A 144,179-nucleotide genomic window follows, 5' to 3' on the forward strand; every position below is an offset into this window, starting at 1 on the left:
CGACCCCCCTCTGCCACTTCTCACAGCTGGGTGCGGAGGAGCAGTGCCTTAGGTGGTTCACCTGGGCCGGGCCGCTCAGAGTCGCTGGGTTATGACGCTGTATGTGGAGGTGGGGTCAGAGCAGGGAAATGGCGGCGCCCTCCACTGCCGCTTGCCGTGAGGACCTGCCGGCCTGGTCCAATCGCCCACTCCCTTGCCTGTCCACCCGCGCACAAATGCGCGACCTCAGTCAACACGCAGCCCCGGCCCGGCTGTCTCCCCCGCGGTCGCTCGCCTGGTTGCTCGCGCGGTTGCTCACTGGGTCCAACCCTGCGCCTGGATTCCGCACCTGAGCCCGTCTGACCGAGTTTTCCTGTGCAACCCTGCTCCGCCAGCCGCTGGTTTCGCCCCTTACCGGTCAGGCTGAAGAATTTGTTGTTAACAGACTTCCGAAAAGTTCAATTTTCTGTGTTCTGGCTGTGTTTTCTGTTGCTAATATTTAGTTTTCTCTAATCTTGGTTGTGTGAGAAGGCACGGCACATCCACCTATGCCTCCATCTTGGCGGAAGTCCGGGCTGTGCATTTCAAGAGTAAACAGACAGTACATTTAGCTGGATGGCAGCTAGGTGTGAGTGAGTGTGCCCACTTAGCCCCTGGGAACAGACCACTGCAAACTGGTAAGAACTTGGATCAGAGCAGGACCATGCTCTGGATTTCTGAACTCCAGCAGGTGCCCCTCACCTCCTCAAGCCTATTCCTAACCACAGGCACCAGATGAGAAAAGCCCTGCCAGGCCCTGAATGTGTCGTACAAGGTACAAGGCTATAGAGGTTCCCTAGGCTGGAGGGGAAATGAAGAAATAACAAAAGACTGAGGCTTAGTTTCTCCATCTATAAATCAGATGGCATTAAACTGGAGATCTGCAAATTTTCATAACCCTTGGGATTTTTAATTTTGTGAATTCAGGGGAAAGTGGGATGAGCAAAAAATCTGGTGGTAATATGAAAATAAAAAAATTTTGCACTGATGCATAATGTATAGAAGAGAGGACTTTTGGCAACAGGAAAAAGACAACATACCAATGCAAATGAGTCAGATTCTAAAGTGGGGGATTTGCCTCTCTCTCCCAGTTTGTGCCAAATGCCAGCATTTGGTACCAACTATTGCCTGACCCCATATTAGAAGCCATTAACAGAAGCACTTCAGAAAAATTACTCTTTCCTCTTGCATTAAGAATCCAGGTGTTTTCTTTTGATTAACCACTTAATAATCCACCCCGCAGTGTACTTATCACTGAACACAGAGAACTTGGTAATATCTGACCTTATTGTTCCCTTCCACATACTCAAACATTTACCACTCTGCCTGTACTTAAAGGTGGGGAGTGCAGCTTCCTTGCTCCTCCAAAATCACAGCGGGGGAGCTGCTGGTGAAGTGATTGTGTCCAGAACCACAGTAACAAAATAGAAAGAAATCCTAGCACCACCTCCTTAATCGAAAGGAACCAGAGGTACTTGTAATTCTTGGGGCCAAGGGCCCGGCCACAGTTAGGACTCTGGAACTAGCAGAAATCAAAACAGTCCAGTGTGAGCCAGTGGTGGTCTGAGAGTCCCCAGCCCACTGGATGCACTTCATTTAAGTGCTAAGGAATGTCCTGCAGACGTTAGAATCTTAGGTTAGCCATTGTTTGTACTTTTGGTGAATGGCAGCAGTGAAATGCCAAGAGGAACACTGACCAGTGACATGTACTTTAGATTTTTGTTCTCTTCCCTTTAAAGAGTGAAACTGATGAGCACTGCAGATGCCACTGTGACTCCCTGGCTTAATCTCTGTTTTGCAGGGAGAAGGGTCTTAGAGTTGGCCCTCAATGACAGCCACAACAGATGACTCACTAGGTAAATTAATTTGAAAACTGTAATTCAGTGTATGGAAAAACACAAAGATGATGTTATAAACTTGTGGGAGCCATGAGAATGTGCTTCATGGATCTCTGACGGCAGGATGCGTACTTGACCATAGCTTCAGCTGCTGCACTTAAGTACGTTGCTGTGGCCCCTTTTCCTATGAGCTGCTTCCAGCAGTGATGGATATGGCGGAGACTGAAGCAGATCATTCACGGGAGAGTCAGGACTTCTCTGAGGACACGAGGGACTGCCCAGAACTCAGCTACACCTTCCTCAAGCTGCACAGCCTCATCTAGGGCATTTCTACCCAGTGCCTCTTCCCTCTCTGCTTCACTCAGGGTCAGACATGCATTGCTGTCTGATGAGCCTTTGGCTTTCGCCTGTGCTGTCTCTATTTATCCTCATACAGGCATTTTCCCGAAAACCAACCAAACAAAAAAACCCTTGCATGTTTCATCTCATCTTGGCATCTGACTTGGACTAAGTGGAATGTAATATAAGGAGCCTTTTAAAAAAAATATTTTATTTATCTTTAGAGGGGAAGGTAAGGAGAGAGGGAGAGAAATATCAATGTATGGTTGCCTCTCATGCATCCTCTGCTGCGAACCAGCCCGCAACCCAGGTATGTGCCCTGACCGGGAATTGAACCGCAATTCCTTGGTTTACAGGCCTGCGCTCCATCCACTGAGCCACGTTAGCCAGGGCGGGAACCTTTTTTTTTTTAAGCCTCGTGAATTCAGGATCTGTTCATAAGGCAGACTGGACAGCAAAGTGAGTTATGTTTTGTGTAAACATCCCGCCTCTCAGGGAACAAGCAGAAGTTCTGCACGGGATTGGGACATGGGGTAAGGGTGGTTTGCAGGTCAGTAATAGCAGCTTCCAGGATGAAAGACCAGTTATTAGGAAGAATGTACCTTTGCCACCCTCATTATAATGTGAATGCTGGATTCTTTCTGGGTTAAGTGTGTTAAATCTTTATTATTTGCAATTTTGTTATATATCATGGCCTAAGGGCTTTATTTAAAAATATCTTAATTTTTCTGTAAAGAACAGATGTGATATATTTGGCTTTCAGTAGGAAAATCAAGGAGTTACCATATGGAGAAGGAGAATTGAAATGGAAAGTTAGTGAGGGGACTGTCACAGGGCGGCGTTTGGGAGGAGGCTGTTAACTAGCTGACATTGTAAACTACAGCAAGAGGCACCAGGGCTGCACCTAGGGGGAAATGTGGCCCTGACGTGGGGAAAAGGTCGGGGCCGGTCTCTGAAAGCAGCTTTTTGTAGAGGCCTCAAATGAATGGCTCCTAGACTTAATGCCAAGGATGTTCTAGGGAGCTCATCAAGACTGGAGGTTCCGTCAGAGACTCCGGTTCAGCAGGTCTGAATTACTGTTCCAGGTGGGGTCAGGAATCTGCCCTTCTGTAAGCTCCCTGAGGTGTTCCAGTGCAGGAAGCATGTGCGTCATTGTGTGGAACAAACGATCCCACATGCTTTGTTTGGGACAGTTTTATGTTCCAGGATGTATGGAGGCGGAAGAGTGACTTGGATGGTCCTTCTTAGTCAATCTCAAACTCTAGAAATGAACTCTGTGTTTTTTAACCCAATGAACCAGAATACTTAGAAGGAGTTCAAGAGATCATCTCCTTTCTAAAAGTTTTAAGGATATAAATTTAATAATAAGCTTTTCCTCATGGAGCTCTTTCCCCCCACAGATTTAGCGTTAATCCGACAACTGTTTTTCAGTCTCTTCCACTAGAAGTAGGATGGTAACTATAGTAATGGGGTAATTATGAATGAGGCTGTGACAAATAATTAGGACAGTGGTTGGCACATCACACAGCAGGGATTGGAAAACTTTTTTTCCCCAAAGGGCCACATAGTAAACATTTTAGGCTTTGTGGGCCATACTTTTTCTGTTGTTATTACTCAGCTCTGCCATTGCAGCTTGAAAGTAGACACAATAAGTGAACAGATGTGGCTACACTCCAATTAAACTTTATTTACAGAAATTAGGAGTAGGCTGAATTGCTACTGCTGTTATAAAGGCTTGATAAATCCTATTATAGTTGTATCAGAGGATAAACACTATACTATTCTGACTTACCATGGCATGGTACTAACCAACTCATGGAAGATTCATTTATGAAAAGTTTCCTTAGAAGTATTTTTTTAAAAGATTTTATTTATTTATTTTAGAGAGACGGGGAAGGGAGGGAGAAAGAGAGGGAGTGAAACATCAATGTGTGGTTGCCTCTAGCACACCCCATTCTAGGGAACTGGCCTGTAACCCAGACATAGGCTCTGACTGGGAATCAAACCGGTGATGCTTTGGTTTGCAGGCCTGTGCTCAATCCACTGAGCCACACCAGCCGGGGCAGAAGTGTTTCATAGACAGCCTGCTTGACCAAGGAGTGGCTCTGACCACCAGAAATGGGGCAGGCAGCAGCGACTCACATCAGGACCAGCAGAAGCACTGCCTCCATGTCCTGTTCCCAGATGCCAGCAGTGAAACCGCAGAGGGAGCAATGAAACCAGGTGAGTGATGACACAAGTAGGAGGTGACACTGAAACACCCAAGAGCAGAGCTGAATGATGTGGCCCCCAGCCCGCAGGGTCCATGTGTTGTGGCTGTGACGGACAAATACACATGGAAAACAGAAGTCCTGTGGAGAAAAAGGGAAAGCATGGCCACTCCCTGATAGAGAGAGAGGGGGCCCCAACCCCCTGCCTGGACAGGCTTTTATTGCCTTTCTGGGTACATTACATAGAAGATGGTCCTCATTTACTATGCACAATTTTGCTGTAGGTGATGACCTTTTATAGATAACAAAGGAAAGAATGTTGCTAATTACTTCAGAGAGAAGGATTTGCAGATCAAGGGGAAAAGTGGTTGAACTGGTTACATACACTCCATACTTGGAAAGTTTAGCATAGATTTTAGGAAGTTACTTTACAGATATGCAGTAAACATTTTCTGCCTCAATCCAGGTAAGGGATTTTTAGCAAAAGCAAGTCTCACAGCAGTCTAGGTACAGTGCAGGCCTGATTCCCCTTGGGAGGACCTATCTGTGTGCGTGGGTCCTGTGTGCCGGACCTTGCTCTCTACTGGCCTTTCCAAGCTGGGGCTGGGCTACATTTCCCATGCCACAAGGAACGGTCCCCCATAGCTGAGAAACTGCACATCGCCAGAAATTCCTTAGTTTCCTTCTTCCCATGGTCCTCCTATGTAAACTAGCCAGGGTGCCTGAGATGCTGAGATGGGCTCCGAGATGAGAGTCACCTGTCTTCCAGGTGTCTGGCACCTGGATAAAACCACTTTCCTTTACATCAGCACCTGCCTCTCAAGTATTGGCTCTCCAAGCAGCAGGTTCTCCAATGCAGACTTGCATTCGGTTGCATTAGTATTGATATAATGGCTTGCAAATAATATTTAAGAATTAGCAATGTAATCAGTTTTTAATCAAGAACTAAGTATATATATCATCTGAAGTTTTTTCCCAAAGGCCTCTACTGACAGGAGCAATGAAAAAAAAATCTTGCATTTAAATGCTAACATCATTTCAGTGGACTTGAAGGAAAAAGCTTCCATGGACAGAGCTTGCCATTCCATTGGTCCAGGCTTTTGAAGGAGAAATGGCCAAAGTGAAGAAAAATGCTAGCAGAGGCTCTGCAGGAGCATGAGCAGGAATTTGCCCAAATCTTTTAACCCCTAACCTTTTCTGTCTCTGAAAGGCTTACAGTAGTTTACCTCCCAAAGCTCAGTGCATGTTTCGTAACCAGATGTTTATCATGTTGCTCAGTGTGTGTTGACATTGAATTTCTTGTGCCCTTTTGGACCTCAGTTTCAAGAAAATGTTAGCATGTCCTAACTGGTATGCTTCTTTTTATCAGACGGCAAATACTCATATGGGTTAGCTTTTTGCCTTGGTTGTCTGTGAAGGCAGAACTATATACAAGGCTCAATCAGCATAATGCTTTTCTTCTACTTAGGAAATATACTCTTCTTCCTCAATGCTTGTTTTTCCAAAGTGTCAGTGACTATCTTAAATGTTACATACAGGTGTCTTTCATGGTGAATACTTTAAAATGCTTCTTAGACCTAGCTGAATTATAAACTAAATATTATAAATACAGTTAACCCAATTACATTTGCAAGGAGTGCTGTCCTCCTAAAGTAACATTTATCTGATTATAAATAAAATAAACTGCTCGGTACTTTATTACCACTAGTGATTTTGTAACTGAGTATATTGTGGGGCAAGATTATGGTCTGTAGCTCCAGAGTCAGGCACATCTGAGTTCCGGTCCCAGCTCCATCATAAGGCCAGCTGTGTGGTCTTGCACATGTCATCTAATTGGTCTGAGTCTCGGTTTCTTTTCTGCTAAATGGGTACAATAGCTGTACCCATCTCCCAGAACTGTTGTGAGAATGAACTGAAATAACACATATGATGTGCACAGAGCACAGTGTCTGGTCTAGATAAGGACTAAAAACGTGATAGACAGCCATTGTGGAATGCTTATTTTTGTTTTACAGCAGTGTTTCAGTGTGTGAGAAAAAGATAAGAAATGTGGGGAAAGATTAAAAAAACAAGCTATACTTAGCTTTCAGTATGAGGCCATAAAAGTCCGTCTGAGTATTGACGTAGTTTTAAAGTTTATTTTCATTTTCTTTCTCCAGTATTTTTGAGTGATTCCCCACTAAGCGAATGGAGCTCGACCTAATGTCTGAGAACTGTGTCACCAAATAGGGTTGGATAGACTGTTCAGAATATTGCACAGGAGTTTAACTATTTACCCATAACTAAAGTTTCTGTTGATTTAAACCATGGGGCCTGCTGTTCATTCTGTGAAATTCTTCCGTTTTCCACACAGCTTGCCTACATCAGGGCTGGTGATACCATTTAGACATGCTATTTTGTCCTTTTTGGAGAGTCTAGTGAACTTGAGGGAAGAGTGAAATGGCAAAGATATTTCATGACATTGTTTTGGTTTTATACGTAAGCCTAATTCTGCTAGTTTTCCACAATCACCTCTCTTCCTCTTTTCCTTTCAACTCTAAAACTTAGAATATAGATTTAATATTTTTCTTTTTGATTTTTTTCCTTTTCCTAAGAGGTAATTGACCAATGATAAGGCCAAAAGCTGACAGATTAGTACCATTGACGTTAGAATAAAATAGCCGAAACCACAGCTAGAAGCCCCAGGATTAGCAACAGGAAGGAAACTGGGAAATGAGATGTCGGCTCCAGAGCACATGTCTTTAAAGGCTTCAATACCCTTCGTTCCTAGGAGAGGATGGCACTCCTGGCTCCTTTCCATCACCCAGACCCCACAGGGCGATACTGATAGGAGTTGCAGGGTCCAAAATAGAGTCTGACAGCCAGTTCAGGATCTCTGAACAGGAGAGAGAGGAGGTCTGGCTTTGCACCTATCTCTGTGGCGAGCTCATCCAAGTAGTCGATGTACTTGGTCTGCAAAATCTAGGTCTGGCTCTCTCCAAACCCTGGTGAAGAAAATAAGGGCAGATTCACAAGGTATTCTAAGTTATGCAAGAACATTAGACATTCAATAGCTATTGAAAGAGTGAAGTAACGAACAAACAAATCAATGAATTTTTAGTGACTCTCCTCTGGCAAATGTTGGCTTACCCCATCAGGAGTCCTATGTTTCAGATTGACTGTAGGCTGTCAAATAAATAGCCATGAATACATGGGAGTTCTAGGAATGTGACAACATTTGCAACCACAGTCATTATCGGCTTAGTAAAGCAAAGTACCAGCCAGTCAGGATTGCTGCCAAGATTCATGAGATAAGACAGATGCAAGCCTACCCCAGTGTCTTGCCCAGAGGAGACACTTAAATCTAGCTTGTTAAATTACCAAAGTGCCTAGTACTTTGGCTGGCATGTGGTACTCAGTAAATGTCAGAAGAGTGAGAATTTGAACATGAGCTAACCCCCTCATGGGATGAAGTCTCTAAGTCAACTTTCCAATGGGATGTGATTCCAGTTTTTTTAATATTTATATTTAAATTATATTTTATTGATTAAGCTATTATAGTTGTCCCAATTATTCCCCTTTTGCCCGCACCATCCAGACCTGTCACTCTCTTAGTCCATTGTCTATGTCCATGGGTCATGCATATATCCTTTTGCTATTGTATTCCCTATGCTGTACTTTACATCGCCATGACTATTCTGTAATGACCAATTTGTACTTAATCCCTTCACCTTTTTCACCTGTCCCCATTACCTCCTCCCATCTGGCAACCATCAAAATGTTTTCTGTATCTATGATTCTGTTTTTGTCCTGCTTGTTTATTTTATTTTTACATTCAATTGATAACTATGTATTTATTGCCATTTTATTATTTATATTTTTGACCATTTTCTTAAAGAAGACCCTTCGACAGTTCATATAATATTGGTTTGGTGAACTCCTTTAGATGGTTTCTTGTCTGGGAAGCTCTTTATCTGTCCTTCAATTCCAAATGATAGCTTTGCTGGGTGGTAGAATAAGGATTTCTTGCCATCCCTTGTGTTCTGCAAAGTTTCTTTTAGGAAATCAGCTGATCATCTTATGGGAACTCTCTTATAAGTAACTAACTGCTTTTCTCTTGCTGCTTTTAAGATTCTGTATTTAACCTTGGACATTTTAATTATTATGTGTCTTGGTATGGCCCTGTTTGAGTTCACCTTGTTTGGGGGCTTTCTGTGCTTCCTGCGATTGTATGTCTGTTTCCTTCACCAAGTTCAGGAAATTTTCTGTCATTATTTTTTCAAGTAGGTTTTCAGTTTCTTGCTTTCTCTCTTCTTTCAGCATCCCCATGATGTGAATGTTTTGCTCTTGAATTCCCAGAGGCTTCTTACACTATCTTCATTTTGTAAATCATTTTTCTTCTTGCTGTTCTGTTCTGGCTGGGTGATTTTTGCTTCCTTATATTCCAAATTGCTAATCTGATTCTCAGCTTTATCCACTCTACTGTTGATTCCTTATAAATTGTTCTTAATTTCAATTAATGTATTCTTCACTTCTGACTGGTTCTTTTTATGGTTTCCATGTCTCTTTTATTCAGTTGAAGTTCTCTCTGAGTTCATCTACCCTTCTCCTAAGTTCATTGAGCATCCTGATAATCAACCAGTATTTTGAACCCTGCATCTAGTAGATTGCTTATCTCCATTTTGTGTAGTTCTTTTTCTGGTTTTGATCTCTTCTTTCATTTGGGCCATGTTTCTTTGTCTTTTTATTTTGGCAGCCTCTCTGTGCTTGTTCCTATGTGTCAGGTAGAGCTGCTGTGATTTCCTGGCTTAGTAGAGTGGACTAATGTAGTAGGTGTTCTGTAGGGTCCAGTGGCACAGCCTCCCCTCTCCAAGCTGGGTATTTGAATTGTGCTCACTGTGTGGGCTGTGTACACCCTCCTGTTGAGACTTGATTGCCATTAGAAGGTCAATGGGAAGGATTTACCCAGGCTGATCAGCTTCAAGGACTGGCTGTGACCACTGACTGTGAACTTCCAACCACTGTGGAGGACCAGCTATGTAGGGCCCACTCCACAGAACAGGACTTACTTCAGCAGGCCTCTGGTGCCCACTGAGTCCACCCCTTGAGTGTATTGCTTGTGGAGGTGGTTGTGTGGTTGTGCTGTAATGTGGTTTGTAGATGTCTAGTGGATAGGCAGTCTCTGGGGCTTCCTGGGATGTATCGGCTATCCACGGTCGGCCTCTGTGTGTTTTCTGGCTGGGGCCACCTGGAATAAGCTACAAAGCAATCTGAAGATGACTTCCTTGTGCTGGGCTTGGGTGTACCCGAGTGAGGCAAACTGTGAACCAAGGCTGGCTGCTTCTAATTCTGGGGATGGGACCACTTATTGAGAGGCATTGGGCTTGTTGAGGACAAATGCTACGTGTCTGAGAGAGTTTAGGAAAATATGAAGCATGAGCCAAGAGAAGTCATTTGTATGGAAAAGTCCCTGGAAACAGCTTGGGTGGGCCTAAAGTTTGGGTAGGATGGAACCTCAGGAAATCACTAGGGTGGGCAATTCGTGTGAGCCAGTTTGATGGAGTCTCAGACCATGCTGCCCACCTGCTGGCATTGTGTGGGGCGGGAGGGCTCAGAAAAGGAACAATGGTCTTTGCCAGTACTTCTGTCTGGGAGAAAGCTGCCTCTCAGCTCTTGCCCTGGTGCCAGACAATTAATTTCCTTCTCCTGTCTCTGGTGTCTTTCAAGCTGCTGCCCCACACTGTAGCTCAGAAAGAGAATCTGAGGAAGTCCAAGTGTGGAATCTTTAAGAGGAGCTGCCTAGGACTTCAGCAGTTTCTGTATTTTACAACCTCGATCCCCACTGGCTTTTACAGCCAGAAGGTATGGGAACTATTATTCCTGGCACTGGATCCCTGGGCTGGTGGTCTTGGTGTGGGGCTGGGACCCCTCAATTAAAAGTTATCTCTTTCAGATTTTATCTACCACACTTCGGTGTGGGACCAGCCCATTCCGCATCTCCACCCCTCCTACCAGTCTCAGTGTGGTTATTTCTTTAATTCTGTGGTGGTAGGATTTTCACTCAGCTCAGTTTCTGTCTGTTCTGAATAGTGGTGGTTATGCAGTTTAGTTGTAGTTTTGATGTGGTTTGCAAGGAGGCAAGCCCTCGGCACTCAGTCTTGATTGAACTGCATTCCACTTCCATCACAAAGCAGAAATGGCTGACTTTTATGTCATACATCCTCTTTCTGATTTACTTGGATAGGAGGTCCCTCAGCTAACTTTTCAGAGACAGTCAGGCTACTGTCACTGCCATTACTGCCATCCATTCCCCATCTAACCACAGAGTGCGGGTGGCCTGAGAAACTAGGGAATTTAACGTGGGCATCATACAAAGTGTAAATGAAATTCAGTCAAGGGAAAAATGTTCTGGTTTGGTAAAATTTCTGTCTTTCAGTAGTTGGTTGTTAAACTACTAGGTATAAGAATCACTTAGGAAGGATATAAAAATGCGATGTCCAGTCTCATCCAGAAATTTGGATTCGGTTGGTATGAGCTGTGCCCTTGGAATGTGCATTTTTTAACGAGTGGCTAGGTAGTTCTTACAGGTGGGTAGAGCACTGTGTACTTTGAGAAACACTGCTCTAGGTAAAGATTGAGAAAACATTCTTACAGGCCTGTTCTTTTTTTGTTCCTCTTGGTAATGTCTTCCATCATAGTCTTCTCTGAGGGCAAGGTACACAGCCTAGAATATAAAAGGCTGGTTTGAGTAGTGGGTTTGATTCAATATCATCACTTTATCTAGTGGCTGATTGTTACAATTAGACTCTCACCATTAACCATGTTATACCAGTCAGGGCTGTTGCTGTTGAACTCCAGGGTACACCATACCCATTGGGTTCTATGTGGAGCTAGCCTTTGGGCACAGGCTACAGCATGAACTTGGAGGTGGGGAGGGAAAGACTGAGGCTGGAGAGAGAACATGAGCCTGAGGAGTTGGAACTATGCCAGTAGCTTGAGCTGTGTTGTGAAGATGATGGAAGGTTTTCAGCCGGAGATGACAAGATCAGACCTGCCTTAGAAAAATGGGCTCTAGGGAGGTGAGCATAAAGACAGCAAGCTCAGTTAAGAGGCTGCTGAAGTAGCCCTGGCTGGTGTCAGCCTGGAAACCAAAGGGTTGCCAGTTGGACTACCAATCAGGGCACATGCCTGCATTGAGGGCCAGGTCCCCAGCAGGGGGCACCCGAGAGGCAACCACACATTGATGTGTCTCTCCTTCCCTTCCCCTCTCTAAGAATAAATAAATAAAATCTTAGGAAAAGAGGCTGCTGAAGTAAACTTGGTGAGAGAGAGAGGGGTGCAAGCTAAGGTAGGGCAGTGGGGTTTGGAGAAATAGATGGGCACAAGCGTTATCAGCGTGAGCTATGATTCTGTGCATCCACTCTGTCCCTTGAGCTTCAGACGTGAAAAACGGCTGTTTCCCCTGGATGTGGCTAGTCATCTGACATCTCAGATTCAACAAGTTCAAAACTGAGCTCATCCCTGAAGCCTCCCTGTCCATTCCCCCATGCACCCCCTCTCCATTCATGAAAGTGCTGCCCACACCCAGTTTCTGTGGCCAGAGATTGGCAGGTCATCATGCTTGGTTCCCCTCTAATCTCCTCACATTGAGCCAGTCATTGTGCCCTGCTGATTTCTCACATCCGTATGCTCTCCTCCACCCTGTCCACCTGGCTCAGGCTGTGGCACATTTACTGTAGACTGTCGCAGTTGCCTTCTCGCTGGTCTCCGAGATGCCCTTATTTGCTCTTCGGCAGTCTACATACATACCTTTTGCCATGTATAGTGTGCACCTACATTTTTGTACATATTATACATGGGATTATTATACCCATGGTATAATGTACATCCTTATTTTTCCCTAAAAAATTGGGCAAAATAGTGCATGTTATACACAGCAAAATATGGTGTCTTCCCCACGAATGCTGAAATAATGTGTCAAAAATTGTCATTCTGGTGTCAGTTCCTTGCTTACAACCTTTCACTGGGTACCCTGACTGAAGAGTTTTCTTTAAAAAAACCCCAACAAATTATTTTATTGTTGTTCAATTACAGTTGTCTGCATTTACCCTTGCCCCCGCTCTCCCCCATGAAGAACTTTCTAAAAGGGAGATCCCAGGACCTCAGACCAGACCTCATCAGGGTCCTGAGTCCACTGGGTGATTTTTATGTGTGGCCAGGTTTGGGAAGAGCCAGTCTGCATTTTCTGTCCAAGCTTCTTGGCATGCCTTACATGGTCCCTGTGTCCTGGCTCCTTGTTCTCCAAGAACAGTCTCTCACTTCTTTCTGCCTCACATGCCAAGTTCTAGGAATGTCAGACAGCTTGTAATTCTCCATAGGCTTCATACCCCTGTGTTCAGGCTCCAGTGACTCACTTTTATGAACTTGGGAGGCCCAGTCCTCTAGGAAGTTTTCCTTGGCCACATGCCCTCCCCTTATTCCACTTTGCTGTTGCTAAGCACCCTTTCTCTTCTTCCCACTCATTCCATGCATCCCTCCACCAAAGTGTCTGTCTCATTATGTTTTAATCATCAGTTTAAATTTCTGTCTGTTCCACCAGGATCCATCACAAGGCTAGGTATTCATTGCTTTTGGTTGAGCTGAATTGACCCTGGGGTCAGGAGATAATAATAGCCTCCTGAGATGTAGGAAGTGGTACACAGATGGTCAGATAGAAACTTTTCAATACTTTTGGAACTTTGTAGGAATGTGTGAGATTCAACTGCTTAGATATCAGGAGTTAATTTGGAATGAAGTGTGGAGTAGGCCCTGTATCTATTGATTTGCACTTATTTTGAGGAATTCATAAACATCGTATAGGTAAAACCAGGAGTCAGATGTGTGCCTGCTTAGTGGTTCTTGTAGGATTCAAATAAAGGATAGTGTGCACTTCAGTTTATGCCAATCAGAATTTATGGCTTTCTAATATTTTAAAGGGCAATTACAAGTATTTGTTATTATTGTGTCTTTGTGACTTCTCCACTAACTTTTTGGGAGAGCAACCAAGGTTGGCAGCCTTCTTGTCTAAAGTCATTTTTGAGTCAACTCCACCAGGTGTGAAACCCTCAGACACTCACTTACCTTTGAAAACTCTTGTTGCCCAACGAGCTTGAAGTTCAGCAGTTGGGAACATGGAACCCAGGGGCTCAACAAGACTAGTGCAGGCAAGGGTTGACTTCTTCAGGTGAGGAGGGAACATGTACTTATATAGTGAGACCATACTATTCTTCACTTTAACAAGTAAATCTTCCAGGAAGGAAAAAGAGATTACATATCCTGTTGCAAAGACAATGACATCAATGTCCTCTTCCACCATCCCATTTTCAAAGATGGCAGACGTTTCTGTGAGCTCTCTCACTTTTGATTTCACCTTGATGACTCCCTAAAGTATATGGTTTGGTAGGTGATCATTTACCTCAGATGCTTTCTTTCATAAGGTATCTGAAACACGCAGAAGAAAACACTTAGAAGGGACATTTAAGGAGGAGTCATAAACCCACTTGATGTTTTATGGGTTTGGCTCTCAAAATAAAGAGGTTGTTCCAATATCCATAAAACTTTCTAACTTGATTAGTTGGCTTGCCCCCAAATTTACTCTTTGACTTTATTTTCACATCACATGTCTCTCCCCTCAACAAAGGGACAACATGAAGGCGATGAGGATAGAAGATGTTTCAAAAAAGGAAGCACCTCTGAGGGCTTAGATGAATTGCCAGTGCCTATGGTCAGTCCCTGCATATTGCAGCGGTTGAGAGCCCACTGATACTTCTGCCATTCTTTCCTGTTATGTACCTTTAATCATCTTGCTGTTCCACTTAATCTCTATCTGATCATAAACAAGAAAAGGAAAATGTGTTAAATTTTTCATTAGTTTAGATAATTAGTAAGGAATCAGTGTGAAAATTAATATGTAGAATTAAGTTTGGGGACATTTGTTAATGCCAAATATCCATCGAGTCTCTGTATGTGATAGCCTGGATGAGGAAGCGAAGTCTGCTTCTATTTCTTAAATTCTTTTTCTTGGAGGTTTAAGAATCATTTGGAAAAAATACCAGGCAGTACATGCCACATGTATCAGATTTCAGGATAAAGCAGTCATGTAGCTCTTGTTGAAAGATTCTAAAGCTCTACTGTTTTTTTTTTAAGGGAAGGATCTCATTATCAACTAAAGAAAAACAAACATTTATAATGTTTGTTTATGTTTATAAGGTCAGTGATGTATAACTTTGAGATGAACAGAGATTTTTTTTTTGGCAAGGAGACAGTGAGTGTGTTCTCAGAAGCGGCCCGTGCGGAGCCCTTATGCTGCACAGACAGAGTCAGCAAAGCAAGAGTCATCAGAGGGAGAACTGGACACACACTTTCACTATGACCCTTTGAAAGGAAGGTCACGGTCCTCTAAAACAGCCCTTCTAGTGGTGGACAGCTCTCGGGATTAGGACATTCTTTCCATGACCTTGTTCTTGGAGTAGCTCATCCCATTACTACTTGATGTTCTGAAGTATTTACCTTTTAGAAGGCATACAGAACACGTTTGGGTTTCCAACTGCAGCACCTGTGATACCTACACTGTTAGGCTGCAGCTTGAACTTAGCACATTAGCATTTGGCCTTTTGTGAAGAGAGGTACCTCTGATGACTGTGCTTGCCAATGAGTATGCTTGCCAATGAGTAAGAAAAGCAAAATAACTTCACTTGTTTTGAGGCTCAAGGCCATAATTTTCATGGTTGAACCACTGATTCATCCGTTGTTCTGACATCATTTTTGAAATATTTGTGGCAGGATATTTTGGAGCATGGAGCTGAACTGGTGTGGTAGACCGTGTCCCAGGATTAACCATTGTCATACATATGGCTCATGACCCAGGAACCTTGCCTGGTGCTGATGAACATCTGGTTACCAAAAAGGAAGGCAGGTGAGGGCACTGCCCCTTTTGGGAGGAACCCCCATATATAAGTGATATATCACATGTCTGGCCCCAGAAATTCCTGCATTGCTTTGTCTTAAAGATGCTTGACCTCCAAGTGAAGTAGGTTCCAGTTTTCACTGCAGCAATTTTACATAAGAGAAGTATCAGTGATATTTACATGGATAGAGGAAGTCTACAACAGTCTTAGGAACTTTCATGAAAACGTGAGAAAATCTTGGGGCTTACACCAATCATAAACTGTACCATGTTTATGGTACACTTTGTGGTACTTCTTCCCTCTTCTCACCTTTTTACCTGCCCAAGTTTCTTTTGTACTGAAGGCAAATAATTATAATCCTAGGAAATGTGCAGTGACAACCCAGTGACTACACAGGCATACACACGTGGGTCTGTATTTCCCTAGAGTGGGACTAACCAGGGGAGTCAACTTCCTCTCACACTTAACAGAAACTTGTTATGTATTATAAGTGTTAAAATTCTAAACTGGTACTGTGATTCCCATTCTCTTCAGATGCACATATGAGTCTTCTTTCTAGTGTGTTCTTTATCTTGCTTACTCAGATTTCTCTCATTTTATATATATATATATACATATATATATATAAATGTATATATATACATACAAATGTATATATATTTTCTATATATGTATCTGAATATATATCTCTGATCTACCTGATATATATATTCAGATATGTAGTTTACCTTGCTTATTGTTATTCCCCCATTGCCCAAATGCGTATTTGAATTTCTCTAAAAAATTTATCTATCATTCTATGAATTCTGTTGCATAAGACTATCCTAGATAAACACCTAACTATGATTCATATGTAAGGAAACCAGTTTACTTAGGAGTTTTAAAATCATCCACTCCAGATTGAAGACATTAGAACTTACTCCCTAGTTTGAATCCCAGCCACACCACTTACTGGCTGTGTTGCCTTGGGCAAGTTATTTCAACCTCTCTGTGTCTCAGTTTTTCTTTCTGCAAAATGGGAGCAATAACAGTACCTGCCTCATGGTATTACTATGTAGATTAAGTGATAAAAATAAAGTGTTTAAACTATTGTCTGTTAGTTATTATTACTTTGTAAATTTAGGGTGCAGGAGGAGGAGTTTCATAGAATGCCAGACATCAGGTGTAAGCCAGAATTTGGGGACAAATTTTGCTGGGAAGGGCCTCAACCTCACAGCTTGTAAAGTAGGAACTATACTCACCAGTGTTAAATTGTTCATCTGAGTGTGGTAACATACTTGTAATCCAGTATTTTCCCATGGCTGCCCTTATGTTGACTTGACAATACTTTGATTACATATAAGAGATTATATTTAAATATTTCCATGAGTGTCTCCCTTGCTTCCTTGGCACTGACCAATAGGTGACTTTGACAGGTTCCAATGTAAGCCCTTTATTAACCTGCCGAGGGTGAACCATTTTTGTTTATCACATTTGCTAGCTGGTATCTCAAGGTCTCCAAGTGTGAGACTCAGGACAGGAGAGTTTTTCTAGTTGTGGACATGGGCATAGTAAGTCCTGTGTAGCCAGAAGGAGCCAGGTGGAGGAGGCTAGTGTACAACTGATAGGGCTTCTGGGTCCAGGCCCTGTTGGGAGGGAAGGCTTTGAGGAGAAAGGAACCCTAGCTATTTCCCATGGTCACCTTGGTGTGTTCTTCTGACAGGGATTTATTTTCTGCTATTCCTAACCATCGCTGTCAACATTATCAACTGTTGGAAGGCTCGATGCCTTGACAGCTCACTTGTGTCATTCTTGACCAGGTGCAGAGATGACGATGGTTGGATGGCCTCTGTGCGCACCTAAATGTCTATGATCTTGGTTGGGAGTCTTACTGTCTATTTACTCTTTCTTGTCATGATCCCTGGCTAATTGAGGGCTATGTATATTCAAATATAATTCAAATGTGCACTAAATTTCTAAATGGACCCTCATACCTTCATATAATACACGAATGGGTCAACTTCTCACTAAGGCCCATGGGTGGAAACAAGGCCTCTTAGGCTGGATGTAATCTGGTCCAAACTTCCCATTTTTAGACTCAGAGAACTGTATCCCAGAGAAGTGAAGTGAGACAGTCTAGGCTACACAGCTGATAGAGGCAGAGCTGGGAGGTAAACTTTGGCTTCTTGACACCAAGAATTTTCTATGATACCTTATGGAGCAACTGAGTATACCCAAGCAAGCAAGCAAGCAAGCAAGCAGCCAATCAGCCAATTAATGAGTGATGGAGCCATGAGTACACAGCTCAGATTTCCCAGTGTGCCCCACCCGCTTCCTCTCATCTATGGTACAAGGTAAGCAGAAGGCACTGCGCCTGAGCAGCCTTCTTGCTGAGCTCAATGGCAATGTCTGTGGCTGAGTTTCCCAGTCCAGTCACCAGGATGTGCTTCCGCTCAAATCCCTCAGGTTGCTTGGATGGGCAGCTGTGAAAGTACTGGCCTTTGAACCTCTCAATACCTTCAGGAGGAAAAAAAGAGAAGCCTGTTAACTATGTCAAATTAGTTTCAACAAACCTGCATTGTCAGCTTTTCCTTCGTGGGGTCAATCATTTGTTTTGCCTCTTCCCCTCTTATTGGTGAGTTCCAATAGCGAGGCTAATTGACAAACTCAAAAGTGTAAACCATATGAGAAATGTTAGGTTAAGCATATGGTCCAGGACCAAACGAGTTTCCAGGAACCCTCCCCACTGACTCTGTCCATGGGCATGGTTCTGTGGAACCATCCTCCGTGGGAGGATGTGGTGGCCGTTGCACACTGTCACTGCTTGAAGACCGCACTGTGCTCCTTGCCTTAGTTCTTGATGATGACCTCCCACTAACCAAAGGATGAGAAATCTGAGCGTTTTCTTACCCTGAGGACAGTTGTCTTAAGTGAGTATGGAAAAGGTGTCATTGAGAATGAATCTGGCACAAGAGGGGCCTTGTGCAGTGGCCTGGGAGTGTGGGCGTGGGTTGAGTGCAATCTGCAACGCTGTTTAGGTTTTGTCTGAACCCATTTCAAGCCAGCTAAGGCACAGACTGCTGAGCATGGCCTCTCATTCTTTTCTGGCAGGGAGCTGCCTACCAAGGATGTACTGCTTTGTGCGAAAGGCCCGCTCAGCAGACTAGAACTGGAGCAGGACGCCGGGGTGGAAGGTAAGCTCTGGGTAAGGTGTAAAACATGTTTATTATTCAAGTGATGACACAGTCAGTATTTGTCAAGGGCCCTTTAGGAATCCACCTCTGTGCAGACAGTGTATTAGAGAAGATGTTTGGGAAGCAGTTTGCATGGCGTCTGATGTACTGTCACACTCCGAATGGTACTTGTTCCTATTTCATATTTTCAAAACAGGGTACTTCGTGATGGCAGTGTTGGTCGTGATCTCATATGGGTGAAATAATTGATTTTTCATTGATTTTTTTTCATGGAGCTCACTGGAGGTCTGTGAGTTTCAAAAGTGTACATAGAGGTCGTAGGTGTGTTGCATTTAAGGAACAATGTCAAATGGAAGCAAGCTTTCCTCATGTTTAGAGGAATGCCATATGCCTCTTGTTTGTGAGTATTTTCAATCTGAGGCCTGCTTTTCAAAGTTTCTGATATTTTTCAGAAATCTCCATTGGTAATGTTTGAGGCTGTTGAACTTTAAAATTGTAAAAGGAATGTTAGTATAAAGCTTATGAAAGTACTGTAACACATCTCGGCATTTTCAGCTGAGAGGAAAGATTTCGGATTTGCAGTCCATAGTGGTATGTGAGTTAAAGTACTGTGGATTCTTGGTATTCAAAATGTGGTGTGAGGGCCCGGCTGGTATAGCTCAGTGGATTGAGCATGGACTGCAAACCAAAGGGTCACCAGTTCGATTCCTAGTCAGGGCACACGCCTGGGTTGTGGGCCTGGTCCCCAGTATGGAGCGCTTGAGAGGCAGCCAGACACTGATGTTTCTCTCCTTCTGTTTCTCCTTCTCTTCCCCTCTCTGAAAATGAATAAGTAGAATCTTAAAAAAATAGAAAAATGTTGTTTGAGGACTGACACCTTCAGTGTTACTCAGGAGGTTGTTAGAAATGCAACAGAGCCATTTACATCTTGAGTTAGTCCTAACATCTATGGCTTATACCAGCTCAGAGACCAATGAACAGAAATGTGTTTTACTAACCCCTCCAGGAAACAATTCTAGCAGTGAAATAGGAAACAGCAGAAGTAGTCCTCTTGCAACTCTCACATGATCTTTAAAAGAATAGAGAATATAAATTACATATCATAAGAGGGTAATATATCTATTAAATATAGTGATAACTAAGTGACAAGGACCTATAAAAGCTTCTGGTGTAAAGAATCTGTCATTTATAGGATGGATCTACTAGGAATTGGGGAAAAACTACATTGGGTGGAACTGGACATTATAATGGTACTTAACAAATACAGATTTTCACCAAAATCAGCTGTTATAAGTTAATATAATATAAACCTGGGACAACTAAAATTACCAAGACACTGATATGTGCTAAAAATTTAAACTCCACTAAGGGCTATTTATTCAGAGGTGTAATTTCAATTTCCTTAGCACAGTTACTAGTTCTTAGAGTGTAGGTTATTGATACAAATTCAGCATGTTGAATTTTTTTTGTTGCTGATGATTAGTTTTTTTTTTTTTAAATTTTTTATTTATCTTTAGAGGGGAAGGGAAGGAGAGAGGGAGAGAAACATCAATGTATGGTTGCCTTTTGTGCGTCCCCTGCTGGGAACTGGCCTGCAGGGAACTGGCCTGCAACCCTGGTATGTGCCCTGACTGGGATTTGAACTGCGATTGTCTGGTTCGCATGCCCGTGCTCAATCCACTGAGCTACACCAGCCAGGGCTGATGATTAGTTTTTGAGGAAACACAGGAAAGATAGTTCTAGCTATATTTCAAAGTGATCTGAACATCTTTACCTTGCAAGAGATGGCACCCAGAAAAAAAATAATTAGCAAACGTAATTTCCATGGGCATCTTAGATGAATGGAAAACTGTGAGTTGCTGTAGCACATTTTCCTAAGAAGTTCTGTTTACATAGAGAAGGTAAGAAACTGGTCCCTCATTGATAATGAGTTAAATAAAATTGTTGACACATGTTTATTTAAAATAATGAAATAGAAGTTTGATATTTTACATATGGGTTTTTTTAAGGGAAGTGAGGATAGGACTCTTCAGTGGTTATAAATATGAGTTTAAAGGCAGTTTCACCATCAATATCATCATTCAAACCTTTACTCTTAACAGGTGATTTTTTTCTTCTGTCAATGTATACAATTTATAATGTCAGCACAATGACATTCTCTTTGGCTTTTCTACCATGCCCTTAGTTTTTGGCAAAGAATTGGATTGGAATACTTTTTTTAATTCATAATTTCTTTCAGTATCAGAGGAACTTCTTATTTAAATGTGATCTGTTCTAATGCAGAGAAGAGTACTCCCCCCAAAATGTAATACCTGGAACTGAATGTATTTTAGAAGATCAAACTTCTTGGCAAAGATCCTGAAATAGTCCAGGAGCTTCAAATTGGGCAGAAAGTTTGGAAAATCTTCAGGCACTGGAAAGTCACTGAAACGGGACATTTCTTTGCTCGTGCTGGTGATGACAGATTGAGAGATACTCACTCGCCCATCGTCCACATTTTCCTAAAAGATCAAATAAAAGTGATAATCATGCATTAAACAAATCCCTTAGCCCTACTCTTCTTTTAATCTAACCCCTGGGTGAGGTGGTCCCCTCTGGTGCAGTGTACACGATTGTCACCCTGTGTGGCAGGGCCTACGTGGGGCCTTGCACAGTGGCCCCCAGAGGGGCTATTACCATACGGGGGCTGGGGAGTGGCAACCACCCTCCTTTGGCCATGTTTAGTACCATAGGTCTCTACTTTCTTAACGTCAGTCATTGCTACAGCCAGCGCTTTCTGGAATTCTCCCTAGGGAGGATATACCCACCTTCCACCCCTTTAATAAACCCTGGGACACTGCTCAGAGAACATAATGGAGAATTTCAATTAAAATGAGTCCTTTGGGGGCCAAGGAGTTTTCACAACTTGGTTGGAATCCTCTCCCTTTACTCTATGTTTCTTGGCAATCAACCTTCCTTAAGCAATAAAGGTGAATAGCACTGACACCTGTTGAACCTTAAACTTGACTTTAGATGTTACCAAGTATGCTTCAGTGGAACCAGAGGTAGCACACACTATGGCTGAGTTTATAATTTTCTCTACAAGAAGTGCTGTGCTTAATGGTAATGTCCTTTATGTTAAATCACGGTAAGAACCAAGGATGAATGATTCAATGTCCCTGAAATTAGCATGTTATCAAAGGGGCTTTTATAAGAAAATTTAATTATGCCAACCAAGAAATCCTTAGTAGATACTTCTGCCGAAGCAGAGACTAAGGCAAATCCAGGCAAAATAGCAATTGCTATTATGGCTCAGCATTAGTGTGAGGTATAAAGAAATGTAAAGTTAATTAATTTAAATATATGACTTTATTTTATATAAAGGGCACTATAGTCTCTTCCACATAATAGTAAATAAAGGAAAGTAAATATTCAACTATAATTACATGACCACAATAAATCAATTGTACATGTACCTTTCTCATCCTTATTCATAGAAAAGTGATTACTTCCCTGCCAATCTTTAGATCAAGGTTCCTTAGATTTTGGGGGCACTGAGAGAGGCTGCCCAGACCAGCAGAAGGAGCCTGGTCTTGGTGCTTAGACATAGCCTTAAATCTGCTGCTTTCAGGCTGTATGAGCCTGGACCAGATCAGTCCCCTCAGCGGTAGAAGATGGTAGTGTCTGTTGTCACCAAGGAAGCTGTGAGCCTGAGTTACAGCTTACCGCCCACTAGTGTAGGAAAGGCCCTGGGGGAGATGCTTGGACACCCCAGGACTGACACAGCCGCACAGTGTCACACCTGAGTTTTCTGTACAAGAAGTTGTATTTGCTTTCTCTTTCTTTTTTAAATCTTCACCTGAGGACATATTTAGTGATTTGAGAGAGATAGAGAAACAGTGATGTGAGAGAAAACCATCAATCAGTTGCCTCCCGTACACACCCCAGCTAGGGATCAAACCTGCAACCTAGGTATATGCCCTGACCAGGAATTGAACCTTCAGCCTTTTGGTTACAGGATGATGCTTTAACCACCTGAGCTACCAGGTGCCAGTCGGCCAGGGCTGTACTTGATTATTGTTGAACAAACTCAAAAAGGGTCTGGAGGCTTTGCTATAGATGCATGATAAAGATTTTTTCAAGGGTCTTGAGGTTTGCAAATAGGAAGCACAGCTAGGCAGTGGCCAGAGAAAGAAGTGGCTAAAGAAGAAGGAAAAGCTAAGATTTCTTATAGTAACAAGTACATTCTTGAGAACAATCAGTCCTGCACTGTTAGCCTCTGGATTGATCCAAGATGGTAATTCTCTAGGTGACAAGTGGTCTGGATACATGAACATCCTTCCCTTGGTCCTTTAGGATCATCTGGAGGTTTAATCTATATGCAGGCGCTCATGCAGGACTGGAAGGGTCAGAAGTTTAAGTTCCCAGACCAGTCCAAGTAAAGTAGAATCGTTTCCTCATTCCTCAGCCTACTCGATCATGGTGATTTAGCAGCTTGGCTGTAGTGACTCCACTTTATTTCTTCATTCTGTTCCTGAACTTCAAAGAGTTAACTGTGAATCTTGCCTCTTTTATACATAGAATGCTCTTTATATGTATTGTGTTTCACAGAGATTATTAGTATCCATACAAGTCACCGAAGCTAAAACAGTATTTGCTCCCAGGTCATGTTATTTAGGAGCGATATCTAGAGCCTTGCTGAGTGTTGGTCTAAGTCTGTAAAGACCCTCCCCCCCCCCCCACACACACTTTTCTTCTCTCCATCTTCCCATCAACCTACCCATTTATCCACCCACCCACCCTCTAAGGCTGACTCAGGCCAGCGATCAGATGCCTTTTTTCATGAGCAGTATGTTTATATTTCCTAGATTACTTTTGCCAAAAAGCTTGATCTTCTAAAATATATTCAGTTCCAGAATCAAGGCTCAGATGATAACTTTGTTGCAATTTCAAATGCTTTGGTAAAAACTAGTCATATTAGGGTATGCCATCTTTCTAGGTGATTAGAGTTTGGTGTGGTGGTGGTGTTACTGTACATTAAGTATTAAAATGCAAAGAGAGTTTGTATTAAAATATGAAGTGGTTTCTGTGTCATACACAAAGATACACTGATCTGAACTCTGCACAAATAATAAATCATGGTACTTCAATTTTCAAACATTAGCTTCAAATTGTGAAATCCTAGAGTCAAATGGATGGTGTAAACTCTTTTGGGATGGCTCTGTGTGATCGGGTACAATATGCTCAGCAAGGCTGAATGTCTTGAGTTTCTCATCCAGCCAGGTTCTCAAAATCAGAAATATTTCATAAAGCAAAAACCAAAAGAAAACAAAAACAAGAAAACCCACCCTATTTTTCCCTCAGGACCTGATAATTTTGTAGGTAGTGCAGAACAGAGACAAGGGCTCTGGAGTTACACGGGGTTGACACCCTAATGCTGTGACCCTTAATGGCTTTTTAAACTGTGAGTAAGTTATATAAGTCAGTTCCCCCTGTAAAATAGGGCTTATTAATAATTACAACATCAGATAAAATATAGAAAATTCTGACTTCCATCCAAGACGGAGGCATAGGTAGATACACTGTGCCTCTTCACACAACCAAAATGAGGACAACAATTTAGGGACAAAATAACAACCAGTACTGACGGAAAACTCAACTGTATGGAAGTGCAACAGCCAAGGAGTTAAAGTAGACACATTCATCCACACTGGTAGGAGGGGTGGAGTTGGGCGGCCAGGCTGAGAGGGGTTGTGGCAAAAAACAGAGGAGTGGCTGGCAGATGCTGGGCATGCAACATAGCAGCAGGCAGACCATGGGTGCACAGGGCAGTAGCTGGCAGACCCAGCGAGGTGGGGGACTGTGGAGGGGCTTGGTGTGCAAGGTGGGTGGTAGAACTGGGCAGTCCCACATTGGCATGCAGATTAACCAGGTGAAACTGGGGAGTGAGACAGTCTGCATAACCCAGGGCCCCATCACGGGGAAATAAAGCCTCAAAGCACCAATTGAAAACACCTGTGGGGGTTGAGGTGCTGGGAGAGACTCCCAGCCTCACAGGAGAGTTATGGGTCTCTCCAACGAACATACACAAAACCACCCACCTGGGAGTCAGTACAAGAAGGGCCCAGTGTGCTTGGAGGAAGGGATGGAAGTGACTGAAATCAGGCAGAGTGGAACAAGCGCCATTGTTCCCTCTCAGACCCCTACCCCACATACCGCATCACAATCCAGTGACTGGGTTGTCCCATGCTGGTGAACACCTAAGGCTTCACCCCTCACTATGTAACAAGTGCATCAAGACAAAAAAAAAGTGACCCAAACTGTAGAACACATCAAAACTCCAGAAAAAATACAACTAAGTGATGAAGAGATAGCTAACTTATCAGATGCAGAGTTCAAGTCACTGGTGATCAGGATGCTCACAGAATTGGTTGAATTTGGCCACAAATTAGATGAAAAAATGAAGGCTATGCTAAGTGAAATGAAGGAAAATGTACAGGGAACCAATAGTGTTGGGAAGGAAACTGGGACTCAAATCAATGGAGTGGACTAGAAGGAAGAAAGAAACAACCAAATGAAAGAGAATGAAGAGACAAGAATTCAAAAAAGTGAGGAGAGGCTTAGGAACGTCCAGGAGGTTCTTTAAACATTCCAACATCTGAATTACAGGGGTGCCAGAAGGAGACGAGGAAGAGCAGCAAGTGGAAAAGTTATTTGAACAAATAATACAGGAGAACTTTCCCAATCTGGCAAAGGAAATAGACTTCCAGGAAGTCCAGGAAGCTCAGAGAGTCCCAAAGAAGTTGGACCCAAGAAAGCACATACCAAGGCACATCATCATTACATCAGCCAAGACTAAAATAAAGGAGAGAATCCTAGAAGCAGCAAGAGATAAGGGGACAGAAACCTACAAAGGAGTTCCCTTGAGACTGTCAGCTGATTTCTCAAAAGAGACCTTACAGGTAAGAAGGGTCTGGAAAGAAGTATTCCCATGAAAGGCAGGGACCTATATCCAAGGTTGTTATATCCAGCAAATCTTTCATTTAGAATGGAAGGGCAGGTAAAATGCTTCTCAGATGAGGTCAGGTTGAAGGAGTTCATCACCACCAAGCCCTTATTATATGAACTGTTAGAGGGACTTATCTAAGAAAAAGAAGATGGCCTGGCTGGTGTAGCTCAGTGGATTGAGGGCTGGCCTACGAACCAAACAACCATGGTTTGATTCCCAGTCAGGGTACATCCCTGGTTTGTAGGCCAGTTCTCAGCAGGGGATGCATGAAAGGCAACCATACATTGATATTTCTCTCCCTCTCTCCTTTCCTTCCCCTCTAAAGATAAATAAATAAAAATATTTTAAAAGGAAGATAAAAAACATGTACAGTAAAATGACAGCAAACTCACAATTATTAACAACCACACCCAAAACAAAAATAAAAACAAACTAAGCAAACAACTAGAACAGGAACAGAACCAGAGAAATGGAGATCACATGGAGGGTTATCAACAGGGGAGTGGGAGGGGGAGAGAGGGGGGAAAAGGTACAGAGAACAAGTAGCACAGATGTTATGTAGAAAACAGACAGGTGGAGAGCAAGAATAGTATGGAAAATGTAGAAGCTAAAGAATTTATAAGTATGACCCATGGACATGAACTAAAGGTGGGGAATGTGGGTGGAAGAGGGTGTGCAGGGTGGAGGGGAGTGAAGCGGGGACATGGGACAACTGTGATAACATAACCAATAAAATATATTTAAAATAATAAAAAGTAAATGAAAAATACACTCTAATATTAGTATATTGCTTTGAGAATGACAGAAATAATGAGCTGCAAGACAGAGCCCTAGGGAGAGCTTCTGGATGCTCCTGGCTTTACCATGTGGGTTAGAACAGGACGACCTGGGAGATGTGTCCCAGTCTAGTGCTTGGCCCCTGCCTGGCTGCATGGAGTGCATGTGGTCGGACTGGCTCAGGGAACCCCCCAGTCAAGCCTTGTTGTAGCTGTGATTCACCCTGCAAGAGCAGCACAGCCTGTGCCGGAAACGAGAAGAGTTCACGTACTTGGAACCTCCCCAGTCCTCTGATGACTTTGGTCCTCTCAAAGCAGATGGGCATGAGTCCCTCATCCACAGAGCACTTCAGAGAGATCAGGCCACTGACCCCAACTCCGATCACTACTACTGTCTTTGCTGTGGTCCCTAGTCACAGAGTTGATCAATCAGTGCTGCTACAGTGGGGCAAAAGGAAAGGAAGATGGTTATGGTGTGCCCGAGTATTGGGCTCTAAAGGGCAGTGGTAATTTAATAACCAGCTGGAATGGAATAAAATGCCTTAGTAGTGAATTTCCAAAGTGTCATGGGCTTTACTGCAAGCCTTGTTGACAAAATCTTGGTTTAACAGTCAAAATGCAACTGATTTCACAAAGCCAAGTGATCAGTGATATAGTTCTAGGGAGATGAGCCAAATTCCCAGTTACTTTCCCCAGAGTTGAGAGTTTCAGAGTTTAGGGCTGAGCTGTTCCTTGTCAGCCTCTTCCTACCTTTACTGAGGCCTTTTAGCGCAGTCTGTCTGCCGCAGCAGTGTGCTTTGTGGGTTGTGTGCGTGGAGGCAGTCAGAAGGGGTTAAATGTTGGAGGAGGCAGTGAGTAAAGGGAGGAGCTTCTCCAGCCTTCTGTCAGCTGAAGCTCCAAGGACTGTGCTAGTTATGGAGTCAAGCAAGAAGCCTCTATTCGGAGGTCCAGTGTAGTGGTAGTGTCTTTACAGTAACCATGTTACGTGTGCACTTGTCACAGACACATGAAAAGACACCACCTCCTCAGGGAAATTTAAAGCAAAACCACAGTGAAATATCACCTCTCACCTGCCATATTGGCTACTATCAAAACAGCAGAGTTACAAGCATTGGCACAGATATTAAGATAAGGGAAACCCCTTTGCGTTGTAGGTAAGATTGCAAATTGGTGCAGCTACTACGGAAAACAGTAGGAAGGTTCCTCAAAAAACTAAAAATAGAACTACTGTATGACCCAGCAATTCCACTTCTGGTATGTATCTGAAGAAAATTTAAGCACTAGTTCAAAAAGATACATGCATTCCTGTATTTATTGCAGCATTATATACAATAGCCAAGATATGGAAGCAACCCAAGTGTCCATCATTAGAGAAATGGACACAGAAGATGTGACACACACACACACACACGCACACACACACACACACACGGATATAACTCAGCAGTAAAAAAGATATTTCATCATCAGGAATGACATCTTGCCATTTGAAACATGGTTGGGCTGAGAGGGTATTATGCTAAGTAAAATAATTCAGACAAAACCATATGATTTCACTGATATGTGGAATTTAAAAAAACAAAGCTAATGGACAAACAAAACAAAACAAAACAGATACAGGCTCATAGATCCAGAGAATAAATTGCCAGAGGGGAGATGGTGGGAGGGTGTTGGTGGAAAATATGAAGGAGAATAAGAGGTACAAAGTTTCAGTTATAAAATAAATGTCACAGGATATAGTAAACAGAACAGGTAATAGAGTCACTAATATTATAAGTAACTTTATATGGTGACAGATGGTTACTATACTTATGTTTTGATCATATCATAAGGTATATAAATGTTGAATTACAACATTGTACACCTTAAATTGATATATCATATCCCAACTGTACTTTAAAAATTAAAAAAAAATAAGTTTCTTTTGGTTCTGATAACTAGAAACAGAACAGTTTCTTAACTATTAGCTTTTCGACTAATCTGATTTAAAAATAGGGATTATCAGTGGTAATGACCTGGTGAAAAAGGTGTTATATATTCAGTTTTTTAATGAGTTTGCCCACTATAGTCCTTACCCTGGATCAGGGGTGTCAAACACATTTTAACTGGGGGGCCATATCAGCCTTGCAGTTGCCTTCAAAGGGCCAAATGTAATGTTAGGACTGTATAAATGTAACTACTTCTTAACTAGAGGCAAGGAGCTCGGTGATGTCGCTGGGTAGGAACAAGGTGCTGGGCTGGATAAAACAAGGTAGAGGGCTGGGTTTGGCCCGCGGGCCTTGTGTTTGCCACCTGTGCCCTAGATTCAGTCCCAAACACACCCACACACCTGCATGCTCTACATGTTCACATAGATGCACACAAGGATTTCAGAGGTGGTCAGTCCTCAGTGTTCTTTTGTTCTCATCTTATTTTGCATAATTGGTGAAGATGAGGGAAAGGGGCATACTTATGTCTGTTTACTATACAGGACCAAGTACACAACTTTTAAGTAACATTCTATCAAATTCGGTTTGATGAAAATTAATATTGTCCATTTGCCTGCATAAGATATCAACAGGGTCAATTTGCCAAAGAAATTTCCAGTTGGCTCAAATATTCTGGGTCTGAAGGGTCTCCCTGCACCTAGCCACACTTCCACCAGCGCCTTGGTTGGGGAAGACATCGTTCCCCTGTTGTGGTTGGGCCTGGAAGGAGACTCTCGTACCCTGAAACGTGTTTCTGAAGCACAGGAACCCCCAGTCAAAGTAGCATTTTTCTGGTTTTCCCCACATGTCTCTGTAAGTTTCCAGAGTATCCAGCTGTCCCAGTGCCTAGGTTGAAAAAACTGTCCTGTCTCCAACAAATTACTTTACATAGAAGAATAAATTCCTGGAAAGACACAGACAGCCAAAGTTTTCCCAAGAAGAAACACATAACTTGAGTCATTTTACATCTGTTAAAGAACTGGAAATGATAGTTTAAATTTTTTCCTGCAAAAGCTTTCAGGCCAAGATGGCTTCACTGGTAAATTCTGCCAAACATTTAATAAAGCTCTAATGCCAGTTACACACAACTGTTCCACAAAGTTAAAGAGAATAGAATACTTACAACTCATTTTATGAGGCCTTCATTACATGGATACCAAAACCAGACAAAAATCAGAAAATATAATGCAGATCATTTTCCCTCATAAACATTCATGCAAAAATCCATGACAAATGTTAATGATTATAGTCCTACAGTATATAAAATGGATAATATATCATGACCACATAAGGTGGATTTTAGGAATGCAAGGTTGGATTTCTAGGTGATGGAATTCACCATATTTATAAACTAAAAATTAAAAATCATGTAATCATCTCAATGATGCAGGAAAAAAGCATCAGACAAAAGCCAACATCTGTTCCTGATAAAAATTGTCAGCAAACTAGAAACTAAAGGAAACTTTGTCAACTTAAAGGATGTTTATGAGATAATCTACAGATAACATTACTTAATGACTGAATGCTTTATTCCTGAGATCAGGAACAAGGCAAGGATGTCTGTTCTCACCACTTCTGTTCAACATTATACTGCAGTTCCTACCAGTGGAATAAGGCAAGAAAAAAGAAATAAATGACACCCAAATTGGAATGGGAGGAAAAAAAACTATCTTTATTTTCAGATAACATGACTGTCTACATAGAGCAAATTATTGCATTTCTATGTGTTAACAATAAACAGTAGGAAATTGCAAAAATTAAAGTACTCTTTATAATAACATCCCACATGTGAAATACTTAGGGTAAGCCTGAAATAGAATGGGAAAGATTTGTACACTAAAAACTATAAAACACAGCTGAGAGAAATTAAAGATCTAAATAAGTGGAAAGGTATAGCGAGTGGGTCATAGGCTGGGAGACTCAACAGTGATGTTGATGGTCCCCATGACAAAACAGCCTTTAAAATGTTTATTAAACTTTGTTCAGCCTGCAAACAAACAGTCTTTGTTCAGACTGTCCACTGCCATTCACTTGCTCATCTCCTTTATCTACAGCATCTCCAAACTTGCCAATTCAGCAGGTGGAAAGCCTTTGAGAGTATAGATTCTCATGAGGAAGGAGAAGCTGAGTAGTTTTCATTTTATTTGGACTTGAAGTCAAATTGGCCAGAATTCATTTTTACCTCTGCAGGAAGGGAAAGAGCAGCTATGAGATTTTATATGTGTACATGAATAGGCATATCGATACTTAAACTTGTAGGCTGAACTTTGAGACCCAAAGGACTTTCTCATTAATAAAATGTAAGGAGAACGGACAGAAGAAGCAGTGAGAATAAAAGCATTTTAAGGAAGTTGTAAAAAGGGTGGGGTCTTTGTGCTTCACCGACAGCTCTTGTCCTTGTTGGCTTTATTGACCGGTTCCACTGGGTCAAGATGGCCTTCCTGGCTCCATCCCACCTCCCTGGTCCCATGAGCCGGAACTGATAGGGGCTACAAGGACCAAAGTACACCTGCAGGGCCAGCTGGGGGTCTGTCAAGAAGAGCCATGGTATGTTAGGCTTGCTTCCTATGAAGGAGCCCAGCTCGTCCATGTATGTGATGTAATCTGTCAGCAAAGTCTGGCTGTGGCCAAACCTGAGGAAAGAAAAAAATGTATAGCAGTGAGCTGTAAACAGAAGCACCAATTTCTTATTTTGTACCTCAGAAAATTAGCATTTTAGTGGGCACCTCCAGTAATAACCCCCTCCTCTCTTTTGCCACAACATTAAACATGTCATTTGGTTTTTTGGCTGTAAATGAGCTTTCAGTTTTCTCTCCTTCCTAATCTCTATCCAACTTTGATGTAGTTTTGGGTTTTTGGAGTTTTGGTTTTTTTAAATTTATTTTTAACCATAGTTGACATACAACTTAATACTTTTTAGGTTCATTCATGTTGTTGCAGATAGCCAGATTTTATTCTTTTTATGGCTGAGTAGTATTCAGCTGTATAAACATACCACATCTTCTTTATCTAGTCGTCTCTTGATGGACACCTATGTTGATTCCATTTATTGCTAGTGTAAACAATGCTGCAATGAACACAGGGGTGCATATATCTGTATAGATTATTGTCTTCATTTTTTTCCAGATAAATACTGAGAAGTGGGATTGTTGGGTTTTACTGTGGTCCCTTTGCTAATTTTTTTGAGGAATCTCTATGGATTTCCATAGTGGGTGCATGAATTTATTATCCTGGCAACAGTGCACAAGGGTTGCTTTTTCTCCACATCCTCACCTGCACTTGTTATTTGTTGTCTTTTTGGTAATATCCATTTTGAAAGATGTGAGGTGATACCTCCTTGTGGTTTTGCATTTCCCTGATTATTAGTAATGTTGAGCATCTTTTCATGTGTTTGTTGACCATCCGTATGTCTTTGGAGAAATGTCTATTTAGATCATCTGCCTGTTATTTAATCAGATTGTTTGATTTGGGTATTGAATTGTATATTAAAACACTCCTATTGGATATATCATTTATAAGTATCTTCTCCCTTTCAGTAGGTTGTGTTTTCATCTTATTGGTGGTTTCTTTCACTATGCAACTGCTTTATTTTTCTAAATTACATTTATTGTTGTAGCATTGGTTCATAACATTGTATAAATTTTAGGTGTACAACTTTATTATGCAACATCTGTATACTCTATTGTGTGCTTACCACCCAAAGTCTAGTCTCCTTTGCTTACCTTGTATTTAAACCTGTTTACCTTTTTCATCCTCCTCCAACCCCCTCCCACTCTGGTAACCAACATTCTATTGTCTGTATCTATGAGTTTTTATTTGTTGTAAAAGCTTTTTACTTTGATGTAGTCCCATTTGTTTATTTTTTCTTTTGTTGCCTTTACCTGAGGGGACATATGTTGGGAACTGCCCTGCCTGATTTCAGAAGCTATAATCCCCCCATGGCTAAGGTTGAGTGAGCAACCTACAGACCACAAGCCACTAAGGAGACAAAGCTTCTCTCCCTGGCAGGGGCGCCGCCTCTGCTCCTTTTACTGCACCCTGCCTGGCCCCCAATGCTTGATCGGTTAGCCAGTGATGGGTAAGATTCCTCAAGGGAAAGATGACCTAAGACAGGCACGATTGCAGGGGGACCCCAGGGAAGGACTTGGGGGGGGGCTATAGAAAATTTTGGTGATGGACCCTCGCCCCTCAGCTTTGACATAGGCTGAGTCCTCATTCTGTCTGCAAGAAGTCTCCTAATCTCTTGGCTGCCTTACTTCCCCTGCCTGACTTAAGCCTAAAACAATGCTGGAGATGGATACTGTCCTGTGCAAGAAGGGGTGGGGTCCCTAGGTTTATCAGGCCTAAGAAAGAATGCATAAAATCCTATGAAACTTACTCTGCTAATACCCTCAATTGAAATAATAAGGGACCAAACAGAAAGTGAGTTTGTTCCCCAAAGTTTTATGGCACTTTAACTATCTGACCTTGACTCAGAATAAGCACTCAGAATTCTTTGAATGTTATGTATTGTTTAATCATTTCTGCCTGACAATGATTGATGAGCTTTATTCCTGTGAAAACTGAACCCAATAAAAGCCTGTTACGGCAAGGGTCGGGGTGCTCTCCCCTTGAGAGAGTGGCCAACATGCTCCAAGGCTTTTTCTCCTCTTGAGAGGGAAGCCATGCCGTCCCTTTTCCTCCACAGGACTTGGTAGTCCATGTGAATTTGTCTCATATCTCATCCATAACTCTGTGGACACAGCAGGCTGGTGTCTGTCAGACATATTTAAACAATATTGCAAAGACAGATGTTTAACCATTTACTGTCTTTGTTCCCTCTTTGCCCCTCTTCCCAGAATTATCTTATTCCTTGGATCTCATTTTTTTCTTTGCTCTTATCTTTAAATCTGTTTTATTGTATATGTTTCTTTTTTTCCTTTTTATTGAATTTGTTGGGGTGGCACTGGTTAACACAATTATACAGGTTTCAGGTGCACAATTGTACAACACAGCATTTGTGTATTGTATTGTAAGTTCATCATCCAAAGTCACGTCTCTGTCTGTCACCACTTATCTCTCTTATACCCTCATCCATCTCCCTCCAACTTCCCCACCTGCCATTTACCACACTGTTGTCCATGTCCATGATTTTCTCTCTCTCTCTTTTTTTCTTTTTGCTGCCTTTGTTTTCTTATAGGAGTTTTATGGTTTTAGGTCTTAGTCTTTGAGTTCATTTTTGTATATGGTATAAGAAAGTACTCCAATTTCAGGGTTTTTTTTTTGTCATTTATCTGTTTTGTTTTCCCATTATTAAAGAGATTAATAAAAAGATTTGTTTTCCCCCCACTGTATATTCTTTCCTCCTTTGCTATAGGAGGAAATTGACCATATACACATAGGTTTATTTCTGGGACCTGTATTTTGTTCTATTGACTTATGTCTCTGTTTTTATGTCACTATCATACTGACTTGATTACTATAGGTTTGTACGATAGTTTGAAACCACAGTACGTAACACCTCCTACTTTGTTCTTATTTCTCAAAATTTCTTCAACTCTTCAGGGTCTTTTGTGGTTCCATATAAATTTTAAGGTTATTTGTTGTAGTTCTGTGAAAAACACCTTTGGTATTTTCATAGGGATTGTACTGAATCTGTACATTGGGTAGTATGGACATTTTAATGATGTTAATTCTTTCAACTTATAAGCATTGTGTATCATTCCATTCATTTGTGTCTTCTTCACTTTTTTTCATCAATGTCTTATAGAAATCTCAGTACAGGTCTTTCACTTCCCTGGTTACATTTATTCCTAGGTATTTTATTATTTTTGATGCAATTATAGTGGGATTGTTTTTAAGTTTCTCTTTCTGATAATTTGTTATTTGATTATAGAAATGCGGCCCATATCTGAATATTTATTTTGTATTTTGTAACTTTGCTGAATTCATTGACTCATTTTTTTTCTGTGAAGTCTTTAGGGTTTTCTATACAGAGTATTACATTGTTTGCAACTAGTGACAATTTTTCTTCTTCCTTTCCAATTTGGATGCCTTTTATTTCTTTTTCCTGACTGATTGCTGTGGCTAGGACAGACATGTGGCTGATGAGAAAGGAGCTCTTGAAGAAAGTGTTACAGTTGTTTTTCAATCTCAGAACTACTGGCATTTGAACTGGATACTTTTGTGTTTGGGTGTACAGTCCTGTGTACTGTAGGGTGTTTAGTAGCATCCCTATTCTCTACCCATTAGATGCCAGTAACATGTCTTTTTTACTTGTGATGACCCAAAATGTCTCCGGACTTTGCCAAAGCCACCCCTGTTTGGGAACCTAGTGTTATACAGTAGAAATGTAATGGCTCTTATCTGCCCATGCAAGACTGTTTAATTATAGCTGGTGTTCTGTTTGTTTCATTAGCAAGTACAGTCTCTTACCACTTGAGTTTATTCTTCATTTGCTTATCAATATCATCCATCATTTCCTTTGTAGTTGGCAGGGTACATGAGCCTAGGAAAGAAATAAAGAGAGAAATATTGAAAAAGACAAATCAGAAGTGTATAATGACACATAATGCATTTTATTCTGTGGTTATGAACTCTGTCCGTAAAAGATTTTGTATCAACTGTACTTGAACAACAATAAAAAATTTAAAAAATACTTTGTTTCAGTACAAAAATAAATAAGTAAAAAAGAAGGGGGAAAAAGATTTTGTATCAAGAAGAACTGTCTTTGGTATCTCTAGTAGAAAGCAGTTCACAGGAATGAAGATCTGAGAGGCCCATGAACTTGCTCTGGGAATGGCGAAGCTGCTCTGCAGTGAGATGGTGACAGCGGAAGAGTTTGTAGCTTTGAATCACCCAGTCTCCTATTCCTGTGATGTTATAGAGGGCCCAGTCTTCAATATACTCAAGACCACTCCATGTATATAACATCTGAACAGTTTCTTCATGTTTCTTGTCAGTGTTGTCTTATTAAGGATTCTCTCAAGAAATCATCTGGTGCAATAGTTCACTCTTAAGGTACATGGCAATTAAAATGGGACAGGGAAGGAAGCATGGTTTTCTCAGAATCAGCCTGCAGCCAAGGAGGATATTTTAAGGTATATGAATATCTAATCACTATGTTGTACACTCAAAAGTAATATGATATTGTATGGCAACTGTAATTGAAAAATAAGTTTTTTAAAGTGAGGGCAGCATGACTTTTTAGTTTTTTGGAAATTTTACTACATCAGTGGAGGCTTTTTCTGATTGCTGATGGCAGCTCACTTGCCGTTTAACAATGGCGAGAATTTATTGTGGTGTCCATAGTGGGCGAACACATCCTAGCTCTTGTTAGCATCTGTCTCAGCCTGACGGTGCCCTGTAATCACATGGTGGCTGTGCTTCTACTAGAATTTTGATCATTTTGTTTGATGTTGTGTCCTGAGTGCTAAGACAGAGCCTGGCACGTAGCAGGTACTTATTAGTATTTGCTGAATGAATCAATGATATCTTTCGTTTCATATAAAATTTTTTTTGGTTTATAAATTGTATCCAGTCTTCTCACAATACCTCAGGCATGAGGCACTGTTGTGCCATTCAAGAGAAAAGACAATGGGAACATTTAACGGGGGAGTGCCCTTACAAAAGATTACGCAACAGGGCTAGTACAGTAATGCTCCCTCGTTGTCCTCTTGCAAGAAAATCTTATTTATCCACAACATTTTTAGAAAGCACATACGTACACTCTATGGCTAACGGTTTTTTCATTACGTATAGTCTCAGTTTTTATAGATTGTGTGCTGGGTAAGGTATACCTGTATTTGCCAAGACTCTTGAACCCTTGAATAAAAGGACACTTTTAATAACAATGATAATCAATGTCATTGGAGTAAATTAAATCACCATATTTGAGACATTGCTTTTCTCTGTGTACTTCTTGTATTCTTGACTTTCTCGCATAAACACACTTGTAGTCCCTGGAGACCATGGAGCTGAGAGTGGAGAGATGGGGAGAAGATTGTCTGGAGAGTAGAAGTGACCTCATGTTGTTATTCTGAAACAGGTGGACAGCAAAAAGGCCTCCAGCATGTCTCCAGGCACGGCCTATCCATCCTTTGCAATGTACTTGGACATTCAGTGACTCATTGCTATTCTTCTCTTGCTTAAAGCCTTTCAAAGTCCTTTCAATTGCCTCACCAGAAGTCCAAGCTCTTTAACAGCTTATACAGCCCTCCACTCACCAGTTCTTTCCTCCGTTTCTTGCCACGCCCTGCCTCTGTTTCATATTCCCTCACACCGAAGTGTTTCTGGTTCTTTACACACTCTGTGCAGTTCCTCACCTTTATGCCTTTCCTCGTGCTCTTCCCTCTTCCTGGAATAGCTCACCGCCCAGCTGCCCTCAGCAGAACAGCCTACAATTTCTCGCACTGCAGCTGGCATTCCCCTCACCCTATTTCAAGCTCTCTGAGGTCAAGAAGCATGTTGTTCCCCTTGGTATCTCCAGCACCTAGCATGGTGCTTGGTATCTACTAGATGCTTAATAAATGTCCACTGACTGAACAAATGAGAGACAGAATGGCCCACCTACCTGTGAACACTTTAGTGGCCCAGCGGGCTTGCTGGTCAGTGGTGGGGATGGCAGCCCCAAGGGACTGGACAAGGCCAATCACAGCCAAGGTTGGCTTCTCCATCGCTGGAGGGAAGATGCCTTTAAACAAGGTGATCTCGTTGTTTCTGCTCTTGATGATGGAGTCATCAAGGAAAGGGTAGGCGTAAGTATAGCCTGTGGCAAAGATGACAGCGTCAATGGCCTCAAACGTGGTCCCGTCCTCAAACATGGCTGAGGTCTCCATGAACTTCGTCACATTAGGCTTGACCGACAGAGTGCCACACAGGATGCGGGATGGGAGCTCGTCATTGAACACAGGCTCTTTCCTCAGGGTGCTGTGAAGAAACAAGAGCCGCAGGCCTTTGCTGTGAAGTGCCTCGTTCCCAGGGGATCCCCACAACAGCCCATAGCGTGGGTGCCAAATTTGAGCAGTTAAGTGTCGGCCCAAGGATACCCCACTCTCTTCCTCTGGGCAGACCTTAAGGATATCTCCTGGCAACTTCTCTTCTGGGTGCCTTCTGGGAGACTTGCCAAATGCATTAGAATGAAAGTAATTCCTAGACATAATAAAATGTCTAAGCAGGCTGACTCTGGAGCCAGAGGATGCAAATGCATATCCTGGCTCCAGTCTTACCAGCTGCCACTTGTCTGTATTTGTTTCCTTCAGAGTAAAATGGGGATATCTAGAATCTACCTGATACAGTTGTTGTGAGAATTAACCAGTGATTATCTGTAAAGCACTCAAGAGAGTGGTTGGCATGTGCGAGCATCATTACTCTAAGTGAACGATGATTGTAACCAAGGTCTCTCATTGTGCATGGGGAAATCAGATTTGCTGTGGCCAGATGTCATATTGCCATGTTTGGTTTCCTTTCATCAGCTGTGGTCCCAAAAGAAGGCATAACAACTTGGGTGCTGTACTTCTGTTGCCATGATTCTAGGAATGTGTGTGTGTGTGTGTGTGTGTGTGTGTTTGATGACATTCTTCATTTTGAGTTAAGTTTCCTTCAGGGATTTGGACGTTTCTTTTATCTCAGACCCTAAGGAACTTTATTAACCTTAGAATTTGTTTCTCACTCCCAGACTGCTCACCGCCTCTACAGCCCTGAAGTTTTTTCCTTTACCTCGTAAGGTGACAGCAAGTAGGCCACACAGTAAAGCCTCCTTTTCTCTCCCCTCCTCCACCTCCGCTGTGTGAGGCAGGGGTGAGGGCTGTCAGTTCCTGAGGGTATTTGGAGCCCTTTCTGGGAGGGAGCTTAGTTTTTGGGAGTGGATTTCCGGAAATATGTTTTAATCATCTGAAGGACAAAGCCAATGTGCAATTTGCAGTTTGCTTTACAAGACAAAAAAAAAAAAAAAAATGGTAACCAGCTCAAGATTTGAAACTTCCATTGCATTAAGCATAATTTTAAATGTGTTAAATCACCATTGTTTTCTTTTAGGGATCTAGCTGTCTGCCAGACTAGGGAGGAGTGAGGGTTTGGCTCCCAAGCCTGACATTTGCTATTTCAATTTCCAGTTCTCTTTTATTTTTCCTTAACCTGTTTCTCTAAACACAATGGAACACTTTTGCTAGCATGGGCCAAAGATAAAATTTCTTTGTGAATCCTTTCTTTTCTTACTCACTTGAATCTTTTTTTTTTTAAATTGATACAGTGATTCCTCTATCTAGAATGCCTTTTTCATTAACGGGTGTTGGGCTGTGTCTCCATAGAAAAGACATAGTGAAGCATGCTCATTTCATTGACTGCATTAGTTCTGTGATCCCAAATGCCCGAGGTGCCCCAGTACTTCCCGACTGTCCTGCAAAAACGCCAGCCTGTCTCTGATGGAGGAGCTGTGCACTTTTGTTTTGAGACTTCCTACTTGATGAGACGTGTCGGGTAACCCTACTTTGTAATTGTTCCTTAGGAGCATATTAGAAAATTTGAGATTATTAAGAACCAATATTTTGTGAAGCTTTATAGTTTACAAAGTAAGTCTTATATTTTCTTATCTTGTGGAATACCACAACAGTCTTGAGGAATAGGTATATTATTATTATTTCTATCCCCATTCAACCTTAAGTATGGACAAGTTACTCCTCAAAACACTGTAATTTGTGAATCGGCTCAGCCCTCCAGTGTCTGTCCAGGTTGTAGCTGCCACGACTGAATTCTGCACGGCAGGGTGACTGAGCTGCCTGCCCCTTTCCTGTCCCCCGATTCTTCCACATGCCTTTCCCCTCTAGACTAATTTCCAGAAGATTTTCATCCCAGCCATGGCCTCTGGGGATGCTATGTCAGCTTCACAGTCCTCAGTGTAACCCCACCAGCCTCAGTGAGACAACTAAAGAAAGACCTGGAGAGAAAGAATCCCACTTAAACCAGCGGGCCACTCTTTGAATGAGAAACACGTATTATTGGCAGTACCCATTTAGAGGCATCAGGCCGTAGTTCTCATGCTTAAACCATGTGTTCATCTTCTTGACATATAGCCAGTCAGAGACAGCTGAAGGAAGTGCGTTCTGGACAAAGGAGGCAAAGCGGGTGACACACACCATGTCCCAAGGATAGCCGTCATCCCAAACCCGGCTCATGACCCAGGAACCACTCCTGGTGCTGATGATGACCTGGTGGGGAAGGAGACATCAACTTCTGAAGTATTCTGCAAGAGGTAGCAGATACAACATGATTCTCTGGATATCTCCATGAATTTACCTCCTTCACCATCGGAGGAGGGCCGCATCTCAGAGGGAGGTGCGTGACTGAACCAGGCAGAGGTGGACTTCCTCCCTCCCTGTGCCCCAGAGGGCTAGTGCACAGTTGCTGAAAGAACTGATGTGTTGGAACAGGAGGGCTCTGCATTCACCCGGGACAGGTTTTGCCTGCATACACTCATAGGCTAAGATGGTAGGTATGATACAAACCAGCCAATCAGTGGTGGTAGTGGCTGGGTTGGGTGCAGGAAATGTAGTGAAATCTCTAGCTGAAATGAGGCTAAGCAGATGCCAAGGGTTTAATTCTGTTCTCTGTTCCTGCTCTCCTTTGCCAGTTCTTGCTCCACACCGAGGTGGCATGTTGCTGGGCAGCCCCACACTAGGCAGTGGCCTCAGCCCTGAGTCAAACCCAGTTGCCTATTTTACCACTTTTGTGATGACCCAAGGGGGGTCTGACTTTTAAAAAGTCCTTAGCTTTTATTTACATGTACCTAAGAATTTATTTATTGAGCACCTATTTCCTTTAAAACATGCTGTTCCTACTGGTCATATAGGATGTAGCTTGGAGTCCCCTGGGACTCCAGGCTGGGTTAGGTTCTCCTTTCTTGGTGGTGCCACTCACTAAAGTCTCATTACCCCCTTTTGCAAAGATGTGCATACCTGTCATTCTGCCTCCACCCATCGCCTGCTCCTTGAAGTCAGGAAGTACTCTGACTTGTTTCTGTGTTTATTTCTGACACATAGAAAGTGCCCCGTGTTTTTTTGAGCTGTGGCTGTTGAGTGGATAAACAGTAGTAAGAGCTAAGTCTTGTGTCTCTTCCAGACATTCAGAGTGGTAAACAAGTACCTTTTGCATTGTATGTGATAAGAAATGCTGTTAAATAAATTAAGGTAGAGTCACCAGTTTGCTGGGGGTGATCAGGGCATAACATTAAAACAAAAATGCACACTGACACACACCTCTGGTTCCAGCACCATGCACTCCCGTATGAGCGTGGACCCCTTCACCTGGCTTCACAGGGAGAATGTCTGCAGTCTTCCCTGCCTGGGCATATGTGATGGGGGGGTGGTCAGGGGACCCTTGTGGTAGGACGTGACCATCAGCATCCTCAGTGCCTAGGCTGTAGGTTTGGTAGCACAGCTGTCCCCCAGGTTCGTTTCCCCAAACCTTTACCTCTGTAGCCAAGCGACTGAGCTCTACAGCAATGTCACATCCCGAGTTCCCTAGGCCAATCACGAGGACCCTCTTCCCCTTGAAGGCTTCTGGGTCCTTATACTCCCGGCTGTGGAGGACGTGGCCTTGAAACTGGTCTAGGCCTAAGCAGAACATGGGAGGTAGTTTGAGTTGATTTTCAGAAGAAATGATATAGACTCACATATTTTGATATTTTTACTTTTAAATCTCCTAATGGCATTCTTAACTTTAAAAGAAGTTCCCTAGTTGAAAAGCATTTATCCTTTGGTGGTTTTTTGATAAGAAACCCTCAAATGATTACTTTTAGTGCCTTAAAAAGACCCCTTAAGATATGAGAACTTCTATTTTGATAATGATAGCTAATATTTATTGAATACTTCCTGTGGGCTACACACTCTGCTAAAAGCTTTATGTATTTTAACCATTTAACCTTGATAACATCTCTGAATGGTAGGTACTGGTATTCTCTCTATTTTAAAATACAAGAAAATTGAGACAAATAAGTGACTTGACCAAGGTTAGGTGGTAGAGAACCTGTGGAGTATTGAGCCCGGGTACTCTAAGCCTATGCTGTATTGTGAGCTGCCAGGAAATATAGTGCCTCTTAACATAGATGGTTTGATCTTCAATTCTCCATGAATCTCTACTCTTTTCATGATATTGGCCTGTGAACATCATGCCTTGAGATGGGAACTGTAGATGGGAATCTTTGAGTGGAGGTGTGTTTCTGTTGGAAGGAACGAAGGAAGGCTGCTTGTGTGTTGTATTTATCTGGTGCCTGCTACTTCTGTGTAGTAACAGAGTGTGCCTGTGTGCGCGCACATACACACACTGAGATTTCTAAAGTTTGTTTGCAAAATGTGGACATGTATGAAATTAGGAAACCCAGATTTCCTCCATACGTCACCAATATGTTTGTTATAAATGACGTAAGAAAGTGTGACTTTCTGTACACAGTTTGGCAGTCGGGCTCCACTTCTGTGAAGGTGTAATACCCTCTCTCAGAGACCCACATGCAGTCAGGACTTACGTTAACATTGTGTCTAAGGTAAGACACAGCTCGGAACCTGTGGCTTCCTCTTGTCTCTGGCTTACAGGCCCTTGATTCTTTTAGTATAGGGCCCAGGAGGCCGATTATTACTAGACTTCACACAGCTTCAAGCTTAAAATTTTGTTTCAAAATCTTTTCCAGCTTAAGAATCATCATTATGTACAGTCTGTGGAAAGGTCTACTTCAACCTTGATGTTCAAGAGATTATTATTATACATTTTCCAAACTTACCAGGGAAAGAATCACGTGGCAGATTGGGGTAGACATGATGTCCTGAACAAACCATGACAGCATCAAAAATAGTAGATTTCTGCTTCCCATTCTTTTCCAAAACCAATTCCCACTGGCCGGTGACTGAGAAGTTGGGACATTTCTTGACACTGGAAACCAGGGTCTTAAAGAAAATCAGAAAGAAATTTCTTCTACTCATAATTCTATATGTATTTATTTATTCAGCAGTGTTTCTGTGGAGGAAATAACTGTTATGAGCTCCCCTGGTCGTTGAGAAACGTGTAGGAAGATGTTAAAATAGGAGTCACAGCGAATCTTTAGACCTCACCAGGGAAGGTACTTATGGGGGCGTGTTTATTCTTTTGATATGGAGTTAGCAAGTTTGGGGTATATAACACTGAGTATTCTGGTGACAGGTGCTGTCTTATTTGCATACGGCCCTCCCCCAGGGACACCCATGCCTTCTTCCTCCTTGGTCCCATCTCTCATCTACTCCAGTGACGTGAGAATGTTTCAGGGTCAGTCCTCGCTCATTCTCTCCTTTGCTTGGGGTGCACACTCTCCTTTGGAAACATTAGCCACTTTCACAATATGACTATTATGTAAGTATGTACAAAAATCAAATTAGATTACATTGAATTCAATTACAATCATTTGTTATAATTAAATTACTTTAATTTGGCACATTTATTTTTAACTTATAAATAATCATAATTGTGAACTTTAGATATTTTATTATATATATTATGTATTTATACACATAATCTATGTATATAAATATATAATAACATATTTTAGATAGATATCATTTATAGTATAATGATATATATTTTAAAATTATATAAATATAATTTATATTTTATTATATCAAAAAATAAATAAGTAAAATTATGTGTAATCCCAATTCATGATTTCGCTGATTATTTTTCTAGGTCTGTGTGCTCTGTCCGGAACAGCCATGCATTGGGGTTAAGAATAAAATTAAACAAATGAAAAGCATTGTTGTTATTTGCAGAGCCAGTGCCTCAGAGCCGATTCCTAAGGCTCCTTGTCTGAAGAGCTAAGTGGGTGGATGATGAGGGAAAAGACTGTGTTGCTCATTCATTTCTCTTGGAAGGCTTTCTAGCAAGTGCCACACTTTCTGAAACCACAACGTATGGACATGAAGTGTGACTAAGAACTGGAGAATCTGAGATTGTCACTAAAATATGAAAGCGTGAGGGTGGAAAGCACACCGCAGTGGCAGAGCTGCCTCCAGCATTTTCTGTGGTGTTTTAAAAGCTCTCAGAGACTGATGGGGAACGTTTTTAGGGACAAAAAAGCCAATGCATGGATACTTTACAATCTCCACAGCTCAGCTCCGATGGGGGAGCTGTCCAATTGCTTGGCTCTGATTTCTATAGCTGAGTGCTGTGTCCTTTTTCTCCTTCCCACTGATATCAGCAGCACAAGTTACGAGGCTCTTACCTCAAACTGTATATACCTTAGAAGACCCTTCTCTTGAACGAATGCCCTTATGTACTCCTGGAGTTTGGTGTGGTGCATGAAGTTGGGGTAGTCGTCCGGGTACGGGAAGTCTGGGAAGCACATCATCTCCTTGGAAGAGTTGGTGAACACGGACGGGTAAATGCTGGCCCTGCCTTCTTCTGTGTGGTCCTAGGAGGAATAGCAAGGCTTGAAAAGGAAAGCAAGAATGGTGTGCCCCTCAGTTTTTTTATTATGTAAAAAACCAAAAACCAAACCCCAAAGACTCATGCAAAAAGGAACAGGTCTCTGTAAGACCTGGAAGGAAAAGCATAGCTCCTGGCTCAGAGCTGGTCTCTGTCCACCTTAGTCCTTGTTCTAATTACCCCAGGATTAGCTCTGTGTTTTCAGTCCCATTGAATTTTCTTTCTTTTTTTCTATCACAGCAGTGGTTCTGGTGTTTAAAAAACACTCAGCTAAGTGGTTTGAAGGGGGCCACAATTTTTAGCTTGTTTGACTGGCTGTGCGGTATCCAGTGAGCTCTTCAACAGCAACAGAACCTTCTGTTGAAGTGGTTCCCCCACTTTGGTGAAACTGGAATCACCTGCAGGGCTCCTTAGGCTGTAGATGCTTGGGCCCGCACCCAGCATTTCTGACTCAGCTTGTCAGGGGTGGGGCCTGAGGATTTGCATCTGCCGCCAGGAGGCAGTTGTTGACATGGCTGGCCCAGGGACCCACTCGGAGGACCACCACTCTGTTGGAAGTGAGCTCTGCGCTGGAGGAGTGCCCTAGCTCACCACTTGGAGGCCATTGCCCCTCGCCAGCAAACACAGGAAGCCAGAAGCGCCAGAACTTGTGTCCCACCTTGGCACTGCATTTTAAAGTCTCCGTGTAATTGAAAAGCAGCTTTTTAAATTAAAAAAAAAATTTAATTGTTGTTCAAGTACAGTTTTCTGTCTTTTACTTCCATCCCAGCCCACCTGCCCAACCCTCCCCCGCTCTCCCCAAAAGCAGCTCCTTTTGAGAAGTGGTTGAAGGCTTCATTGAAAAGCAACATTTTCTCTCTGCTTTCAGGACAGGGCTGAAGCTCACACAATCGCCTGCCTAACAAGCACATTTAATAGCCCGTAGCCTCTGCTTTCCTCAATCCTGAGGGAACTGCCATGAAATGGAGGAAAAGCTTGGAATGGCTTCAGGGTATCTGTCGTTCCTCCCACCCCCTCAATCATCCCTGCCCTCTGCCCCCCACCACTGCTGTCCTCTGGAAGATGGAGACAAAAAGTTCCGGAAAGAATGGGGAGGATTGTATATCCGGGGGTGGGGTGGGAGGCTGCGCTTCCTGAGGCCTCAGTGTTCTCTCCGAAGTTGGAAACAACACTTCCTGTGCTGTTGGTCCTGTTTTTCTCAGAAGAACTAAGCTCAGAGATGGTGACTTTCTAAGCCTCTCTAGGAAGTGTCCGCCAAGGTCAGCAAGATGGCAAAGGCTGGTGGTGCCAGGCAGGTTCTAAGCTCTTCCAGCCCTGTTCCCCGACAGCTGGTGCCTGTGTCGTTAATGATTGAGAGGAGGGGTAGAGGAGGTTTCTTGGCTGCCCTTTGAAGGCTGGGAGGGCTGAGATGCAGTCTGGGGATGGGTTAAAGAAATGTGAGACTTTGCTCTTGGATGATTTCCATGTTAATGAATCTCTGCCCTTTGGCCCCTGGACCCCAGCCAATCAGAACATGCAGAGAGAATATGTATCCTGCAGCTCTTTAGATTTTTTTCCCCCAAGAGGCTGTTCTCCATACAAAAGAAAATAGATGTATTGTATAAAAACAGACAGTTGCCCTGGAGAACTTGAATTTTCATTATTTCAATATGTCAGGTGGTCTGAGCCAGTGAAGAGGATATTAAGCTCTGACTCTGCCTCTGGCTGGGGCAGCTTGCCCTGGACAGGGAGAGCCACACAGCTGCAGGCAGCTTCTCGTGTCTGTCCAGGGTCATCACTGCCTTCGTGTCTCCTCTTTGCCACTAGAGCACAACTGGCTTGAGGGCAAGGGCAGAGGCTACTTCCGGAGGGCTGTGTGCGCATTTTTCTAGTTTACCTCTATCTCCTTTCATTTTCCATCTCGGCTTCTCAGTCTCATTTCTGTGGGTCTAAAGATACCCTCGAGGTCCAGCTCAGGAGCTGCCTTCTTCCTCTTCGACTGGAAGCCGTCTGCCTGCACCACAGCGGTGGTCTTCACGCCCTCGTCTCAAGTTCCCTTGTCGTGGAGCTATCCTGACACTCGCTTTCTCTCTGCATCTGAAACACTGGCTGCCCGCTGGGCCTCTTTTCTGCAGCCACTATGCCCTGTGCACGCACGTGTGCCCTGTGCACGCACGTGTACTTGCTGAATGAACACATGAAAGAATAAGTGGAACAGGAGATGTTTGCCCAGGGAGTTCTGTGTCCCCCCTTTGCAGTCGAAATGCCCTGACCTATTGTGCACAGCTTGTTGAGCAATCTCTTACCACAGCAGATTAAAATCATGTGAGGCCAGGGGGCCTCACATGTTAGAACGCGTGAAACTTAAAACGTGCTCATACTCAGTCTGCTAGTGTGTAAATCCGATTTGGATTTCATTTTGCAGGCAGGAAAAGCACACGGTGAAAAGTTCAGAATGATCAGGTTTCTCTCTTCCAGAGCACCTCTGCCCAACAGGGCTTGCAAGAGGAAAGCTTATGTAATACATTTTCCAGAAGCCCCTCTCTGCTTGAGTGTTGTACCACTCTTCTTCAAAAAGAAGGAAGGGCTGGAGTGTGAGGAGGAGGCTAAAGTTTGTTACTCGTATGGGTTTACAGCCCCACAGGGCCTTTGATATCTTTCTGCTCATACACAGTCACCTCAGGGAAAAGAGACATCTCCTCAGGTGAAAAACCCGGCGTCTGACCTTGTACCTCATCAACCTGTGTTCTGTGGCTTCTGTGAATAAACTCTCAGATTGGGCTGCACTGGTAACTCGACCCCCAGATAGACTGTGATCAGTGCCTTCTCTGTGCCTCTCAGGACTGCTGGTCACCCCTGCCTGGAGACCTCTCCCACCTGGCGCTGCCACCCTGTAGGAGACTGAGCGTCTGTGGGGTGCCATTCACACACTATGTTGGGGATGGCACTCTCTGCACTGTGTCACATAGTGGTGGTCCTCTGCTTTCCTTCAAGTAGGACATTCATGTCTCAGCCAAGAGCCACCCTGCAGGAAGTTTTCCCTGACCCAGCGAGATTTTAGTAGTCTGCCCTCTTCCAAACCTCAAGGCACATATTCATTAAGTTGACAGTCACCAAGGCGACAATCTAGGTGGCAAAGTTTCCATAATCTCTTATGTGACACTCTTCAGGTCAGATATATTTTGGAAACATGTCGATTTGGGGATTATTTTGGAGCAGAGACCATTTATGCAGAGTGATTACTTCATGTATATTAGCCATCCTAGAACCTCGCACACAACTTTGCCAAAATAGCTGCTCAAGCAGCGTTGAATTGTTACTAATTAGGTAATAGGGAACCATTTCATGATTTAGGTAGAGTTGGCCATATCTCCCTGAGCAAATGGAAATAGAGAAAACTGAATTCTTAAAAAACCAACCAACCAACCAACCAACAAACAACCTCTTGCTTACTCCCTAATGAAATTTAAAAGTTAATGATCTTATAACTTCTGTGATAAATACGTTTAGGATTATAAGACCACCCCAATTTTCTTAAAATAAAAGCTTTGAGATTGGTCCAGATGTGTTCTAAATTAGTACTGGTATACTCTATTATAGCAGCCTGTTGTTGCAGGTTGGGCTACAACTGAGACCAGGACAGAATATAGTTATAGGGTGAATGATGGGGATATAATTAATCTCTGCAAGCAGAACACATATCATCTACATCCAATAACAAGGGTTGGGAAAGTCATGACAGAGAGGCCAGATGTTTTCCCAAACTTGGCTTTGAAATTTAAAAATTGTGTTTATAATGACAGTTTTCTGATTTGATCATTTCTACAATAAGTGTGAATGGTAGAGACAATCCGTTTTGCCTCTGGATTTGGAGCTGACAGGACATTCAATAACCACACACCCAATACACACAGTCATCATTCATAAAAGCTTACAATGTTTGCCCAATAGACATAATTCTAGAATTATAACTGTTAGAGTTGGAGGACACATTAGCAGTAACATCATTTCCAACCTCTGCATTTGACAAATGAGTGTTTGGGATCTAGAAAGAAGAGTGACTTGACTGAAATGCCTGCCCAGAACACACCTAACAGTTGAGAAGAGAACTCGGGACTTGTGACCCGTGTAGGTTTCTGTGTCCCCTCCTGTTCCTAGGGTTGAAGAGCAAGCAGTTGGGACAGAGCCCTCTCAGTTGCACGGGGAGGCAGCGGGGTGGTTTGGGCTGTTTACTGACATCAGCCCTCCTAGCAACCCGGAGGTCTGGGCTCCGTCAGGCCAGTCACAGTATTTAATAAGTGGGATGTCCTCCTCAGGAGAAGCCTGGCTTGGGAGAAATAGTTCTGGATGACTGGGCATCAGTGAGGTGGGAGCAGGGCCATTTTACTTTCCAGATCTGGAACTTTTGTGACCTACCTCCAAATCCAAAGTAGAACCGGTCAGATTGGATTTGCTATAGAACCCAGTTCCCTCTTACTGGGGTCCCAGAGGTGGGGCACTCACCAAGAATTTCCATAGGCCTCCCACATCATTGCTCCTCTCGAAGCAGGTGGGCTCCAGCCCCTCCTCTAGGCAGCACCGTATGGAGGCCAGGCCACTGACACCAGCTCCGATGATGGCCACTCTCTTCCCCATGGCCTCTTGCAGCAGGGTCTGGACAGCTGTTCTTCAGAAGTCTGTTCCTGAACACGTCAACTTTTCAGCAGAAATAACCAGCTGAAGTTTAAGAGTCAGGACCCTCACCTTAACAGAAGAACATAGAGAGACACATTAACAGTTGGTGCTCATTGTTTTTTTTCCCTACCACTTTTGCAAATAAGATTCTAAATCTGGTTTCTTCTCCTGATTATTCAACACGCCCTACGTGGTGGAGTCAGTGAAAGCAAGAACAGGAAAGACCCCGAGGGTCATCAATTCCGTGCTGTCATTACAAAGGAAGCAATAGTCACTCCAGGGAGATTAGAAGTTACTTCTTCAAGGTCTCAGGGCTAATAAGTAAAGATGTCAGGGCTAGAACTCAAGACTCCTGCATGCAACTCACGGACAGGGAGGGGCCTTACTCTTACTCCACCTGCTGCCTTTCCCCAGAGAACTAGCAATGTTCTGAATGCGGAAGAGAATGTCTTTTGGGATGATAATTGGGAAAGGGGGTGGAGTTATTATTCTTAAAGTGGAAGTTCCTTTTTCTTTGTATTTCTTATGGTGGAGTGCCCTGGTAAAACCTTACCAGGAAGAAAAGGACCCAGCATGGTAGTGGTGGGAAATGGGGGTGGGGAGGAGGGCAGAAGAATAAATAGGTGGGGGAAGGGCAAGAATGAGGTCCTTGCTTTTGGGGACAAAAAAGAAAGCAGTCATTGATATGGTTACTGGAGCTGTAAGGTGAATCCCTGGGAGATTAAAGGAAAAATGATTCTGTTATTTTTGCTTTGGAGCTATAGAATATATATAAACAAAGGCTATGCACCTGGGCTACACGGAAAAGTTTTCTTGTGCCAATAGTTCTTTTGTTTAAAGCCCATTTTTCTGGAAACTTAACCGGATTTGAAGAGCTGAGCTAATTCTTGGAGATGAGTTTGTGAAACTAGTGAACTCAGGGGCAGAATTGGGAAGTCACTTGTCCGGCTCCCTCCCTCTTTTATATCTGCTCATCCTTCTTCTGTATTCTTCCCTCTTCCCATCCTCCTTCATCCCCCCTCCTCCTTCATCCCCCCTCCCTCATCCCATTCTCCCTCCTTCCCTCCTCCCTCCCTTCCTCCTTTCTTTCTTCCACTTCCCTGTGCATCTACTGTGGGTCATGCATTTATAGGAACCTCTTAGAAACTCAGCAACAAGCAGACAGCAATTTCCATCTGGAAACACACAGCCCCATGGAGGGAGAGACGACGAATGCCACAACAGAAGAAACAGACATCTAGGAATAAGCGGCTTCCAGATGAAGCGAGAAGAGAGCTGAGTCTCGAAGGAAAAGATGCTTGCCAGGTGGACAGTGGACACAGAAACATGAGAGCCAAAAGCAAAAATGTGCCACTGCAGCCTTGCAATGAACAGAGTTCATTAAGGGACAGTTACATGGGAGGCACATCCGGCAGCTGTAAGATGAAGGGTATATCCTCCACACTGCTGGGGAGGCACCGAAGAATGACATAAAACAGAGCAGGGTGGATAGGGCGGATGTGACCACACCCAGGTATGGGGAATGCTCAACTCAGTCGGGACAAAGTCCTGTCTAGGAACCAGCACACATGAGACAGGGGGCAGAGGAACTGGTTTATGTCAGGGGGAAGCTATTGATTTTGACCTTACAGTCTCAGAGGGGGTTTCCAGGAAGCAACCTCTGTTCTGGCCTGGGTCTAGGTCGAGGGTCCAGCAGTGGTCATGTCACAGAGTAGTCTCTCCTTTCCAGGTGGAAGTAGCAGAATTCAACACACAGACATTGGATGGTAAAGGACATTGAAGTGTTAACTCAGGGGTTGGGTACCATCCTCTGGGTTATGATGGTCTAGAATTTTGAACAAGAAAGTGACAGGTCAGAAAGATCAGATTTGGATGGAAGTGAACAGTGACTAGAATCAGGGATCCCTAAACCTGGGAGCTTATTTCAATGGTCTTGGCCAGAGATGCCAAGGACTTAAATTACAGCAGTGCAGGGGATGAAGGATGGAGACTGGGCATGAGGGATATTTAGGAGATAGATCTTTCAGAACTGATTATAGATGTTTGGGGACTTGCTGACTAATGGTGCCTCCTCTGCCTGGTACCCCCATTCCATCTAGCAGTCGCTTCTTAGTTCCATGTCCATGGACTGTGCACTTAAGTTCTGTGCCTTCTCCATTTACTTACTATTACTATTCTTAATATTCCCCTATCTATTTTTGTACCTACAAATTATGTTTCTTAATCCCTGTACATTTCCCCCATTTTTCTCCCAGCTGACAACCCTCCAAATGATCTCCATATCTGTGATTCTGTTCTTGTTCTGCTTGTTTGCTTAGTTTGTTTTTTTAGATTCAGCTGTTGATAGTTGTGAATTTGTTGCCATTTTACTGTTCATAGTTTTGAACAACTTCTTTTTCTTAAATAAATCTCTTTAACATTTCATGTAATAATGGTTTGGTGGTGATGAACTCCTTTAGCTTTACCTTGTCTGGGAAGTACTTTATCTGCCCTTCCATCCTGAATGATAGCTTTGCTGGATAGAGTCATCTAGGTTGTAGCTCCTTGCCTTTCATCACTTTGAATACTTCTTGCCAGTCCCTTCTAGCCTGCAAAGTTTCTTTTGAGACATCAGCCGACAGTCGTACAGGAATTCCTTTGTAGGTAACTCTCCGCTTTTCTCTTGCTTCTTTTAAGATTCTCTCTTTATCTTTAACCTTTGGCATTCTAATTATGATGTGTCTTGGTGTGGTCCTCTTTGGGTCCAACTTGTTCGGGGTTGTCTGTGCTTCCTGGACTTGTATGTCTATTTCCTTCACCAAATTAGGGAAGTTTCATTATTTTTTCAAATAAGTTTTCAACTTCTTGCTCCTCTTCTGGAATCCCTATGATTTGGATGTTGATATGTTTAGAGATGTCCCAGAGGCTTCTTATAGTATTCTCCTTTTTTTAAAAAAAAATTTTTTTTCTTCTTGCTGCTCTGGTTGAATGCTTATTTCTTCCTTATGTCCAAAGTCACTGATTTAAATCCTGGCTTCCTACCGTCCACAGTTGGTTCCTGTAGAGCTTTCTTTATTTCACTTAGTGTAGCCTTCATTTTTTCCTAGGTGTTTTTTATGTTGTTGCCATGGTCATTGAGTTCTTTGAGCATCCTGATAACCAGTGTTTTGAACTTTGTATCTGATAGCTTGCTTATCTCCATTTCATTTAGTTCCTTTTCTGGAGTTTTGTTCTGTTCTTTCATTTGGGCCATATGTCTTGGTCTTCTCATTTTGGCAGCTTCCCTGTGTTTGTTTCTGTGTATTGGGTAGTTGCTTTTACTCCCTGTCTTAGTGGCATGGCCTATTGTGGAATAGGCACCTGTTCACATTGTGTGGAGTGGAGTCTTAGGTGGAGTCTTAATTGCCACTTAGGTAAGGGCAGGGCGACCCACTTCACTGCTTTGTGGCTCTGTGTTGGGGGAGGGCTCGGAGAGAGGACACTGCCACTGCCTGGCTTCTGGAGGTTTGCCTGGAGCTTGCCTTGTGTGACTGGCACGCCTTCAGCTGTTGCCCTGGTGCTGAGTTCCAGAGGTGGTGTCTCTGTGTATGTTTTTAAGTCCTTGTAGGCCCTTTAAAGGGAGTCTTCTGAAAATAAGGCAGTTTCTTCCACTGCCCTGATTCCCACTGGTTTTTACAGCCAGAAGTTATGGGGATTTGTCTTCCTGGTGCGGTCTGCTATGCAGACCCCCTCCCCCACCCCCGCCCAGCCCTGTCAAATGAACAGGCTCAACTTGGTTCTTTCTGAGGAACTCTTCTGCATGTAGCAGTAGTTTCTTTCTTTTTTTCTTTCTCCAGGGCTGTGTTTCTGGAACTGGGGCCTCAGATGCTTCAGGAAATTACTCTTCCTAAACCACCCACTATGTTGTGCTTACCACCGGCATTCATGCTCTGCCTCATCTCACTGGTCTCACCATTGCTCTGCATGTGCCCAGGCTACAGCACACCGGACCTGTTAATGCCCATTGCACACACCGTGGTTCTTCTCTCTGCCTGGGATCCTGCTCCCTCCAAAATTGGAGGTGGGGGTCTCTTCTACCCCCTGTCATTTCTGCACAAGTCCTATGCATGCCTTGGGACCCTTAGCACACACCACTCTCCTTAAGAAGCTCTCCTCACGCCCACACATATTGCTGCGAGTCCCCTTAGATTGAGTGCTACGTCCCACAGCACTCGGCATTGTAGACTTGCAGGGGTGGTTGGCTAATTGTCTCATGAATGTTAATTCTTCTCTCTGTGGACAGGGTTCGTATTTCCTACCATCATGTGTACTTTTAATTTATCCTCCTCGACACCCAGTAGAGAGTTGGGTATTCAGCAGGAGCTTAATACGCAAATGTTGACTTAACTCCATGTCCCCTTTGCAAGTATTTTCTTTTAAGTAACACAGAACAGTGATTAAATTCATCTGCCTTGGAATTGTTGGATCTCTGGTACCCTGGGAATTTGGAGTGACTTCATCTGTTTCCACAGGAATGCTTGGGGTCATTCTTTCTTTGTTTTGACTATAATATGCTATGTTTATCTCTTCAGGCAAGTCTCTGCCAAATACATTTTTATTTGTATTAGTACAGGTTGCAAAACACATTCTCCACACTTGCCGAGTTACGTGAAACTTTAGGGTTTGGATCCACTTAAGTGCATGGGATTTTGGCACACATCTTGCTTCTGACATGGTCAGGGGTGGGGTGGGGGAAGGCAGGGAGAAGTTTCCAGAGTTTGAAATTAGGTCAGTCCCTCCACGAAGAACATATTTTCTTTTGTTTCCTCAAGTGGCATGTTGTTTAACTGACGCATTCCCGTAGTCAAAAGTCCGTGGTGTCACCCAAGCCTGATTTCCTGAGACGAATGGTCAGTTCAGTTCAAGTTCTTCACTAACTCAATTAGCCATTTATTTATTTATTTATATATATATATACCTGCTATGTGCCAGCTATAGCTGTAGGCTGTGGGGATTCAACAGTGAGTTACTGAGAAGTCACAGGAGATGAGGAGATGAGCGAGGTGTGTGACTGTGACGGAGGAGGGTGGTAGTGGACAGGGGAGAGAGTAAGACAAGTGCCTGACTCCAGGGCAACATGTAAGTTAACTCTGAGAAAAAGGAGACAGTGCCCATGATTATCCTGGGGTAAAATGAAGAACATCTTTATGGAGGGAGTGCTGTTTTGATGAGTTAATAAATGAGTGCTGATCATTATTTTCTCTTCGCCTTAAACTCGTTCTTTTATGCTCTGCTTTCTGATGCTGGCCCTGGGACTCTGCAGACCTCTTCTCCTTTGCCAGCCAGAAGCCTGGGAAAATAGGAAGGTGTGTTCCTCTCCGTGTTCACTTCCTGTTCCTGTCAGCATCGCGCAGCAAATGTCTTCACCCTGGCAGCCATGATGGCACCATCACTGGTTCCTGTGGATAGTGGTTCCGGCACCTGAGGACCGATGTCTCCGTGCTGCCTTGGAGAGACCAGCCCCAGCCAGCTGGCACCCTCCTCAGAGGTGCCAGCTCTGCACGTTCTCTCCAGGCTTGTCAGGCTCAACAGTCCCTGTTTCTCTGCTTTGTCTCTTCAGGTCTGGTGGTGGTAGCTCCTTCTGTTGTCACTGTCTCTGACATTCTGGGTTTTCTTTTTGCCTTTTTGGAGTCTTTACTATTTCACCAACAATATTTATTTATTTATTTATTTGTTTGTTTGTTTGTTTTTATTTTTATTTTATTTATTTATTTATCTTTAGAGGGGAAGGAGAGAGGGAGAGAAACATCAATGTATGGTTGCCTTTCATGCATCCCCTGCTGAGAACTGACCTGCAGGGAACTGGCTTGCAACCCAGGCATGTGCCCTGACTGGGAATTGAACCGCGATCCTCTGGTTCGCAGGCCCGCGCTCAATCCACTGAGCTACACCAGCCAGGGCCAATATTTATTTATTTATTTATTTATTTATTTATTTATTTACTTGCTTACTTACTTACTTACTTACTTCATAAAATCAATAAAACATTCTTTACTTCTTAAAATCAAGCAGGAAAACAAAATAAAACAATTACCCACTTTGTTTGGTAGTTCAAGTTCATTTTTGTACTCAGTATTTTATGTTAAGTCATCATTAATAGATGTTATGGCTTCCATAAAGTTAAATTATTATAATTGCATAATTATATATCATACATCATATTATTAATGTATTATTATATAATTATGTGTTGTAATAGTTATAATTATCATCATTGTTATAATCATTTTATTACTCTTGATGTTGTAAATATCACAACTTATCCAGTAGGACCTGCTTTAACCTGGCTTTTTTTTTTCATTTAAAAAATATATTTTATTGATTATGCCATTACAGTAGTTCTATTCCCCCCTTCATTCCCCTGCACACCCCTCCCCCACCATTCCCCCCTTTAGTTTATGACCACGTGTCTCAAGTTCTTTAGATTCTATATTTCCCATACTATTCTTGCCCTCCCCCCTATCTATTTTCTACCTACTGTCTATGCTGCTTATTTTCTGTACCTTCTCCCCCCTTCTCCTCCCATTCCCCTGTTGCTAACCCTCCATGTGATCTTCATTTCTATGGTTCTGCTCCTGATCTAGCTGTCCTTTTGTTTTAGGTGTGGTTCTTAATAACTGTGAGTTTGCTGTCCTTTCACTGTTCATCTTTTTTATCTTATTTTTCTTAGGTACCTAAGTCCCTTTAACATTTCATATAATAAGGGCTTGGTGATGATGAACTTCTTGAATTTGATCTTATCTGAGAAGCACTTTATCTCTCCTTCCATTCTAAATGAAAGCTTTGCTGGATAGATCAATCTTGGTTGTAGGTCTTTGGATTTCATGACTTGGAATACTTCTTTCCAGCCCCTTCTTGCCTGTAAGGTCTCTTTTGAGAAATCTGCTGACAGTCTGATGGGCACTCCTTTGTAGATGACTGTCCCCTTATCTCTTGCTGCTTCTAGGATTCTCTCCTTCATTTTAATCTTGGTTAATGTAATGATGATGTGCCTTGGTGTGTTCCTTCTTGGGTCCAACTTCTTTGGGACTCTCTGAGCTTCCTGGATTTCCTGGAAGTCTGTTTCCTTTGCCAGATTGGGGAAGTTCTCCTTTATTATTTGTTCAAATAAGTTTTCCACTGATGGCTGTTCCTCTTCCCCTTCTGGTACCCCTATAATTCGGATGTTGGAACGTTTAAAGATGTCCTGAAGGTTCCTAAGCCTCTCTTCATTTTTTTGAATTCTTGTGTCTTCATCCTTTTCTGTTTGGTCATTTTTTTCCTCTTTCTGGTCCACTCCTTTGATTTGAGTCCCAGTTTCCTTTCCATGACTATTGGTTTCCTGTGTATTTCCATTCATTTTAATTAGTTTACCTTCCATATGTTCCTCTAATTTGTGACTAAAATCAACCAGTTCTGTGAGCATCCTGATCACCAGTGTTTTCAACTGTGCATCTGAAAGACTGGCTATTTCTTCCTCGCTTAGATTTATCGGCTCTGGGGCTCTGAGTTGTTCTTGAGCCATGTTTTGATCTGTTCATGCCTGTTACGTATGAGGAGCGGAGCCTTAGTTGTTCACCAGGGTGGGGCTACCTGGGTTGCTGGTTTGCGATGCTGTATGTGGGGGGGGGGTTCAGAGAGGGACAGTGGCGGTCCCCCCTGCTGCTTTCTGACGCTGGGGCCTGTGAGGTCCGTCTTGCTGCTAGCTCCTTCACCGGTTGATCTGCGTGCTAATGTGTGACTGCAATCAGCCCTTGGTGGGTCCACCGCCTTGCGCCCTCAGTGGGTCTGCCTGCTTCTCCACACCTGGGATCCACCCATGGCTGTTGGCACACCTGGGTCGCGCGCCTGGGTTGGTCGGGTGGATCTTTCCTGCCCTACCCCGCTCTGCTGCTGGCTCTGCCTCTCTTACTGGTTTGGGTGAAGGATTCATTGTTGTCAGACTTCTGTGTAGTTCAATTTTATGTGGTTTGGCTGCATTTTTGTTGCTAAAACTTTGTTGTTTTTAAACCTAGTTGTGCTAGAAGGCGCAGTGCTTCCACCTACGCCTCCATCTTGGCAGAAGTCCTCACCAACAATTTTTAATGATAAATTTTCTGTGTTAAAATAACTAGGGAGTTGGCACCAGAAATGCTCCATGGAAATGACACTCAAAAATTATATTTGGGCATTGGGTTTGGTCTTGTCTTTGAACTTGAACATAATGCTGAACTTTCTGACAGCAGTGAATCAGGATGCAGTAATCCACCACATAGTAACCATGTTATCACCCGTGTTTGATTGTGAGGAAGTACCTACTGAAGCAGGTGTCTCGGGGGACCCCATGGCTAGGGCACTTACTTGTGTGACAACAGTCATGACCAGTGGGAAGGAAGGCTACTTCTGAGCATGCTGAGGCTCTTACAGAAGAAAAGGACAGGCTCAGATCTTTAGACTCCCAGTACAATTTGCAGTCAGAGAGCCAGAGAACTCATGTGGTGGACCTATAGGAATCTCTTAATTTCTTACAGCTTCAGAGATAACCTTGCTGATAATCAGAGCAAATTTTATTTTTGCAGGTTTTAGAATTATAGCATAAGCTGTACCCCCAGCCTCATCAACCTTTCAATGAAACTGAGAATCTTGAGCTTTTGGGCCACTCCAAGCCTCTCTTACAGTGGAAGCGGCCCACCTTCCATGTCTGAGGGTGTGAAAGATTCTGCAATAACCTCACTGGAGGCTCTTGCTTTGCAAAACAATGGCTGCTGTTCTCCAGGTTGACCCCAGACCACCCGTTGTGGCCATTAGACTCATAAGCAGACTTAGACCTCAGCCTGCTCCAGGGGCACAAGTGCAAAGTCTGACTCAGGAGGAAAGAGTAAGATGGGTGTGAAAGATGCTTGGATCCCAAGCAGGAAGATGACGACACATATAGACAGGAAGATGGGCTTATTCAGGGAGCAAACTGTGAATCATAGGATTACTCTGGAACGTGGTTACGGGTAGGAGTGGAAAAGTAGGTTAAGCCATATCGGGAGGCACCTTGCATGTGATTTAATGGGGAAAGAAGCAGCAGCGAAGGATTTTGAGCAGAGTGATGGGTTTAGAGGCTCGCTTCAGGAGGGTGGTCTGGTGTATAGTCAGGGGCCTGTTTTAATAGGAAGTAGTGGTAGCTGGGTCTGGCTGGTTGGCAGTGGGAATGAAAAGGTAGAGAGAGGAATGCAAATGATGAGGCTGCTTAGAAGATACTTTGGCAGTTTCTCACTGAAATGTACTACAAATGCACAAAGGTTTGGGGCTGATAAACTTTGGGCATGTAGCTATTGTGGCTGTTTAAAACGGCGTAGTTGGGGTTCAGATTGGGTTGGGGTTGGTAACCATTGCACATTTCCTGGGTCTAAAGCTGGAGGACTAGACCAGATTATGTTTTAGGTACTTTATTTATTTTCTAATATTCTGTGGCATATTTTCTTTTTTATTAACGTGTGTATTTATCTATTGACTTTACCCCCAACAGGATGTTACCTTCTTAAGGGCAGGGACAATTTTTGTCCAATTCGCTGTTCAATCCCCAAAGCCTAGAATAGACCCTAGCAAACAAGCACCCAGTAAGTTTGGTGAAAAGCGTGAATTCTCTTTGTTCCTTACTTTTATCCCATGGTGTTTGTTCTCCCCTTTCTCAATAGGGTGTTACCCTCTAGGTTCATCCATGTTATCTGCCATGTAACAAATGGCAAGAGATCATTCTTTTTTATGGCTGAGCGATATTGTACATGTATACACACACACACACACACACACACATATATATATATATAATTGTCTTTGTCTATTTATCTATTTACGGACACTTAGATTTATTCCATATCTTGGCAATTCTCAATAATGCTGCAATGAACATATGGGTACATACATCTTTTAAAATTAGTGTCTTTGTTTTCTTTGCATAGATGCCCAGACTGGAATTGCTGGATCATATGGTAGCTGTATTTTTAATTTCTACGGAACCTCCATACTGTTTTCTATAGTGGCTACACCAATTTGCAATCCCATTTACAGTGCAGGAGGGTTCCCTTTTCTCAACATCCTTGCCAATGTTGTTAGTTTTTGTCTATTTTGATAATAGTCAATCTGACAGGTGTGTGGTGTTATCTTATTGTGGCTTTGATTTGCATTTCCCTGATGATTAGTGATGTTGAACACATTTTCACATGACTGTTGGCCATCTGTACATCCTCTTTGGAAAAAATGTCTGTTCAGGTAGTGACCAAGAGCCCTGGGTGTGATGTTTCTGAGCTTAGATGTACTTCTCTCCCCTCCCTAAGTGCTATGATGGTTCACCCAATCTCTCTGACACTCCGATGCCCTCAGGATATCACACCTTTTACAGAAACCTCAAAATCTGTATCAGGTTCATTGTATTCAGTGCTATGTTTGTGGGGTTTTTTTTTGAAGGGGTGTTATGTTTCATTTTATAGAAATCTAGGTGCATTAGTTTCCTATTGCCGCTCTAGTGAATTACTGTACACTTAGTGGCTTAAAACAACACACTTACACTGACTCGGTTCTGGAGGTCAGAGGTCCAAAATCGGTTTCAAAGGGCTGCAGTCAAGGTGTTGGCAGTGTTACAGTACAGAGCCAAGGGCGCGTACCATATACGACTACTGAAAGGACCCTTCACTAGGTTCATTATACCTGCGGCCAAAGGAAAGACATCTCTCAATGCCAGAGATTTGTGAAAAGGAAAGGAATTATTTATTTAAAAGCTACCCAGACTTAGAGTAGTGACCCAATGTCTTCATTAAAATACTGAAGTCCTTTAGGATGCCCACAGACGTTCACAGTCCTTCCTTCTCCCTCTGCCCAGTCTCTGGTACCGTATCTCAGGGAAAGAAGTAGAAATCTGTGATTTGGGCTCCTGGCACCATCAGTTGTGTCGCTGCCATGATCTCCAGTTAATCCAAAGCCATGTGGCACCTTCTCATGGCCCACCAGCAGGAGGCCTTTCATCCCTTTTCTTCCAGGCAAAGTCTCTCCTGTTTCCTAAGCCACATGGCAAAAGGGAGCACCCCAAAGCCATGGGGTCCCTACTCTGCCAAAGCTGTATGGTTCTCTCCTTTTGTATGGCTGCCGCACCTGGGTTTCAGTTCCTGCGCCAATCTTTCTCTGCAGCCCCATTTCCGACTCCTCCTATAATCAGTTATAACTGCCAGCATTCCAGTATTCTTCCAGCTTTACTGGGCTGCCATGGTAAGTCTGGGCAGTTGTGGCCTCATGGTGTGAAGCCAATCTTCTCTAAGCTCTCACGCAGTTGCTGTAACCAAGGGGAGCTTCTCCTAGTTTCATCTTGGGTGGAAGTTACTCTCATCCCCCTGGCTCAAAGCATGGCCACAGCTATTTAACATATCTAAGAAACCAGGTAAAAGTTACAGATATGTTAAATGACTATGCCAGAGGTTAGCTGCAAAGCTGTTGCTGTACAACACAGCTCCCGACGGCCCTGCTCCATGTGTCCCATCCCCCAGCTCAGCCTTGCTGGGGGGTGAGGACATCCTATATATATTTTTCTATATTTCCTGGACACCTTGAATTCTGGGCCCCATTACAAATCCCTATTTGTGTCCCCCTCTTGACTGCACCCTGTTACAGCAATACCATGCTCACTCTGCTAGCTCTTGCAGGGAATCTGTTTTCCTGCCTGTTTCAGCTCCTAGAGCTGCCTTTCTTGGCTCCCGAGCCCTGGCTCCTTCTTCAAAGCCAGCATGGTAACATCTTCAGGAGGCTTTTTTTCTCTGACTTCCCACTCTCCTTGTAGAGAGGCCCTTGTGATCACATTGGGCCCAGCCAGGTAATCCGGGCAATCTCCCCATCTCAGGGTTCTCAATGGAATTGCATCTGTGAGCTTGCTTTGCCCATGTCAGGTGACAGATTCACAGATTCTGGGGAGCAGGAATTGGATATCTTCCAGGAGGTTACTGTTCAGCATCCAGCTAAGTTTAGAAGATGAGAAAGGAAATTTGCCCTGATTTTGAAAAGTCAGTTCTGGGACATCAGGATAATGTGAAATAATATGAATTAAGGGGTAAATTAAAATCATCCATTCTCTCATTATTTTTAATACTCAGTAATGCTCATCAATATCTGAAAGTGTTTATTAAAGTAGGAGGGCAATATGTTCTGTTAGTGTTTTGTTCATTTGGCAGTCTTCACTGAGCACATATTAGGTGCCAGGTACTGTGAGTTCCAGAGCACACAACCAAGTGTAAGGTACAACATATACTTTCCAGAAACTTCAGTCTTGTGGGGCAGACAGAGGAGTAAATGAGGAATTACACTACAGCCTGATAAATGCAACGAAAAGAACACAGAGTGTTAAGGGGAAAAAACCCACAGGAGCCACACCCACCTCCTTGCTGGAAGGGGCCTGGAGAAGGCGCCTCAGGTCTGTCCATTGAGTTCGATGAGAGCAGCAGCACCAGGGTTTGACTGTCAGCAGAGGGGGAGACCGTTCTGTGGTCTCTGCAAAGCTGCTGCCTCCACATCTGGTGGGGGAGCTTGAGGTCCACAAGGCAGGCAGCGGGGCTGGGAAGGGAGGCTGGGTGTCAAGGGGAGAGCAAGGGCAAGGTGGAACCCACAAGCTTGGGGTTGTCAGTCTCTTCCTGCTTCCAGTGTTGATGATGTGGATGATGTGGATGTCACCCAGGAGACTGGTGTCTTTGTCAGCAGAACTAAACCCACCTGGTCCAGAAGTCAGAGAAGCTGATGGGGGGACCTGAGGGAAGGTGGGGGGCTGCTGCCCTACCCCAGTGCAGCAGCCTGCAGAGCAGTGAGAACATGTATGCACTCTAAGTTGGCCCATGACAGAGTCACAGCACCCGCATCGACAGAGGAAAGAGGCTGCGCTCTTCTCCCTGGGAGAGGTGCCCTGTGGCTGAAGCAGCATGTGCGCATGCTTGGGGGTGTGGGGGGGGGGTGCAGGAGTGGGAGGAGAGTGAAACCCTTTCATCAGCAGCATTCGTGTGTCAGCTTTCTTACAGACCAGAGCAGCGTGTGACACTGGGTCCCGATGGCAATGGGAAGGCGCTGGGATTGACTGTCCAGTTTTCACTTCAAAAAACTTAAAGCCATCGGCACAGCAGCACAGGGTCCCCCTCGGGTCTCGGCTGTCCCCATTCTTTTTTAAAATAATTTTTTAATTTTAAAGTTATAGTTGACATATAATATTAGTTTCAGGTGTACAACCCAGTGACTAGACATTTATGTACTGTATGAGTGATCTCCCTTATACATCTAATGCTCATCTTACCCCCTTGTATCTGCAACAGGCTCTCCGGTGAGCAGCCCCCCCCCCCCACTCTCCTTGCCTCATTGTTTCCACCTGGCATACATTTCCCTGTGCCCTGTTCCCCCCGGCCCCCCTGCAAGTTCTGTTTTGTCCTTTGTGAATACTTCCTCATGGCAACATTCATCCCAGTGAGACGGACAGAAAGAACCAAACCCAGCATCCCTAGAGGCCAGCAACATTGTCTTTGTTCCCCACATGTTCCCCTACCTAGCACAGTGTCTAGCTTACTGATTCAAGTAAGTCCCAAGAGCTTCTCATCAAACACTTTGCTTATATGATTTTCGATGTTATTATTGGGTTTGATGAATTAAGGTGTCTGATCACCGTTAGATGTAGAGAGACAGCAGATTTCTGTATTTGAAGACAGTTACAGAGGAACAGATAAATGGCCCCGAGCATCTGTAGAGGAAAAGGAAAATCATTGCTCTTCTGAGTGGTGCCTTGGTGAATGTCTCATTCTTTCATGAAATTTCCATCGTTCTCATGCATTCCTGGTTTCTTTCATCTCCGTGGGGCTTTTTTCCACGTCGTTGGGTGAGCTATAATTATACAGAGGCTTCAGTTTCTTGATGTAGATAAAGTTAAACAGTCTTCGGGAGGTTTGTTTAATAACCGAGGAGGTCATTTTATGGGCCACATCCTTTAAAAGTTTGTGGGTGACACTTGCCAAGGCCCTGGTCTCTGAGTCTTCATCGTCCAGCACTGTGTCGATGCCTGCAATGCAAGGCACCCTTAACAAGCACACACTGATGTCTCGCTCCCTCCTTCTCTCTCTCCCTCTGTTCCCCTCACTCTAAAAATAAATAAAGTCTTAAAAAAAGAAATAGAGTAAAAGAGGTGCACTTTTAGAAAAAAGAGGAAAAGGAGCAGGAGGAAGAAAGAAGAAAAGGGTTTTGAGAGACAGAGAATTTAGCAGGCAGTCAATAAATATGTATTGAATAAACTAGTGAATACAAGAATGAAAAAAGAAGGAAGCTAATGATGTGTTAGTGTAGGTGCATTAGTTGTAACAAATATACCATGTGGTTGGGGATGTTGATAATGGGGGGCTGCACATGGGTGGGGGCAGGAAGTATGTGAGAAATCTCTGTGCATTCCACTCAATTTTGCTGAAACTCTAAAACTATTCTACCTTTCATGTTTGTTACTCTAATCCTTGTGGGAAATTAGAGGCTGAGAGAGAGATGCCCAAGATCCAACATTTGGATGGAATAAACTATGCTCTTCTTTAAGTCCCTCTGGTGCATGTGGACATTGCTCCCTCCTAAAACTCAAGTTCTCTGAGGGCAGGGACTTTGTTTTGTTTGCCGCTATATCCCCAGTAGCTAGACTAGCACTGGAAAAAATATCTGTTGGATGAATGAGTGAGTTCTCAACTCTCTGTGGTGTTCCTAAGAGAGGGTAAGGAGAAGCGAGAGAGAGAGAAAGAATAAAAAGGAAAAGAGGATGCCCCTTAACCCAGTTCTCCCACTGATTCTCCCCTAACCCCACCCTTCTCCCACCCCCCAGCACCCATATTGTTATAGAACTCATTCAAGTAGAACCACACATAGTAAATATACTTAGACCTGTGCATAATTTCACCCTACCTTCCATACTTACCCTCAAGTATGACCTCAATGTCATCTCTGAGCAGTAAATGGCCACCCAGCGTTGTCAAGTATCCTGTGCACAAAATAATTCCCCACAACACATTAGGAAGATACTTTCTCTGGTGTTCCCTTGCTACCCTCCTTGCCTTCTTCAAAGTGAAGCATCTCTAGATGACCCTTGTGTCCTCTTTGAGCGCTCTCACATACTTATGCACTTAATAAAACTACTGAAAAGTATACATGTTTATAACCATGCACAAGTCAACGAATGAACACAGGTGAACACTTCTGCGACCGCCCAGGTCACTAAACAGGATGTGACTAGCATCCCGGAGATCTTCCTCATGCTCCTTCCCGGTTGGCTCCTCTGTCCTTCAGAGCACGTTCTTTTGTGTCTGCCTTCTCTGGCTGACCATTTCATTTTGCTAGCATTTCTCAACCTTGTACTCCTTTGTCCCTTCCTGGTTATCCACAATATATGCGTATATTTTTTCTTCTGCTGGTTGCATTGCATTTTTGTGTGTGTGTGTGTGTGTGGGGTGGTTATATGTCTTTTCTGACACCTGCCCCCATCCTTTGAAAGCTTATTCTTCATGTGCGCCTACTACCCATTATGTATGGACTGTGCACTTGTCTCTAAACTTTAGATCTTTATTTCAAAGAGGTTTTGATTCAAGGATATTTTTATCCATGATTTTCATCTGCTCTGTAGAAACACTATAAAATTTATTTTTCTCTTCTCCTTTCTCCCTAGAAATACCTCTTTAGAAAGATAATGTCATTTCTTTGTTTTTAAATAGAGTACTTATTTTTGGATCTTGCAATAGTTTTATACAGAGGATGGCTTGTGGAAAGTACCAGGGTAGAATTCAGAGTAGCAGGACACTTCTGGTTTGAAATCAAGTCTTGCGACATGGGGTTCTCTGTGTGTGTGTGTATATGTGTGTCCCTCTATCTTCTCCTGTTAGCATAGGGCATGAGTGCTAGTGCTGATGGTAATTTCGATTGCCTTCCAGTCCGACAGCCTGGATGCCTCTTCTCTACAAGAACTGACTGTGCATCTCGTCAATGCTCGTCCCTGCTAGGGGCTAATAAACAAGGTCAAGTGAAAATCCCATTACCAAGTTGGGAACTTACTTCCTGTCATTCCAAATAAAGGATTATCAATTTTGACCTTCATGATGAGAATCTAGTGGGAAAAAAACTGGTCATGTTCATCCACGTTTGAAAACTTGATTTAGTTGTCTTCTCTTAGAATCTTCCTTCACTACTCTGAACCCTATGTTTAAATAAAATTTTTTTCTTTACTTTACCAGATTCAATAGCTCTTTATCATCTGTTATAGTTGTGGCTACAGATGCCCCAATTTTGCTGAAGGTGATGTTTGGATTTTTAGATATTACTTCATTCTTATTCTTTGGGTAGTGATTTTTAAGCAGTGAAAGGGGGTAATGAGCAGTGGCATGCTATCGTGTTAGATCCTGAAACCATCCTTGTTAAATATGCTTCATATAATAATTTAATCACACAGCTATACTCGCTGCATGGTATAAAATAGAACTTCATTCTGATCACACGTAGTGACCTCTATTCATCATAGATGTCACCATGGATGGGTGCTGTCCATCATCCACAAAAATGATTTACATGTTTTTTTTAAGGAATACTTCTCTCTGTACCTCTTAAGGCATGCCAGGCAGTGCGAATTGAATTGTATTTACCTATGAGAATCACTGACGCCCTCCTCAGGTACACTTTGGAGTTCCTCAGGAACCTCAACGCGTCAGAGAGCAGCTCCACAGTGTAGCTCCCGTGAGACGTAAACTGCGGATAGAAAGCGGGGGAAAACACTCCGTTATTGAAAAAGTACATTTGCCCCCTTTCAGCCAGGCGTCCAGAGAAAAGAACTTGGTTGCTTATACCAAATGAGGTCCAGTTTAAAACTTGAGGTCTCTGTGCATGAACTTGACTGTTCTGTTTGCCAGTGTTCTTCTGTTTGTGATAGGATTCCCAACCCAGCCTGGTCTTCCCACCTCTGGTTAGTGTTTTTCCACCTGTCACTGCAGTTCGTGCTGGGGTTCAGAGGGCCCACCCATTAGGCAGTGACCAGATAATCACGAATTTTGTTCGTCAAATGCTGTTTCTACCTTCCTATCCATCCAGAGCTCCATGGAGGTGGGTAGGAGGGAGGTCAGCTAGAGGGTCATGTCGAGGCCCAGGACGGGGAAAATGAGCATTTTCTCCGGTTTCAAGCCCTAGCTGTTACGATCCCTGCTCCCACCACCCTTCCCATGGTTCAGGAGGTCCTTTAATGTTTGTTTGATAACGTTTGGTAGGAAACCCTAAAGGGCCACTTACAAGGTTATTGCAGATGCTGAGGACAACCAGCTCAAAACTGTAGCATTGGTCCAGGAGCAGACGCGACGCTGACCAGCGCAACTCTGAGGCGCAGATTGCCAATGTATGTTTACATGCCTGTGAAGCAGGAAACAGTCAGTGAGGGTGTCTTTGTCTGGTGTCACATAAAACATGGCGCGTCTCTGCCAAACTAAGAAAAGCAAGATGGCAGTACTTACTGTGGTGACTCTTGTCTCTGTATCCTCCAGAAACAGGATCAGAGGCACCAGGGCCCTGAACACCGCATCGTTCAGCATCCACCAGTACTGACTCATGTCCCTGACCAGTTCGCCAAAGTGTCGGATGGCCATGCTCCGAATACCTCCATCGCTCTGGAATTTGTGCACAGAAAAGCCTCAGTTGAGGATAATTCTAGGGCTTCTGTTTTTTTTTTAATTTAATATTTTAAAAAGATTTTACTGAGCCCTAGCTGGTGTAGCTCAGTGGATTGAGCGTTGGCCTGCGAACCAAAGGATTGTGGTTCAATTCCCAGTCAGGGCACATGCCTGGGTTGCAGGCCAGTTCCCAGCAGGGGACGCACGAGAGGCAACCATACATTGATATTCTCTCCCTCTTTCCTTCCCTTCCCCTCTAAAAGATAAATAAATAAAATATAAAATTTATTTATTTATTTATTTATTTATTTATTTATTTATTTATTTATTTATTTATTTTTAGAGAGAAGGGAAAGGAGAGAGAAAGACAGGGAGAGGAACATCAGTGTGTGGTTACCGCTTGCGCGCCCCTCCTATTGGAGGCCTGGCCCTCTACCCAGGCACGTGCCCTCACTGGAAATTGAACCAGAGACCCGTTGCTGTGTAGGCCGGTACTCAATCCACTGAGCCACACCAGCCAGGGCAAGGGCTTCTTTCTTCAAACAGTGTGACATATATGTTTATATACATTTATATGTGTATACATACTACATAGGTATCTATTACATATACATACATACATAAGAAATTATGTTATTTTTAGAAAAGCTTCCCCTGGGGTCTAAGTAGTCAGCTCTTGGTTTGATTTTAAACAAGATTGGCTTACCAAAATTCAGATTGCATAAAAAAAAAATCCCCTGTGAACAGTAAGTTTCTTAAATTTAGGAAGGCAGTCTTTAATAATGTCTTAAAAACAGAAGTCTATTTAACTTGGAGGTGATGTCTATAAAGGACTCAGAATAACGGAGCAATAGTCAGATGCTGGAGGCCCGCGCCAAGCCGCAATGAACACCAGTGGGAACTCGGGGCACCAACACAGAGCCAGGCTCCCAGGGCCTGCACAGGCCAGCTGTGGATAGGTGATCAGATCACAAAGATTCCAGAACAGAAAACCTGCAGGTCAGGGGAAGAGGTCAATTTGTGAAGAATACAACACTACCTTCCAGCTTTTAAGAAATGTTTATGATTTCATTTTATATCTCTTCCTTTCTGTTCTCAGAAACTGATCAGCTATGTTCCCAATGAAAGACAAATGGCTAATGTGGTTTCATATGTTCCTTCCGAGGGGTCACTAATGGGTATCAAAGTCTAAACTTGCAAGAGCTGTGATTAAATCATATGTCACATGGGCTGGACAGGGATGCAGTAGAATACAGTGAGTGACCTTAAAGGAGCACAGGGAGAGGATGGAGACGGAGACAGGAGAGAGCCCTGGCGTTCCTCAGAGAGGACACCCAGGTCCTGCAGACTGTTGCCAGGTGGGTTGTAGGGCTCAGTGCTCCCAGCTCTGCTGCCATTTCCTTCACAAATCAGATGTTTGTGAACAGTTCCTCAGTGTACAAATATCAACCACACTCTGTTTGAGGGCGAAACTTAACACACCTGCTGGTTGCATTCATCCGTGGGTCACCTGTTTGCGTCCCTGGACTACAGGAAGGCATGCTGACCATGGAAAGGCAGTGTGTATAGACCAGTGGGAAGAGCTCTGGGGAGCTCGTGTACCCATTGAAATGCCAGTTTTGTCTCCCGTAGGTTGAATGAGCTTGATCACGGTGGGGTTTTTTTTTTTTTTTTTTACTTTTAATATGGAAAGGCACAGTACCATAGGTTCATTGATATCCTGATATTTTTCAAATTCTCTGCCTTCAAGGAATGGCTTAGGGTAAATTGATACCTGACAACTTTCCATTCTCTTTAATTTTCCTTCTTTTTTGGCTTGATAATTTATTTAGTTTTTCTTTCAAGTGATTTCACTTTGAAAATAATATTTTACATAGTCATTTTAACTACTTATTAGCTGTGTGAACTTGGCTAGAAGTTCACTTTTCTTTGCCTCAGTTTCCTTGTATGTAACCTGGATAATAGTAACAGAGTTTGTTTAGAGATTATGTGAGATAATACATGTAAATTCCTTAGAATAATAGCTGGTACATAGTAAATTCTCAATACATTTTAGCCACTATTATTATCATTTTTGTCCTTGTAAAAATAATTTTTGCCACTAAATCTTTTATTTCTGGAGTTTAATAATATTGTGCTCTTTTTCACTGGAATTGAGTAATGAAGAACTTACAAATTTTTGCAAGGTAATTTTCTATGAAATAATTCTCTGGTTCACAAATAACTCATTACAATGATAAAAATCTTTAAAAAATAGATTGCCCATGGCATACCAAACTATTCTTGTTTATTAAAATAAATTACTATCATCCAACTTGCTTGGAACACATTTACTATACAAAATGAGAATTTTTAAAACACGCAAGTTTCTGATGAGATACTTTTTAATTAAAAGTTTTATATGATGATAACAAACCCATGTGGGGCGTTACACATCATCTCTAGTCCCCACAAGACCCCGGCTGCCCTCTGTATTTTACAGGTGAGAGACTGAAACACCTGCTTAAGACTCCACAGCAAACAAGAGACAGAACAGGATTTGAACTCAGGAAGTCTAGACTCAGGGTTAACCAGTATATGACCACTGAGATACAATTTCTCTTTCATCCAAGGACAGAAGCTGTTCTTCGATTCTGCTTTCTTATGGGGAGACTTTTCCTGGTTCTCACAGTACTTCCTGACTAATGTTACCTCAAAAAGAAATGGTGGCTCTGCACAAAATGACTGTCTTCTGGTCACTTATTCAGAGCTGGAGCTTCAGCTCACCCATCACACCTACTGATCCCATCTGCCCAGCTGTGCCACTCACATGGTCCATCAGTGGACAGTAGCTGGAAGCAATTTGGGTGCACAGAGAGGAGTAGGTCACCTTGTCCAGTTTGTTTAAGAGTCTCCGAAGGGTGAGCAGGGCCCGGATGATAATAGTCTGGTCTTTGGAGAGGAAGGCATCCAGGATGGATAATAATAAGCTGCAGACATTTCCTACCTGGATATGAAAGGAGGGAAATGGTGGGATTTGGGAACGAGAAGGAGACTTGTGCGAGCATTTGGCTCACACACTTCTGACTCGGGTGGCACGCGGAGGTGTGCTGGAGTTGGCTCGCGGGGGGCGCTGGCGGGGATTTGGCAGGCTGACTTTTAGATAAAAGTTGCTACTAAAAAGTTAAATTTTGTAAATTTAGAAATAAATAAAAACAATAGCTATGCCCTGCCTGGTGTGGCTCAGTGGACTGAGTGCCAGCTTGTGAACCAAAGGGTTGCTGGTTCGATTCCCTGTCTAGAGCACATGGCTGGGTTGCAGGCCAGGTCCCCAGTGGGGGGTGCTCAAGAGGCTCACACATTGATGTTTCTCTCCCTCTATTTCTTCTTCCTTCCCTTCCCCTCTCTAAAAATAAATAAATAAAATCTTTTATTAAAAAAACAATAGCTATAAATACTCGAAATGTATCACTTCCTGTTTACTACATTTTCTCTATACTTCCTTGAGGTTATTTATGTGCATTATGTCTGCATGGTGAGCTGAAGTGGACTTATTCCCACCTCCATCTTTACTGATGTCCCTAAGACAGCTTGAAGTCAGCCGTGGCGGGAGTATTCACACCCAGGAAACTGGTCTGATTTCTGGTGAGGCGACTGTGATGTGTGCTAGCACACTGCTGGCAGCACGCACTCTGAACTAGGGGATGGCAGTCACCTCTCTGGAAGTGCGAGCTGCTCAGGTACTGAGCCGGGTCATGGGGATAAGCTGCAGACCAGAGACAAACAGAATTTAAGGCAAGACAAAACAAGAATGAGATATTGGAGGAGGAAAAGAAGGACTAGACAGAAAGGTAAAAGAAATAAATACTATTTGCTAAAATAATAGCCAGAGACCACTCATATCTGGCAGGAAAGTTGAGTCTTTACCGCAGACAGTATGTGCAACCTCAGTCCAGTAATTCTGCCTTTCTGTCTTATATAACCTTGACCCAGAATGTCCCTTCAGTGCTTAATACACTGGGAAGAGTGCTAGACAAGGCAATAAGTAACTTTCCACTTACGAAAAGAATGTACATTGACTTGCATGATTTATTTGAAGCAAATAGACCATGGCTCATTTCATTCTAAATGCAAAATAGGTGCCCCCTGCCTAGCTTTCAGTTGTCAGAAATTAGGCTTAATAGAGAAACAAGGATTTGTTATTAACATATTAAATAATAATGATTGATAGGACAGCTAACTCTCAGTGCTGTACCAAGTACTTTGAAATGTACAAGGGAATTATGGAACATAGAAGTGCACTTAGGTTCAGCCCTCCTGGAAGGTAAGACAGAGCAATGTGACGTGGCAGGAACCAATGTAAGACAGAGGTTCTGAGGTTTAACCTGTGTTAGAACCCCTGGGAGGACTTTTGAAAACACAGCCCCACCCCAGGATTCCTGATTCCACAGGCCTGAAGTAGAGCCTGACAATTTGCATTTCTTACCAGTTTCCGGGAGATACTGGTGCAGCTGGTTCAGAATTGTGTGTGGAGCAGCACTGTTGTGAAATGTTACGTAAGTGAGCGCCCAGAGCTGGTGCGGCTCTGGGAGGGATGAGGCTGCTAGAGATCCAAGCAGTCGGTGGAATTTGATTTGAACTGATCTTTGAACAAGGAGAGAAATGCGACAATGTATGGGTGAGGGAGGAGAGTGTTGTGAGTGGAAGGAGAAGCCGGCACGAGTGCTCAGGGATGGTATTAACATGCGTGCACGTGTGTGTTGGAGGGGAAACCAACTTATGTGTGTGGTTGGACTGTAAGAAGGGTGTGCATGTAGGGCGATGCTGATAAATTATGCATGCCACGCATGATTGTCTGGGAAAAATATAATTAGGTGATAAAGTGACAGAACTGACTTAACACATTCCTTCCGGTCAACCCCAACCCCTTGTTGATAAAACCTCAGCAAGGATGTTGAGCAACATCAAGTCTGAGACTGTGATGTGGGCGGTGATGGCAGACACAGGCCACACGGCCACGCACCTGGTTGATGACGGGCGCCATGCTGGCGATCTTCTGCAGGCTCAGTTTGCTCACTGTGGGGTTAGAGTCGCTGATCCAGTTCCTGAAGAGAGCCAGAAATTCTTCTGGGAATGGGTCCTTGAAGAATTTATTCAGAAGCTGAAAGAAAACAGCTAATATGTTTTCAGAATAAAGGCTAGTGCGCAGTCTCTGCTAGAGGCATCAAAATGAAGATATTGTCAGTGAGACTGGAACTCAGGTCCCACTACAGCTCCCAGCACTTCAGCATGTTCCCATATGTGTCCTGTGTGCATGTTAGCACACAGCAAATGGTACAGACACATTTTTCTTTTACGATTAGTCGCTGATCTGTGGGGCGATACTGTGGAACCATGTGAGTATCGTGTTCTTCAGCAGCTTTTCACTTAATGGTTTTAAAACTATTAATGATTTTTCTTCATTCATTTATTACATTGGGACTTGCAAAATGGTGGGTGTTTTTCTTCTTCTAGCCTTCTTTCTACATTTACTGGCTGGCATCCCTCTCTCTTCCAGCTTTCCAAATTTAAGTAGTAACAAGGATCCATGCACTAAATTTTTTCAACATATTACAATTATTTGATGTTACTAGTTCTTTTGATGCTCAAATTTGGCCAGTAGGAGCCCCTGCAAGCCAACATGTGTGTCCTTTTGACATGGCCCATCTGCCTTCTTGCACTTCTTTGCTTGTAGAAAAGTTAGATATCCCAGGCTCATCTTAGGTTTCCCTTGCCCCTGTAATTACTCATTTCTTTATGGGGACACGTTTCATTTTAGTGAAGAATGCTATTGAGAAACTATGAGAAAAGGGTGCTAGAGTGTACTCATTGTTATCGGCATATCATGTCTTCTGGGCCCTTACTTAAACGAGGAGATACTTTTTTTTTTAGTCATAAGTTCACTTTGACAGTGTTGATATATTCAATTCAAATATAATGTAATACAGTTTATATGAATTTCTTGTAGTTTTATATTGCCTCATCTTTCTCTTACCTGGACAACCCTGGTGCCTAATAACATTCATATATGTAGATACTGGCTTTCTGCTTTGTAATTCATGCCTCAGTTTTAAAATTATGATCTCAACGCACAATATTAATAAGACTCCTGAGTAAAAGTGAGTATTTTAAAAAAGATTTTTGTCTTTAAAAAGTATCTCGCTAAGGATGCATAGTCAAAGCACTGGGTTCCTCAGTTAACTTGATATACTTAAAAAATCTGCATTGAGAAGGAGAAAAAGAGAGAGAGAATAACATAATTTATTGGGAAAAACACTAAGATTATAATAGTACTAAGTGGGCAGAGGAGAGATCAGAGTATTCACCAAATGGCACTTCAGTGAGGGACAAGGTGAGGGCACATGGTTCAGGAAAATAAACATAATGACTTAGAGAGGGGAACAATATTATTCTCATTTTCCACACTTTAGGGTCATACAGCTAGAAAACTCAAGAGAATCAACTAAAGTATTGTTAGAATTTATATAAGAGCACAGGAAGCTAGCTGAATTCAAGATAATAGCTTAATTTTCCTGAACATTCAGAAACCATAAACTTGAACATCTGAATGTAAAGGCCACACTCACAGTAACCATCTGAAATATCAGCTACTTAGTAATTTTAAAATTAATATGTAAAATGTATATGGAAATGACAAAATATTGAGTAAAAAATAAAAATGAAAATATAAACATATCAAATAGTCCTAAGAAGCTCATAACATTAATGTAACTAAAGTAGAAATTTCAGCAAAAGCTTTTTTCCCTTTAAACTTGGCAAAGTTCTTTTAAACTGTAACTAGAAGAACAAATATATAGGAAGAACAAAAGAAATTTTGAAAAGAAGAGTTGGCTACTTCTGGCCAAGATAGAGGCATAGGTAGACACACTGTACCTCCTCGCACAATCAAAAGAAGGACAACAACGATTTAAAAACAAAAAACCAGAACTGACAGAAAATCAAACTGTATGGAAGTCTGACAAGCAAGGAGTTAAAAAAGATACATTCATCCAGACCAGACAGGTAGGAAGGGGCAGCCAGTGTGGAGAGGGCTTGCAGCAAAGCGGTGGCTGGCGGACCTGGGTGTGCAGGGTGGCAGCTGGTGGACCCAGCGAGGCGGCAGATTGTGGAGTGGGGCGCAGCACGCAAGGCGGCTGGCAATCCCGGCGGTCCCACATTCGTACGCATACAAACCAGGTGAAACTGGGGAGTGAGACAGACCGCTCAACTCAGGGTCCCAGGAAGGGGAAATAAAGCCTCAAAACACCAACTGAAAACACCCGTGGGGGTTAAGGTGCTGGGAGAAGCTCCCAGACTCACAGGAGAGTTCATTGAGACACCTGCAGGGTCCTAGGACATGCACAAACCCACCCACATGGGAATCAGCACCAGAAGGGCCCAGTTTGCTTGTGGGAAGTGGGAGAAGTGACTGAAATCTGGCAGAGAGTGGAGTAAATGCCATTGTTCCCTCTCAGACACCTTCCCCACATACAGCATCACAACCCAGCAATTGGGTAGCCCTTCCCTGGTGAACCCCTAAGACTCCGCCCCTCACTACATAACAGGTGCATCAAGACATAAAAAAATGGCCCAAACAAAAGAACAGATCAAAGCTCCACAGCAAATATAACTAAGCGCTGAAGAGATAGCCAACCTATCAGATGCACAGTTCAAAGCACTGGTGATCAGGATACTCACAGAATTGGTTGAATTTGGTCACAAATTAGATGAAAAAATGAAGGCTATGATTAGTGAAATAAAGGAAAATGTATAGGGAACCAATAATGATGGGAAGGAAATGACTCAAATCAATGGAGTGGACCAGAAGGAAGAAAGAAATAACCAAAAAGAAAAGAATGAAGAGCCTGGCTGGTACAGCTTAGTGGATTGAGTGCAGGCCTGCGAACCAGAGGGTTGCAGGTTCGATTGGCAGTCAGGGCACATGCCTGGGTTGCAGGCCAGGTCCCCAGTGGGGGCCATGTGAAAGGCAACCACACATCGATGTTTCTCTCCCCCTCTGTCTCCCTCCCTTCCCCTCTCTAAAAATAAATAAAAATTTTAAAAGAAAAGAATGAAGAAACAAGAATTCAAAAAAATGAGGGGAGGCTTAGGAACCTCTAGGACATCTTTAAGTATTCCAACATCTGAATTATAGGGGTGCCAGAAGGAGAAGAGGAAGAGCAATAAGTAGAAAAGTTATTTGAACAAATAATAAAGGAGAACTTCCCCAATCTGGCAAGGGAAATAGATTTCCAAGAAGTCCAGGAAGTTCAGAGAGTTTCAAAGAAGTTGGACCCAAGGAGGAACACATTGAGGCACATCATAATTACAATACCCAAGATTAAAATGAAGGAGAGAATCCTAGAAGCAACAAGAGAAAAGGAGACAGTCACCTACAAAGGAGTTCCCATCAGACTGTCAGCTGATTTCTCAGAAGAGACCTTACGGGCAAGAAGGGGCTGGAAAGAAGTATTCCAAGTCATGAAAGGCAAGGACCTACATCCAAGATTGCTCTATCCAGCAAAGCTTTCATTTAGAATGGAAGGGCAGATAAAGTGCTTCTCAGATGAGGTCAAGTTAAAGGAGTTCATCATCACCAAGCCCTTATTATATGAAATGTTAAAGGGACTTATTTAAGAAAAAGAAGATCAAAAACATGTACAGTAAAATGACAGCAAACTCACAATTATTAACAACCATATCTAAAACAAAAATAAAAACAAACTAAGCAAACAACTAAAACAGGAACAGAACCACAGAAATGGAGATCACATGGAGGGTTATCAACAGGTGAGTGGGAGGAGGAGATAGGGGGAAAAGGTACAGAGAATAAGTAGCATAGACGGTAGGTAGAAAATAGATGGGGGGAAGGTAAGAATAGTATGAGAAATGTAGAAGCCAAATAATTTATATGTATGACACATGGACATGAACTAAGAAGGGAATGTGGGTGGGAGGGGGTGTGCGGGGTAGAGGGGAGTAAAGGGGAGAAAATGGGACAACTGTAATAGCATAATCAATAAAATATACTTAAAAAAAGAAAAGAGAAAAGAGTTGAGGAGAAGTTACTTTGCTAGATATTCAAAGTTACTTGCAAATGGCCATATTTCAACAGTGTGGTGCTTCCCACAAGAATGAAATTAAATGGAACTTCACAATTAACCTGAGACAGACCCTAGTATGTGGGTATGTGTATGAAGTTAATAATAAAATTAATAAAGATAGTATCACCAGTGAGTAGTGAACTTTATGCTTATCAATTAAACAATACTTGCTTAGATAATTATTTAGTAAAAACTAAAGTTAGATCAAAAAGGATTTCCTCAAATTGCTTGACTCTAGTATGGCATTACAACAGATGATGTAATATTCATATACAAAGTAATGGAATTCTAGTCTTTATTTCACCCAGTTATTTGGCCCATCCCTTCTTTTTTTCTCCCAGACAGCCCGAAGTATCATTTAGATCCCAGATGCTACGTACTGTCTTTAGTAAACTTGATTATCCCACGATATACTTTAACAAGCGTGCAGAGATATATGAAGTGGTATTTCAAAAGTAACTGGGGCGATAAAAGCCAATTCTGAAAGGCTGAGGGTTCAACTGTCCGTAACCCAGCTCTGTTTCCACCCTACCCTTGAACCTCAGCTGCCTGTTGTTGTTTTAACTCGTGGTGGAATAAACATTCAGAGAGGAAGGTACAAGGTCAGTGTCAGGTACGTTTGCATAAGAAAAGGGAGTGAGAGCTCCGCAGTTCACAGACTCCTATTAAAACTCACTTCAGTGAGGAAGATGACTGTGATCACGCTGTCCTCTGATCTCCTAGGGCCTTCCACTGAGAGCTTGTACAGGTAATGCAGGGTCTCTGGAAACTGTGGAAAGTTATGTTCAGCAAGGGTCCTGGAAAGGAGGAGAAGGCGCTGAATTAGCAGAGGAGATGAGAACGCTTTCACTGTCGGCAAATTCTAATGGCAGTAAAGAGGGAATTATTATCCTTACATTTTGTACCACCCAGATACCAGGAAAGAAATTCTCTAATATTCCTTAATCCAAGGTAAACGGCAGCCCCAGTATACATTCTACACAGGCTGGGCCGAAGTATTTGGGGGGGGGAACCCCCAAATGGAATTTATTTATAAAAATTGTGTATTCTTACACATTTAAACTTCAGTCACCTTCAAAGTACTGTCCATTTGATGCAATACACCGATCGAGATGATTTTTCCACTGCTTAGAACAGTTTTTGGACTTGACAATTTTGATGACTTTTCATGTTTTACCTCTTCCACGTGGGCAAAATGTTTCCCTTTAAGGACTTTCTCATCAAGGAAACAAGAAAAAGTCACTCGGGGAGAGCCTGGGTGGATAGGGAGAGTGGGGTATGGGGGTTAGGCTGTTTTTGGTCAAAACTGATGAGCACTCAGCATGGTGTGGTCAGCTGTGCTCTTAAATCACCCATCATGAAATGGGCAAATGCATTGAAAGAGCCTTCAAAGAAATTTCACTGAAGCCAAGTGCAGCCTTTCATAGCAACATCAACTGGTTCACTGATGGGTTCCTAGAACACTCACCTAGTGGGGAAGCCTGTGCTACAAGGGGCCTGCCCTACAGAACATAATTCTGGGTTTTTTTGGTTCCCCTTATATATACCAGGGTCACTGACAACATCTTCTAATGTCACTGCTCTTTCCTGTCTACTGTCCTGTGCCACAGAACAGAATGTCCTGTATTGCCACAACCTCCCATTAGTACCAGACCAAAGGGAGAGAAAATAAGGATCTTGGCAGTTCCAGATGGCACAGGTCACCTTTGCTGTTGTAGACCAAGCCCTCCCTTTAAATGAAATAAGGAAGGAGAGAGTTTGGTGCTATCCTGGGTTACTCTGGAGAGCAGGTGGTGAACCCTGATTCTCCAAGCCATTCTCCGTAACCCACCCAGGCACTGGTCAGGCTCACGGCTGTCCTGACACACCGGGGTCGGATCGGCAGTGGCAGGATTGGGAAGGAGCATGTGGCACGGATTCCGTTTGAAGACCCCAGGTTGGTGCTCTGAACCAGTGTTTCTGGAGCTTTAATGTGTGTGCTGATCACCCAGGAAATCTTGCTATAAAGCAGATTCTGATTCAGTAGGTCTCCGTGGGCCATGCGATTCTGTACTTTGAATTCTTGGGTGTTGCAGTAGCTGCTGGTCTGTGGACCCCACTTTGAGTATGAAGATCCAAAATTACTAAGGATATAGAGTTACTTAACTAGGGACCATTGGAGGGTGCAGGTGAACTACACTTTTACAAAACAAGATGTGTTCCCAAAATCTACATGCAAATAAGATGCTGTTTTCAAAGCACTGGGAGCCCAGAGCCCATTTGGACCAGACTTTCTGGGTCAGTCACGACTTCACATGGTCTATCATGTTGTCATGCATCTTGATTCTTGATCAGCAAATCTGATCCCTAGAATCAGAAGCTTGCTATGTACAGGCTAACCAGGGGGAAAGAAACTGTTGGGGGACAAGAAAACAAAAGTCCTCTTTCATTATCCTTTCCCAAATGTATTCCTCTGATGCCTATAGCGAACCATGGAGGAAAGAAAAAATCAGATTCCACTCTAGTTGTCCACCTCGGGAGGAGGAGCCTGTGCCGTGGAGAGGTATAGGGGGCTGGGCATCTGTACCACCAGGCACAAGGGCCAGGGAAGGGAAGACGTTCCCAAAGCACACACTACTCAAAATCAGCGAGGAAGTAGAAGTCACATGGCAATACAGGTCATGGGGGTGGGAGTGGGAAGTCCGAGTGGGTGTGGGCTGTGCTCCCACGTGGCTTCACTAAAGACAGAGAAGGTAGGGACAGAGACCCAGGTCCCACACAGACAGAGCTCATTCTTACGTGGCAATGAGGTAGACCCCGTGGTGGTGAAATAGCACTTGGGAGATCTGGTCCCAGAAATTTTTTCTGTTCAGAGCAGTGTCCACCTCTTGCAGCCTAGAGCAATTCAGCAGAACTCGCAGGGCGTCCCGGGCAAAGCTAGGGCCCAGAGGAGAGCAGAGTCACAGGCTGACTGTGGCCTTCACATAACTATGCACATGGGACCTGCCCTTCCTTTCCATCCTGCACAGGATGCTGGTTTGGGAAAAGGGGGTATTGGAGAGGAAGGAGACCGTTAAACACTCTTCCTGTTTCCTGAGTAATGGTATCTGGGGTGCAGGCTACAGCTGGGACTGCAACACATACAGCCTAGGATTGACCCTGTTTATTCAGTTCTTAACAGCTCATTAGCAAAAAGTGTTAAATGATGTGACAACTTACTCAAGGTGCCGATTTGCTTCCTGGGATGCTTTAAATCAATAGCACATATTCTCATTTACTTGGTATGTCTGCCTGAAAGACTGAGAGCTGATAAAATACTTGAATGGGACTGACTGTACTTTCGAGTCCCACCTGGCCTAGGAGCTGGATGAAGGCAAACAGACAGGTGGGTGCAGATTTTCCTAGACAGCAGCAGAGCTAACTGTGCTCTCCTGGGTGAAAGGGAAGAGCTGAAGCTCACCGGATGTGGGCAGAATGAATGCCTGGTATCACAAGCCCTCACGCCCCAGAGCACTGTGGGGCATGCTTTCTTACAGAGAGAGCTGGGTCTCCTGCCGCTCCCTGCACACGCTTCCTGCAGACGTTCCCTGCGGTGGCCTCTCTTCGTGGCGGGTCTAAGCTCTGCTCTGTGGGGTGGTTCTGTCTACACAGCACCCACCCTTAGCAAAAGTCCTGGCTGACTTCTAGGTACCATGGTAGTTACTACGTGGAAGGCGTCCCACCCTTCCGAGGAGGGAGAACAGTCATAAACGAATGCACTGCCCAGGGGACTGATTATCCAGCCTCCGCTTCAACCCGAGGGCATAGAAGCAGCCAGCTCACAAGAGTTTGTTCTCCATCACCAGTTTCATGTTGCAGGTGTAGAAGATTTGAAACAGGAGGGCCATCAAGAGTTGAGGAAAGAACTGGGCCACCGCCTTCTTGTAGGAGGGGACAGGCAGCAGTGTGCACAGGGCCTGGGACGCCTGCAAGGGGAAGGAAGAGGGTCAAGACTGTCTTGTCTCCCTCTGAGCCCTCTCGGTGCCAGGGAGGGGGTGCGGGGGACTCTGTACCCCACTTCCACCTCCTACAAGGAAGCCTGAAGCCTGTGTGTGCGTTCCTTTCTCCAGTAGGAGCTGCTAAGTCTGTTGAGCCTGGAACATGCCAAGCAGTACATGGCCGTGAGCCCCCAAAGCACTACCCGCAATGCACGCACCACCCCCGGTGCTGCCAGGCCAGCAGGAAACAAGCTCCTCCCCCAGGGGGGCATGCATCCAAGGCCCCCTTCATCTGTCACCACGAAGACTATTCTGTGCCTCGCCAGGCCCTCTCTGTGCTTCAACGATTCAGGGCAGATATGGAGGGAGGCAGGCCAGGTCCCTAACGCTTTGTGGGGTCCACTGACCGTCTGTCCACATCAGAGAGACTCATGTCCCCACCTCACATTTGTAGAGCAAACGTGAGGTTGCTTTACAACATTTTTTCCTCGTTTTTTTTTCTACATCTCTGTAAGATTTGAATTTACCCCAGGAATGGCAGTGTTGGTCCTCAGGAGACAGACAGTGATGGACACATGTGAGATTAGGCCTTTACCTGCCTGCAAGAACAAGTGTGCTTAGCTGGTGGCTGCCTCTGATACCATCTCCTGCACGGTCACCCTTGCTCAGTCCTGTTCTGACCATCCTCATGTTTAGTGATGCGCCAGGCGAGTGCCCGTCACTACCGGGTGTTAGCCCTTCTCTGTCGGGAACCCTGTTGTGCAGACACGTGCAAGCTTCACTCCCTCCCCTTTTTGAGGCCTCTGATTAGATGTCATCTCAGCTGAGTGGCCCGCTCTGACTGACTTCCCCAGACCCTCCGGTCCCTTTTTCTCTTTGTCCCAGTACTTTGTATCTCTTCTCAGCTTGCTCTCATCTGACCCCTGGCACATTTTTTAGGTTCATTGTCTGTGTCTCTCACCAGAATGTAGTCTTCATGAACAGGTGGTGGCACAGAGTAGGCCCTCAATAAATATGTGCTGGATGAAGGAAGGCGTGAATGAATGCATGCAGGAGAGCTGGGCCGTGGAAAGAGGTGCAACTGAGCCTGGGTCGGGGAGCGCCCCCAGGGGAAAGAAACTTGAGTTGGTGATTTACCGCCATGGGCATCATGTTTGTAGCATCGATAGAGAAACGTCTTCTGTCTGCCAGGCTCTCCTGCATCTCCCCAGGCTTTCCTCGCAGAATCAACAGGATGGTGGTCAGCACGGGGAGGGCCATGCTGGTCTCAGAGCCGGCCGCCTGCCACATCAGCATCAGAGTGCTGCAACAGAGCCCGCCCCCAGCGGGAGTCGCAGGGTGTTCCCACCTCTTTAAATGTGTGTTCAGCTCAAGGTCAAGAACCGATCAGCGTACTGTTCCCCGCCCCCCCACCGTGCCCTCTTCCTCCCACCTCATGACTCAGTTTGTTCAGGGATAATAGAATATTTAAAAGCTGATATAACAAAATTAACACCAATAAATGTACCATAAAATGAAAAGTACATAAAACTAACTATATAAATTAAAGGGTTAGAAAATTAAATGTGAAGGTCAATGATTAAAAGTAAATAAATGGCTCAGAGGAGTGAGCCATTTTGCCAAATGTCACACATTTAATTAGTGACACGGGTGTGACTAGAACCCTGGCTTCTCAGCCTCCAGGCCCCTGGCTCCTTTCTCTGCATACCCAGCTGCTCTTCAAGGTTATTCTTCCTGTGGCTCATCTCGAAAGCTGCTCCATTCCTCTGTGCTGGCGTATTCCTGCTGCCTTGTCAATCCATGCCGGCTTCCAAGCCCTACTGTTCAGTCTCTCTGCCTTTAGGTTCCTATATGAGGGCCTGGCTGGGCCCTGAGCATGTGGCATTACTTAACTGTCCCTGCCTCTTAGAAGTGTGCTCGAAGCCACGTGGACACAAAATGAGACATGTCCGTCTCATTCCTCCATCTCTCGATCATGCCTCTGGCTGACCAGGGCTTCCTTCAGTTTTTCCAAGTTAGCCTATCTCCTGACTCTCCTCTTGTCTACTTTACCTACACTTGAACAAGACCTGCTAGGGGCTATTTGAATTAAATTCACCCAGCTGTAATCTTCTTGCTTTCTGTGCCTCCTCAAAACCTATTGTTTGTATTGGATTCACTGCAGACTGTTACCTCCCAGCCCTGTGGGGGCATTCCCTGCACTTAACAAAATGCTGGAAGGCTGGTGATATTCTACACACAGTGGGTGCTTAGTTCCTGAATGAAAAACACTCGAGTCTTATGAAGAATTTTAGTTTCTTAGGAATTTCCTCAATTTTCTTTGTGAGGTTAAACTTCCTAAATAAATACAATCTTTCTGTTGGAAAAAGAAAGTCCATCATAGAATTGGTTTAGCGTTTTGTTGACTTGGATGCCCGGCCCCAGATGCTAACTTGTTTGCCCCTGTAACAGCTTTACGCATAAAATGAGCTGCTTTCAGTTCACAGCAAGAAAGTTGAGAATCAAGGAGTTTACGAAACTTTTGTGGCTGGGATAGGATTCAGATTCCTCTGTTTCCAAAGCCCAGACCAATTCTAAATATAATGCCACCTTCTGCCTTTTATACTATGAATAGTCGGGAGGTAATACCTTCCCCTCCAATGCGCAAACTGTAGAAACAGACAGATGTAATTCCTAATCTCTTCCCATGTGCGTATTAGGTTCACCGCCCCATAGGCTCACATTAGCATTATTTTCTTCTTAAATATTTCTTATGATCCTGGATCGCGAATTTCAGGTAAACAGCTAAGGGGTAGGGGACTCCCAATTACATCTGGGAATGTTTACTGTTTCATTATTTTATTGGTGGGTGGGAATATCTGAACATCTGTCTTTCATAAATGAGAAAAGAACTATGAATCTCATCCCAAGATTGTGGAGAAAAACTCATTATCACTTTGAGGGGAGGTGTGTTTTTGTTGGAGATGAAGAGCACAAAGACTCAGCTAAATGACACAGTGATCATTTCTCTATGGTCTGCTGTGAGCCAGGTATCGTACAAGTGTATGAATGACCTGTGTGATATTACTTAAGGCTTCCAGTCATCCCACGTGATGCCAAAGTAGATATTTCCTTTCGGAAAAAAAGGAAACCAAAACTGGCATGTCCTGGTCTGTCCGGCTCTGGGCACTGTGTACGACCCCTTGAGGAAGGGCCGAGGGGACCTTACTTGTCTGCGGGCACTGGGTAGTCCATCAGCTGAAAGATGACTTTTTTCGGTGAAGTACGTGTCAATAAGGTGATGACCTGCAACATGGCGTGCTTCATAACGTGATTAGAGTTCTCACACAGTTTCATGTAAATAAGATCCACCATCTTAGACACCTGGAGAAGCAATTCCCCAGGTCAGCCGGAGTCTCCTGGGCCATAGTCCCCGCCAGAGCAAAGCGTTTCTTGGACTGAAGAATTTAGTCCTTCTCAGAATAACCAAGGCAAGTAATTAGCCCAGAAATAAAATACTAGTGGAAACCATATTTATGTGTGTGACCACACAATGCAAAATACTTATTTGGTTTAGAAATGAACCTATCTGTGTCTTTATCGATAGTGGGAAAAATACCCATTTTACAAAAAAAGTTTATTTGGGGGAATATACACAATATAATTATATGAGATATATAAGCTCAATATAGAAAACCTAGCTATAATGCACACTTTTAAAGAAGAAAGTAAAAATAACGGAACAGAATAACAATGGAACCATATAGTTCAATTTTCTTAAACATTTAAAGATCTTAACTCTACATACTGAAGGAATGAGCTGTATGTTGGAGGGATGGCCCAGAACAGTAAACACTGAGTCATAATCTTGGAAATTCTATTTGCAGGCCCCATGTTAGTTGTATTTTGTCCCCATTTTGACTCATCCTTGGAAAGGGAGAGCGCTAGCTCGGTCTGGGGATTTGTCTCGGATCGGTGCTTGTATATTCAGCAGCAGATCTCATCTGCCAGTGCTCCCTAGAGGTCATAAGCTGAAAACTTGAAGTACCTTTATATGCTCTTGTAACCGCCTCAAATACAGTTCAGCGGTACATGCTCAACCCATTACTCCAAAGGAAAGAGAAAAGGTGAAGTGCCAAGTAGTACAGACATCCCTCCTCCGCATCTGCACCAGGGTGAGCGAGAAACTGGAGACCCCAGACCACTCTTCTTCTCTATGGGCCTGTTAACTATCGGGTCTAGGCCTCTTCCCTCCCCTCCTCCTCCTGTGAAAGCAGCGTGTCCCCCAGCTGAGGCAGCCACAGTACTGTCTGCTCTGTTAGGGAAAGAATGGCCTGCTGTGACCCTCCAGGAAAGACTCCCTGCGTCAGCCTCGTTTAGAGGTTGTGAAGCCACATACTGTGCGTGCCATCCAGGGGACTGGGGGGGCAGTAATATATTTTGCCACACACAATCTTTCATTATAACTGGTGTTAGAACCCTGTTTAAGAGAAGAGTCCACTTTACCCAGTGTTCAGTGGTGTGTGGGAGCTGGGCTGGGGCTCTGGGCTGCTGACCAGCCATTGTTTCTGGGTTTTCTCTCTCTGTTCAGTGATTTTACTCTAGCATCAGCTGGTTTGGCTTCTCTCCCTCTCCGGGGACTTGGTATGGCTTTTCCCAGCCTCCCTTTCTCACTGGGTGAGGGGAGAATTTTCTCGTGGACCTGACCGCTGCCTTCAGCTCTCCTCCGGTTCCACGAGCTACTCTCAGAACGCCCCCGTCGGGTGGTGGCACGGGGAGGCCTGGAAGGAGCCTTCCCCTCCCCCCTTTCCTGCTCTCCGAACCCGAGTCCCAGCTCTCATTTACTTTCAGTCACTTAACACTGCGATGTCAGGTGTGGGAACTGAAGTTGCCCCCTCCTGTCACCACTGGGGCTGGTTTCAGGGGCATGTGACCCGTGACCTGTGCATTTGCACAGGGTCCTACCCTGAAAGTCCCTCACTTTGTTTAAAGCTCAGCTGTTGCCTGCTCAGTAGTTTTAGTGATTTTATCTTTGAGTTTGTGTTTTGTGAATGAACTTTCACGGGGCGTAGAGCATGCGTGCGAGCAGAGGAGGTGTGTGTAATATGTGAGTCAGCCACACCCCTGTGCGCAGAATTCCCGTGGACCCGAGATGCAGAGGAGTGCAGGGGGAAATGAAAGGAGTACAAAATGAGCACTTAGGCCTGGGAGGAAGACAAAGGTGGAGACCCCATACATGTTTTTCCTTTCTGTCTTCCTTCCCCCTCAATAAGCTGAGGATAAAGGATGTTCACAGAATGTGCGAAGGACAAGACATGAAGTAAAAACAATGAAGTTCTGTAGCATCGCCAGTCTTCCAGCAAGAATGAAAAATTTGCATGCAAGAGCTATGAATTGCATTCGTTTGTTCAGTCCAATGCTCTTATATTTACAGCTGTAATTGGAATTGCACAATATAACCATGGATGGTGAAATTCATACTACAATTTCAAATTTTAGTTGTTTTTCACTTACAAAGACTTTAAATAAAAACACCATAACAAACAGAGAGACAGAGAGGCAAGAGAACGAGACAGATGGTGGAGGACAGGGAAGGATTTGTATGCTTGGACCTTCACGGCACCTCCCACCTGCATTTGAACCAGACGCCCCCTGTGTCACTTTGCACTGGGCCCCACAAATCAGGTGGCCAACCTACAGCAGCCGGGCCCTTCGAAACCGCCCTCCGTGGTTCCAAGGGTGATTCAAATTCTAGCTGCACTAGTTTATCGTTACTCACTCTTTTCATTTGGAAATTTGAAGTAAATGAGGCAAGATGTTATGATGTGGATGAATCGTGGGTAAAATGTCCATTACATCTTTTTCTAAACTTTTCTGGATGCTTGAACTATTCCACCCCCAAAGCCTCACCTAATTACTGACACGATGACACAGTGGCAAGGCCTATATGTGAAGATCTGTACCAATGGCCACAGGAGCACTCGACAGAGTGATCCCCTGCCCCTTGGCCCCTGTCTCACCATGGTGACCTTGTGGGCGTGGTGCTCCAGGGTCAGTCTCAGCATGTTGGCCGCCTCCTTCGCCATCCCGCGGTCAGGCATAGCCAGTCTCATCAGGAGACTCCACACGAAGTCAGTCAGCATGGATGGCAGCAGCATGTGTCCTATGCTCTGCAACCCAGAGAGAGAGCCGCCACCTCAGGCCCCGGCTGCATCCCGGGGCCTCAGGCATCTCGCGGGAGCCCTGGGGAGATGGCGCCACGTGGTTTTCGTGGGCTCCAGTCACCTTTGCTGTCGTGGGCCTCATCGTCTATTAATACGTGTTAAAAACTATACTTGACAGTGGGTTGGTATTAAGGTGACTATAATTCAAGCTAAATTATACCTGTCTTTTTTATTTTGACTTTTAAAGCAATGAAAACATGTTTATCTGGGTAAGTTAGCTCTGAGGGAAGGCTGGGGAGAAGTTGAGAACCATAGCATTCAAACTAAGGAACTGTAAACTACTGATTTTACCCCAACTCAGCTACTCACATATTAGAAGTCATTGCAAACTCCTTCAGTCTTGGAAGTGATTTTGCTCAGATCAGAAACAAGTGTAAGTAGTAGAAGATACAGAAGAGGGTGGCGTGTGAAGGGGTTGGACTTCCCTCTTTCCCAGAGAGGGACTAGGAGGCAGGGAGAGGAGAAAAAGGGCCCAGAAGTCCATGAGTGTGGTACAAAAAGTGCAATTCAAGCAATCCCTTTTTAAAGTGAGAAGAATGTCCATGGACCGTGGAACATAAAATGTGAGCAAAGTTACATGATGTGCATTTCTCAGTTAAGAAAGATGAGTGAGCCACATTTTCTCTTGGTGTATTTCTTGTGTACATTCCTTATATATAAAATGAAAAAAATATTAAAATATAAGCTATGTTGAAATACGTCATCACCAAAAAAACAATATTACATGAAACAAAAGCTGTAAGATAAAATGGGCTAAGTTACCCGAGCAACTTCAGTTTTGTCTTCTTTCAAGACGTCGAGCAGGAATTGTATGTCACAGCAGTGAGACAGGAGACACCGATCCCCAGACTGTTCGTACTTGGCTGTTGTGTTGTGTACAAGGTCCTCTGTAAGAAAGAAAAGAGCTTAATCTTTTTTTTGTTTGATCACTGATTCTTTCTATGATGTTGCTATTTCCAATTTCCTCTTTCTTCCCATTTCTGGAGATCAGAAAGCTTCTGAATATTTAACACCCCGGTGATAGTTTGGTCACATAAACTGTGATGACCGCATGGGCTCAGAGTTCTAGTGTTGTAGGAGAGGCCTCTGTGAAATGGGAATGGAGAACGTAGGTTGTTTCAATAGGCGGACCAGATATTCATACGTGTAGGCGTCAGAACCATTGTTCGGGGCTCTTGTAAAGCACCAGAGAGGCTGTTGTGGGAAGAGTGGACTTGCGGGCCATCTGCCAGGGCTGCGGGGCGGGGAGGCGGCGAAGCAGGAAAGCTGGAAGCGCTTGATCAGAGCTTCAGGTGCAGGTGTCTTTGGTTCCAGAGAAGGTGGGGTTTTTAAATTATTTCATTTGCTAACAGTTTTACCGAGATATAACTAACATACAACATAGTTAAAGCCTATAATTTGGTAAGTTTTCATGTGTGTATATATTCATGAAAACATTACCACAGGAAACAAAACCAAACATAGTCATCACCTGTAAAAGTTTCCTCATGCCCTTTTGTAACCCCTCCTACCTGCTTCTCTGGACCCTGCTCTGACTTCTCCCCCTTCCCCCCACACTCCTGCCCTTGGATCCAAAAGCCACTATTGGTCCGCTTCCTGCTAGGCTTGTATTTTCCAGTTTTTTGCAAGTAGAGTCAACTAGTATATACTCTTCTGTTGTTTAGCACCTTTCGGTCGGCAAAATGCGATCCATCCTTGCAGTTGGATGTGCCAGTAGTTCATCCCTCTCTACCGGATGCTCTTCTGCTCTGTTTGTCCCATCCCATCTGCCCCATCACCTGCTGAGGGATGGGCATTTGGGTTGTTTCCAGTGTGTGGCTATTGCAGATAAAGGTGCTGTCCACATGTGTGTGTAGGTCTCTGTTTGAGATTTGTTTTCACCTCTCTTAGGTAGAGACTAAATTGTATAGTGACTGGGTCATATGGTAGGTGTGTGTGTGTAACTTTTCAGGAAACTGCTAAATGATTTCCCAGGGTCGTGTCATTTCACATGCCCGTGGGCAGTGTGGGAGGGGTTGGTTCCTCCCGTCTTTCCTCACATGTGGTACGGCTACGCTCTCCGGCTTCAGGCATGTTAACGGGCGTCCAGGGGTGTCTTGTAGAGGTTTTGATTGACATCCCTGATATGACTCTGTACTGAACGTGGTTTGGTGTGTTTCCATGCTGTCTCTGCTGCTTGGTGAAGTAAGTATTCAAGTCCACTATTGCTTTTAATTTGAGTCTCTGCTTTCTCATTCTGGGTACAAATTCTGGGCACAAGTCTTTTATCAGATATGCAACTAGCAGATGTTTTCTCCCAATCTGTGGCTTACCTATTCTCTTAACAGTGTCTTTCACAGACCAGAAATACTTAATTTATTTATTTTTTCATTTATGAGTCATGCTTTTGGTGTTGTATTTGACAAATCTTTGCTTAATCCAAGGTACCAAGGTTTCTTCTAGTTTCATAATTTCAGGTTTTACATTTAGTCCTATGATCCATTTTGAATTAGCTTTTGTGCATGTATGAGATGTAGATCAAAGTTCTTTTTTTGCCTACAAATAACTAATTTTTAAAGTTATATTTATTGGGGTGTCATTGGTTAATAACTATGTGAGTTTCAAGGGTACAATTCTATGGTACATCATCTGCATATTGTACTGTGTGTTCACCACCCCAAGTCAAGTCTCCCTCCATCAGTATATAAAGTAACCAATTTTTTAGGCACTGTTTATTGAAATGTGTCCTTTCTTCACTGGCTTGCCTTTGAAACTGGGTTGAAATTCATTTGACCACATGCGTGTGGATCCATTTCTGGACTCTGCTCAGGGTTGAACAAAAGTGCTGACCGTGCACACCCTGGTCTTTTCCCTGATCTTTGGGAAAATCGTTCAGTATTTCACAATCAAGTGTGATGTTTGCTGTCAGTTTTTCATAGATGTACTTTGGCAGGCAGAGGGAGCTTGCTTTTAATGTCTAGTTTTCTGAGAGTATTTTTTTAAATCAGAAATGGATGTTGAATTTTGCCAAATGCTTTTTCTATGTCTACTAATATGATCATGTAGTTTCTTCATTCATCTGTGAATGTAGTATGTTACATTGGTTGATTTTCAAATGATAAATTGATATTTCATTTCTGGGAGAAATTCCATGTGGTCATGGTACATTATTCTTTTTTTTTTTGTATTGGAGTATTTGATCTGCTAAACTTGTTTCAAATTTTCACATCTATGTCCTTGAGAGACACTGGTCTCTAGTTTTTTAATTTTATTTTTTGTAATGTCTTTCTGTGGTTTTGGTATTAGAATAATGGTGGCCTCAAAGAATGAGTCGGCAAGTATTTCCTCTCCTCACATTTCTGCGTGAATTTGTATAGAATTAGTACAATTCTTCTTTGCGTGTTTGCTGGAGTTTTCTTTGTAAGAAGGCTTTTAACTATAAATTTATTTTCTTTGACAGATGTGGGGTATTCGGGTTATTTATTTCTTCTTGAGGGAGCTTTCGTCATTTGTGTCTTCAGTGAATGTGTCTGATGTGTCAAGTGTACAGGCATAAAGGTGTTTGTTCATAATGTCCCTTACTATTAACACCCACCAAATTTCTAGTGACATCCTCTCTCTCTCATTTCTGATGTAGGTCATTTGTCTCTTCTCTCTGGTTTTCTCCCTTCTGCTTTGGGCTTCATGGCTGCTCTCTTATTGGTTTTCTGTTTCTACGTTTTTACTGGGGTTTGTTCTGATCTTAGCAACAGATTCTCAGTGACCCTTGGAGAAGGGGATGGTTTGGCCTTACCACTCTGACGCTTGGCGATGCAGAGGAGGTGGTACATTGCCAAGGACGCTGGCTGTGTGATGGACCGGTCGGTGTGCAAGCACAAGAGACACAGTTCTGCCGTCAGGACCCCCAGACAGGGAGCGTCCGCCTTCCCCTGGCAGGAGGAAACAGAGGGGGGAAATGTGTTGCTGTGTAGAGTCAGCACTGGATGTCTGTACCCGAACCTCTAACGTACACACCAGTCGAGAACCGGAAGATGAGCCTTGGAGTGCACAGGAGCCACGTGCCTGCCTTGGTGCTGTTACTGAGCCTCAGGTTCTGCATCTGTGAATTGCTGCCTGGTAACACTTGCTTGTAGTAGACCGCTCTGCCTGATTTTAGGAATTGTATCTCTACCCCTTGTGGCTAAGGGTGAGAGAGGACCTTTGGAATGCCAGCTGCAGGAGACAAAACCTGTCTTTGGTAGCAAACACTGCCTCAGTTCCTCTCCCTGTCCCTAGAGCTTGGTTGGAAGTCAATGACGGGAAGTCAAGACCCCTCACAGCGGGGGGCAACCTAAGCCAGACTCCATCACCTGGGAGGCCTTCATGGAAGGACTCAGGGGGCTGCAACAGAGAGCAATGGACTCTCACCCCCCAGCTTTGTCAAAGCCTGAGTCCCCATGTACTCTGGGAAAAGTGCTTCCTGGCTCTAATCCCCTTAAGCCTGAATACCTGATGGGGAGAGGTACAACTCCTTGCCTGGCCAGAGCGTGCCCTGGGAGAAAATCTGGCATCACAAAGACTTGCTGATTAACCTGTGAAATCTTCTTAAAGTGCTTTCATTCATATGATAAGGGTCCAAGAGGAAATGAATTTGTCTCCCAAAGTTTCTGCAACTCTGACTCATAGTAAGCCCTCAGACCTCTTTGTAATGTTATCTACTGTTTGATCCTTGCCGCCCTGTATTCCTGTGTATTACAACCCAATAAAAGGCTATGGAGAAAGGCACTTGGGGCCTTTTTCTCCTCGGAGAAACTGGCCACAGCCCACACCTCCATCCCCAAACAGATCTCATCTTGTCTCGGCCATATTTATTCACTCACGTGTATCCGTGGCACCGGGGGGACCTCGAGAGAGTAGTCGCCCCCGCACTTGCTCTGGAGACTAAGGGAGTAATGTGGATGACACGAAAGAAAGTTTGTAGCAAATGCTCAGAGATGACAGTGACTTGTTGAGTCTTTATTAGTTTGTGTTTCATAAATCAGGTAGCGATTCGCAGGTAGCAGATTCCCAGGATACCTGCGGGAGGTCATGGAGGTTGATATCCAAACACTCTCGGGCTTCCTTCTCTTTGCATGAAAGAATTTGGGTGACTCTATCAGCCTCTGGAGAAATGTGAATTTTCCTCCTGAAATTGCTCTGATTCTTCCAAGGGAAATTCATTATTTAAAATTCAGAGCACTGAATTCTGATGTCAAAGCTGCTACCACACACTTATGTATTGTTCCCTGCAATGTCCTTAAAATATAGGCTACTCAAATATTTACCATATTTTTCAGACTGTAAGACATACCTTTCCCCCAAAATTTGGGAGGAAAAGGGGTGTGTGTCTTACAGTCGTAATGTAGCTTACCTGGCTCAGTGTGGGTGGGGGCGGGCGGGCTATGTTATTTATGTTATTAAATATTTTACCACATTTTTTGCTTCAAAATTTTTTCCCTATTTTCTTCCTCTAAAACCTAGGTGCGTCTTATGGTCCGGTGCATCTAACAGTCCAAAATATTCCGTAGGCTTTTATCCCGACTGATTTGTTTGGCCAGATCAAACACAGAAAGAAGTGAGTGGAGACATAAGAGAGGAGAGGTGGAAGAGACGTTTTGCTTTGTGAAGGTTTCAGTACAGTAACTATTTTCCTTTTGTTGTCATTATGTTCTGTTTTCAAAGGGCTCCATCCACACATAGGTTTGATAAGCTTCTGGGCCTGCAGAATCTTCTCGTCTCTAAGACAAGTGATTACTTTTCCCGGATAAATTCTGCGGTGGTTGGAGCAAATGGTGGTGGTAAAACTAGAGTCAAGTCGGCCCTCTAGGGGGTCCCACGGCTCGTCTGGCCTCCTTTCCACTTCTCTTGTGTTCCTTTAGTCTTGCCTCTCATGCTGCTTGACCCAGCCACACCAACCCACTGTCCCTCTATCCCTATTCTTTCTGTCCATCTATCTATCTAACACACACACACACACACACAGAATCATTCTGAAGAAGATGAAGTGACTTGGGTCATGGGCCATGAGCATAACTGAATTAGGATGCTGAGAATGATGATTTCAGCAAAAGAAGGAAAGACAACTTTTTCTTCTGTGAATGTTCTCAGATCCTTTCTGCGTAGACTTCTTTGTAAGGCAGGGCTGGGGACTCTCCCTACTTTAGGAGTCCTATAAATGTCTTATCAACTCTTATCGAGACTAAATTCTTGTCTGTACTCGAATATCTATTTTTGATCATCTTATTTTCTCTTGACATTGATCTCGTATATTTGGAGGATTTTCTCACACATCTTAGTTGTCTGGTTGTATTTAAGAATGTGACGTTTTCTATGTGAGCAAGACTTGTCAGCCAGTGGGCTTTGCTTTCAAATGATGAGGTGGAAAGACTGGGGTCATGGAGATCTAAACAACATCAAGATAATTTTGTTGGGGAACTGACAGCTGTTTTGAGAAAAAAGTCTCAGATTTCGCCTACCAGTGGGCCCATGGCCCACGGAGTAGAGTCTGTGTGTCTATGAGGAGGGGAGGCAACATGCAGTCCTTCTGCAGGAACTTGGGATGAATTCTTTCACTGAACGCTTCTGTTTTCAGCCTGCCTCTGCCTCCCACCCATTAGTCAGTGTTACTTGGGCTTCCACAGGGCCAGCCTCTCTGGGGTTCCAGCAGGTGTACTGCCTTCCTTTGCAGCTATCCCCCAGCCCAAGTTCATGTGCTCTGGCCTCTCAGCCCCCCAGCCAGGCTCTGTCAGCTCCCGTGTTCCCTCCACTCTCTCCTGCAAGTTGGTGGGTGTCACCAGCCCACCGACAACCCTTCGCTCCTTCTCTTTGTTACTGTGGGTTTATACCCACAACAAATGTCATCACTGTCATTTTGTGAGAACTCAGGGGACAGAGGAGATAAAGACACGTCCGTTTGTTAGCTTTGACTGGAAATCTTTCTTACCTGAGGACATTGTTTTTCATTGGTTTTTAGAGAGACAGAGGAAGGGAGAGGGAGGGAGAGAAAGAAAGAGAGAGAGAAAGAGAGAGAGAAACATTGATGTGAGAAAGAAACATTAATTGGTTGCCTTTTGTGGGCTCCTCTACCAGGATTGAACCCTCAACCTAGGTAGGTGCCTGGACTGGGAATCGAACCTGCAACCTTAGCTGTATGAGATGATGCTCCAACTAACTAGCCACACCAGCCAGGGCTTCCTCCAATTTTTTAAATGCTCATGTGCCAAAGGAACAAACCTAGGGGAAAAAAACCTCTGTTAATGCTATAAGATGACATGTTTGGCTCACATTTCTTGAAGAGTTTAATGGAAGGAACAAATGTTCTTCGATTGTGGGAGTTTTTTTATCCTGATGAGCACATGGGTCATGTAAGAGGAATGCCACTTGTGTCTGATGGAGTATGAATGACAGCCAGGGCTGTTCAGCAGGACAGGAGCCTCTGAGACTCCAGAAGACAAAGGGTAGTGTACAAAGAAAAAGGATTTTTTCAGTGAACGCCATGCTTAGGGATGAGGTGGCTTCTCCCGAGGACGGAATCGGCAGTGGCATTGCATTGGAGGAGGGCGGCACAAACCGTCGTCCATTTGTCTGTGTCCTAGAGATTCTGTGCACAGCTCAAGCTCTGTGGGAAGCGCAGCTTTTAATTTATTAACATATTTTAATTTATTGATAATATTTAAATTTATTGATAATAGTTTTGATTGTTTTGTTTCATAGACTTATTTCCCCACCCCATTAATATCATTGACTTGGCCATCTTTAGAAGACAGTATTTGAAAAGGAAGTTCACTTGGTAAAGTTGCTGCCACAAGTAGGAGCTTAGTGTCCATGTTCTGGAACATGCTGGTCTGCTTCCACCTGGTGGCACGCGGCAGGCATTGCAGAGCGGAGCGGTGGGCTAGGCTTCTCAAACAAATCTGTTGTAGCTGGGAACCCTCAGCAGTGCATGTGTGAACACTTGTTCTTACACACTTGTTCTTTCACAGTGGAGGGGTGGGCTGTGGGCAGGGGGCAGTGAACGTTACAACTGCCACCCAGAGAGGCTGAGTGTCCACAAGGGGGAGGTGTGTTCGTAGACGGTATGAAAGGCGGGCAAGGATGTCACTCAAAACACAGAAAACCCCAGTCAGTATTGGCAGTTAGGAGACACCTGTTCTCCTCCATCTGAAAGGCCCCAGAGAACAGGTCTGACGGCAGCCCCAGGTTGGCGATGAGAATGGGAGAGGCCATTCTCGCCTCTCAGGGATGCGAACTGAGAGACAGTGTGCTTTTCTCAACTCTACTCATACTTCTGCTCTCCTGTCTTTCTCAGCCTACTCACACACTTGCACAAAGATGACCATTTTTATATTGTTTGAGGGAGAAAACACAAAATACACCAAGCTATCCAGTTGAAAAGTCCATCGGCTGAAGAAGAGTTAAGTAGATTTTCATGTATTAAAGTTATGCAGTACGTGCGGTAATTAAAAGAATGAGATATAGCTGTAGGACACATTGTTTGTGAAAAGAGCGCCTCGCAGAACCTTGGGTAAAGACGACTTCAGGATGGGAACGCCGAGGAGCAAAGCCGTGTTCTCTCCACCTGTGCAGGTGCGGATCCGTCCGACAGCTGTTTGTGGGCAGCACACACAGCACCTGGCGTGGGAGGAAGGAACTGAGGTGGAGAGGAGGGTGAAGGAGACTTCGGCCGTATCTCTAGTATGTTCCAATGAAAGTTCTCAACAATCACTTGTGGTATATTTACACAAGAAATACTGCGTTATATTTACACAATGGAATACTACACAGAAGAAAGAAGGAAGGAGCTCCTACCCTTGGAGACAGTATGGGTGGAACTGGAGAGCTTAGTGTCTGTGTTCTGGGACATGCTGGTCTGCTTCCATCCTAAGTGAGATCACTTAGCATTATGCTAAGTGAAATAAGCCAGGCAATGAAAGACAAATACCACGTGATCTCACCTTTAAGTGGAATCTAATCAGCAAAACAAACAAATAAGCAAAATATAAACAGAGACTTTGAAGCAAAGAACAAACTGACAGTGACCAGAGGGGAAATGGGAGGAGATAATGGGGGGAAGAAGGGAAAAGGGTCATAAATGAACATGGACAAAGCTAAAGGCCCATGGACAAAGCCAAAGTGGGGTAGGATTGAGGGTGGGAGGTGGGAGTGGGTTGGGCGGGGGAAAGCGGTGGTGGGAAAATGGAGACAACTGTATTTGAACAATGATAAAAAATTATTAAAAATATGAGAGAAAAGGAGAAATAAGAAGGAAAGTAAGGATGGAAGACTTTATAAGGTCACGAATAACGTTGGTTGTGGTCTGCAGAGGAGAATCAACACAGTGAGCAAAAAGCTGGTTTGACACACCTGTACCCTTGGTATGAAGCATGAGACATCTTAATCTGTGGTCTGAGAAGGTCTGCTGATGGACAGAGTCACGAGGGACACTGACGCCTTTCCCAGTATCTCAACCTGCCTGCGCAGTCATGCCCGCAGCTGCCGATGCCCTCCAGACCCGAGTCTCAGGAAGGGGCGCTGCAGAAATGCAGTCTGCGGAAGCCCCCAGTGACTTACACTTTCCTTGACTTTCTTGGCTGCGAAGATGAGCACCCTGCTGATGATCACCAGGATTCTCTCCTGCAGGCACGACTCGTCTCTGCTCATCCACACGGCCATCTCCTGTTGAAAACACAGGAGTCACCCTAGAGCCACGGCGTTTGCATTTCCTGAACAGAGGAGACCCCAGCACATCACGGGTCCCCATGCCCCTGACGATTTCACACCTCACCTACATTTACTTAAAAAATACACGACCACCAGCTGGTAGACTGCCATCTACTGGTGTACTCCTTTGTCTGCTGCGGGAACTACCCCTGGGCTTTATTTTGTTCAGTTCTACCAAACGAGCTCCTTTCTCTGCTTTTATTTCCCTATCCGCAATGTGGGAGAAATAATGGCAACTTCCTCACAGGGTTAAGTACCGAATGAGGTATAGCCCATGTAGTAAGTATTCAGCTTCCTGCCTGACAAACAGTGACTGCTCACTAAGCAGCATGGGGGTGGTGGTGCTGTAAGAGCCCACATGGGGGAGGGTTGTAATGATGGATCAAAAATGATACTGTAAAAAGCTGTACAATTAACATTTTAAAAATGTGCGGAAAACATTTGCCTCAGAATAGGCACCAGTTAGCTCAATGTATTTCACTTTCCTTCACTGTCTTCCTTGTCCTCGTGCATGCTGATTTGGCTTCTGTACTTGAGTGCAGTTTATGATTTGGACAACCCATGGATGCTCTGGGCAGAGTAGGTGCATCTGGTTTTCCAGTATTTCCAGACAGCCACCTCCTGATGCCATCATGCACAGAATGCAAAATTAAAGACCATAAGGTGTCCAGAGATGTCTTCTGTCTCTGGCTGGGACATCAGGGACACAGTGAGGTCTTGGATGTGAAAGTGGGTTTGGGATGATGGTTAGGGTTTCTGGGGATAGCATGGTATCCATGATGATAGGATGACCATGAATTCCCCAGCTGCAGAGCTGCTGGGGAAGAACACACATATAGACCCTGCCAAAGCTGGTTCGCTGTTCCACGGACCTGGACGTAGTCCAGGTTGATCATCCTGTGCCTGGATGCCCCGTGTCACTGCCACATAGTACTTGGCTTCTCAAATGTCTGTTCATGCCATCCTCCCCAAATTAAATTCTTATAAGGGCATCTCTGTAGTTCAAATACAGGAAAGTGATTTCATTTAGGTGTTACTTGCATATGTTGGGAGGAAAAAAAATTTTGGGGTGCCAGATATTTGAGGGAGATGTTACATATGGCAAATGGGAAATAAGAAATATAGTGTCCTTGGGTTTATGACACAAGAACAAAATGGTTCCTTTTCCCTTTACCTTTAAGATTTGCAGTTTGTAGAAGTCTTTAGACACTAAGATTAGAAGAGTGTCCTCATATATGTTTAAAATACTTTGGTATAATTCCTGAAAAACAAAAATGTATCATAAACAGCCAGCCTGCCTTACCTAAAATTTTACCCCACTGTCTATAGGTTTTGCATCCTGGTGTCCTGAGTTCTTCCCATAAACCACAGGCAAGATAGGAGAGTGGTAGCTATGGTGATGAGAGCTCACCCAATGCCACGTGCCGGGCATTTCTTCTAGAACCCGCAGGGCCAGTGCACTGTGCAGCTGTGCTGAGCAAATAGAGACCATACACACTACTGATCTTATTATGGGACTCTTCCTGGCTCCACCTTTCTCTGCTGACATTTCCTTCTTTGCAGAACTTGCCAGTAAACTCCCTGTCCTTACTCAACCAATTAACTAATAATCCACTCACCCATTTGTTCCCATAAAACCTACGCAATCTATTAAATCCCATGGGTTGCAGAATTCATGAACGCAGGGGTAGAGATCAGTGCTGGGAAGTGCTGTGTATCTCTTGTGTCTAAAAAGAGTGAAGGAGAAAACCACAAAGGTAGCGACCTGAGAAAAGAGGCTGTGCAGGACTGCTGTGTGCTTGGCGATGTCTGCACGGTTAAAGGGGGCAGACTCTCACCTGCAGGTCCTCGTCATCGTTACCGTTCCCCATTTCTTTCACTTCCTCAAGACTTGGGATGGCAAACACTGCTTTAAAGGATGACTCTATTATCTTCAACTGAGTTTCAAATTGCAGCAGGGGATCCACAAAGCTGGCAAGGAAAGGGTGTAGTGATTAAATTGAGGAGAAAACAAATATCACCTAATTTTGGTGCCTTTTTTTTTAATAAGAAGAGAGCATGGACTAGAAAAGGAGGCCCATCTTTTGGCTGTATATGATATGTGGGTTTTAAATTGTCTCATAAAACTGAAGATGGTGCTTTAAATATAAAGGGATGACATCTGTAATTAGTTATTTGGAAATCAGACTATTTTTCTCAATAGACATAATCAGGTAAAGTGGTTACATTCTCAGCCATGCCCAGTGTTGGGCACTTGAAATAAATCACTGCCACATTTTCTCTGATCCATGATACTATGTTTCTCATATTTTAGCATTTCTGATATTGGAATGCATCTTCCAATTGATGGCAAAAGAAAGATGTCTTCTAGATATCTTTCCAGCTGCTGAAGGGCAGCTGGAAAGATAAGTTGTCATACAGTTGTTCTTCCTTTGGTGTATGTGATCTGGATAACAGTCCTTCCTGATTTTTTTGAGGTGAAAATGATTACTTTTTGAAAAGATGGTGATATCATGTGGTAAAATGTGAAATCTTGTGGGGAACTTAGAATCTCTACTGGTCAAGATACTTTCTCTGAGATTCATTGTTTGGAATGGAATATCTTAGAATATATCAGGTAATTTTCAAATCCTGGAAGATTGCTTTGTCATTCATCAGCTCTAATGGATTATTAGGCTCTGAACAGCTATCTATCAAAAGTTTCTAACTGAATTTTCAGTGGAAGGTATTGAATGTCTAGGAATATATGAACTGTTTTAAGAAAATGCAAAAGTAAGACTGATGAAGTAGAAGACAATGTCTTTCAGTTTACTTTGAAATCATATCATCAGTCCTAAAACAATGCTAAAATGGTTCAGGTTAAGATGAGGGTAATGAAAGTAGCATGATACTCTGATACCATGATCTTCAAATGTGGGAAGAAGGCTGAGAGTCAGACACTGGCCACACTGAAGAAGAAAGGTACATGCAACTCTATGGGTCAGCTTGGGCAGTTGTCCGCAAGTATGGCTTTTTGACGCTGGGGCGTCTGCGTGTAACTCTTTTCCAAAAGAGCGGTCATTAAATTGCTAATGTGTGTTGTAACAAGTGACATCTTAGTGTACATGTGTTCTTATGTCCCAGGGTGCAGGACTAGGTGGTAAGGAAAGGCACTTAGGAAGAAAGAATAAGCATCCCTTACTAAATTGCTGTATGAGTTTGCTTTTGTTAAATTTTTGAGCTAAATATTTGTTTCACAGATTAAAGTGAAGTGAGAAGTAGACCAAATATTGACATATTGAACCTAGGAATTGTTAAATAAAGCAATAAGTCTATTTAGATAACATCCATATGCAAAGGTCAGTGTACATATTTGCAAGTATAATCTCCAGAATCAGAATTGAATTTTAAAAAGTAGGTACCTCCTAATAAAAGCATGGGGAAATTGTATTAGATGTGATCAGAAAGAAATCAGGAGGGCCATATTAACATGACACAATGTTTAATTCAAATCAAAGAGTATTGTGGGAGCCAGATGTACTTGTTATAAAAAACAAAAGGCATAGTTAATAATGTGAAATATCCAAACCACATAGAAATGGAATGTAGAAATTATTAAATATGATCATTAAAATATACATTACATTATTAAAGATATAAGGAGAAATGGAAATTATTAAAGAAAATCATTAAAGATACAAAAAGAAATAGGAACACTATTTCTTATAGGAAAGATTAAGCATTCATGTATTAGCATATGGTAGGTAAGAATAAAATTCTGCCCTGGCTAGTGTGGCTCAGTGGATTAAGCCCTGACCTGCGAACCAAAAGGTTGCCGGTTCAATTCCCAGTCAGGGCACATGCCTGGGTTGCTGGCCAGATCCCCAGTACGGGGCATGTGAAAGGCAACCGCACATTGGTGTTTCTCCTACTCTCTTTTTCTCTCCCTTTTCCTATCTTTAAAAATAAATGAATAAAAATCTTTTAAAAAATTCTGCAAAAGAGATAATGAATCTAATTAATGAGGTATACTTATTATATATACATATAATACATTGTATTAAATGAGATAAGGATTATCTTTTGAGATGATGAAATGCCGACAAATATTTATCATATGCTTAGCCATAGAAAGTTTTAAAATATGAAAGGATATATGTTTCATTCTATAATTACAATGAGAAATTGGTGTTAGAAATCTATTTTTAAAATTAGAGGATTCAAAAATAATTAAAATACTTAAATACTATCAGTAGTTTTTCTCACTTAAAATGAAAAAGGTAACAAACCAAGCACATATCTTAAAATTTTAAAAGGACTAAAAATATAATCAAAGAAATGAAGGACCTGGTGATTATGGGGGGAGGGGTAAAGGGGATTACATGGTACTACAGAAAATACAATAAGGATAAAAAATACAAAAAGGGAAAATATTATAATTTATCATCATAATATTTATTCTTTTTATAAAAAATGAAGGACATAAGCAAAAGGAGTACTTTACAAAATGAGAAAAAGTGAGAAAAAAGAGAAAAAGGGAAGCTCATAAGTATAATGATCCTCAGTGGCAAATTTAAATAAAGATGTAAAAAAGAAATCAGAGGACTCACAACTAAATAATAATTGAGAAAGATTACATTAGTAAAAAAACTATATGGGTTCATTAGAAACAAAATTGATTTATATTTTTAAACTATACAGACATATAATGAAAATATAATGTGTTAATCTTTATGGACCAAATAATACTTGGATGATATATGAAAAGCACAGTCTATAATAAATAAAAAATTAAAGGAAAACTATTATGTGGGTAGACAAAAATTGTTAAATTAAAATATGGAATGGGGATCCTAATCCAGGGTCTGCCGTCCATGAAACCTATAAAATAAGATGCAAATTTTGTTTTTATGTGTCTGTGTATTTTGAGGGGAAAGAGTCCAAAAGTTTTATCAGATTTCCAAAAGAATAGGTTAAACGCATAGATGCTGAGGACTTGAACATCAGGTGCTACGCATTTTATCTGTTCTGAGTGCATTATTATCTCAACACATCTTCACAGCAACACCAGGAGGTAAGTACCATTGTTACCCCGACTCACAGATAAGGAATCTGAGACCTAAAGAAGTTAAATAACTTCTTCGAAATCACAAAATCTGTCAGCGGTGGAGTCAGCGTCAGATGCTTGGTCTGTCTGACATCAGAGTCTTCACACTTAACCACTATTTCTTTTTGTGTAGTATTATTTTGTAAATTCTAGTTACCGTATTTTTCAGACTGAAGATACAACTAAGTTTTAGAGGAGGAAAATAGGAAAAACATTTTTGAAGCAAAAAATGTGGTAAAATATTTAATAACATCAATAACATAATACTTCACCAATGTAAATGTAAACAGAACTCAGCAGCAGCATTAAAAATCATTATTCCTCCCAAATTTGTCAAGGGGGGGAGGAGCAGGGAGAGCATTTTATAGTTTGAAAAAAATGGTAATTCAACTAGGCAAGACACACACACACCTCAAAACAAATGAATTTGTGAGCCTAGAGAAATCACTAATTAATGAAAATCAGGGATCTGGTTATAACTGATTATTAAGTGGAGTTATAATAAAAGACAATCTAAAATATATAAACAAATATTTAAGAGTATAAAGTTTAAAATTTTAGAACAATGATTTATAAAAATAATAAAAGAGTAATATAATACTACCAATCATGATTTATCATTGGAATGTAAGAATGGCCCAATATTCTAAAAACTACTAATCAAAACATATATATTAATAGATTAAATAATAGTTCTTTAATCAAACCTGAAAATATATTTAATAAATCTCAACACCATTTCTAAGAGAAAAAAACCCAGTTTCCTTAAAGGTTTTGTTTCAATCAAGAACAAATATATTGCTAATTGAGAAGTAATGTGTTTTCATTGAAAACAGGAACAGCATAAGGGTTTAATTTCTTATTTTGAAATATTGTGTTAGAGTTTCTTGTATTTCAAATAAGACACAATGTAATAAAAAAAGTTTGGTAAGCTCAATCAAACACAGGATAAACATAACACTGCCCCAAATCCGACCACATCTCAGCACATCAGTGATGGCTTTCCACATGATAAAATGAAGCAGAAAGCAAAGTACAGTGTATCTGATAAATTAGGAGTGTGCAAAATCTACATTGAAAACACTTCTAACTTTTAAGGAAGACATAAAACATTTTGAATAAATAAAAATATATTCATAAATAGATTATTTATAAATGCCAGTTATTCTCAAATTATTTTACAAACTCTGAAACTGCAATTAAAAGTTTAGAACATTTTCATCAGAAGCTAATAAAGCACACTTGCATTTCATTTGGAAAAATAAATTGGGAGGACTATCATAGACTACTTTGCTGAAAAAGATCAAGAAAATAAAGAAGCTCTAGCTCAATCAGCTAAGAGAATCTATTATGAAACAGCATTAAGTCCAAACAGTGTAGTGGTGTTTATAAAATAAACTTTAAATAATGTGACAGAATAGAAAACGCCCTAATATAGAACTAGCAAACACATAGATAAATTCTCTATCTCCCTTTCCAGGCCAAATGCAGCATTAATTTATTGTGACAGTATTTCATGCTCAGTCAGATTGCAATCTATTACCAGCCTGTTTTTTTTCTACTTGAACAGTCTGTTGAGACCGTTGTAGATTCACGTGCTGTTGTAAGAAACAAGACAGAAAGACCTCTGTACCCTTCACCTGGTTTCTCCTAGTGGTAACATTGTCTAGAAACTGGAGTGTAATACCACCACCACAGTGTTGATATCGATTCCATCTTCTGATCTTGGTCGGATGTCCCAGGTTTTACTTGTGCATCTGCTCCTGTGTGTGTGTATTTAGTTCTATATGATTTTATTGCGCACAGAGGCTCATATATTCATCACTTCCGTGAAGATACCGAACAGCTCAGAACCCTTTAAACCCATAACTGTTCCGTCATACAGAAAAATACAAAAAAGTCATTGAAACAGTTAAATATGCCTTTGGAAAGGAAGTATCTGAACTCAGCGTCATCTGTATCAGTGGTCAGCAAACACCTTCTGTGGTATGCAGCTGACAGGTGAGGACTGGATGCCTCTGTCTACGCCGGCTCAGCCATCAGAGCCCAGAGGGAGTATGTGAGTGAGCGGGTGCAGCTGTTCCCCAGCAACGCAGCATTCCTGGACCCTGAAATTTGACTTTCATATAATGTCTACAGATTATGAAATAGTCTCCTTTTATTTTCCTCCCAACCACTTAAAAATGTAAAAATAAATCATTCTTCTCTCTCAGGATGTACAAAAATAGGAGGCTATAAAAACAGCAGGGCTTAGCACATGGGCCACAGTTTGTTGACTTCCAGTCCGTATAATGGCATTGGGAAGCATAGCTTAAATTAGTTCATAAATAAAAATAACTTAGAGACTAAAGAGTGACAAAAATCAAGTAACAAAAACCTAAAAGATACTGAACATAATACTAAAGTACAATGTGGAATTAATTTTTTATCAGATATACAAAAAAGTAAAAGAAAAATGTGGATGCTATGACTATGAAATCAATTCTAACAAGATAAAAAGGAACATATTTAAGACCATAAAAAACATCAGGAGATGTTTATTAAATATATACTACCACTAAAATTCTAATAAACTGGTAAAGAACATGAGAAAAATAAAAAATACAAAACACATAGAAAATATTATCTTGCTTATAGTGAAAGTAATATAAATTAAATAACAATAAGGCAAAATGTTGAGCCTTTTATGTCATTAAATAGAAAAAAGTAGGTATGTATTAAATTTAGGTGACTAGCCTTTGAATAAACACTTAGTGCAGATTTCTGGATCACAGATTGACAGTGTTTATTGGAAGCTCTAAGGAGGTTCATCCCATCCGCATGTGTTAGGGTTCAGGGGAAGCGGAGTCCAGAACAAGATTTAGGGATGCACGAGGTTTCCCAGAGGAGAAAGGCAGGTAGGAGGGCTGGGGCAGGAAGCATCATGGACTGCAAGGTTCCAAGGGAGGTCTGGTCAGGCTGGTGGGGATTCCTTCAGCCAAGTCATCCCTGGAGCTGTTTGTCCCACTGCATGGCGTCATCAGAAGGAAGGTCTCAGCAAGGTCCTGGTGGGTCTGCACTGTCGAGTTAGCGAGGCTGCCGACCAGTTGGGACCCAGCATCAGGGCATCCCTGCGGTTGCCTGTCGTCTACATCTACAGCCTCACTCACGGAAGTGTGTTTCCAAGATATGTTTCAGAGAAGATACGGTCTTGTGTATACAAGGAAGATTATCATAAGTGATTTTAGTAAAACATGACTTAGAAAATTTCAAGTGTTCAGAATGCTCTCCTGCCATTAAAATGAACACAATTTCATTTTCTTAATGAAAAATGAAAACTTAAGATACAGTGCCAAAATCAAAAGTACTACAGAAAAATTGAGTGTGCAATCTACTTATGATTCTGGAATAATTATCTGTCTATCCATGCAATACAGAAAGATTAGGATCAAAAGAAAGAAATAGTTGCTGAGTTAGGATGGTGGAGTTTGGAATATTTTTTTTTTACAGTTGTGATTTTTCTCTGTTACATTTTGTAGACAGTCACTCAGTGAAGTAAGAGAGAATTGCAGTTTATCATACCTGGAGTTTATGGACAAGATTAGGGCTTGGTCATTTATGATTCTTGCGTATGCATTCCATAGGCTTTCCACCTTGTGCTCCTGTATCAGGAAAAAGAGAGTAACCCATGACAACAGACCTAGGAGCCTCATGGCATCATGGGACCACATCGGACTGCACTAATGGGACTGTTTTGGATGGGGGGATAAGCCCAAGAGTTCATGGATGTGTTGAGACAAGGCAAACTGCAGTTTAAACCCACAGTACCAAGTGCTGACCTTTTTTGGCTTACCCCATGTGCTCACATAGCATTTTCGGACACAGTTTTGTGAGGAATGTCCATTACCAGGTGCTCTCCTGCACACCACTGTCACTCTTGTCATTCAGGTGTTCTGTAATAACACAGCCCTCTGCTTCCAGTCTGTGAGCCAGCTTCTCTTCATGGAGTCAAATTTGTCACCGTGTTATCACCCCTCGAGTTATTGCTCTGCCCTTTTTATTCAATATCACATCTTCTGTTGCATCAATGATTTACAGCACATACCTTCCTTGTTGACAAGCGTTCACTGGTGCCATAATACTGCTCATGTTTGTTTAAGGCAAAAGCCAAGGCACACAGTGGCCAAGAAGAAGGGTGGGTGAGCTTAGAGAAGCTGGTTCTCCAGGGGTGTTATTCTATGAAGTTACAGGAAGGAGCCAGGAATTTGTTGTTGTTTGGAATGTGTGACATGCTCCCTGGTATTTCGGGAAATTCCTCAGTGCCTGCCCTGGGGGAGGGTTATTACCATTCCTGCCTTTCACTTCTGTTCTGTGGCTGCTGTTCTCTCTTGTCTCATTTCAGCTACTCCCTAATCACTGCGGACCTTCACTGGACACCACAGCAAACATGAATGTTAGAACAGCACAATCCTGGAAATCTGTACTTTGTAAGGTATTTCAGAACACTAGGTGCTAGGGCCGGTCTGGTGGGCCTTGAGCTTCTAAATACATTGTTTTGGCTTTTTTCTCTAAGCTGGCCACCTGTTTTTATATACATGTCCTATCATTGACATTTCTGTTCTGTATCTGTTGCCACTCGTGGCCAGAAAAATTGGAGTCATGGCAATTTAACTAGTTCTTTCAATCTCAGATGTTTCCAAGCACATGAGGTGTGTCTCTGATGCTACCTTAGCCTGCAGGAAAATGGGGTTATCATACTCATCGTGACTCTGAGGAAACCTGAATTCCTTTCTAGTGACTCCCAAGCAGTCCCGGGGATGCTCAAAGGGAGCCATGGACTTGGTCCTCTGGAATATGATGTGAGTCCGCACATTTTCCCTTCGTTTCTACATCACTAGCATTTAGACAACAGCAAAATACCGAAAAGCGCAGAGAGATGGGGCACCTGAGTTGGGGGTGTGCATGTCCCATGCTAGGCTTGCTGTCTGCGCCGGGGTTTTGCTGAACGTAGCAAAGCTGGTGTTGACGGTCTCATGTCTCCAGCGCCCTTGCCAAGGCCAGGTATTAAGGGAGCTGAATAAATTCACTCACCACTCCCACAGCTAGTGAAATTACTTCCACTCCTGCAGAAGCCACCAGAGCCACCGTGACTACACTGTGCACGCTCCGTGTTGTGGTTCTCCTCCCTCTTCCTTGTTCTTCTATTGCAAATGTAGATGACAAATGTGCAGTGTGACCCAGCGATGGAACTGAGATTGTGGAAGCGTCTCTTTCAGTGAGCTTTTAAAGCAGTGCACTCGGTTTATGTAAACAGTTTAAAAAGCAGTGCACACGCATGTACAAATGGGTCAACAGTGGGCAGAGTTTTCAAGTCCCCCCACCTAGAGTGTATGTACAGATGTGGCTGGTTTCCTGGGCATCTTTCCAGGGACAGATGTGCACACATGGGAATGTTCATAACACTCTTTGGTGGAGAAGACTAGAAAATGGTTCTATTTTTTTCTGTAACTGCTGCTCTGATTCTGTGTCCTCCTTTCTTTACCGACCTCCTGCCCTTGAGTCCCTCCTGAGTAACTGTCACCCTTATTGACTCATTCCATGAGTGTTCTGTCTTTTAGTCATTAAAACAGCTTCGCCATTATTATTAATACCAAATCCTGTGTGTTTAAAATCTCCAACCTCATCATTCATTTACAGTTTCCCTCCATTCCCAAGGCAGACAAGAATCTTGGTTTCGGGTTGACAGAAGGTAGCATGGTGCTTATCTCAGTGACTCTGGAATCAGACTTCCCAAGTTTGTATCCTGTCTGTGACACTTGGTAGTTATGTGACTGCGGGCAGGTCACCTGCTGCCTCAGTTTCCTCATTTGCCACGTCGAGATAATGGTAGTCCTTACCCTGTCGGGCAGTTGTGAGGATTAATCGAACCATTCATTGAAAGCACTCAGAGTGAGCCTCACACACTATGTAAATGCCGTGGAAGGGTTAGCCATTTGTGCCGTTATGGGAGTGGAAAGGGGGTTTCCTCTCTCGCAGCTCAATTATCTTTGTCTTTGGGGCTGTGGCTCTGAACTGGGAAATATCTGCACTCGTACTTTGTTTGCTCACGCGATGGCTTCTTGTCCTCCTCCTGTTGGTCGTGACTTTATTTCTCTAATTTTAGTCTGAGAGTTTATTTATTAAAGCTGGGGACGGTGAAACAAGGACAGGCCTAGAATAGAAGCGGCAGGAGACTAGGCGGGACTGCTCTGGCTGTCTAGAAATGCTATGGGAAAGAAGTGAGCCCAGGCGGGGCTGCTGCCAGCTCACTGGAGAGTCAGAGAAAAGGGGGCTTTGGGGACAGGTTCAAGGGGTGAGCCTGGGACGAGCTGCTGCTGCCCACTGCTCCCCTGGTTGCAGGTCTCATAGGGTCCCTTAGAGTTTCGGAGATGCACACCTGTGCGGAAGAAGTGGGGGAAGGGAAAAGTGCAGGCATCCTCCTGGGACGGAGAGCGAGTTGTTGGTCATCACTTGTGACACAGTTGGGTGGGAAGGGTTTCCAGTGGGATGATGGAAGGAGAGGGCAGACAGCATGGTGGGTCAGACTTTCTCCCTTTTGAAATAGGGTTGCAGGTCATTTCCAAGGTCATGCAAAGGTATACAAGAACATGACTTTGTAAGGGGAAAAGCTAAAAACAGTGTCCAAACAAATTGCCATTCTTTTCTCTTTCACTCCCACACACATATTTTAGGCATTGATTATGATAGCCTCACGATGGAGAGAACTATGTTTTCCCCCAAGAGATGTTGGTTACATTAATGTCCTTGTAGAATATAACATACCAGGTGTTGCCATTTCACACTGGACTGCAGACTCTGGAGGTCAGTGACTAGTCGGGGAGAAGAAGAGCAGTTAAAAGGAAATACACTCAATTTCTTGATATATACTTAATGTCTTACCACTGAGTGGGGTGTATTCTGAAATTTGGAGCTGGTATGTCCTTGAGGGCAAAGCCCAACACACACCCACACATACACTAAAACTTCAAATGCATTATGAACGATTCTGAACAACATTTAACACAAAGATTAGCAAATAGGATACAGAAACACATTAAAAGAATACTGAACTGTAACTAACTGGTATTTATTCCAAGCATGCAAGGATGGTTCAATAAAAGAAAAACTATAATACAATTCTTAATGTTAATTGCTCAAAAAAAAGAGAAAAATTCACATGATCATTTTTATTGAGGCAAAAATTTCTGGTAAAGTTTAAATCTATTTTATTGATTTCAATTCTTAATAAAATAGGTATGCAGTTAATTTCTTAATGTGGTATATGACCACAAAAGCCATAACCAGATGTAATAAGGAAATAACTAGAAATACTCTCACTAAAGAACAAGGCAAATATGATCATTATCACTATCATTTTCTATTTCTGGACATTCCATCCACCATTGTTAGAAGACAGAAAAAATAAAGTGTATTAAAATTGAAAAGGAAAAGACTTTATTATTTTGGAATCTATACTTCATGGGAAAGGTATTTCATGAGTGCCTTTTAAATTTTTTTATGTTATCAAAATTATTTAATTAGAATTGCATTCATCAATTACTGACATGTTTGGTAAAATCCCATATAAAACCTTTAGGACCTGCTATGTTTTTGTTTGGTTGAGGGGGTAGCCCTTTGAAGATTATTTTTATGTCTTCTGTTTTAATTGCTCTGCTTAGATTTTTTAGGTCTCCTGTGTTTCACTTTCTAAAATATTTTTTAAGTTTTAGAATAATTATATGTTTACAGAACAGTTGCAAACATAGAACAGAGTTCTCATCCATCTCTCACTGACAGTTTCCTATAATATTACTGTCTTACTTCGTTGAGGCTCATTAGTCAAAACTAAGAAATTAGTATTATTAACGAAATTGTAGGCTTCATTTGGATTTCATTAGTTTTTCCACTTATATTCTTTCTCTGTTCCAGAGTCTGATCCAGAATCCCTCATTGCATGTAGTCATCTTGTCTCCTTAATTTCCTTCCCTTCTGTTTGTCCCTGACCTACAGTCTTTCCTTGTTCATGACCTTGACAGTCTGAGGAGGACTTGGTCACGTATTCTGTGGAATACCACTCAGTTTGCATTTATCTGGTTTTTTCTCATTGTTAGATGGGAAATACAGGATTTTGGAAAAATATCACAGGAGTAAAATGCCCTCATCATGAGATAGTACAGATTCTGGATAAATTCATTAGTCCTACTCTTTTCCACTTATCAAGTTCAGGAATTTGGCTTCATCTTTAATGTAGGCTTTCTTTCCTTTTGCCTTTCTCATATTTATTTTGTTGTTCTTTTTCTCCTGTTTTGGATATTTGATTCAATCATCCTGTCATTCTTTCTGGTTTATTATTGCTTTTCTCTTTATCCCATTTTGGCTGTATGCTATAGGTTCTAATATGGATTATTATCAATAGTCTGTACTTTCTGTCTCAATTTTCATCTTTGACTGAAGAATTCTTCAAAATAGAATGGTTTAGATGGAAAGTGGTAGGCTTTTTGTGTTTGTCTCATAGTCCCTTATTACTTTCTAAAATTTTTTTTGCCATTGTGATCAGAGAATATTTCTGCTATTCCTACATTTTGAGAGTTATACAGAAATTCTTATCCTAACATATATAGTTATCTTTTATGAATATATCTTTCTGTGGGCATTAGGAAAAAAGATGTGTTCTTTGTTTTCATGGACAGAGATTGATATTTGGGTCTCTCTCTCTCACACACACACGCACACACACACTTACCTCACACACTTACCTCTGTCTTTACTGCGTCTTGAATTCTTACTTGTTTTATGATTCCTTGTTGTCATGTTGACATAGGTGAATTAATCTTCTACTATTAATGCTGCAAAAGAATATTTTGAATTAAACAAGTAAGTTTCCTATAGTTTTGTTTTGATTTATGAATTTTAATGCCACTATGTTGCATGATATGTAGATCATATTAATTTAATTTTTTCTGCTGAGTAAACATTACCACAAACTTAACAGCTTAAAAACTACACTTTATTATCTGACAGTTTCTGTAGGTCAGAAGGTCAGGCTCTGTTTAGGGTTTTAAATGACTAGGATGTAGTATTAATTCACCTGCTGGAATGTCATGGATTGCTATCTCATTAGTCACTCAAGGTCCTCTCCCAAGTTCATTTAGATTGTTGGTAGAATTCGGTTAAAAACCTCACAGGATTAAATACATACATGAAGAAATTTTAGGACAGATCTAGAATTTTCCCTATGATATAATTTTTTCTAGTATATATTTCTATACATGCATGGTTTATTTTAATAAGTGAATTGTGACCAACACGTCTATTAATATTTAAACTATTTATCTCATGGGATTTTTACCACCTGATGAAATTTTCTATTTCTCGACTCCCTGAAATCCAGCTTCATTGAAGAAAATGAAATGCTTTCTGGAGGGGAGTTCACTTTTAGAGCTTGCATGCTGGGTGGGGGTAAGACCAAACACTGCTGGATGTCAGCTGATGGGTCATTCAGACTTTCGTGAGTTAACATATGTGCTCAAGATGGCTGCCAGGCGGGAGGGGTGTAGTCAGATGGTGGAAAATAGACGCAGAGTTAGGAAATGAATTGACAAAGATAAATTCTTCCAAGCAGTAAATCTAGTAAGAACTTTAGTAAAGAGTCCATGATGAGATATTCCAATATATCCTTACTTCCTTCTTTTAACAGAAGAAAACTAAATAGTCAAGGCTAGAAAGAAGATGGTTTTTGATGGGAAAAAAATCACTTACTTGTGCGTAATTTTTCTGTAATTATTGGCAAGGCAGGGTAGTGAAGAGAATCCTTCCCTCTTGTCCAAAAGTAAAATAATCAAGCAAAGGAATCCTTTGAGATGTTGTCCCTTGTCATGGCAACCACATATCTTAGAGATTCCATTGTGGAAGGGGTGTGGTTCCTGCCTGGAAGGCAGGCATGCAGAGGTGGCTGCTGTGCTTACCTTTACCACTGAGGAGGGAAGCTTTTGGCTTATAAGTTACCAGCACTGAAAGGTAGTTCTTGGCAAACCAACAGCCCATTAGAAGGTGGGCAAGGGATATGAGTAGAAAATTCACAGAAGAAGAAAACTGAATGGTCAAATAAATACCAAATGCCCTTTGGAGTATGGAAATGCAAACCAATGATATACAATTTCACAACAGATAAATAGAAATAAAATAATAACTAAAAATGAAAAAATCTATAAAGTTTGTATAATAAAGGTAGAATGAAACTGGAACTTCCTCATACCACTGAAGAAGTATAAGTGGATAAAGCTACTTTTAGAGCAATTTGTCAAATTGTAGCAAAATTGAAAACCTAGCCCCTTGAATTTCCAATTGTAGGTCCATAGACTTACAAACATTTGTACTTTGTGCTCTAGGAGAGAAACTGTAAGGATGTTCATTGGAGCATTGTTTATATAAGATATAATTCAATTTCATAAAATGCATCCATTTAAAAAAAAACATCACCCAAGGATATGTTTATTGATTTTAGAGAGAGAAAGGGGGAGAGAGAGAGGAAGAGATATCGATCAGTTTCCTTTCATACATGCCCCTACTGGGGATTGAACCTTCATTCTAGGTATGTGCTCTGACCAGGGATCAAACCCACAACCTTTTGGTGTATGGGATGATGCTCTGACCAGCTGAGCCAGGGCTACAGTTGTTTTAAATCTGACAGGTAAATCAAACACAAATACATTTCCACTGCTTTTTATGTTCACTTGTTTTCTTTACTGGAGTTTTCTCTGTGTGTATATTTGAGTTACTCTCTAATACCCTATTATTTTTGTGTAAGCAGTATTTTTAGTATTTTTTGTAGGAAAGATATGATAACAAAAATTTCCCTCATTTATGTTTCTGTGAATGCTTTAATTTCTCATTTTTTTTTGCAGTGTAGTTTTGCCAGATATAAAAATCTTGGTTGACATTTTTCTCCCCACCCTTTGTATATGTTACCCCACTACTATGTTGCCTCCATAATTTTTGATGACAAATCAGCCGTTAATGTTATGACAGTGTCTTGCATGAGTCACGTTTCACTTTTGCTTTAAAAATTTTCTCTTTGTCTTTAGACATGCTACTTGATATTCTTTGAGCTTCTTGTAAGTGTAGGTTACGGTTTTTAAATCAAATTGGAGGAGTTTTTGGCCATTATTTTTACAAATGTTTCTGCCCCATCCCCCATTTCCTTCTATGACTCCTCGTAGGCATAATTTGGCTACTCAATGATGTCCGCAAGTCCCTGAAGCTCATTTATTTTTCCTCGTGCTTTCTTATTTCTGTTCTTAAGACTGGATAATATCAATTGAACAACTGTCAAGTTTGCTGATTTTTTCCTTCTGCCACTAAAATCTGTTATTGAGCCCTTTTAGGAAATTAAAAATTTTAGTTATACTTTTCACACCAGAATTTCTATACAGTTAGGTTGTATAATTTTTATTTATTTTTTGATATTCCCTATTTGGCGAGAGACTTTTTTTTATCCTTTTCTTTAGTTCTTTAAAGATATGATTTGCTTTAGTTCTTTCACTGTATTTGTAATAGTGTATTAAAGTCCTTGTTTAGTAAGTTCAGTATCTGAACTTACTAAAGTTTCCTCTGGGACAGTTTCTCTTGATTGCTTTTTCTTCCTGTGTATGGAACATACTTTTCTTTCTCTTTGTAAGCGTGATAATTTCATTGCAATCTGGACATGTAACATAACATAATATAGCAGCTTTGGAAATTGTATTACCCCCTACTCAGAGTTTGATGTTATGCTCATTGTTGTTGTCCGTTTTGTTTTTTGAATGTAGTAACTTTCCTGGACTAATTTTGTGAAGTTTATATCCTTTGCCACACGTGGCAACTGAATTTTCTGCTCAGTTAGCTACTGATACGGTAGCTTTCCACACAGGCCTTGAAGCAGGAAGCCTTCCAAACTTTGCCAAGGGGCTCTGGGTGTGTTGTTATGGAATGCTGTCCACACTTCCAGCAGTTCATAACGCTGCCTTAGCCCTTGCCTCCTAGTTGCAAAGAACCTCATGCCTGCCCGGAGGTGAGAGGGTAGGACCTTCTCGGGTCTTTCCTTGCCATGTCGGAGACAAGCACATATGTGTGACTTCTAGATTGCCAGAAATATGTCCAAGTTTTTGAAGCCCACTGTGGGCATTTTATTCCCCAAGTTTTCCTTTTAAGTTTTTTGGTCAGCTGCTTAATTTGCCCCAACTGGTCTCTGCACCTCAGGCAGCTGTCATATTAAACAATTGGCACTGGTTGCTATTTGTGACAACAAATGCTCTGGGAATCGGCCTGTTTGCCCTGGAAGGTCTCTGTGTCAGACGAACAAGTCCTGTGGATGGTAGTTTTTTCAGGGAGATAACAAATAACTGAAATAGTGATAGTTCCCCGGAGGGCTTGGGTGAAGCTGTAAATCTGTCTGTGTTCTCCAGCAGTGGCTAGGCTGCTGATTTTCATAGCTACTGTTGTTGTTTAGGCATTAAAAAAAAACAAATGTTCCTTAGATGATTGCAAGCCTTTGGTTAATTCCCCAAGTTATGAAGAGCTGATTTTGACAATTTTGTCAGTGTTCTCACTGCTCTTATGGAAGAACAATTTCTTAAAGTTCTTACTTATCACAAAAGTACTTGCCCTGTATTGTTTTTAATAGGGAAAATATAATGGGAAAATTCTTACAGTAAGAAAATGGACCAAAAAATTGTAATGTCTTCATATAATAGAACTCAGCAGTTAAATAATAGGCTAAGATTATATATCTACACATGAATCCCAATAAAAACAAGTTGTAGAATGATATATTATTAAAACACACAGAATATTTTTGATGAATGCATACATGAGGGGGGGACCCCCTGTAAAAACAGAAGTATCTTCTGGAGGGCGGGCCTCTTGTAGTACAGATTTCCCCCCACTAGGTGAGTGTTTTAGGAACCCATCTGCATCACTGAACCAGCTGGCATTGTTGTGAGAGGCTGCATTTGGCTTTAGTGAATTTTTTTTGAAGACCCAACACGCTTGCCCATTTCATTATGGGCAATTTACAAGTGCACCTGCTCACGCTGTGCTGAGTGTTCAGCTGCTTTTGACCAAAACGGCATGACCCCCATGCCCCACCCTCCCTGTTCACCTGATCTTGCTCCAAGAGCCTTTTTTTGTTTCCCCGGATGAAGAAAGTCCTCCGAAGGAAACATTTTGCTGTTTTGGAAGAGGTGAAACAAAAAGTTGCAGAAGCACTAAAAGGCATCAAAATTGACAAGTTCAAAAACTGTTTTGAGCAGTGGAAAAAAATGTCTTGATAGATGTATTGCATCAAATGGAGGTGACTGAATTCTAAACATGCAAGAATAAATACACAATTTTTTGAATAGATAAATTTTTTCTTTTGTGTCTGCCTTGCCCCATATAGAGAGCTAATTATTTTTACAAAACATGGGCTGGGAGGATAAATGCACGATAGTGATGGGGGATGGAACTGTAATGAAGGGGGGGAAAGGACTGATGTTTTCTATAACATTTAAAAAAAAAAAGAAAATATGGACTCATGTGTATTGGCTCTTTTCTGTGCTTTTCTCTATTTAAAACTCAGGAAGGAGGAAGAATGTTATATTGGATTGAATTCTTCTGTTCTCTGGGAATTTACTTGATTCTGTCCAATTTTTTAAAAATAATCTATGGGTGGGGAGCAGACAAAAGACAAGAGTGAGATGAATTGGGTCTGTTATAAAATGTTGAAATGGCTTTCAAATCTGGAATGTCATTCTGGTTTTCATTTTGCTTTTAAATAATCACAGGTCCAAGTCAGACAGAAAAATATGAATCATTGGCTTCCTCCTCTCTAAGAATCCCGGTGGTATGAGTCTGCTCCAGCCAAAGAAAGGCCACCGTTGGCGCCGTTTCTCTTCTTTCCCCACAGTGCTGGTTTGCAGCACCTCCCTGGGTCCAAAGGAGGGGAAGGGAGCTGCTTTCGAACTGTAACCACTTGAAAGAAAGTCGCCCCCCCCTTCCAGAGAGTATTGACATCCACGAGTGATGTGGGAGCAGAGATATCTGTCGAATTCTCTCTACAAGTAGGGTGGGGCAATCTGAATTGCCTCGATACAAAGTCCTTTTCTCACATGCCTCTTTGGCAAGGGTAAGGATGAAAAGCAAACCCAAAGCCAGCCCCCCTTGGCCCAGTACTCAGCCAGGGAAAGCCTCCAAGCCTAACAGTGCGCTCACTGCCACGTGGAGCCAGTAGGTGTCACTACAGATAAAACTTGTAGGCAGCGGAGAGACTAACTAGGAAAGCAGAAAAGGCAGTGAAATTCGCCGTGCTGGTGGAGAAAACGGAAGTTTCCACCCATTACCTCCAGGAACCGGTTTCAGACCTCGTCTGTCGTGTCTGTGTGTGCACCTATTAGAGTTGGCATCAGCTTTTAGCAGAAAAATAACTCAATGAGCTAAGAAAATTCAAGACGTATGTTGTAGGATCTCTGCTAATGAAATGTAGTTAACATCCCAAGCCTCTCGTGCTGGGGTCTCTCCTGGAATTTAGGTCTAAAGTGTCAACAACTTCTTCCAGGAGGAAGTAAACTGAATTGTCTGTAGACAAGGAGACTTGATGAGATTTTAAAAAAATCCTATCTCTACTATTTGCTATGATTTTCCCCCCCTTCTATGTCTTTATTCTGAAAGCCATACTGGCAAATAGTATGAATTCAATACATATCTGTTGAACGAATAATATGAAGGAAGGGAAGGAAACCAACATTAATTTAACATCTCTGTATGCCTCATTCTCTACTGCTGTCTTACATTTTAAAAATATAATCCTCACAAAAACAAAAGACCACCATGTGAAGCAGTTAGTGTAGCCATTGCTTCGTACACACAGTGCTGATGAAATGTGCTCACAAGGGGTCTTCACTTGTGTTTCTCATCATCCCTTTGCACTCTGCTCAGTGTCAAGCCCTACCCTACTCCCAAATAGAACCCTATGGCAGTTCTGCTCTCGTGTTGCTCCTAAAGAGTTGTATAATCACTTTAAGTAGCAGAAGTACCACAGTTTAGTAACTAAAACCGTACAGTTTCATGCAATAACACGATTCCACCTTAAGTCACAGTGCTTCTTCCCGTAGCTAGAGCTGTTGGAGACCTGCGAGCCTTCAGGAGGCGTTAAAGAGTGTTTCTTCCCTTTGCTTACTCAGCTCTGCTCAAGCCCCTGAAGAGGGTTGGAGAGGGTGCAAAAGAAGAAGAGACGAGAAGGCAGTAGTTTCTTTGTGTGCATAGTGCTTTTGACATATTCAGAAGTCCCTGTTAGAAATATTTGATTGCATCTCCTGAGGTGCAAAGCTAAGCATTTTCTTCTGGCTGGCCATTCTTCCTCAAGTTTTGCATATACTTTTATTTTATTTACTCTTAAACATTTCTTTTATATACTTTAAAATTTTTATTAAATGCTTCACATTTTCTCCTATAATAATAGAATCCCCAAGTTGTATCTGAGTACATGGCCTCTTGGGATAAGGATTTACATTTCCTAGCATTCTTCCTCAGGGTCCAGGCACAAATTGTTGGAAGTGTCTTTCCGTGGAGAGGCTTGCTTTGTCTTCCCTTCCCTTCATCCTTCTGGCTGCAGGAAGGATAGGGTCACTGCAGACTGGACGGTGAGGTGGAAGCTCGGGGCTGAGGACCTCGGTGATCACAGAACTGACCTGGCAACGCTGCACAGTTACCTGTGGACTTTCTTCATAAATGAAGATACATGAACTTCCCGTCTGCTGTCTTATGTTTTTAGCACGTGCACATACAAAACCTGAACTGATAGAAACACAGAACTAAGTGAGATTTAATTTTAGGAAAGCTGTTGCTAATAAATAAAGTCAAAATTGGAAAAAGAGCCTTCACGGAAGAAGAGGGGCCCTGCCCACGAGAGGTCACTCTCATTCCCTTCTTGCTCTTCCTGGGGCTGATTTCTTCCCCTCCAGCAGCTCAGAGCTGCTGCTTCTCTGTTCTCTGAGGTTGCAGTCTCTCTTCTTTTGTTGTCAGAATGCAAGTTCCCAGTGGCCCCACGGAAGGGCACCATGTGGTGCTGCCAGGAACATGGGTTTGGGGCTCTCTGACTCATAATTTGGAAACATCAAGAGCCCTGGAAGAGTTCACACCCTGCAACACAGCAATCACACTCCAAGTGTAGAGATAGGCATTCATTCAAAACTGTGTTTAACTAAGGCATTCACCACAGTGTTATTTATACGGTGAAACACAGGAGTGATGCAAGTGTCAACAAAGGAAACACAGTGGCCTCAGTTGTGTGGTGTACTCCAAATTAAATGATGCTATGCAGCTACTAAAATTATGCTCGGGAGAAGTTTTAAAGATGGGCAGACTCTAACAATGTAATTTTCACTAAATCAAATCAGAGTGCAAAACTACATATATTGTGAATGTACTTACATAAACAGTAAAGAAAAATGAGACAAAAACAGCTTCCATACACAAAAAATTTAATGGATGATTCATATCCATAATTTGGAACATACAGAAATGGGAGGATAAGACAGTAGGAATAAGCCACAACCCACAGATATGAGGCCGATCTCAACCATGAAGCTCCAGTTCAGTCCAGACTCAAGGAACCCAAAGATACTGAGAGACAATAAATCATCGTTGTTTTAACCAGTGAATGTTGTTGTGACTTGTTGCATCACAAAGGCTAATCGATAACACTTAGCCACTCATACCCAGGGAGCCATCGATCTTCTCTTCATTGTTAAAATATTTGGGAGAGGAAGGATCTGACTTTCAATGGAGAACAGTACTCCTGAACTTGCAGGCATAGGGTACCTGTCTTGCACCACGCCCTGTCTCCCACACCTTCATCTGTTGAAACACAGACTTCACGGTGGATGGAAACTCCTGCCTGTCGACTGTGAGTAGTAACATAACCCAGTTCTGGCTCTGGTGATCAAAGGCTCGTTAGGGCCTGGGCCCTTCAGGCGTGCTCCCTCCCTGCCTCCCCCCACCCTCACCACAAGCTGTTCTTGCAGGACTGTCGTTGCCCCTTAAGTGTGTGGAATGGGAAGAGAGCCTGAACCTTAGTTCACTGAGATGAAGTCATTTCAGAGCAGGGGCAAACATCTGAGCATCAAACATTTTTTGTCAGGTGCCTGAGAAGGAAAGGCAGGGAAATCAAATGAGTGTTGGAAAAACAGGTTGTCATTTCTTGGCAACACATTCCAGTTCTTTCTTAAGGGCCTTGGGTGGAAGTTTTCCCCTCCTTTCACTTTTCAGCTCATGTGTGTTTCCAGGGAAACCCAATCCTTCTACTGCTGATTCATTGACACTTAACTCACACAATGGTTTTCAAGAGCTATTTCCAGGGGGTTTTTAAAACATGATTTCATTTTCTGGGGGGGAGAGCTCCGAGTCCTGCCCGCCTATCACAGAAGTGCACACACCATGAGGATGTGACCTACTGTATTTGTCTTTCTCTGCCTGACTTGTCTCACTTGGCATAATACCCTCTAGTCCATCCATGTTGTCACAAATAGCAAGATTTCATTCTTTTTGTTGTTGTGTGGTATTCCCATTGTGTGTGCATGCTATGTACCACATCCTCTCGATCCATTCATTTAGTTGTGTGTTTCTATTAGTTAGAAACTCATCATGTTATTTATGACATATATTCATTTTTCACTTGCAAGAAAGAATAACACGCTGTGGTTATTCAGACTCAGGTGTCTGACAGACGTCTTCAAAACTAAATGAAATAAGTTTGTAACTTCAGGGAAAACAAGTATGTAATCGTTAATGATGAAAGCGAAGTTTTAAAGAGAAAATTCGAATCTTGGCAAATTTTACCCAGTACCATGAGTTTAACAGCTTCCCAGTACTTAAAGACTTCTGATTATATTGGTGCTGATATTAATGGATGTGATGTTGCATCAACAGTTGGAAGATCTGCATAACTCAGTAAGCCAGCATGTTTCAGATTGCTAATGCATGATATTCCAAAATCAGGGGTGAGTGACAGATCTCAAAGTGTAAGGCGGACAAGGGCATTTCAATGTAATGGACTATGAAAAGTTTGTTGATATGGTTTAAGATTCCATATTGCCACTAACCTTTAATATATCACTTCTTACCAACTTTTGCATAGCAGCAAAGAATAACCACAGATATGTGGAAAGGCACGTGGAGAGGCATGATGTGAAGGGGACTAGAAGTAGTTCAGTAAAATTACTAGGATAGTGGTTCTCTTGCGTGCATGTTTGCTATTGAGTGATGTTTTTAAGACACTAAACTACTTTGTTGAAATTACTGCTTAGTTTACAAAATGCTTCCCTGCCTGCACACGGTTTTTAAGAGTAGTAACTGCTTCATAAATTTCTTTCCCATCAACAGTTTACATGATGAGGAGACATGAAAAGCGTCAATTGACTTTTGCAAAGGCTCATTTTGGTGGTCAGTACATTTTAAAACAATATTTTGAATAATGACTTCAACTTTTAATTTCCTTGTGAGGATTTTTTCAGTTGACCACTGAAATTTCCCAAGAGTAACTGACCTATGAAGAGATAAGTTGAACACGTATTTGAAATCCACTTTAGCTCTCAAGTGCGTCACAGATTAAAGCTTTGTTCTTGGCAGTGCAGGAAATATACGCCCTACTTGAAAACTGTTTTTGGGAAAGAAAGTGCTTACTTTGGATGTTCTCCATAAACAGTTGGGACACTCTCAAATAACGCAAACACTTTATTTTAAGGCAAATGATATTTTCAGATGCCTCCAAACAGACTCTGTACCACTGTCATTATTGAGTTCTGGAGTCATCATTCAGAGGGGTCTCTTTAGCCATGAAGTTTCAAATAAGGAAGGAAAGCAAAGAAATCTGGAAGGTTATAGGTACTACTGCCTCAGACTTGACCTACAGAACCCTTTGGAAACTTGACCCTGTAAGACAAAGAGAGGAGTGGTGGGGAGTGATTCAGTTTTCTGCTAACCAGGGAGGTATGCTCTGGTTGTCTGCTCCAGACCTCAGTCCCACTGCAGTGATTCCTCTCCGTGTTTCCCAGCTCTTAGGAAAATATCAAGATAAGGTCCTACAGCTCTACTCATAATTGGTTTCATGGACGAATGAATGTCCCCCGTAGATACAACTCTGATATATAAGAAACACATAAATCATCCTACTGAATCTTGAGATCTAGATTCTGGGGACTGTGTGCTTGCCAGCCGTGTGATTCTAAGCAAACTACTTGGCCTCTCGTGGTCCCAGTTTTTTCCTCAGCAAAAAAGGAGTAAAACCAGGTGATTCGAGTTCTAAAGTTTTGTAATTATATGAAAACTGTCCTATCCTTGGTTCTTGGGCTTCACAGAAGAAAGTTGGTAAATATCTCCATACACACCCACTTTCCCTACCCTTGTCGATCTAAGCTGATCAGTTACCTTCTGTTGTGCCCATGTTTGGTTATGATAGTTATTACATTATAATTGACTGTGTACCCTATGCTGCACTTACATCCTTGTGTCTGTTTTTATTACTGGCAGTTTGTGCTTCTGAATCCCTTCACTTTTCTCACTCTTCTTCCCTCCCATCTGGCAACCATCAGGTTTTTTTTTTTTTGCATCTGTGAGTTTGTTTCCATTTTGTTTATTTTGTCGTTTAGATTCTACATATAAGTGAAATCATATGGCATTTGTCTTTCTCTGTGTGACTTATTTCACTTAGCATAATACCCTCCATGTCTATCTTTGTTGTCACAAATGACAAGATTTCATTATTTTTAATGGCTGATATTCCACTGTACATATGTACCACTTTTTCTTTTTCTAGTCATGTATTGATGGACACTTAGGTTACTTCTATATCTTGGTTATTGTAAGTAATTTTGCCATCAACATGGGGTGCATATATCTTTTAAAGTTAGTGTTTTGGGGGTTTTGTTTTTTTTTTTGATAAATATCCAAAAGTAAAATTGCTGGATCATATGGTAGTTCATTTTTAGTTTTTTGAAGAATCTTTATACTGTTTTCCATAGTGACTATACCAGTTTTCAGTCCTATTAACAGTGCACAAGGGTTCAGTGTCAAGTTCTCATTGTGTTTTTCATTTGCCTTCCCCTAGTGATTAGTGAGGTTGGACATCTTTTCACATGTCTGTTGGCCATCAGCATGTCCTCTTTGGAGAAATGCCTGTTTAGGTCCTCTGCTCATTTGTTATTTGGATTGGTTGGTTTTTGTTTTAGGTATTAAGTTGTATGAGTTTCTTTTGTATTTTGGATATTAACCCCTTATTGGATGTATCACTGGTGAATATCTTCTCTCACTCAGTATGTTGTCTTTTGTCCTGCTGATGGTTTCCCTTGCTGAAATGCCACTTGGTTTTGATTGAAGTATCATAGAAACAGTGAAAACTGCAGATGTGATTGAATCACAGAGGCTGATGTCTCTTCAGCCTTCTGTGCAAGGAACTGAGAGGAAAGCACACAACACTGGTCTTACACTTTGAACCATGTGAATTCACTTGTTGGCAAGTTCAAGCTGCCAACTTGGGGTTCTGAAATGGTTTTACAAACAGCCTGCCAATGTTACTTAAAAAGCTTGGTGATTTTTATTGATATTGCTTTTTTTTTTTTTTTAAGATTTTATTTATTTATCTTTAGAGGGGAAGGGAAGGAGAGAGGGAGAGAAACATTAATGTATGGTTGCCTTTCGTGCGTCCCCTGCTGGGAACTGGCCTGCAGGGAACTTGCCTGCAACCCTGACATGTGCCCTGACTGGGAATCGAACCGCGATTGTCTGGTTCGCAGGCCCGCGCTCAATCCACTGAGCTACACCAGCCAGGGCTGATATTGCTTTGAATTCACATGAAGATTGACACCATAACAATATTGAATTTTAAATCTATGAATATGACATATCTTCCCCTTCATTTAGCTCTTTAGTTTTACCAAGGTTAATAGGTTTGCGTGTATAGGTCATATATATGTGCCTCAAAATATATGCTTGGAAAGCTATTGTAAATGTTATTGTTTTCCTTTTTTTTTTTTAAACAGAGTATTACATTTCAGACCCTTGGTCATGATTCTTTTCTTTTTTAAAAATTTTATTTATTTATCTTTATAGGGGAAGGGAAGGAGAGAAATATCAATGCATGGTTGCCTCTCATGCATCCCCTGCTGGGAACTGGCCTGCAACCCAGGCATGTACCCTGACTGGGAATCGAACCGCGAGACTCTGGTTCGCAGGCCCGCGCTCAATCCACTGAGCTATACCAGCCAGGTAATGTTATTGTTTTCTTAATTTTACTTTCCAGATTTCATTGTTAGTATCCAGAATTAAAATTAAATTTTAATTAGCCTTATATTCTATGACCTTGCTACATTTACATATTAGTTATAGTAAGTTATTTGATGATTTCTCAGGATTTTCTATGCACATGATTATGTCACCTGTTAAAAAGAGAGTGTTTCATAGCTTCCTGTTGAATATGCATGTCTTTTATTTATCTTTCTTGCCTTATTCCGTTGGCTGGGATCTCCGGTAAAACATTGAATAGCAATGGTAAGGAGATATTTTTCTTTGTCAACTCCAGGGATCTGTGTTGAAGTAGTGACCAAATAATAAGCTGCACATGCTCAGGGCAAGATTCTACAAGGTTGGGCGAAGGGCAACTAAAGGGGAAGAGCAGCCAGCGAGAAGCTGTGAGCTAAACAACTCCCAGGGCTCACACAGGGGCAGAAAGCATGGGAAGAACTTCTAGAACAGTCTGAGAATCCAATCAAGACCCCATCAATGCTAAGCTAATTGGTTGGTGACTTGCTCTCCCCACCACAATGAAGAATTGAAACTGTGCTCATGCATGCATCCACTATGCTGCCTTTTAATGTTTTATTTTCCTTCCAAGGTGCCATCTGATGTTACTTTAAACAGATGCCACATCTTGGGGTTGAGGAAGTTCCCATTCAGACTTGATAACATTCTATACCCTTATCCATACTTATCTTCACTCCAGCACTTTAACTGAAGGAAAGGCTTAAATGCCTTTCTTAATGTGAAATTCATAATCCGATATCAGGATTGTAGCATGATGCAGACAGATGTAATTCAGAGAAATGTGGGTAGAAATTTTGGAAATTAAAACCTTCTACAGGAAAATGTGAATCAGAAAGAAATATTGAATGATAAGAATCACATGGTTTGGAAAATATGTCTCAGAGAGAGTAGTGAGAGCATTACTGTAATTTAAGGTTAACTTTATTCATAGATGTTTTAGAATTTACATCGTAGGGTTCGTTCATAGATGTTCTAGAATATAAATCATAGGGTTCCCTCATAGGTGGTCTAGAATTCACATCACAGGGTTAGTTCATCGATGTTCTACAATATACATCATAGGGTTTGTCCATAGAAGTCTTAGAGGACACGTCATAGGATTTATTCCTAGGCACCCTAGAAATAGGGAATACTTATTTGGCCAGAGCAATAGAGAAGGTGACTTAGTGTTTTTTCTTAGTTTTGGGAGATTCTGCAACATTTAAAAAAAAAAAGAAAAAGAAGAAACAACCCAAAGGCAAAATTTGAGTTTTTTACTTGCCAAGAGTCATAGGAAGACACGCCATCACTCAAAGCATAAAAACACAGCAAACTGCCACTCACGTCCATCATCTGCCTTCGATGCCAGCTTTCTGCCAGCCACACAGGGTCTGTTTGCCTTTAAAAAAATCTCTTTGAACTGTTTGGAAAGTAACTCATTCTGAGAACGTGGACTGATACTGGTGCTCAGTTATGTACTTGCCTCTCTGGATGCATTCTGTAGGACCTGCATTAGCACACAGAAGAGGAGTTCTGGGGAAGCTCTGGGTGTCAACAGTCAGGGACAGGCACAGTGGTGAACAAGTTGAGGTCTCACTGCATTTTTAGTCCGTGGAATACATGATCTTTCTCTGCTGTGTTCTGTCTCACTGCTACATAGTGCATTTTACACACTGGGAGAGAGGTCAAGGTCTAGTCTACAGAGTTGGTGAATTCTTTAAAAAAAGATTTATTTATTTTTAGAGAGAGATGGAGGGAGGGAGGGAGGAAGAAAGGGAGAGAAACATCAGTGTGTGGTTGTCTCTCGCATGTACCCTACTGGGAACCTGGCCTGCAACACAGGCATGTGCCTTGACTGGGAATGGAACCAACAACCTTTTGGTTTCCAAGCCAGCATGCAATCCACTGAGCCACACCAGCCAGGGCTAGTCCTAGTGAATTCTTTTAGGACTAGTCTTTAGCCAAAGTGTTTTACTTTGAGTGGCAGTCATCAAAATTGAATGGATTATAAGAAATCAACAGATTAGTGAAATAGATTGAAATTGGTCAGACACAGAAACTGGGACAAATAAGTCGTCAAACCAAAAGGGATTTAAAGCAGGTGACAGGAGCTAGTACACAAAGCCAAGATCAGGGGGGTTCAGGAGAGGAGGGCTGGACAAAGCTCGTCACTTGAGTAAGTGGGGACCTGTGTGTCAGGTGGGTTGGGCGATGTGTCGGGCAGGTTGGGGGTGTGTCTGGAGCCAACAGTGGCAATAGAGCAATTATCTGGGGTTGGAGTTTTAGTTTCTGATACTAATAGGACATGGACTGAGATCAGAGCAAGTGGTAGTATTCAGTTTAACTGAGCTGGGCTGATCTGACCTGAACATAATTGATAGGAACCGGATTAAAAGAAATTCTATTGGATTGTTCAATCCCACTTTGGAAACAGATAATTTGACATATAGATATATGCGTGCAACTATAAAATTCAGATAATATGAGCTTTTGTCTAAAGAAAGAGGAATTTGTCTAAATTTCTTCTTAAGTCTTTCCTTTTCAGCTCTAGAACCATAGGTAAACCATCTCAGTGATGTGATAATTAGTCTTCATCACACACATGCACAGCATGTTTTATGTAGAGTTTTTGCTTTTTAAAAATAAGTTTTGTTCGATTTTAGGTGTCATGGGAAGGAAAACCTGCATTCCTGCCTCTCTCTACCATTTTAACCTGGTATAAACCTGGAACTAAAGTAACAACATGGCAGAATTCATAAATACATTGGGAAGGGCAAGGAAAGGAGTAGGCCTGCCTAAAAGGTGGATTAATGGCATGGGGCAGGCACTGAAACAATTACAGACAAGAGATCTGAGCAATGAGAGCAAAGCCGACAGTTGTGAAAGGCAAATATAGTCTCACATTGAAGGTAGCCAGTATCCCTGAAATAAAGACCCCCACTAGAGGTCCACCAGAGGAACAAAAAGTTTTCTGAAATGAAGGAATTGGATTCACAGCTTGAGACGGCACTTTGCATCCATGAGACATAATGCCACAAAATTAATGCTGTCCAGAATCCTGGTTAAATTCCTGAACTAAACAAATTATTTTTAAGGAATTGCTTTAGATAGTTAGGCAGAAAAAGTGAGTCACCAAAGGAGAGAGCAAAATTTCAGAAGATAATGAAGCAGTGTCTGTAACATTCTATAGAAATCAAGGTCAACCCTGGAATATTTAACCCAGCCAAATTGCCATTCAGAGAAATAGGACCAAAGGCAGATGCCTCATGTGTGTGTGTGGGGGGGAAGTAAATCAATGAAGATTTCTTGACTAAAACATTCAATAATGAAAGCCAGTCAACTAAATGACTTTTAAAGAAATTAAGAACCACCACATTGAAACATTGTGGTAAAATTAAATAAAAACAAACACTTGTGGGTATTGAATCCATTTAATTAATACAATGAAATTTAATGATCACAGGAATTGTGGTTGCAAAACACAATATAAACATCATAACTAAGTAAGACAAGCAAAATTAATATTATAAGCAACAATAATAGGAAGGTGGGAAGACTAAGGAAGTGTAGCAATGGCTTCAATGTTGGCGGAGAGAAAAAAAACACTAAACTTGGAAATGTGGGTTTTTTTATGACAATGAACCAATAATTTTCTTCATATTTTTTTAAAGTTAGAGGGATTTAAAAAAAAATAATAACTCTAATACTTAAAAAATTATCTCACATTCAGCCATTTATTTGTTTCTTTTTCTCCTTAAAGTAAAATGAAATGTTGGGTATGTTATTTAAAGAACATAAAGAGCATCATCTCATTCTTTAAAAATTAATTTCGTCTCTCTCTCCCCCCTCTGATACTTTCTATTGTCTTGTTTTCAAATTTTGTTAATTTCTGTTGTATTTTAGGGTTCATTTTTCTTGTACTTCCTTTCATATAAATATTCCATTAGCTAAAACCCAAAAGATCACAAAATTTAGTATTTTAATCATTATTTAGTTGTAAATATATTTCTGTTTTCTTCTTGATTTATTCTATAAGCCATGAGTTTTTTCAAACTTAAAAAAATTTTATATAGAGGGCATATCTTCATGCTCTTGACTTTCATTTAATTTTGTGCTATATGTGACTGGATACATTTTATGTTCTTGAAAACAATGTACATTTTCTAACTAGAGGGAAAAGGATCATCTCTATAGATATAAGGATAGAAGTATGGATATTACATTAAGCTTTGGTACTCTTTGGTTCAAATCTCATATATCCTTGCTTCTTTTTGGTCTGTTTTGATGAGGGAGATTTCTATTAGGGTTCTTCTTTCTATATTAAAATTATACTTTAAATTAAAAAAAAGATTTTATTTATTTAATTTTAGGGAGAGGGGAAGGGAAGGAGAAAGAGAAGGAATGAAACATCAATGTGTGGTTGCCTCTTGGACCCCCCAACTAGGGACCTGGCCCACAACCCAGACATGTGCCCTGACTAGGAATTGAACCGGTGACACTTTGGTTCACAGGCCCATGCTCAATCCACTGAGCTATACCAGCCAGGGCTAAAATTATACTTTTAAGGTGCATATACATTTATGATTATCATTTCATCTTGATTTATTTCTTCTTATATGGTTTTGTTGTATCACATTGTATTTGCATTAATTCTCTTGCTCTAAAATCTGTTATCAAGTACTAACATAAAATAAGCTTCCTTTTGGTTAGAGTTTCCATACCATATCTTTTTTTCATAACTTCATTTTCAGCCTGTGTGATTTTGTTTCAGTTGGGTAAAGATAAGTAGCATGTAGCTGGATTTTATTCTGTATGTTATCTAAACTGCTAATTTTGTCTTTTAATAGGTGCTTTCATTGCACTCACATTTATTTTAATTATGAAAATATGGATTAAACGTGGATTTATTCCTCCTGTCTTTTTAAAAGTTTAATCTCTATTGTATTTTTTTCCATTACCATTTTGTCCCCTTTTGACCCCCCTGCCCCCGGCAGGCACCACACTCTTGTCTGTGTCCGTGAGTCCTTCTTCCTTTTGGCTCGACCCCTTTACCCCCCTATTCCCCTGTTGCCGGGTGTTATCCTGCTCTTCATTTGGTGAGTCTTTCCCCATTTTCCTTATTAGTTCACTTTGTTCATTATATTCCACATATGAATGAGATCATATGGTATTTGTCTTTCTCTGACTGGCTTGTTTCACTTAGCCTAATGTTCTCTAGATCCATCCATGCCGTCGCAAAGGGTAAAAATGTTTCTTCTTTCTTTATGGCTGAGTAGTATTTCATTGTGTAAATGTCCCACAGTTGTTTTATCCACTCATTTACTGATGGGCTCTTGGGCTGCTTCCATATCTTGGAGATTGTAAATAATGCTGCGGTGAACATAGGGGTGCTTATGTTCTTTCAAATTAGTGTTGTTGGTTCCTTTGGATATATTCCCAGCAGTGGGATTGCTGGGTCAGAAGGCAGATTCATTTTTAATTTTTTTTGAGATCTCTCCATACTGCTTTCCACAGTGGCTGCTCCAGGCTGCATTCCCACTAACAGTGCAAAAGGGTCCCCTTTCTCCACACCCTCGCCAGCACTTGTTTGTTGATTTATTGATGATCGCCATTCTGACAGGTATGAGATGATATCTCATTGTGGTCACTGATTTATTAATTTATTGGCATGGTTTATTTATTTCCATACCTGTGTTATTTCTTATATTCTATTTCCTTTCCCACAGTCTCCCTTTTCTCCTTGGATTTCCCTAATATTTGCAAGGCTTAGAGCAAGAACAAAAAAAGGAGGCCTACATACCTATGACTAAATGTTTAACCGTTATAAGTAAAGCATACAGATTATTAAATAAATGATGTTCTGTCCCTTTTCTTGACAATTAGGTCTTCCTAACAAGCTGGAGGGCCAGGTTCAAATTTAGATTTCATGGACTTCTTGGACTTCCAAGCCAGAGACTCTTGGCTTGGGAAAAGTGGGTCCCTGGTCTTTGCTCTTCAGACTGCACCATCCTGTGTCACTGTGGCTCCGTCCCAGACCTTTAAAGGCCTTAGAGACATGCTTATAGTTCTCCTCACCCATACGTCCATGCTCCACTCACAGTCCTTGCAGACAGCTACTCCCTGGCCACCACTTGGGTCTAGGGGTATGACCACTGGTAGCAGCTCCCACTCTTGGGACAACTGATTGGAGAGAGAGACCCATGTAGGACATGTAAATAGACTCTGGGGTGTTTTGGCAGGGAATTCTGGGGTCCTGGGCATCAGAGTTGGGGTTTAGAAGGAGAGGCAGATCCCAGGTGGGTACATCCCCTTAGCCCTGCAGATTCTACCTTGAGGGCAGAGGCAGAGCAAAAGCAGGGGCAGAGAGGAAGCTGCTGGGGCAGCTGAGGAGCGTTCCTGGTTCTCGAAGTGAGAATGTCAGGGAGCATGTTATTCTCTGATGACTTTTTCAGGAGAAACCGTGCATTGTAAACTGGGTTTCTTCCCTGCTTCTTGAAGAGTAGTTTAGCCAGGTGAAAAATTCTAGGTTGACAATGGTTTTCCCTTAGCACTCTGAATATATTATGCCATGTCTTCTGCTATCTATTGTTCTGAGGAAAAGTCTGCTTTTAATCTCAGTTCTGTCCTGGTAGGTACCCCACAATTTCACTGCACATCTGAGTTTGAATGGCAGTCATTAAATCTTAACCCTGGATACTTAGGGGCAGTGGCTTCATCAATCATGGACTCTTAACACCAGGGATGACCTTAGAAGTCACTTGCAGAGGAGAGAAGTTACTCTTTTCTTCTGCTGCTTCTCCACCCCTGCATATGCCTTGGTGCATTTAGAAGGAAAAGTTTACCCCCATTTTTGGCCCTATGTTTCTTTGCACTTGGATGGCTAAGGCAGGTTGACCGTTCTTATCTATGAGGCTAATTCTGTATGTAAATGCGGAGTCTGCTATGCAGACCCCTTCATGCTGATTGGGAGCAGGGAAAGGAAGGCTCTGTCTGACTCAGAGTCCACAGTGCTCTGCTTGACTTAGTCTAGGAGCCCTACACCCGAAAGGCTAGCATATGGTTTTGCATTTGGCTGTTTGGCCTTGCTCCAATCTCTCCTTCAACAGAGAACCCTGTGGTAGGGGTAGGGTTGGGTAAGGGGTAGGGATTTGGACACCAAAGTGTCCCACTGAAGTCTGTAACAGCATTAAATTGATCTCCTTAATTGAATAGAAGAGATGACACAACTGAAGCCCAGAGAGGTATGGTGACTTACCCAAGGTATAAAGTCACTAGTGAAATAGCAGAAAGCAGAATTTAAATCTAATTTCTAGCTCTGGGGTATTTCCAGGATCCTATGTTAAGTTTCTAGCATCTCTTTTTTCTTAATGCTTCCTTCAAACAACAGGGTTTTCTGCACCACATTTTCTACTAATATCCTTAAGACACACTGCATTGATATAGGAAGAGCAGAGGTTTCAGTATCAGAAAGAGCTGGGTCTAAATTTGCTTGTTTCATTGACTACCTCTGGCACCTAAAACTGTTCATCTCTCTGAGCTTCAGTTTTGTCATCCATAAAACAGGGATAAGAACACTAACTGCAAAGGGCCCTTATAAAGTTGCGTGTGGAGCTCCTAGCACTGTGCCTGGCACATTGTAGAAACTAAATAAGTGGTATTACTATTTTGCTGTTATTATACATCTTTCACTTTAACACACTTCCCCCACACTGCCATTCCCATTTTCTTTGAGGGGGTTCTTACCTTTATCCCATATTTGTGTGCTAACGTGTGTCTGTAATGAATTTAAATGGAATGTTCTCTGGGTAGAGATGCATCTCTCTTGGTGTTAGGGTAGCACTTAGAACGCTGTGCCTGGAGGCTGAGTAGCGATTGATGTTATGAAGTGATAAATGAACAGTCGACAAACAGATCATAGACACTCCAGTGCAGAATTAGTGCCTGTAGTTTGTTCATAACTCATTAGTCTGCTCCATACCCAGCATGTGAGTCACAGCCCCTCAATGCCAGGCTCAACTACATGGAGACCAGCTTCCTTCTCGACCACGTAAGTTCAGAAGCCGCTCACCAGTGTGAGTGTGCTAAGATGCTCGGCCACTGCATCATCGGTGTGTCTCTGTCCTCTTTCCCAACTTTCCACCCCTTCCTTCCATGTTTCTCATCACTGCATCACCCCGTACTGCCTCGCAGTCGACATTCCCATGGGGATTCCCGTCTGATTTCTGGAAAGTTGAGGCTGGGGCTCAACTGCAAAGGTTTAAGCAAGGGATTTTGTTACACTTCTATTTAAATCATCAGAGGAAGAGAACATGGGATAGATGGGTGGTTTTCTTTAATTCAAGCCTGCCAAGTTCATCCAACCAGACAGGATAACATTTCAACTACAAAGGAAAAAAATATATCACTCACCCTCGTGATTCTTGGGAAACAAGAGATTGTCTGCTGCTTGGATGGAACCCACGCGATCCAAAAGCTACAGTTGAGTGAGCTTCAGGAAGCCAGGGTTGAAGGATGGCGTTGGTAATAGGGGCCCTGTCAGGGCGACACCCAGAACTGCAAGGGAGAAATGGGAATGGAACTGTTGTTTCCCAGATGACGATAATGTGGTTTCAGATTTTTACGTACGTGACTGTGAAATCCCTGAGCTGCGGTGTGTTAGAGGCAAGCTCTTTGCAGAAGAGACAGTGGAGAGCGTGCGTGAGTGAACACCGACTTTCGTGGAAGACAGACCCGAATTCCTCATCCCCTATCGGTGTTTGCTGACTGGTTATCCCCAGCAAGTTATTTCCGTACATCAGCTCCAGCTCTGTATCTAAACATTGGAGAGATTTAATATTGACGTTACAGGGGCTTTGTTTGTTTGTTTGGAGAATCAGAGGCGCTCATGTGTGTGAAACTTTCATCACAGGGAATGGAACTTATTAAAGGCTCAGGCGGTGGCAGTGCGCTCAGGTGGCGGCCAAGATGCACATGCCTTCTGTGCTAAGTTAATCAGGCATTCATTCAGTGCTGACCCTGACCCCGACACTTTGCATCAGGCCCTATCTAGGCACAGAGATAAACTTGTTCTGTCCTCATGATGCTTATGGTCGGGCTGTCGTGTTTTTTGGCCGTTTTGTTTTCATCTCTAAGATACCATAAGAGCAGAGACTTTGTCTTATGTTAATGTATCCCCAGGGCCTAGAAGGATAAATGAATTCAGCTAATGTCTAGTGAGGGGCTACTAGAGCAGTACCAGGTACTACTCTACGTCTTTGGGGTGTGTATCAGTGTGCAAATCAGCCAAAAGTCTATCCTTGAGCAACTTTTTCTTAATAACAATAGCTACAAATTTGCCATAAAGCATTTTTTTTTGCCTGCGGATAGCATATTTCCCTGAAGAACAGAGAAAAGTTGGAAATAACTCTCCCTCCAGGAGTGTGAAGTCCCTGTAAGCTACCACCGGCCCCCAGACACTGCCTTTTGCAAGATCACCAGGCCTTTTCACAGCTTTGATGAGAGTGACATGGGAGCCTGTGGTCCAAGACAGTGTCTGGCTCCTTAGAGGAGATAGGTTTCATAGTGACGTGGGTGGGATTCCTGGTCCCCCACCCATCGGATGGCTTCGTCAGCTCCCACCCTGGAGGACAGCACAGGAGAAAGCATGGGACTTGGGAGGTTAAGCCAATGCACTGTGACTGGGAGGTGCGTGTGCGCCCCCTCTCTGGGTCTGCTCTCTTCGGGGCTGGGCGCCTCCCGCATCAAGGAAGCTGCCAGCATTCACAATTGGAACATAAACAGGCCAGCAGGTTCTGATTAATCCAAATTGGAACTATTCAAACAGTCACAAAAAGAGATCTTTTCCCCTGAAGGAATTTACATGTGAAGAGAGACTAAGATGGGAAATAAACATTTCTATAATGATTAAAGTTAATTGGCTTGAAAGGATGCCTCTGAAAGAAATGCTTTCTGGTTTTAGTTCCAATCTATTTCAGGGACAAGCCTGTTTTTCATAAGATTGGTAACTGCAAACAGATACTGCCCCTTCATTGGAAACAGATGGGCCAGGACATAATTAAAGAAGTATGCACTGGCATCTCAAATAACTGCTTTCAATTACAGCATTTCAAGAGTATTAAGGGGAAATATTTTAAACAAGACCACTGCAAAAATAGATTTTGTCATTAACTTTGAAATAATATTTGACTTAAGGCTGAAATTTCCGTGTGCCAGGTCTGGATCTCACAGGCCAACGCTGATTGGTGCAGGAGAAATTGAATCATTATGGCCCTGTATCGTTGGGGGCGGGGATTGTCTCGTTTTTTTTTCTTTTAACGCAGAGAAAAAAATGTCGTTTTCCTCTGGTAATTTTTATTTTGTACCTGAATTTTGGTTAGATTTCACAGCTTTGAGGGGCATGCACAGTGAAACCATTTCAGTGTGAAGTCCAAGGTCGTCTGTCACTACTGTGGTTGCATGTGTGTGCGCATAGGCCGTGGGGACAGGCCTACCCCCACCATGGAGTGTGCTTATGTGCCCTGTAGCCCACAGGCACACGTCAGGCGGAGATCTAAATGCAACCCCCCCCCCCCGGAAAGTTGTCAAATGGCCTGGCCTGGCATATTTGTAACTGGTGGTTGGCTTGTTGTACTTTTTCTCTGTAGATCATTTTAGTGGAGATTATCATAATTAAAGAGAGTTGTGTAACATTGACAAGTTACAGAATGCTTCGCTTGTGTTGTCTTATGTGACATATGGGAGTGATGTTTGTTTCTCTCAATACCTACTTATTTATTGAGCAGCTAACACATGGCCGACACTGTACCAAGAGATAAAATATTGAACAAAGACAACTGCTTGCTTCCCCCTGGAGTTTATAACCCACTGTCAGGAGAGACGAGTAAACAGTACAATATAGGATGGTAAAAGCTGTGGTGGCATAGAGACAATGAATGGGGTACTTGACCCAAGAAGTGGCTTATCCCTTACAACCTCATCTTAAACTCAGTTTTGGAAACAGAAGAGTTGCCTTGGTTGGTGTGGCTCAGTGGACTAAGTGCTGGTCTGTGAACTAAGGAGTCGCCGGTTCAATTCCCAGCCAGGGCACAGGCCTGGGTTGCAGGCCAGGACCCCAGTAGAGGAGGTGTGTCAGGGGCAACCGATGGATATATCTCTCTTCTTCCCTTCCCCTCTTTCTAAAAATAAATAAATAAAATCTTTAAACAGCAGAAACAGAAGAGTAAAATAACTACACAGTATATCACCTCAGCAACTCAAGCAAATATAATTTCTTGATGGACTATTGATTCCTAATGATGATAACAGCCATCAGGCTGATATAGTACAATTTACTGATAATTCATGGGCTTTAATGATGGTTAAGTATAGCATATATTTACTTTGATTATAAGTACACGGGTATGTATGCACATAGAAAGAGAGAGACTCTGAGAACAGGCCAGAGACATACCAGTTACTTCTGACTCACCCAAGTCCCGTGGGCTTTGAGCTCTGCCTTGCGGTGATGTGTCGGGTGTGAGCTATGCGTACACTCATGCACCTGCCTTTGCACTGATGGCCTGTGTTCTTGAAGGCTGGGCAGAGGGCCTGGTACCAGTAAAAAGCGAAATACTAACCATCCACACACATCTATTTCTTCATCATATGGGTAGTGAGTGGAATGTTGTAATTGAACTTTGGAACTCGTTTAAAAAATTTTTGGAGTAATTAAGCCCTTAAAAAGCTTAATAATTTCCTTTAAGGTTATACTCAGTATTCACATTCTCCACGTAGATGTTTGTGTGTGTGTTGTAGGTATATCCTTTATTACTTGTGGGATGTGAACTTAAATAATACCACAAATGTTAATGCCATTTGTTTTAGAAAACACCATATAGATCATTTTCCAGAGAAGTTTAAAAAATTTAGCCCCAAAAGAGATCAATGGCAGGAGCAGAGGCAAAAGGGGAGGGCGGACGCTCCCAGTCTGAGGCATGAAATGGAGAGAAGAAGTAATTCTGGACTCTGGCCAATGGAGAAGTATAGGTATTTAGAACCTTGAATGATGATATAAAAAGTGAAGGAAGAAAAATCCTTTTGATAGAGAAACTTCTTCAGGGGAAAGAATTTTTTGGAGGACTGGGCTTGATTCAGGTTGGTAGATTGACCCCACACCCAACACCTTCCCTCCATCCACGCCCTGGACCAGCCCCATGTGGGTGGAGTGTGCGCATCTTTTCCTGCGTCTAAGGCTTTGGGCTCTGCTGTGTGACTGACCATGAGGGTGGGAGGGACAGGAGCCAGCTCCATGCTTAGGTTTTAAGAGGCCTCACATGCTTCCTCTTCCTTCCTTTGCCTCTGCTTCCTCCATGACAGAAGTGTGTCTCCTGTAGCTGTCCATCACTGGGTGATAGAGAGGGGAGATGGGGGAGCAGAGCCACCTCACGGGCCCCCAGATCTGCAGTGCAAAGTCCACCATTCTGAAGCTGACCCGTCCAGCTGAGCCCCGTCTCAGTCCCAGCTTGGCCAACCCATAGGCGCCCGAACATCAGTGATTGTGCCTCTCTGTTTGGGCGTCATTTGTTCTTTGGAAATACTGTGTCAAAGCTAATTAATACATTTGTAAAGGAGATGATGGTGTCTAGAGGGAGGAAGAGAATGGAGCTGGAGATGCCCCCCCCCCCCCAGCTGTCTTTCTCTGGCTCCCAAAACCTCTGCAGAGGCAGCTTGCAGGCTGGCCTGGCCTGGCAGGCAGGCTGACTTCTTTGACCTGCCGAAATTCATTTCCTACTTGCTTGACCAGAAACTGCTTTTCGAAATTAAGAGCCAACGAAGTTCACACAGTGTGAGGGGTTGGAGGGGCTATTAATTCTGGGGCAGAAATCTTCAAAACCTGATAAGTGAGCTAAAAAATGGTCTGGAATTGTAGGTTAATGTAGGATTGTCGGTCCTTTTCATATTCTAAAAATATCACATAAGCTCCTTGATTGTAAAGAGTAATTCTAATCATCCTTTGGCCTAGTTCAATGCTAGATAAACACAAGACTAATAAGTTCTACTTAAAGACTAAACTTCAGTTCCTGGGTGCAAGGCCTGTGCTTCAGAATCTGGATAATTAGTCAAATGTTCAATTTACAATTCTCTTCTTCAAATCGCTCCCAGGATCACCAGGAGCTCCCAAATTCTGTTGCGCCAAACTCTCTTCCTCTCAAAATACTGAACTTAAATGATGTGCTTTCTAAAGATAGATACTGAAACTGTGAATCCTGGAACTTTGAGTGATATAATTTCTCTGCATTTTGGCAATCTAGCCCCCTGTACTGTAGGGACTGAAGACTAATCGTCCCGACATGCATGCATCGAAAATGCATAATTGATTGGTGTCAGTGAACAATTTGAATGTCTAGGTCAATGTTATTGCCCCTCTAGTCCTCTCATCTGGATCTCAGAGAAATCCACTTCTGCTTTACGGGATTATAAACTGGGGGTGACAACTAGGTACCCAAGTGGGAATGTCCTGTCAAAACACTTGGACCTCACTGAATGTTTACATCTAGAAAATAATAAATAATAATAATAATAATAATAATAATAGCAGCCAGAATGTTTTCCGAACTTTAGATCAACAGGCAGTGTGCTGAGCATTTTACTTGCATTGTCTCCTTTAAACCCCATAACTGGTGAGGTAGTGACAGTTATTAACTCCACAGATATTAAGCCTCTTGAAGTTAAGTAGCTGACGTGGGATTTGAACTCTGGCTATAGACACCTCACCCATTGCTTTTCGCTACTTTGCATAGAGGTATTAGCTGAAAGCGTTGATTTAGAATATTCTCTCAAAAGACTAGGCTGTCCTTTTCACTCGTCTTCTCCACCGTGGAAGACAGTCTTAGCCTCCCTTTCTTCTAACTTTTCCTCGACAGAACTTCAAAACCACGCAGAGCGTCTGAATGTGGCAATGAGTGAACCCCTCCCACCCCGTGCTCCTTCCCTATTGACACTGTCTCTTTCCAGTTCAAGGCTCACCTCGCTGAAGCCTGCAAGCAGGTTGGGTTTATGCCAGAAACACAGAGAAGTCTAGTTTGTTGCCGGGAACTGTGTAAGGTGACAGGCATAACCACCATAGCCTTGCCCAGATGAGTCCATACCTCGACTGAGTTTTATCAGAAACGCTGATTTAGAAAATAAATCTTGCGTGTTTAGCTTGATATTTTCTTCATTCTGAAAATATAACATATTCCCAAGAGATCACCCAGGGCCAGGGAGAGTAAATCAGTCTTAGTCATGCCAAAGACTTGAAGAAAGTATTTTTGAATAGTTTTCATGTGGCAAACTGTCTAGATCCTACTAATGAGGCCAGTCATACAAGTTTAAAAAAAAAAAAAGGAAAGGAAAGGAAAAGAAAAAAGCCCATTTTAAGACTATGAGAAAAGCATTACTTTATGCTATTTAGAGAAACTTGGGAGTTTTTTTCCTTTCGGTAAATGCCACAAAGGAGACGTTTCTCATGAAAACTGAACTGAGAGGCAGGCTGTAGCTTGGTGAGGGGTGGCCCCTGGGGACAGTCTGGGAGAGAGCTCGGAGCCAGCACCAGTAATTATGAGATGCCAAGGAAAAAAGCAGAGGTTGCAAGACGTCAAATATTCCAAAAGCCATCATAGAAGTGGAATGAGGGGAAGAAAGAGTAAATGCTTTAAATAAAAGTAGCTCTCACCATACAAAACCCAACAGCTTTCACATCTGGTGTAGCAGAAAATGCCTTGGACTTATCCTTGAAAATACAGTGAAAATTTGGACCCACACTTAAAACTCTGCTGGACAGAGAGAACTGGAATTTGAGTCTGGAACGTACACTTCTTATGTCAGTGACCCTGGGCAATTGACTACAGCTTCAAATTCATTGTTTGCAAAATGAAAGTCATCAAATAATATATGTGGAAGTGCCTTGCTTATATAGCAAATGTTGAAAATGCATGCGTTGAAGCTACATCACATATAACCAGTTCTTCACCAGAGGCAACAGGGACCGCCTATTATGACTAACAGAACATGAAGCATAATGTTCAGACTTCAGATTTCTCAAGAACAGTCACTCGGTGAACACGGTTACCACTGTGTTGCAGAGCTGAACATACATTATGCAGACTCACCGAGTGCCTAAAGGAGCATAGCGCCATAGCGGGCATTTGGTGCCTGGGTGAACGGGAGTTCCATGGCCGGGGCGGGAAACACAAGAACATTTACTGACACTGCGTCTCTCAGTCAAGTTTAGGTTTCGGATGGCCAAGTGGTGCCACAAACAGAACGTGAGCTTTGGGCTCAGACTTTCTTTCCAATCTTGGTTTTGCTCCTGTGATGTGGGTGTAGCCTTTTCAAGCCTCTGATTCCCGGTTCATAGGATGGGAACAAAATTATTAACGTGCAGTGCCTCTTAAGGATTTATGAAAAAATGCCTTATAGTCTGTAGACATATGATACACAGCAACTATTGTCATTTAAAGGCCACAGTTTCTTCAGAGCACACACCGAACCTCATAAATCTTTGTGCTCTTCACCGTGTTCAGCACGGTGCCTGTCATATATCAGGTATAATAAATCTTCATCAAACGGTTGGCCAAGCAGAAAGCTTGTTCAGTGCTCTTGCCTTCTACACTAATTGCCATTGGATGAAGCTTTTGCCTGATGTAAGAGGGCTTTCTTTTCCTCCTAAACAAACAAACAAACAAACAAACAAACAGCTGAGCACCACCATAACCTCAGACAGAGAACTACAATGGACACAGATCAACTGTCTGGGGTGCTTGCCGATGAATGCTATGTTCAGATCTCTATAACCTAGACAACAGTTATACCTCTGGTTTTGGACTCGGTCCTATAGCCATTTCCCAGCGCCATGGTGTCTGACAAGTCCCTTTAGGGAAGTTAGTTACCTCTTTGAACTTAATTCCCTCATTCATAAATAATGGCCTCAGCGGCTGATGGGAAGATGGAATGAGACAGCATATGTAACGTGCCAGACGTCTAATGGGCAGGGCAAGTTCTGAAACTGAGTATATGACACCAACGCTCAGGCTCCTTATGTTACATGTAATTTCCAAAGGGTTTCAGCTCCTCTAAGAAAAGAGCCGTATCTTATTCAGGACTAGTTTGCTCATACCTTGGTGCCCTGGCATAGGCAGGGCAGAGAATAGTATGTAATCAGTACTCAGGAATCTGATTGCTTCCAACTGTTAGCCGTACTCTAAGGGAATCAAGAACATTTCTCCAGGAAAATGCAGCCCTGGACATAAGGAACTATAATTAATTTCCTCAAACAAGGAGCACCAAAGAAATGGTCTCTCCCTTCTTGATATTCTTAGTCTAGATGTTCAGAAAAGAAACCATAGGCATCCGATCTCTTCATTTTAATAAAACTTTAGGCAAGTTAAATGCTTAAGATGCTTTTAGATGCAAGTAACAGACAACCCAAATCAAACTGACTTCAAGAGTAAGTACATTGAGTACATTGGCTTACACACTTGGAAGTGTGTCAGAATTAGTTGATCCAGCAGTTCAGTAAAGCGATCAAGGGTCCAGATTCTTTCTGTCTCTATGTTCTGATGGCATTTTTGGCTTCCTCGTGGATATAAGTTGTCCACTAGTAGAAAATACGTGACAACGTGACATGTTTTCTCATTCACTTCTGGAGAGAAAAAAAAATAAAAGACAGCATGCCATTCCCAAGCACTGAACATCATTTTCTCTTCATAATGTTTCCACTCCTTAAATAGTAATTGTCACTGATGGAATGCTGGGTACTGACAGCCTTGGGTTAGGGGTTCTGGCGAAGGAAATGTTGTGTGGCTGCAGTTGGGGTCTTCAGACACCACTGCTTCCACAGGCGTGTGAGTGGAGTGGGCAGGGAATGACTGGACTCAGTTACCATGTCCCCATGGGAAAGGTGGAGAAGTTCGGTCTTGATAATACAGTTGGGCCGATCAGTAGCTAACACAAGAGTTACCTGGTTAACGAACTAGAGAGAGAGGTGACTTGTCACATAGTCCAGGAATCTCCCCTTCCTTTGCCCAGCCAGCCCAGGTTGAGGGGGCCGTGTTCCCCATCCTGCTTTTATGTAAGTATGTGGCATTTCACACACACACCGTTTATTAATTACCTGTTTATGTAGCTATCTTCCAACCCAGCCATGAGGCTGCTGGTAGCAGGCGCTGCATCTCACCCATCTTCTCAGCCTCAACACACAGCACAGAACCAGACATGGGAGAAGGGAAAGGGAGGCCCATTCTCAAATCTTAGTGAGTGAGCAAGCCATGGATGGGTGTTTCAGGGAAGGAGATTTTGGTTCCTCATATGCCTGAAAGAAAACCCCCCAACAATACACGCATCGCATAAGTGACTAACAGTCATCAGTAACTGAATAGAAAGAAGACGGGTGCTGGATTAAGGTGTGTTTAAGGCCCTTTGACCCTGGAATTCACTGATTTCTGAGGTTACTCATGGTGGTCACAATGTATGCTCCACGGTGGTGGCCCAGATGGCTTGAATATAGAAATCAGGACATTCCGGGTGGTGGGAAGGCGCTGGAGTCAGCTGTTTGGCTTGTGCAAATGGGAACCTTCTTTCCAGGGCCATGATTCCTACAAAGGGAGCGCATTCCCCCTTGGTGCCAGCCAGCAAGCCCGTCCTTGGTGCTTGGTGGTTGTGGTCTGGTGGGGACTCGGCATCCTCTGTCTGCTTATGGCCAGATGCCGAGTCAACAGGAAACACAGCTTCAGGGAGCTCATGAGCCCTTGCAGTGCCGGGGATGGAAGGAACTTCTCCACAGCCTGAGCAGTCTTCAGCTCTGACGATTTTTGAGGAAGAGAATAAACAAAAGCAGAAGTCCACCTGGCAGGCACGCAGTGTCTACCTAGAGCTGGGTGCTGAGCAGGCCCCCCGGTGCGGGGAGGATGCGTACCTGGAGACAAGGTGTTGGCCTCCAGTAAAGCTTGGAGTTCGCTTGGGTGTTTACAAAACACAGACATGTGTGTGTGTGTGCACACACACAGAACTCGAGAAATGTCCAAACCAACATCTGAGATGGTGAAGGAGGGGACCAGGCCGTAGGGCATCCAGGGGTGTACTAACCCCAGCACGACCTTCCACTTCACTCAGCTGCCTCGCCTGCTCTGACCTCACAGTTTGCTTTCCATCCCAGAACTCTCTCTGTCCTACTAGAAATGACTTTCTTAAACTCTTCAACTCTTCTAAATGTTCCATGTGAACTTAGCTTGCTGCCTGTCGAAGTCTTACTTTTAGCAACTTTTTATCGGTACAGAAGTTGTGTATCACTCTCAGTCCCACTGCTCAGAAACACTGTTCCTATAATGGTGTATCTCCCTTTGTTTTTTCTATATGTATTCTTTCACAAATTTACAGGGGTTTCACCTGCTGTTCTAGAAAATGACTTCTTATGTACATGCGTAGAAAAATCTGGAAGAGTATAAGTAAAACGGAATGTGGTTTTTCTCTGGAGAAGGAAGGGTGTCGGACTTTTTATTTAATTTTGTACACTGCTATGTTGTTACTGTTTTGAACAACAAAGAAGTATTTTAGTAAATTAGTAAAATTGCTAAAAGGAGAAAATAAAATCTCCACTCTGGGTGCAGTTGCCAACAAAAGCCTGTTCTCTCCCCATGGCCCGCGGCAGTAGTCCCCACACCTGGGGGCATGGCAAGAAATGCAAACATTCAATCTTGATTCTAACCTTTCTGCCCCCCCCCCCCAGGGAGGAATAAGGAAAGAAAAATGAGAAAGAGGAGCCTTGATTGTCTACGAAAGCCCCAAGGTACTTAATAATCAAGAGAGCACTCCAAGGACAGTCCACATCAGAGAGGCTTTGGGGCTTCTCAGAGGAAGGAGTTGTGCACAGAGAAAGCAGAACCGCTGGACTCGAGGCAGGGGCTTAAGTTCCAGCTCTGCTCAAACCCAGATCTGCGAACCTGCAGGAGCCACGACATCCCTCTGGGCTTCAACTCCCACCTTGGGAGAAAAGGCTACTTCTGGAATATTTGAATATTGCTGTGCCTACTGTGTAGAGAGACTCCGTCAACAAAGGTAGAGGCAGAGAGTCAGTGGATGCTATCATTTCCAGGGTGGGGAATGAGAAAGAATGTTTACCACCGAGAAAGGAGATACGTAATAGAGAAAGCACCCCTGGGTGGTGGTTGTGGCCGTTGTTTTGGAATTGGGGAAACAGAGAGGCAACATGTCATTTAGTGGGAGGATGACTCAGGTTTGGAAACACGTATCTAAACCAGTGTCTGTGGTTTGGATGTGTATCTACAAATTACCTATTCATGTATGTAGATCTCATACACACACTGTAGATTGTATATACTGTAGATTATATAACATATAACTTATATTTACTCACTTTGTGTATTACACATGAAACATTTCTCAGTAGCTGAAACAAATTCTTGTCCTCTAGTTCCCACAAAATCAATGTTTCCTAATTTGAGGTTCCCCGAGACTTTACTTCTTATTTTTACTTTTCTTAGCTAATTATTTTACATATTCCATGGAAACCCTGTGCATTCATCAGAAGGGACTGGGTTATTTTGCAGTAACAACCCCACCTCAAAATCTTGATGATTTAATGCTATAAAAGTGTATATTCAATGGCAACACGCAGGCTCACCCAGAGAGCAGACTGAGAGAGTCTGCACCTTGACCTTCGGATCTGCAACTGCACAGGGAGGAAAAGAGTGCAGGGAGGATTCTGTCCTGACTTTCAAAGCTCAGGAGTAACCCAGCGTTTCCCCTCACTTCTCCGTGTGCTGCTCAGCCACACCCGACTTCTGCGAGTCAGGACAGCGCAGCCGTGCCTGGTGCCTGGAAGAATAAGAAGCGGAAAAAATGAACAGTGCCAATGGCGCTCACAGCCTGGCCCTGCCCTTCTGATTGGATCCCAGGCCTTCCCTGCTCTCACCTTTCCCACCTGAGCTTCCTCGTGTGGGTCTTCCCTGTTTGCCTTAATTGGAATATTTAGGGCCTTTAACCTCCCGATCACTCATGCCACTCAGGTGACAATGTATGTTGCCCTATGTTCTAGTCGCTCTCGTGCCTTTGAACAGCTGGTATCTGCCGTCCTAAACGCATACCTCTCTTTGCCTCCACCCTACGAGGTTGGTCCCTATAGCCAGTAAGTGGCTGTAAAGAGAGCCAGGCACAAAGTCTCACCCGAAGATAAAAAATGAGTGCCCGTTCTTTTTAGACTCTGTCTATTCTTTGGCGATATGACCGCTACTTCCCACCTGCCATGCCCACTCAGGGTTTCTAAAAAAAAATACGGCAATGACAGCAAGTAATTCTAGCTACTCTCTGCCACCCGCAGCCTAGCCGAGTGCTGTTCACTTCACTGCGTGCTCGCCAGCGATGGGGACACAGCAGCGTCGGGAGTTTCACGCGAGGCTGGTGCACTGCTGAGTGGCAAGGGGCCGTTCTGGGGGGCAGAGGCAGAGTTCCGAATCTGAAGACTCTGACACTGTCCAAACAAAGACACTGTTTTGAGTTTCCAGGGGAGGAACTACAATCCATGTATCATCTCATTATCTGAGTATCAAACTCCAGTTTTTCTTTCTTGACTTCCCAGAGATCTGTGACGAAAGCCCCACAGACAGAACCATATTTGTTGCCTGGTTCGACAGTGATCTGAGTTATTGAAAGTAATGTCTCCTCTTAGTTAAACGACGGGTGTCAGAGTTCAGCAGTCCCATAAAGGGCACTCGAACACCCAAAGTGTGAAGGAACAGTAGCACCAATGGCGAGACTGAGGATGCAGTCCCTGGGAGGATTTGGGAGGACGAGGGGTCAGGTTTTAACGTAGAGACTCATCCGAGGGCTGTGAGTGGAGACAGCCGTTCCCTGTTTTTCTGGTGCCTTCCTTTGCCTCCCGCAGCCCTGCAGTTGGCCCTGCAGGGAGGAGGCAGGATGAACACTGTCCAGTGGCCAAAACCCTATCAGACTTGCTTCTTCTGTCCAACAGGTGGCGCCATTGTCCTACAAATGGCTTCAGAACCCTCGCGCTAAGGTTTTGTTTCTGTTTTAATCCCACCTATTTTTCCTGTCACGGGCAGCCCTGAGGAGCACCAGTGCTCTTCTCCGAACTCTGTGTTTGAGAACACATCTATGGCTGGTGAGTCATTTCCGTTACGGAAGTTAGTAAAAGATAAGTAATGTCCAACGTTCTCCTTTTATTCGTCTCTGGACGAACTGAGTAGGGAGTCTTTGTTTTAGCTCTTTATTTCTCTTAGTGTTCAGTTTAACCATAACTCACTGTTCTCAGATTCACACATTAATTCACTAATCTACAAACAGAAACAGCGGCACTAACAGAGTGTGAGTCGAATGCTTACTGTGCAAAGCTAGACAGGGAGGGAACTACAAAAAAAAGAGACTCTATCTTTACTGGCCAAGATTTTGGCAATCTAATTAGCAGAATAAAAAATATATAAATCCTGCTAGTAATGACCCAGGCAAAATGATTTATGTTGGGTATGAACAGTTAAGAATAAAAGCTAATCTTTGGCTAGAACTTCTGGCCGACCAGGCTGTGCTCTAAGCGTTTCCCCAGTTCTTGCAGCCATCCTGCAGAGTAGGCGCTGTTACCATCCTCACTTCACTGAGAGGACCCGGTCAGTGGCTGGGTCATGGCAGACAACTGGCGGCGTGGAGAGAACAGCTGATCCAAGCACGTGCCCTGTGCCAAGTGTGGTGCAGGCCCTTCGTGTGCACTCTCTTAGTTAATTTCCAGGCTCACAATTTGGACTCAGTGTCGACCATCATGTTTATGTTACTTTTCTCTCCTGTAGGAGTTTAAATTGCCTTTCTTAACAAAATATAATGCATTCACCTCTTGACTCCTGGAAAATAAGCACAGAGATTTTTGCAAACCTGGTTTTATTAATTTAACTTCGAACATGACTGAGCTCCAGATGCTAGTAATTTACTAAATGCCACGAGAGTGCATCTTTTCCCAGAAAGTATGTAATTCAGCATTTTAGTGGAGATTAAAAATATATAGTGTTCACTCTTTATTGCTTCCTCTTAAAAAAAAAACCCCAAAACAAACAATAAACACTGTTTTTAGCTGTGGGAAGAGTGGTAAAATAACTGGTTAGAATTACTGAAATTATATCTATTTTGATTCACTAATATACTACAAAGCCTTTATATACGTATATGAGTGTACATAGGAATCTTAAAAATAGCTAATCTTTTTATATCCTTCAAGAAACAACAACAACAAAAACCCCACATAAACTTCAAGAATCACTAACCTTGCAGTTCAAAAAATACATACATTTCCATGGAACAGGGAGTAGGGTTGAGGGGAAATAGCAACAAAATAAAGGAGGTAAATTTGGGTGTGGTTTGATTTCTCATCACAGTGTAGGGTAGCATGCACATGTGACTATAATGGTCTTATTTAGAAATTTATCAAGCCACTTACCTCATTTTCTGAACTTACAAGTGTTTTTTTTCCCAATGCTGGGGAATGGGATATTCTAGGTAAGCTAATATTCTGGTTAATACTCGCATGGACCTTATTAACTGTGCAGCTGACTTTCAGTATCCTAATTAGCCATCTGGCCACTTCCCTTGCAGGCTGAAAAGATATTACTTTTAAAGGGAAGTGACTAAGTGTTATAAATATACATTTTAAATTTCTACTAAAATGCTGGTAGAAATATCACTGGTATCCCTTATTGCAAATTACATCTATAATAAATTGCTAGAATTCTGTAGTTTATTTGTCTGAAATTAAATGAATACCTAGATGTTTGCCCAAACCTCAAAT

At 42.6% G+C, this 144,179-nt stretch overlaps 3 protein-coding genes across 7 annotated transcripts; all 3 read right to left on the bottom strand.

Moving 5' to 3' along the window:
• Positions 1-7,036: 7,036 nt before the first annotated feature.
• On the bottom strand, positions 7,037-26,641 carry FMO2 (flavin containing dimethylaniline monoxygenase 2). Its single transcript, XM_053659395.1, is given in 12 exon segments — positions 7,037-7,389; positions 11,029-11,108; positions 13,501-13,838; positions 13,840-13,864; positions 15,118-15,196; positions 15,199-15,231; positions 15,234-15,315; positions 17,684-17,857; positions 18,089-18,135; positions 18,138-18,234; positions 20,816-21,004; positions 26,540-26,641. Coding segments are annotated over 12 exon segments (1,551 nt in total). The 5' UTR covers positions 26,594-26,641.
• A 3,244-nt stretch (positions 26,642-29,885) lies between these two features.
• Positions 29,886-48,752, bottom strand: LOC119065409 (putative dimethylaniline monooxygenase [N-oxide-forming] 6). 5 transcript variants are annotated; one of them, XM_037167438.2, is made up of 9 exons: positions 48,691-48,752; positions 48,134-48,373; positions 43,449-43,637; positions 41,982-42,144; positions 40,679-40,821; positions 39,218-39,417; positions 36,786-37,141; positions 34,649-34,721; positions 29,886-30,867 (listed from the first exon to the last, which is right to left on the bottom strand). In XM_037167438.2, the coding sequence occupies exons 2-9, from the start codon at positions 48,263-48,265 to the stop codon at positions 30,525-30,527; spliced, it is 1,599 nt and encodes a 532-aa protein (XP_037023333.2). In that variant the 5' UTR covers positions 48,266-48,373; positions 48,691-48,752; the 3' UTR covers positions 29,886-30,524. The 5 variants fall into 5 exon arrangements, with proteins under 5 accessions (XP_037023333.2, XP_037023332.2, XP_037023331.2 ...); XM_037167437.2 differs by having other exon boundaries at positions 48,702-48,719; XM_037167436.2 differs by having other exon boundaries at positions 48,672-48,715.
• A 12,968-nt stretch (positions 48,753-61,720) lies between these two features.
• Positions 61,721-108,862, bottom strand: MROH9 (maestro heat like repeat family member 9). Its single transcript, XM_053659352.1, has 21 exons — positions 108,808-108,862; positions 106,835-106,938; positions 103,595-103,674; positions 96,786-96,918; positions 96,122-96,208; positions 94,798-94,902; positions 89,003-89,138; positions 85,993-86,117; positions 85,027-85,176; positions 82,236-82,390; positions 80,165-80,330; positions 78,873-79,015; positions 77,850-77,987; positions 75,748-75,868; positions 70,952-71,089; positions 68,759-68,935; positions 65,794-65,946; positions 65,576-65,692; positions 64,939-65,041; positions 63,228-63,290; positions 61,721-62,339 (listed from the first exon to the last, which is right to left on the bottom strand). Exons 1-21 carry the CDS (start codon positions 108,860-108,862, stop codon positions 62,107-62,109), a joined length of 2,682 nt encoding a protein of 893 aa, XP_053515327.1. The 3' UTR covers positions 61,721-62,106.
• Between the last annotated feature and the right edge of the window lie 35,317 nt (positions 108,863-144,179).

The sequence above is a fragment of the Artibeus jamaicensis genome, unplaced genomic scaffold (genome assembly GCF_021234435.1).
Source record: "Artibeus jamaicensis isolate MK-2021 breed Jamaican fruit bat unplaced genomic scaffold, CSHL_Jam_final scaffold_625, whole genome shotgun sequence".
Classification (NCBI taxonomy): Eukaryota; Metazoa; Chordata; class Mammalia; order Chiroptera; family Phyllostomidae; genus Artibeus; species Artibeus jamaicensis.

Coding starts and splice junctions, on each gene's coding strand:
- LOC119065409 (XM_037167438.2), bottom strand. CDS start 48,265: ATGGGGAAGAGAGTGGCCATCATCGGAGCTGGTGTCAGTGGCCTGGCC. Junction 39,418..40,678: donor TCAGTCGCTTGGCTACAGAG/GTAAAGGTTTGG, acceptor CTTCCCCACCAG/GTCATCATCAGCACCAGGAG. Junction 37,142..39,217: donor GGCCTGATGCCTCTAAATGG/GTACTGCCAATA, acceptor GTTTCTTCACAG/CACCCTGAGGAAAGAGCCTG.
- MROH9 (XM_053659352.1), bottom strand. CDS start 108,862: ATGACAACAAGGAATCATAAAACAAGTAAGAATTCAAGACGCAGTAAA. Junction 96,919..103,594: donor ATCTTGTCCATAAACTCCAG/GTATGATAAACT, acceptor TTTCCTTGCCAG/CTTTGTGGATCCCCTGCTGC. Junction 79,016..80,164: donor CAAACATGATGCCCATGGCG/GTAAATCACCAA, acceptor TTCCCCTTGCAG/GCGTCCCAGGCCCTGTGCAC.